Genomic DNA, 108844 nt, shown 5'->3' with positions numbered 1-108844 from the left:
TGTGGCCATAGTTACCCCTTGTCAGTTCGACCTTTGTTATTGCTGAAGTAAAAAACAAGTTTGTTAATAGCATGTCTAAAGTTTTAAGTGAAGAGTGAGTTTAGTTTACGCTGCTTTTAGCAATATTCCAGCAATATCATGGCTGTGGACACCAGAAGTTGGCTTCACACATTGTACCCATGTGGGGAATCGAACCCGGGTCTTGGGCATAATGAGCAAATGCTTTAATCACCATCTACCCCATCACCCCTCAAGTTTGAAAGCAGGAATGGAGGGGTATATTTTACTAAAAATGATTAATGCATGAGTAGGCAAGGAGAGATTTGGGATGTTTTTCAGAATCAGCAATATTAAAACTTAAACCAGACTAAGGCCATTTGTATGCTATTTTCAGTGTGACAAGTTTTCCTGCCCAAAATGCATTGTGTCAGATTGTATACTCTGATAAATAGACGAACAAGGTCTGAGAGTGAGCCCATTAGCATGATTAGGGCTGGGACAATAAACTATGTCACAATACAATACATATCGCGATATTTTACCTGCGATACGATACATATCACTATACATACACCTTGAAAGAATGACACAGTATTAAGATTCAAAATGATTTATTTCAAGGTATAACAATAACACTATTGTAATAAACAAACAAGTAACTCTATCATACTTATGTATTTTTCTCTAAAAATAAGTACTTTAACATGTTTAAGATAATACTGTTTTGAAAAATGTATCATTTTGTATCGATACACCAGTCGATGATAAGATAACTGAATCAAACTTAAATGTACCGTGGTGCATCGGTGAATCGTCCCAGCCCTAGAGGCCATGTCCCCATATTGACATGTGGAACACACTATTGAATGTGACAGGCCCTGGTGTAGTTGTTGGAATCACTGGGACTTGTAACACATAATACTGGCATCAAGGTATATAAAGTCACTTAGCACTATATTAAGAGGATGCTAAGACCCCATCAGTGACTATGTATACCTTGATGCCATAATTTTGCTTTACAAGCCCCTGTGGCTGGTTTACACAACACAAAAGAAGTAAAAGAACATCTGATTCTTTCATATATCTATGTCATGTAGGAATATATTAACCAGATCTATATATAGTAAGGGACCGTTCATAATGTATGGCTAGGGGGTGTGATGATGATATTTATGGAGGAGCATGTACAATGTGAATGATCCCCCCTAAAATTTATGTACAAAGTAAGTGAGCCCCCCCTGCATGCCATGTACAAAATCAATGCCCCCCTCCCCCTTCCATAATATCTAAGCATATTTTTTAAATATATATATGTACAAAATTGCTGACCCCACCTAGTACATGTGTACAGAATTGCTGAACCCCCCCGCTACCTCCCCTCAAAATCATCATCACCCCCACTAGCCATAAATTATGAACGGTGCCTAATATGCAACAATATGGAGCTATTTAGAGTGCATTGTCTTGTGTTCTTTAACTTGTTTTCCGTAACATAGGTCTATTTCTGGGTCAATGAATACGCCTATTATACAGTGTCAGAAATGGCCAGTACTATAAATCTATAAGTCGTTACACATATAGGATAGTAACTTCGGACACTCGAGATATCAAAATATATCGAAATATCCAAGCCAGGCATACAAGAGCCTGTGCTATTGCACCAAAGTAAAGAGGCTATTTCTGGTCTAGAGTATAGTAAAGCATCGTTTGATGTTTTCCATTTTGGAAGTTTGAAGTATGCATCTGAATGATACACATCATGCCCGTTGTTAGCGTAACCAGAAACGAGGACTACTGAGTGCGCTGACAGTGATACAGTTTTCGCTCACACACGTGACCAACATACCTCCAACTTGACTGACTTGGAAATCGAAAACAACCCAACCAGAGTTCTGAGATCTTTGGGTCTCATGACTTTTGATATGTAGATCTATATATCTGTTAAAGTACCAAGGCAAATAGTTCCAACATCGTCCTTGCTTTCGTCTTCGTTTCGTAACTTGCTGAATCAAGGCAACATGAGGCAGCGAGAGAGTTGCTCAAGGGAGGCAATAACAATGTGTAACGGTAGAGCGCCCGTACTCAAGGGACGAATGATTAGTTGGCGAAAAGTTGGTTGGTTTGTTGTTTAACGCCACATTCAGCAACATTCCAGCTATATGGCGGCAGTTTTAAAATAATCGAGTCTGGACCAGACAATCATCCAGTGATTAACAGCATGAGCATCGATCTACGCAATGGGACACGATGACATGTGTCAACGAGCCTGACCAACCGATCCCGTTCGTTGCCTATTACGACATGCACGTGCTACTGAAGACCAATTCTAACCCGGATCTTCACGGTTCTTGGCGAAAAGAAAAAACATAATTTGTCTTTTGCGGCCTTTTCTAATTTCCCATCATGCATCTGATGAAAAGTTCACCAACGCTGCAGAGCCCAGATAACGTCCATGATTTACCCCAGGGCTTGGTGACCACTCTTATGTGATTTGCTAGCCCATTCATGATTCTTGTCCAACGCAAATAATGTTATGTTTTCAGGAAATAATCATTAGAGCAGTAAGTATCAATACTGACAAATACTTGAATTGGATAAAAGATGGGGCTGTTTAATCATTTCGGAAGGACCTTAACTCGGACTTGTATTTTGTCAGAAAGGTGCCTGCATGATTGTTTTTCAGTTTATTTATGTTTCATTTAACGATTTGCAAATGGAATATGGGTTGATATTTGTACTGAATGAGTAAACAAGTTTGGTTTACGACAGCTTTCAACAGCGTTTAACTGAGCTTTATACCGTGTGTTATTTTGTGTGGGAGGAGAGCTTGGCTCACATTGATTAGGATTCCACATTGGTACAAAGAACGGGCACCTGCATGGTTCTGACTTACCAAGAAATATTATCGGATCGGCTGAAGCGTTCGAAACCATGATCGTCGCATCTTTACGTGAGATAATAACCGGTTACTATAATACTGGTTAACAAGGCTAAGCTTGTGGAGACATGTCGGAGAATACAGCTAAAATCTTGCAGATTATTCGGTATTGAACTAGAACATCGCTGATTGCAACTCAGCATTCTCATCAGTTACCCCTGTTGAAATGAATTTATCTCTTGTAGAGTATTGCTTTACGGCCTTGTGCTGAAATAGGAGAACCCCCTGTCCATCACTTCCTTAAAGGTAGTGCCTATATAATAATGTGTTGTTTATTGACCATAAATTGGTTTTTGAGAAGCGGAATTTACATTTCAATGAACATGTCACTTGCAGTGTTTCCGTTACTATGACACGAAGCACTCCTGCGAATCTGCCTGTACAAGTATTCCTAAAATGAAGACGTAAGAGCAAAGCATAGCAAAACAAGGGCGACAACTCCTGCAACCTTCAATGTCCTATCATGATACCAATGACTACCACTCAAGCTCGACACTATTTTGTAATATTGTATTTTTTCAGACGTGTTGTCATGTGGGGGCGTCCTTGAAAGAAATAGATACTTTGGAAGCACCTGTTAGGATTTATTTTGTTTGTTGTTTAACGTTCAGCTGTATGACGGCTATCTGTAAAACTTTTCTAGGTGGGACCATACAATCCAGCGATTAATCACGCGCCTCATTCTACGCAATCAACAAAGTCACCAAGCCTGACTTCACCATCCATTAATATAGTCACTTCAATGGAAAGACATTGGTTTCTGGGAACCTACATTTGTTTCCGGGATCCACACTGGTGAAAGGGTAAATACGAAGTGGTAGCTTGGCATTCATGATAGCGAAACACTTTTCCCGTGTTTACCCGTTAACTGTATATATTTAGTTTCAAATTGTGGATTTTGTGGTTTTTCTATAAAGTCATTGTGTAAAATTGCGTTGAACACCGTGAGGATCAGGATAAGTGATCTTCATGAACCCATACGAGTCGTCAGAGGTGACTAACAGAAACGGATGGTCGCTGACGTGGTTGACAGATGTCATCATAACCCAGTTGCGTAGATGGATGCTCGTGATATCAATCACTGGGTTGTCAGGACCAGAGTCGATAGTTTACAGGACGCCGTCATATGGGTGGCCATGATATTGCGGAGTTACGTATGTGGCGTGGACAAACAAACAGCATCCAATATCATGAAGCTCTGACACGGATGGGCACTCAGGGAACACAAGGGTGATCATGCCATGAGTATTGCCTGATTTGTCTATAAAGAACATCGATAAATCGCAACGGAAAGAAAATCGGGCGTGTAAAGTTTTACATTTGTATAAGCAGTCATCCTGGTCCGTTAAACACATATCTGGTGACGGAGCCAAGGACATTGATAAGGCTTGATTATCCATTTCATTAAATCAGATCTTTCACTCGGTAAGCAACCTCTTCACGCAAGGTATTGGATTGGATTGGATTTGAATGAGAATGTCGTCATAGGCATAACATGTTGTGGTTTTCCTTAACCTACTCCAACATCAAACGCACTGTTTATTCATTCCAAAATGCACAAGTTTAGTATCTGGTCATACCCGGTTTACCAATTGCAGAGGGTACAGCATAAACTAAATTATAAGAGAAGCGTACATAAAATACACACATTTCGTTGTACATAGAATAATAACTTATCTCTCATTTCTTTTTCAAATTGAAATGTAGCTGATTATTTGTTTTAATGTGTATCACGTCCGACTCACAAACCATCAAATACTAGTAATATTCATTTCATACAAAACCGGTATATGTATATGCCATGACTCGTGTATGGTAGACCCAAGGGTTCACACAGTACAGATCATGGAAATGTCTTCAAAGATCAGTATATGTCTTCAATGATCGGTACATGTACATAAGTCGACCTGTCATCTGCTCAGGCCGTGTGAAACAGTTAACTCAAGTGGCGTGATGACAATTAAGACACAATGAGTCATCCAAAGCTTTCACAATCATGACGTCGAAGATTTTAGTTCACTCTTCAAGAAAAGAACCCCGTTAATCATGTCGTGGTTTTTTTGTATTGCACGCAAACGAATCCCAAAATGTGTTTGTAAACGTTTGTCATAAAAAATGAAAACGATGCATGATAAATGCATGCAGTAAAAGTTTTTGACGCGAGGCACGTGGAATGTGTCGGAAACATGAGTAGAGACATCGACTAGTAAAGGCCAAACCAAATTCATCATTTCATTTCGAAATTTACGACGTAAAGGAAGATAAAAATACCACCATTGAATGCTACTGACCAAAATATCGCCACAGGACGTTTGGAAACCCAGACCCAGCCTGCCGTTGCAAGACCGATCCGTCCACCACAACGTCAATGCCCTTCCAAATAGCATGATCTCTACCCGATCGAGCATCTATGGGACGAACTTGATAGACGCGTCCGTAAACGTCACCATCGTCCTCAGACACTTGCAGAACTTGCCAACGCGTTGCAGGAGGAATGGCGAAGAATTCCCTCAGCAAAAATCCTGTGACTTGTGTAATCCCTTCCAAGGGGGTGTCCAACAGCGACAGCTGCAAGGGTTGTTGTCACCTGGTACTGATCTGAACGCCCCCTAGTGTCCACACATGTGCAGTGAGTGAACTGTACACTTAAATACGTTTAATACTAGTACATTTCCGTACTTTTGGCCTGTGCGTTTCTTTTTTTGAAGAGTTTATAAAGCCAAACACTGTTTGTTCGAGTTGAAAGGATCTACATAAATATTTTGTGTTATCCTAAATTTGCACAGCCGCGAAATGGTGTACAATGAAGGAAAATTGTTTGACACAACTGTACAATAAACAAATTCTTCAAGACATTCAAGTGAAGCAGGTGTAATGTGTCATGTTGAAAATGAAATAAGAGAGAAATGGGTGAGTACTTAGACACAGGAATCTGAATTGACAGGAATGAATTTTATGTATCTTTTCACAAGATCGCATTGCTTTCTATATTTCAAAGATGTGTTTTAAAATAAAAAGGCCAAGTACATTCATTATTTCATTTTACTGTGATTCAAGCTATGTGAGCCTGATCATATCACCACCTGGACTATGCTTCTGAAGATCCAGGGGCCGTTTCACAAAGCTATTGACTGTCGTAAGTCTATGTTACAGTACAGAAGTTATAGACCGTCCTAGTGCTATGATAGCTTTGTGAAACGGGACCCAGGTTAGGATTGATCTTCAGCAGCCAATGCTTGTCCTAAGAGTTGACATTATTGGTGGGCAGGCTGTTGATGCATGTCATTGTATCCCAAATGCATAGATCGATGTTCATGATGTAAATCATTGGTTTGTCTGGTCCAGACGCAATTATTGTCATCATATAGCTGAAACGTTTCTGAGCGTGGCATTGAAAAACTAACACAAGACAAACTTAAAGCATGTGCGATGATAAAGACAACAGTGTTCAAGTGAGACAATCAGCAGCACAAGCTGGTGCTCATTTTCTTGCTTTGACACACTGATTGGGTCCTTAACACAGTCAGAAAAGTCACACCTTGTATCCACCACTCATCCTCTGCAGCTTGCTCTTCTAATATGCAGTTCTGACTTCAAGGACACAATTAGTGAAGTCATGCATTGTTTCCAATGCTGTGGCCTCATTCAAATGTCTTGTATGAAAATAAGGGACAGATTCCACCTCGAAATCCCCATTCACTGACAGCCATTTAGACTTGAGGCTGAGTGTGTGCAGGCCATCTTAATGTAGAGTGTTGTAGCTGTTCTGTGATCTGTCATTTAAACCATTCTCTGCATGACTGTGTAATTTGTAAATGTTTTCCCTTGGTTGGCAAGCAGCTGTACAAAAAATGCCTTATCAATGCCCTCTTGGGTCAGCTCATCAGAAATATCTGATACCTGCAAGGTTGGAAATAAAACTAAAACAATTGAATTATGTAACAAATTTAATACAAGAAAACTTTAAATTATCACAGTATGTACATTGTTCCGTACCAGTTTCTTGCTCATAGACAATTTTATTTGAGGATTACTGTATCAGTGCTTCCTTATGGTTTTCCGTAGATTGTCTAACATGTTCTTGAGGGTGCAACCAATCAGGCATCATCCATAATAGAAAAACCCCTGAAGTCATTGTTTGCTTATTATGACAGTAATGAATTTTCTGAAACTTTGGTACCATCTTCTAAGACATGAAATATGGATATGAGTTTTACAATTACTTGCCAAGGAAATAATATTTTCAATTTTTCAGCCTTAGCTTCATAGTGTAAATATTTAGCATAAGAAAAAAAAAATCTCATTTCATTTGATAAATATTTTTAACTGATAGGTGCTTTTAGCTTCTGACTGTGAAAAAGAAACCCAACTCAAAGCAAACAAAGCAGTCCTCACATAGGGAAGAAACTGGTAGGACTATGAAGTAATTATGTGAATATTTAGCACTTTGTCCTGAGCCAATAAAAATCCTGAAATAACTCATCTCCATATCCTGTTTGATAATGTTTGTTTTTGCATATGATATATCTTAAGAGCTGCTTTGTATATTCTATAGTCAGCTGATAAAGCCTTTCTCACATACACATCATCTGATAGTGTGTAAGGGTCATTTTCATCATAAATATCAGACTGTCTTTGGTAAACACTGTTGGCACTATTATCAAAGCTGCCATGATGAGACTCTGATAATGTCTCCTTCCTATCAAAATGTTTGCATTTTGTGAATGGCAGTTTGTAAACCTTTTCAAACACTTCCAGTGAGCCTTGTGGGTCATCCAGCAATCCAATGACAGCAAACCAACTCTGTAAATGGCTGATTATGTAGTTCACAGCATGAGACAAATCGGTGGATGATAATTTATCCAGGAATATTTTTTGTTTCATCCAACAAGGCATATCTTTCTTTTCAAACAGGAAACCTTCAGGAAGAGTAAAGTTGAAGTTAAATGTACGATCACTGGCACAGAAGTTGATATTCAACATCAGCTGATGAAACAGGACACTTCCCTGGTTTAAGATCCACTCTCGTAATGTCATCTTATTGGCATTAAAACCCTGGCATATTTCGTCCTCATAAGTCTCTTTGCAATATTCGTAACTAGATATCGCTTGTTGCATAGGCTCCCGGAGAAGAAGAAAGTAGGAACAAGGGCTGTCCACCTTTTCACAGACTCCAAACACGTATCTCCCAGAATGAAATTTCAACCGATGTCGGAATTTCTCCAAATTGTCCTCGCCACGTTCCCACAGGAGTCGATTTTTACTTGTCATAAGTGGCGACATTGCGATATGTTTCTTAATAGATATTTCTCTTAAACATTCAATAACTCTGTATCCCCCTGCTCTGGGGTAGTGAATAAATGCTATATTTGCATCTCTGTATTTGTAAAAGTTGTCTGTATGAGAACCACTGTTCAGAAAATAATTTGGTAATGTGTTGTTTTTAGGTAACCATGGGAACCTTTCTGTCACAACAGACAATGCTTCCTTCTCCAGTCTGGACAACACTGCCTCATTCTTCTGCTGAATCGCTGATAGGGATCTCACAACTCTCACAAGATCCGCTTCCTCTCTGGAAACAACAAACATGAATCTTAAGGTATGCAACAACAGTGAACTCTTGCCTGTATTACTAATACCTCCCGACAGTGTGGAATGCACAAAGCATAAGTTTGTGATGTTTGGATAGGTTGGGATATAAACATCAACATACACTGGTTATTCTGTATCCTGCAGTCTATCTCTGACTGGTAATACGAATCTACAAACACACAGAAGAGTTCTTGTTATACTTTGTAAACAATGTTATTCATCCTGACTGGCTGCCTCTAATTTAGAGCATTTAGGCTTTCTTATTTATAGACTGAATGACTGGTTGAACACCTGAAATGAATACAGCAAATCAAATAGCATTCTTTGACAACAATCCAACAATTATTGAGATGTTTGACTTCTGTTTAGTCATGGTTGAAGGGGGAACAAATCAGTCATCTACACCAGCTAGGCTAAAACTTTTGATACAATGTCCAATAGCAACAAAATTTCCGAAAATATGCTCATGGAAACAAAAAAGGGAACACATGAAAGTAAAAAGTGTTCCTTTATTCTTTTCCAGGTTTCGTCACAAGGTATTGCATTGTGAGTGAAATTCTGGAAATAAATAAAGGAACATTTGTACTTTCATGTGTTCCCTTATTTGTTTCTATGAGTATATATGAAGTGATTATCACCATAATTTCATTTAAAAAAATACCAGATATTTACATAGAACAAATACCACAGAAATACACACAACTTCTTTGAGTGGCATTTTAGAAGTTGGGAAGTACAATATAGAACAAACTTCATGGATAACAACTTTTTTTATTCGTGAGTGCGACGTTTCGATACAGAATCTTGTACCATTCTCTACAACGGTACAAGAATCTGTATCGAAACGACTCACTCACTAATAAAAGAAGTTGTTATCTATAGTTTGTTCTATATAATACACACAACGCCAGACACACTTCTTTCATTGTCTACCAATACAGAGAGGAGAGTGTACACATTTAGTACTGTCACCAAGCAAGTACTGTCCTGGGTTTCTCAAGGTGTGCTATAGCTGCTCTCCAGATCCTAGAGAATAGAGGTGAAACGGTACACTCTTACCACGGTACGGTACGTACTGCGGGACTTCGGTTCGGTATATGAGGTATGATCATAATGCAGAAAATTAACAAAAAAGAACTAAATCTCACCGAAATTGCATAGAATTTGACAAAATGATTCGATTTCTAGACATTTTAGAAAAGGTTTAAAGAGGTTTAAACCGAAAATACCAATTTTTGGATTGCATTACGGTATACCGAACCAAAGGCAAAATACAGCAGTTCTACTAATACCGCGGTATACCATTTCACCCCAACTAGAGAATCAATAAAAACATGTCTCCCTGACCCTGGAGAATTAAGCAAGCCTAAATTAACTCAGCTATAAATAGAGTGAGTGAGTGAGTATGGTTTTACGCCGCTTTTAGCAATATTCCAGCAATATCACAGCGGGCGACACCAGAAATGGGCTTCACATATTGTACCCATGTGGGGAATCGAACCCGGGTCTTCGGCGTGACGAGCCAACGCTTTAACCACTAGGCTACCCCACTGCCCCAGCTATAAATAGAGACATGTCTCAGTTATTATTAGTTATACATGTCCATTGCTGTCATGAGTTCACACACAAGAGATACATATTGTTTCCCACGTCATTATACTACATATGTTTTGTGAAATTGTAAATCATTAATGTGTGGAATGTATCTGTGTATTTCTATATCTTTGTACCTACTGTGTATATCTTTGTAGTTTACAGAATATTGACACTGTTCCTTCATGGAATGTTATGCAATATAGATCTTATCTTATCTTACAAATTAAAGGTAACCAGAAACTGCATATTAACCAGAAATATATTTGGCATATCCTCTCATTGGTGAAAAATACCCTAGAGGCATGACCCAAGGTAGTAAAAATAAACTGAATTTGGAAAGGCAACTATCTATACCCCATTTGAAAGATAATTTAGGGGTAAACACTCAATGGCTCCAAGAGAAGATATCTGGATTGTGTATACAGGACCCTCAATAAATCTGTAGGCATATGTTTTCACCAAAGTGTTTCCTGAATCAGAAGTTCTCACAACTGTCTCACAAAAGAGTATTAATGATTGATTCCAGCAATGTGTGATCTTGTAGCCAGCAGTGAGCAACATTACCAGTCCTACAGTCTGAAAGGCTTCTCCCTGTAACACCCCTGACGATCTCCCAGGCAAAATAACTTGAACAGAAGCATGTGGCTGTCAACCACAGCTTGAGACCAGCAATTGGAAGAGACAGAGTGTTTTTAATGAACCTATTGGTAGTGACAGAGACCAATAGGAATCAGAGCTGATGGAGACATCAGGCTGTATGAGCCGACAAGGGAATGCCAGCCAGCTGGTGCATCTTGGCAACACACATACCACACTAATCCTGGACAAAAAATACACATTACGACCATGCATATGTAATCTGTTTGTTTGGATGCATAATTACCTTTCTGATGCTAGTTTTTGATAAATGACCTGGTAAATGTATGAAGATGTTCATGGTTCTCAAAATGTTTTTATCAGAGGGACACTGTTTAGTTCATTATGAAATCAAGAAGAATTACTTCTACCAATAATCCACAGTTATCGCAAAGAGATACAGTCTGTAAAAAGAACAGTTATATTTTCTGACAGTTATCCAAAAACAATTTCAAATGTATATTCTTTTTCTTTGTAATGTACCTGTGTATTTTGTACCTAACGGTACTATGCATATATTTCTAGTTTCTAGAATACTGCTACTCTTTCTTCATGGAATGTTACAGAATAAATATCTTATTTTAAAACAGCCCATGGATGTTTACTACAGGTATGTAAACAACTTCAGTAATGTTAGGGCCAAAGTACCCTGTATCGGACTCAGTTGTATCAATACACATTCCACTGAATTAAGATACAGCTACAGTCTTCTAGACCATTCATGCCTCTAAACATGTTATTGTATTGACTAGTATAAGGTGCGTTTACTAGACTGACAGAATTTTACAAAGCTTTGGCTTAGTGGTAGATTACCATTTAGTCCAAGAAATGAAGTTATCTTATTCAAAAATACATATCTACAAAATAAAATATAGAATCTAAATGGAACCCAGAACGATTCTTAATTTCAGAACTTGCCAAATTACTGTACTTGACAGGAGTTTATTCATTTTTAATTTATTCCCTAGGGAAACGGTCACAGACTGCAGTGATTATTTCTAAATTAGCTGGCTGAGAATACCAATCCCCTGGGACAACTTTATCAACAGGTCCACCACTCTGGATTTAACATATTTTATTTTTTTATCTTGGAAATATAACATTGCTACTAACAATACACTTTGTGCATCATGATATCGTCTATAATTAAACATGTATTGTCTAAAAGGATGTATACTATGATTTGAAGAAGATGTGTTCTGAGGTTTGTATATGAATTGTAAATACCATTTTTGTGGTATAGCCTATGTGGCTATAGATGTTAATTCGAGGTATATCTGACTGAACTGGATCTCCAGTTTGTTTGTTATGGTGTTTATTCCATGACTTCACCTGTTATTCCCTGTCATGTATCATTGTAGCACTCATCTGATGACAAGTTAAAGGTATCCTCCATGTGAGGAGAGGTTTTTCATGTCAACAGTCCCTGTTATCATCGTATGGGTGAGCACTGAGAGTGAGATATTTGAGCGTATTCCCTGGTAAGAACACTCCTCCCTAATTAATCTCTGAGGTGAGCCCGAAGTCACCATCCATTCCCTACCTCCTGTGTTAGCTGATTACTGAGAGACTGCAATAATTGGTCTCTCTGTTACCACCTATCACAAGCAATGACTTGAAGATGAGAAACTACAGCCAGTTACAGAAGGGTGCTAAAAATACAAAATGACAGCAAAGTAATTACTCCAAAAATAAACCATATGATAAATGGAGCACTTTATGTTCAACTGATGAACAAATGCTTGAAGCAGCGTAACCCCACAAGTTCTAGTGATTCTATGTTCCTGCCAATCTTGCTAGGTTTTGTTCCAAATCCATTGTTTTAGATTTGTAATCTATAACCACACATTAATTTTCATAAAAATATGAAATAATCATTACTATGGAAAATAAATAATTTCCCAGTAAAATTATCAGAAATCATTTGTACGGAATAACAGTGATAATCACAAAACTTCTTATATTCTTTTACTCAACATATCAGGTCTCATAAAAGAATCCAATAAATATCACTTGAAAAGTGCATTGTGGTATACCTAAGAAGTTCACATATGGCAAGTTGACACAATTGATGGATAACATCTTCTAAATAGTTGATACAAAAGTAATGTCTACTCTGTAGTTAAAATCTGCTTCATCCAAATTTTAAAAATTATCCCCTATTTCCCAGCTTATAATTTACATTCTGTTATGTTAAATACATGGACACATTTGCAGCTGTATTTGTAGTTTAATCAGATTCAAAATAGCTGATGCAAAAATGAACCATCTAATCTAATGACACACATGAACACAGGATATTCTTTGTGAAGACACTGGTAAGGCAGACAGAGATTGGATGGTGTTGCTTCAACTGGGCCTTTATTCCTCGGAGTGATGATTTTAACACTAGGGTGTAGTGACTATTTCAACAAAGACAGTCAAAGCTCAGTGGAATAGGCCTAGGGTATTTCTCATGATGGAATGGAGGAAGAAGACACAAAATTCTTAAGGATGAATAAAACTATATCCATGGAACTTCCCTCTTTGAAACTGCATCAATGTACAACTGCTCCAGTTGTTGTAAGTCAGCATTAAGTGTGACAGTTATGATTACCTTGGTGTTAATATCACTTAGCGGAAAGTCTCTGAGACACTGAGACATGACTGATGACTAGTAGTCTGTCTCACAGTCCCTGAACCACACTATTTTCCCTACTGCCCAGCCCCCCCTACAATGCTAGCCCTATATGAAGCAAGTCTAGATTTCCTCAGGTTCAGGATCTGAATCACTGGTCTCCCTAGGGCTCATTTTCAATTTAAATGGGCTTGTTTGTTTCTATCAAAATTATATATATTCAGAGACTAAGCATTAGTCTATGGTGCTCCCTTTCACTTTAAAGTGAAAGGTTTGTTTCTATCAAAATTAGACCACCTCCGTGGTGTAGTGGTTAGAGCGTCCGCCCGGAGAGAGGAAGGTCGCGGGTTCGATCCCCGACCACGTCATACCAAAAGACGTTAAAATATGGTACTTGTTGGTCCCTGCCTGGCGCTCTGCATTAATGGGTACAACAAGGACTGGTCAGCTCGGAGAGTCAGTTTACTGTGTCTGAGTGGGGTATTCATGCTTCACTGAGGCATGGTATCTCAGTGAGCTAGCACTATAAAACCAGCTTAAGTCTTTGCTAGTACAAGCAGCCGCACATACACATACACACGCATGCACATCGTCATATGAGCGAAATATTCTCAAGCATGACGTTAAACCCAATTTCACCTCACCTCTATCAAAATTATATATATTCAGAGACTTTGTGTTAGTCTAGATGACTAGTAACAGTGTGCCTTGCTTCTTTGAAACAGATGAGAGAAATGAAAAACAATTGTCTCAAAAGGAATTTGAGAAAGAATGGCTAATGGGCTGTTTATTTTGTTTCTATTTTCTATTCTCCTCAGAGCTTGTTTCTTCATTATGCCCTAGGGACACACCAATGCATCATAGTGGCAAGATAACTCAACAGTAATCTTAAACAAACGAGAAATACCAGTTGGTTTTCAAATCCTCATTTGTTTATAACCAACCTGCAACCAGTACAAGAAACAAGCTGTAGTTGTGTGTTTGTGAAGGCAGTGAGTGCAGACCAGTGATAAGATGATCTGGAGTTGTCAGTCAAGTGTGTGACAGGCCACTGCCACAACTACAACAAGCAAGGGATCAGATGGGAGCTTACATGGCAAATCACTCAGAGTTAACATACCACAGTTTAGACTGTCACATTTAAAAGGACGTTTTGTTGTTTCTGGAAAGAAAATCTGTCTTCTGCATAAAACATACCAAGCCGAGGTCGCCTGTGTTTACACTGGGGAATACAGTAGACTCCGTTTCACAACAAAAAATGGAAAGTAGATACCATGGCCTTCTTTATTATCATCAGTTGATTCCCCGATAACTGGAATATTTAAGGAGGAATTCCAGACATCTTATTATTTTTCTCCTGGCAAAATGCCTTACATAGGACACTTGATTGTCTATCTAGAAAATTGTTATACAAACAGTTTGGGGAGGGATCACACCTGAAAATGATCAGCATATTATCACATTAGATTCAGCGGAAAGTCATATCATTTCAGATCTTTGATTTTCCAAAACATATGACCTATCAGATGTCTTTTCAATTTTGAATATATATGGTCCAAACGAATAAGTCCTTTGTCTCTTACAAAATCACCAGTGACATTGAAAGCTAATAAAAAACATATGTTAACAGTATTGATACATACCGGTATATACGCATTACTATGTTATAATATGCATTACTTCCTACTGGCATACGAACAGCATATCCCATAGAGCCTGGGTGATACGGCTCTTATAGTAGCAACTTTGTGTGTGTTACTACATGTCATGCTGACACTACGATGGGATGAATGTATATCTCTATGGTGAGTGACAAAAAATACATTAATCATGTCACACATTTTGTGAATCTGTAGGATGCAGATATGAATATAAATTTGTCTTTTTCATCTAAACTGTGAGATCTGGCCTTTCTGAAAAAGTTGGTTTTAATCAAACTTTGCAAAAATAGTATTCTGGAAACAGGTAATGTAAAGAAATCTTCTCAATCTCTCCTTCCAAGGGAAGTCAAATGTCAACTGAAAACATGAGGCCCAAATGTTATCTGTTTCTGCAAAACTGTGACAACATTCTAAACCCAGGCATCCTAATTAAGATAGATTGGTCAGTTGGATGTAATTAATTCTCTAAGAGGCTTCACTGGAAGGCAGGAGGAGGCTGAAAAAATCTGATTAACTGACTCTACAATCTGCAGTGTCATCCACTTAGATTTGTCAGTGCCAAATGCGTGCAATATGACACTGATGCATTGTGTCTCTCAAACCGACCTGCAATGCGATCCTACTGCCGTCAACACTAAACAAATCGGTTGGTTGAGTTACGAAACTGCTTTTAACCCCGGAATGTAACCAAGTGACCCTCACCACCACCCTGTATGCTGAACTGATAATATATGTCAGGCTAGATCTCCTGATTAGTGTACGTCTAATCCCCAGTGGAGATTGATCTCCTCCCTGGCATGTAAGCTGCATGGAAATGTATACAAAATACATAGTAAATGTCAAGTCAGATGATTTTGATTGTACAAATGACGTACTGAGATAGGGATGGATTTCAGTAGAGTTGGGTCCATTGCAAACACTGGGTTATGGATACCTATGACCATACATTAAACGAGCTGTTTGACAGGCAACATCTGAATATGACGAATCAAATTCTGGTTTACTGATTCAAATACTTTCCACGAATTGTATGTATATTCACCTAGTCCGATGTTGAACAATAAATACAAAACTAGAAAGATATTTTTCAAATTTCTTGTGTAAGGTGTGGTGGGTAGCCTAGTGGGCAAAGCAATTGCTTAGCAGATCTGGGTTCAAATCCCATTCAGGGCAGTGGGGTAACCTAGTGGTTAAAGTGTTTGCTTGTCACGCCGAAGGCCCGGGTTCGATTCCCCACATGGGTACAATTTGTGAAGCCCATTTCCCCCGCTATGATATTGCTGGAATATTGCTAAAAACGGCGTAAAACCATCAGTCAGTCAGTCAGTCAGTCAAATCCCATTCATGATATCTTTGATGTTTGGTAAAAGAATTGAAAAAACAAATTACACTCACTCTAATTTGATCACAACATCGACAAAGCTATGGCTTTATCACAAATTGGAACATGCTATTCTTATCTTAGATTAGCTATAAATGTACCACGTAGTAACAATACAACTGGCCTGCCTACCACCTTTGCCTCAGCAATTGTCTGAGTGATCAGTCAATAAATTTGTCAGCATGAACCTGTACAAATGTCTCATCAGTAATAGAACATAATTTCTCTAACATTGGAAATAAAATCTATGAAAATCCTTGTCACGTAATCACAATAAACTAATACATATCCAATGATTGCAGTATTTGTAAAACCAAATAGTTTATTATTTATTGATACATCCATCATCTCAGAGTTCTGCTTCCGTCACTTTGTATCAACCTACAGCGGTGCTGCCTGCAGCAGCTTATAATCACTCCACTTGTTCTATCCTCATAAATATTTCAGGGGGGAAATAGATTGGTTATCATCACCTTACAATTCATACCAGAGTTCCTGTTATTTTAATAAATAATAAGATAATAAACAGAACTATCTTCACCACTGATTGAATTGGCTCTATTGACTATATTCCAGTAATAATATCATCACTGGAAACCAGAGATGGGCTTCACACATTGTACCCCTGTAGAGAATCAAACCCGGGCCTTTGCATGATTAGCTAAATGCATTGCTCCGAGACTACAAATAGTAAAAATCTTAACATTTTCCAACAATGTATTATTGTTATATTTAAATATTTTCCACTTATATTGTGATCAAATGATTAGGGTTACATGGATCATACAACAAATCAACACAGGACAACTACACCACACATACTGTTTCAGCAGGAGAAAGTCCTAAAGTTCTATTCCAGCAACATCAAGGCGGGGAACACCAGAAATGGGCTTCACACATTGTGGCCATGTGGGGGCGTCTTTAACGAGAGAACATCAATGATAAGAGTCAATGATGTAATTTATTAAGCTAGGATTCCCTTTATTTGTGTTATCACTTCGTCTTGGAAAAGCGAAAAAACAAACAAACATGTTGAGTACATATTTATTATATCTATTCAGAAAAAAGTGGCATTCTTAGACCTTTAAGCCACACATGCATGTGTGTATCTAGCAGAAGGATTGTTATTTTTGAGGAACAGTTTGAGACAATTTATCATTTACAAAACACAATTTAATCTCACATGTCATGAACCAGAGGGTGGGTTGGCAAGAAGAGGTATATTCTCCAAGATTTATTTGGACAAATGCGATAGAACAACATCAATCAGTCTGTCAGTTTTCACTTTCCCCTTAATAGCCATCTGACAGAATACACCCTCACTTAAGTGCAATATGAATAAATAAACATTGAAAGAAATCCCTGCATTAGTGTCGGATTCCTCTTCCAACATTCCTACTTCTCCACGAAGTCTGCAGCTTTGATAACAGTGTACAACTTTGTCATCACTAATGTTGTGATAGGTTGGACTCTCATACAGTTTAACCACTAGGTTGGTTTACCAGAGAACAACTCTAGATAAGCTGCCTTAAAGTAAGTTTATTTGCCTAACATATCAAAACATATTACAATTACCAATTCAATTTTCAATTTTCAATTTCCTGTGTACAAACCTTGGCATGAGAAACAGAAAAACTGCAATAGTATTACAACACTCCTGATAACTGCCCAGTGTATCCTATTTAACTTCCACACATGAAGTAACAGGTATTGAACTTCACACACACACAAACTCGACAAAAAGAAAACCAGAGCTCCAGATAAGTTTTAGCTGATGTGGGTACTGTACCCACTGTATTTTTTTGGAGTGGGTATTATGAATGTTGAGTGGGTATTTCATTTTCCGTTACCCACTGCTTTCAAATATGTGCGTATTTCAGTCATTTTACTAAGTATTATGTCAATGAGCAATTTTACTAAGCATGTATGATCTGCCTTATGTCATACCTAATCAAAACCAACTTAAATATAATGGAAATTATTAAATTTAAAATCACTCATCCTATACTGACAGTACAACACTAGTCCTATACTAACAGTACAACTTGATAGCAATCGATGTCTTTTTCATTACACAAGTGATTTTTATAAATATATTCCGTACGCATTGTTTTAAACTTTTTGCGTATCTAACATTTTAAATGCGTAATTGGTACGCAACAATTATTTTTCAATGCGTAGTTGGAAATTTTCTATGCGTATTTTACCCAGATACGCAGCTTATCTGGGCCTCTGGAAAACTATAAATACAAATTAGGAAAGGCTCAAAATGATTATCTGGAGCTGACAGGAGACAAATCTTCATTCAATCACACTTGTTGGATAAACAACACATTGTACCCTTGTAGGGAAACCTACACCCTCAGTAAACCACCACCTCTGTAATCTCCCTTATCCTCTCCAAACCATCACACCGTAATCCCTATCCTCTCCAAACCATCACACCGTGATCCCCTATCCTCTCCAAACCATCACACCGTGATCCCCTATCCTCTCCAAACCATCACACCGTAATCTCCTATCCTCTCCAAACCATCACACGTGAATCCCTATCCTCTCCAAACCATCACACCGTGATCCCCTATCCTCTCCAAACCATCACACCGTGATCCCCTATCCTCTCCAAACCATCACACCACGATCCCCTATCCTCTCCAAACCATCACACCACGATCCCCTATCCTCTCCAAACCATCACACCACGATCCCCTATCCTCTCCAAACCATCACACCGTGATCCCTATCTCTCCAAACCATCACACGTGATCCCCTATCCTCTCCAAACCATCACACACGTGATCCCTATCCTCTCCAAACCATCACACCGTGATCCCCTATCCTCTCCAAACCATCACACCACGATCCCTATCCTCTCCAAACCATCACACCGTGATCCCCTATCCTCTCCAAACCATCACACCGTGATCCCTTATCCTCTCCAAACCATCACACCGTGATCCCCTATCCTCTCCAAACCATCACACCGTGATCCCCTATCCTCTCCAAACCATCACACCGTGATCCCTATCCTCTCCAAACCATCACACCGTGATCCCCTATCCTCTCCAAACCATCACACCGTGATCCCTATCCTCTCCAAACCATCACACGCGTGATCCCTATCTCTCCAAACCATCACACCACGATCCCTATCCTCTCCAAACCATCACACCGTGATCCCTATCCTCTCCAAACCATCACACCGTGATCCCCTATCCTCTCCAAACCATCACACCGTGATCCCCTATCCTCTCATCACAACGTGATCCCATCTCTCCACCATCACACGTGATCCCCCTATCCTCTCCAAACCATCACACTGTGATCCCCTATCCTCTCCAAACCATCACACCGTGATCCCCTATCCTCTCCAAACCATCACACCGTGATCCCCTATCCTCTCCAAACCATCACACCACGATCGCCTCTCCTCTCCAAACCATCACACCGTGATCCCCTATCCTCTCCAAACCATCACACCACGATCCCCTATCCTCTCCAAACCATCACACCACGATCCCCTATCCTCTCCAAACCATCACACTGTGATCCCCTATCCTCTCCTACCCATCACACCGTGATCCCCTATCCTCTCCAAACCATCAAACTGCAATCCCCTATCCACTCTAAACTACCAAAATCCTAAAACAATCACCTGTGTAATCCCATATCATCTCTTAATCATCACCTCTGTAATTTCAAATTCCCTCTAAACCATCGCCTCTGTGATTCTAAATGCTCTCTAAATTATAACTTCTGTACTACCTAGCTTTCCTAAAATATCTACTCCATAATTCTATATCCACTCAAAACCATTATCACTATTATCTCCCAATCTCCCAAACCCTTCATCCTGTATATACACATGTTACATGTCCTTAACACCCTGTGAAGATCCAGGTTAGAAATGGTCTTCAGCAACCTATTCTGAGACTGATGTCATATGGCTGGAATATTGCTGACTGGGCAATAGAGAGAAAAAAAGAAAAAAGCTAAAATGTCCATCACAAATATAAAGATGTGCTTAGCTAATATTTATGTTATTTTGTTTGTTCATTCTGAAAATACACTTTGATGAGTCTTCATGAATGTTTCTTTGTTGCAAATGGTTGTGGGTTAGGTTAGCGTGGTTAATGGAAGTATGCTTTAAGTGATATCCACTCAACACTGATTAGAGCTGTTGCTTTGCAGTAAGAAACATGAATTTTAAATGTGAAATGTTCCTTTAATTGTTTATCACACATTATCATAATACATAGGTATAATCATGTGATATGGGTGTATATATCATGTGTCCAGCGTTCATTATACACAATTTGTTTGAGTGACATTCTAGAAGTTGGAGGTACAGGGATGACAAGACTTAATGGATGATCAGCTTCTTTATTTTGACAATGGCAACGTTTTGGTATAGATTTTTATACATGTCTCATAAGCCAAGATATTATTTAATCATAATTATCTACAAATGATTTTACCCTTAAATGTTTTACTTGTGACACTTTAGGTAACCATCTGTTTGTCTGTGTTCTGGCCAAACTGATGCTTGTCCAGTTTATCAGATCTGCCAGGATGTTTGTTCGGAACTGCAGATACTTCTTACTATGACCCTTGTGAGCACCATATCAGATGAAGTGTATATTCAAGGCAAGCTGTACGAGGCTGATGACCCAGTGATGATCTTGTCAGTTACTGGTCAATGCTGATTTGTTTCTCACTGGTTTGCCTGCACCAAGTCAAACCCATTGCAGTTCTGAAGGATAGAGCCAACCTGGTACCACCATGCAGTGGCAGTTCAGTCACTCATTACTGTACTAAGAAGCTCCATCATGTTAAACATTGTTATAAACCCACCCAGCATTTGGGTGTGATGAACAGCACACTATTAATAGACTTCATTTGATTGACAGCTGCCAAGCTTTGCTCAGCCCTCCAACAAATCACAAATTGATGGTGTTTAATACCCCTTAGATTAATACCAGCAGGGGAGCAATGGGAAGCGATTATATGGGGCTAAATATGCCTCTAGTTAATGATGTGCAAATGTTTGGCAGTTCTGTCCATTAACTAAGAAAACAGGTGCACAAGTTATGGCAGGCTAGTCCAAACAAACAGTGGCAGGCACACCAGAATACCTAGCCTGGCGGCCTCAAGGAAATGGGGGAAATGGCAGCGTGCCCCACAGCAGTGACAGACTGAGGGCCATGTGGCACCATATCTCACATGCACTGTACACCACTGTACTGTACACAACTGTACAAGGGTTATACACTGACTACAATGTAAATACACTGTACACAGTCCAGCACAGTCTGTGCAAGTGCTGTACACTGTCTTAACAAGGTAAGTACACTTACTGTACGCAGATTGTACATTGACAGAAAACATGACTGGCCACTGTATTCACTGATACTGCCTGCATCTGTTGATTGTGAGTCCACTGATTGTACGAGGTCTGTACAATGTCTGTTCACTGACTGTACAATGTCTGTTCACTGACTGTACAAGATCTGTACAATGTCTATCCACTGACTGTACAAGATCTGTTCATTGTGATCTGTACAATGTCTATCCACTGACTGTACAAGATCTGTACAATCTGTCTGTCTATCCACTGACTGTACAAGATCTGTACAATGTCTGTCCACTAACTGTACGAGGTCTGTACAATGTCTATCCACTGACTGTACAATGTCTGTTCACTGACTGTACAAGATCTGTACAATGTCTATCCACTGACTGTACATGATCTGTACAATGTCTGTCCACTAACTGTACGAGGTCTGTACAATGTCTATCCACTGACTGTACAATGTCTGTTCACTGACTGTACAAGATCTGTAAAATGTCTGTCCACTAACTGTACGAGGTCTGTACAATGTCTGTACAATGACTGTACAAGGTCTCTACAATGTCTGTCCACTGACTATATAAGGTCTGTACAATGTCTACTGACTCTACAATGTCTGTCCACTGACTATATAAGGTCTGTACAATGTCTACTGACTGTACAATGTCTGTCCACTGAGTGTACAATGTCTGTCCACTGACTGTACAAGAGCTGTACAATGTCTGTCCACTGACCAGGTCTGTACAATGTCTGTACACTGATGTACAATGTCTGTCCACACTGACTGTACAATGTCTGTCCACTGAGTGTACAATGTCTGTCCACTGACTGTACAAGAGCTGTACAATGTCTGTCCACTGACTGTATGAGGTCTGTACAATGTCTGTCCACTGACTGTACAATGTCTACTGACTGTACAATGTCTGTCCACTGACTATATAAGGTCTGTACAATGTCTACTGACTGTACAATGTCTGTCCACTGACTATATAAGGTCTGTACAATGTCTACTGACTGTACAATGTCTGTCCACTGAGTGTACAATGTCTGTCCACTGACTGTACAAGAGCTGTACAATGTCTGTCCACTGACTGTATGAGGTCTGTACAATGTCTGTCCACTGACTGTACAATGTCTGTACAAGAGCTGTACAATGTCTGTCCACTGACTGTACGAGGTTTGTATAATGTCTGTCCACTGACTGTACAATGTCTGTCCAAGAGCTGTACAATGTCTGTCCACTGACAAAAAAGGTCTGTACAAGAGCTGTACAATGTCTGTCAACTGACTGTACAAGGTCTCTACAATGTCTGTCCACTGACAATGTCTGTCCACTGAGTCTGTACAATGTCTGTCCACTGACTGTAATAAAGGTCTGTCCACTGACTGTACAAGGTCTGTACAAAGAGCTGTACAATGTCTGTCTCACTGACTGTATAAGACTGTACAATGTCTGTCCAATGACTGTACAAGGTCTGTACAATGTCCACTGACTGTACATGTCTGTACAAGTCCACTGACTGTATAAGGTCTGTACAATGTCTGTCCACTGACTGTACAAGGTCTGTACAATGTCTGTCCACTGACTGTATATAAGGTCTGTACAATGTCCACTGACTGTACAATGTCTGTCCACTGACTGTACAAGTCTGTACAATGTCTGTCCACTGACTGTACAAGGTCTGTACAATGTCTGTCCACTGACTGTACAAGGTCTGTACAATGTCTGTCCACTGACTGTACAAGAGCTGTACAATGTCTGTCCACTGACTGTACAAGGTCTGTACAATGTCTGTCCACTGACTGTATAAGGTCTGTACAATGTCTGTCCACTGACTGTACAATATCTACTGTCTGTACAATGTCTGTCCACTGACTGTACAAGGTCTGTACAATGTCCACTGACTGTACAAGAGCTGTACAATGTCTGTCCACTGACTGTATAAGGTCTGTACAATGTCTGTCCACTGACTGTACAAGAGCTGTACAATGTCTGTCCACTGACTGTACATGACTGTACAATGTCTGTCCACTGACTGTACAATGTCTGTCCACTGACTGTACAAGAGCTGTACAATGTCTGTCCACTGACAAAAAAGGTCTGTACAAGAGCTGTACAATGTCTGTCAACTGACTGTACAAGGTCTCTACAATGTCTGTCCACTGACTATATAAGGTCTGTACAATGTCTACTGACTGTACAATGTCTGTCCACTGACTGTACAATGTCTGTCCACTGACTGTATGAGGTCTGTCCACTGACTGTACAAGGTCTGTACAAGGTCTGAATGTCTGTACAAGAGCTGTACAATGTCTGTCCACTGACTGTAGAAGAGCTGTACAATGTCTGTCCACTGACTGTACAATGACTGTACAAGTGACTGTACAATGTCTGTCCACTGACTGTACAAGGTCTGTACAATGTCTGTCCACTGACTGTACAACTGTACAACTGGCTGTACAATGTCTGTCCACTGACTGTACAACTGTACAAGAGCTGTACAATGTCTGTCCACTGACTGTATAAGGTCTGTACAATGTCTGTCCACTGACTGTACAAGGTCTGTCCACTGACTGTACAAGAGCTGTACAATGTCTGTCCACTGACTGTATAAGGTCTGTACAATGTCTGTCCACTGACTGTATAAGGTCTGTACAATGTGAGTCCACTGACTGTACAAGGTCTGTACACTGTCCACTGACTGTACACTGACTGTACAATGTCTGTCCACTGACTGTACAAGAGGCTGTACAATGTCTGTCCACTGACTGTACAAGAGCTGTACAATGTCTGTCCACTGACTGTATAAGGTCTGTACAATGTCTGTCCACTGACTGTATAAGGTCTGTACAATGTCTGTCCACTGACTGTACAAGAGTCTGTACAATGTCTGTCCACTGACTGTATAAGGTCTGTCCACTGACTGTATAAGGTCTGTACAATGTCCACTGACTGTACAATGTCTGTCCACTGACTGTATAAGGTCTGTACAATGTCTGTCCACTGACTGTACAAGAGCTATACAATGTCTGTCCACTGACTGTATAAGGTCTGTGCAATGTCCACTGACTGTACAAGGACTGTACAATGTCTGTCCACTGACTGTACAATGTCTGTCCACTGACTGTACAAGGTCTGTACAATGTCCACTGACTGTACAATGTCTGTCCACTGACTGTATAAGGTCTGTACAATGTCTGTCCACTGACTGTACAAGAGGTCTGCTACAATGTCTGTCCACTGACTGTACAATGTCTGTCCACTGACTGTATAAGGTCTGTACAATGTCTGTCCACTGACTGTATAAGGTCTGTCCACTGACTGTACAAGGTCTGTCCACTGACTGTACAAGGTCTGTACAATGTCCACTGACTGTACAAGGTCTGTCCACTGACTGTACAAGGTCTGTACAATGTCTGTCCACTGACAAAAAAGGTCTGTACAATGTCCACTGACTGTACAATGTCTGTCCACTGACAGTACGAGGTCTGTACAATGTCTGTCCACTGACTGTACAAGGTCTCTACAATGTCTGTCCACTGACTATGTAAGGTCTGTACAATGTCTACTGACTGTACAATATCTGTCGACTGACACTATGTGCTTGTACGGTGTTACTAGAGTACAATGTGTTCGCTAACTGTACAATGAACGTGCAATGATAACAAGGCAGCATTCCGCTGTAACTGTCAAGATCATTACAGACCCATAATACATTTGACCAGAGTTGCATAGTTCAGCAGTACCAATGCCTTTAAGGGAGTTCATGATTCCTTGTACTTACAATGAAGTGATTAACAATTGGCAGTCCAGAAGAAACCATTGTCTCTCATTTCCCTTTTCCCCTTAAAACCTTTTTCCAATTTCTACCAGAAAGATCGTGCATGTTTGCCTTTACCACTAAACTTAATGTGTTCATAATAACATGAAAGCAAGCATTAAACTGATTGCTCCTCAGAAGACAAGAACCTTTGTCTCCATCTATTAAAATTTTCAATGAAAATTTCCTCCAAACAGCTATTGTGTCTTTGATGTGTAAAGACAAGACCATCTGATCATCTTACTGCTGAGGATATGAGAGGAAAGTAATGAGGATAGGCAAGACACATGAAAGAGCAAGTTTCTCCAACACTTCCGTGTGCACTGAATTAACCTTGTATCGATCAATGCTTGAGTACAACTTATTCTGACAGAAGATCTAATGCAAGGGTTACTGGCAGCTCCTAGGGTGTGAAAGGTCCCTGCCTTTGTCCCCAACAAAGGCTGGAACAAACTCTTCATACACACAAATCTACTTCATGCAGGAAGGTCAAGACATGGCTTCTACGGTTGTACTGGTGATTCTGGTGATTCAGTGAACACAGGTTTCATCATTGTCAGCTTTGGAAGAAAGAGAGCCAGTTATTGATCAAACGACAGATTTGTGGGTAGAGTCTGCAAGTACACACCTATGGAAGCATTACCAAACACAAAATATCGAGAATATAATGAGAATAAATACACGTAATATACACCGCAGGTCCCGCTGGACACAAAGAGTAATGCTGTTTGTATTATTGAAACTAATTTATTTGGAGCCTTTATATTACTTTCAAGACACAGTCTAAAACTTTCTTTTACAGGTTTTTCTGAATCACTTTTCGATGAAGGATACTGGGCTAATTAATCAGCTCAGACTGACTGACTGAGTTTGGTTTTATGCCGCTTTTAGCAATATTCCAGCAACATCACAGCGGGGGACACCAGAAATGGGCTTCACACATTGTGCCAAAATCAGCTCAGAGCTTCAGTCAGGGCATGAGTAGTGTTATGGCATTCTTTAATATTTTAAATTGGTCATCTTTTGACACAAAATAATGATTTCAGTGAGTGCCCAGCATTCTTTTTAAGAGGGATATATAACCTTCTATTGTACTACCCAGATACACCTGTGTACAGCAATATCTCACTACCCAGATACACCTGTGTTAAGTGGTATCTCACCACCCAGATACCCCTATGTGAAGCAGTATCTCACTACCCAGATACACCTGTATGAAGCAATATTTCAACACCCAGATACACCTGTGTGAAGCAATATCTAACCACCCAGATACACCTGTGTACAGCAGTATCTCACCACCCAAATACACCTGTATGAAGCGGCATCTCACCACCCAGATACACCTGTATGAAGCGGTATCTCACCACCCAGATACACCTATGTGAAGCAGTATCTCACCACCCAGATACACAATATGTGATACACCTGTGTGAAGCGGTATCTCACCACCCAGATACACCTGTGTGAAGCAGTATCTCACCACCCAGATACACCTGTATGAAGCGGCATCTCACCACCCAGATACACCTGTGTGAAGCAGTATCTCACCACCCAGATACACCTGTGTGAAGCAATATCTCACCAGCAGATACACCTGTGTGAAGTGGCACCCAGATACACAGATACACATGTGTACAGCAGTATCTCACCACCCAAATAAACCTGTATACAGCAGTATCTCACCACCCAGATACACCTGTGTACAGCAGTATCTCACCACCCAGATACACCTGTGTGAAGCAGTATCTCACCCAGATACACCAGATACACCTGTGCATTATCACCCAAATAAACCTGTATACAGCAGTATCTCACCACCCAGATACACCTGTGTGAAGCAGTATCTCACCACCCAGATACACCTGTATACAGCAGTATCTCACCACCCAGATACACCTGTGTGAAGCAGTATCTCACCACCCAGATACACCTGTGTGAAGCAATATCTCACCACCCAGATACACCTGTGTGAAGCGGCATCTCACCACCCAGATACACATGTGTACAGCAGTATCTCACTACCCAAATATACCTGTATACAGCAGTATGTCACCACCCAGATACACCTGTGTACAGCAGTATCTCACCACCCAGATACACCTGTGTGAAGCATTATCTCACCACCCAGATACACCTGTATACAGCATTATCTCACCACCCAGATACACCTGTGTACAGCAGTATCTCACCACCCAGATACACCTGTGTACAGCATTATCTCACCACCCAGATACACCTGTGTGAAGCAGTATCTCACCACCCAGATACACCTGTGTGAAGCAGTATCTCACCACCCAGATACACCTGTATACAGCAGTATCTCACCACCCAGATACACCTGTATACAGCAGTATCTCACCACCCAGATACACCTGTGTGAAGCAATATGTCACCACCCAGATACACCTGTATGATGCGGCATCTCACCACCCAGATATACCTGTATGAAGCGGCATCTCACCACCCAGATACACCTGTGTACAGCAGTATCTCACTACCCAGATACACCTGTGTACAGCAGTATCTCACCACCCAGATACACCTGTATACAGCAGTATCTCACCACCCAGATACACCTGTGTGAAGCAGTATCTCACCACCCAGATACACCTGTGTACAGCAATATCTCACCACCCAGATACACCTGTGTGAAGCGGTATCTCACCACCCAGATACACCTGTATGAAGCGGCATCTCACCACCCAGATACACCTGTGTACAGCAGTATCTCACCACCCAGATACACCTGTATGAAGCGGCATCTCACCACCCAGATACACATGTGTACAGCAGTATCTCACCACCCAGATACACATGTGTACAGCAGTATCTCACCACCCAGATACACCTGTGTACAGCAATATCTCACCACCCAGATACACCTGTATGAAGCGGCATCTCACCACCCAGATACACCTGTATGAAGCGGCATCTCCCCACCCAGATACACCTGTGTACAGCAGTATCTCACCGCCCAGATACACCTGTGTACAGGAGTATCTCACCACCCAGATACACCTGTATACAGCAGTATCTCACCACCCAGATACACCTGTGTGAAGCAGTATCTCACCACCCAGATACACCTGTGTGAAGCAGTATCTCACCACCCAGATACACCTGTATACAGCAGTATCTCACCACCCAGATACACCTGTATACAGCAGTATCTCACCACCCAGATACACCTGTGTGAAGCAATATGTCACCACCCAGATACACCTGTATGAAGCGGCATCTCACCACCCAGATACACCTGTATGAAGCGGCATCTCACCACCCAGATACACCTGTGTACAGCATTATCTCACCACCCAGATACACCTGTGTACAGCAGTATCTCACCACCCAGATACACCTGTATGAAGCGGCATCTCACCACCCAGGTACACCTGTGTACAGCAGTATCTCACCACCCAGATACACCTGTGTACAGCAGTATCTCACCACCCAGATACACCTGTATGAAGCGGCATCTCACCACCCAGATACACATGTGTACAGCAGTATCTCACCACCCAGATACACATGTGTACAGTAGTATCTCACCACCCAGATACACCTGTATACAGCAGTATCTCACCACCCAGATACACATGTGTACAGCAGTATCTCACCACCCAGATACACCTGTATACAGCAATATCTCACCACCCAGATACACCTGTATGAAGCAGTATCCCACCACCCAGATACACCTGTGTGAAGCAGTATCTCACCACCCAGATACACCTGTGTGAAGCGGTATCTCACCACCCAGATACTCCTGTGTACAGCAGTATCTCACCACCCAGATACACCTGTGTGACGCATTATCTCACCACCCAGGTACACCTGTATGAAGCATGATCTCACCACCCAGGTACACCTGTATGAAGCATTATCTCACCACCCAGATTCCCAGCTCCTTCAGTCTTCTATGTACATCCCACTGGCAGCCACTTGACACACAAGCAAGCGACATCACTTCACCCCGTTTAAATGACACTTGAATAAGGTAATTGAAGCAATCCGTCACACTTGATAGACATGAGTGACAGTTTAATACTCCACCAGGATGTCAATGGATCTAACTAAACAGCCGGGCAACACAAGAACATATTGACGTATGTGTGAGGCTATGAAGAACACCCATGTGTACATGAACATATTGACAAATGTACATGATGGGAAAGACAACTATATGGACAAGAACTCTTCAAATATGAATTGATCCTCTTGGCAGACGTCCTAATAATTTGTATGAATGAGATGATGAAAAGGCTGAGAATGTTGTTCAATTTACCGATACCTGGATGTCTCAATGACAGTGTCAACTTTTCAGTCAAACTCCTTACCACATATAGCTGTGATATGCCTGATCTGAAAGGACAATAAATGTACTTGGTCCACCTCAAAGAGCCTTAGCCACATATCCCAAATAATATCTCTTGATACTATTTTCAAGAATTCTTTTCCAGAATATCATATTCTGAGAATTTGAAAGAGATATGAAAGTAGGCATAAAATCTTAACCTATGATATAAAATCATATTGATTCAAAATCCAGTTTCACAGTATATAAGTAGATGTTGACTAATGTGGATGGAGATGTGCTAAACTTAACCTTGTGAAATTGTTTCGATAAATGAAATAAATCATAGAGATCTGATACACATACAGTAGTGGTGTTCCGATTAATTGAAATAATCGAAGATTGGTCGCAGTGGCCAAACGACCAAGCAATCGATCACATTTTCTCATAATCGAACACAAACGATTTTGGAACGGCTGTAATAGAGTTTGAAATACTTGATGATGGAACATATCTAGGACGCTGTCAGGGCCTGAAAACGTGTTTATTTGTAAGAAAACTCACTTCACTTTCTGAAAAGTCATGACTGAATCTGGGAAGTTAATGTTACACTGGAACTGAATCATTTTACACTGGATGTGAAATCTGCAAATGTAATTTGTGCAGTTTCTAAAAACAACAACAGAGAACCAAGTGTTTTTTCTTTAAAATTATCTGCAACTACAACCTGTAATAGGAAAATCTGAAAAATGACGCTAACCAATTTTTTTTCGATGATTGGGCGTTGGTATTGAACCAATCATCAATTGTGAGATTTCAACCAATTCCCAACACTAACATACAGTATCAAGATTGATAAATTTAGTGTACAAAAAATGCACTTGGGACATGATTCCCAAATTATACACTTACACAGCAGGGATAAGAATATGGCAGATACATAAATGCATGACAGGGGGGTAACAGGGAAAGTCAAGGTTGCGATTGTAATCAAAACATTAACACACTTTTCTGAGTTGAAACTAAAAATAACAGGCCATGTAATAATATAGAATGTGATCAATGCCACTTACATAATGTACTACATACGCAAACTTATCGTCAAGATGAGATATAAGCTGGACTTCTTATACTCTATATAGTCGCAGAACTCTTCTGGAATTCATGTACAAGCAGTCCAGCCAACAGAAACTCATCTGCACATAACCTTTCAGAGTCCATTACACAAGCATCTAGAGACAAGTGAGAGACAGATCCTTGCTGGTCTGTATCCAGACATTAGTTCGGTGAACTAAACAAGAAAGCCACACAGGTTTGTGCCAATATTTTTATCTGATTATCTGAGTCAAATTAGTAATACTTCCCAAACAAAAGAAAAATGTATACATTACTATTCTATAATCCAGTAAAGCTGCCAACCACACTTCCCAATATGTGGCAAGGTGTTGCAGAGAGATTATCATAAGAGCTACATGGTTGTACGATGTCACAGTAACTAATGATAAATAATTTATCGTGTCGTAGCAATTAATCATATAGGATTGTATGATGTCACAGTAACTAATGATAAATAATTTATCGTGTCTTAGCAATTAATCATATAGGATTGTATGATGTCACAGATTGTATGATGTACATAATCATATAGGATTGTATGATGTCACAGTAACTAATGATAAATATTTTATCGTGTCTTAGCAATTAATCATATAGGATTGTATGATGTCACAGTAACTAATGATAAATAATTTATCGTGTTTTAGCAATTAATCATATAGGATTGTATGATGTCACAGTAACTAATCATATAGGATTGTATGATGTCACAGTAACTAATGATTAATAATTTATCGTGTTTTAGCAATTAATCATATAGGATTGTATGATGTCACAGTAACTAATCATATAGGATTGTATGATGTCACAGTAACTAATCATACATGACTGTATGATGTCACAGTAGCTAATCATACATGACTGTATGATGTCACAGTAACTAATCATACATGACTGTATGATGTCACAGTAGCTAATCATATAGGATTGTTTGTCAAAGTAACTAATCACTTAGGATTGTATGATGTCATAGTAACTAATCATACATGATTGTATGATGTCACAGTAACTAATCATACATAACTGTATGATGTCACAGTAGCTAATCACTTAGGATTGTATGATGTCACAGTAACTAATCATACATAACTGTATGATGTCACAGTAGCTAATCATATAGGACTGTATGATGTCACAGTAACTAATCATACATGACTGTATGATGTCACAGTAACTAATCATCCATGATTGTATGATATCACAGTAGCTAATCATCCATGACTGTATGATGTCACAGTAACTAATCATACATGGCTGTATGATGTCACAGTAACTAATCATACATGACTGTATGATGTCACAGTAGCTAATCATACACGACTGTATGATGTCACAGTAACTAATCATACATGACTGTATGATGTCACAGTAACTAATCATCCATGACTGTATGATGTCACAGTAACTAATCATACATGGCTGTATGATGTCACAGTAGCTAATCATACATGACTGTATGATGTCACAGTAACTAATCATACATGACTGTATGATGTCACAGTAGCTAATCATCCATGACTGTATGATGTCACAGTAACTAATCATACATGACTGTATGATGTCACAGTAACTAATCATACATGACTGTATGATGTCACAGTAACTAATCATACATGACTGTATGATGTCACAGTAACTAATCATACATGACTGTATGATGTCACAGTAACTAATCATCCATGACTGTATGATGTCACAGTAACTAATCATCCATGACTGTATGATGTCACAGTAACTAATCATACATGACTGTATGATGTCACAGTAACTAATCATACATGACTGTATGATGTCACAGTAACTAATCATACATGACTGTATGATGTCACAGTAACTAATCATACATGACTGTATGATGTCACAGTAGCTAATCATACATGACTGTATGATGTCACAGTAACTAATCATTCATGACTGTATGATGTCATAGTAGCTAATCATACGTGACTGTATGATGTCACAGTAACTAATCATACATGGCTGTATGATGTCACAGTAACTAATCATCCATGATTGTATGATATCACAGTAGCTACTCATCCATGGCTGTATGATGTCACAGTAGCTAATCATCCATGACTGTATGATGTCACAGTAACTAATCATACATGACTGTATGATGTCACAGTAACTAATCATACATGACTGTATGATGTCACAGTAACTAATCATACATGACTGTATGATGTCACAGTAACTAATCATACATGACTGTATGATGTCACAGTAACTAATCATACATGACTGTATGATGTCACAGTAACTAATCATACATGACTGTATGATGTCACAGTAACTAATCATACATGACTGTATGATGTCACAGTAACTAATCATACATGACTGTATGATGTCACAGTAGCTAATCATATAGGATTGTTTGTCACAGTAACTAATCACTTAGGATTGTATGATGTCATAGTAGCTAATCATATACTGATTGATGTTGTAGTAACAGTATAATCACTTAGGATCATGTATGATGTCATAGTAGCTAATCATACATGACTGTATGATGTCACAGTAACTAATCATACTTACTGGATTGATGATGTCACAGTAGCTAATCATACATGACTGTATGATGTCACAGTAACTAATCATACATGACTGTATGATGTCACAGTAACTAATCATATAGGATTGTTTGTCACAGTAACTAATCACTTAGGATTGTATGATGTCATAGTAACTAATCATACATGATTGTATGTCACAGTAACTAATCATACATAACTGTATGATGTCATAGTAGCTAATCACTTAGGATTGTATGATGTCACAGTATCTAATCATACATAACTGTATGATGTCACAGTAACTAATCATACATGACTGTATGATGTCACAGTAACTAATCATACATGACTGTATGATGTCATAGTAACTAATCATACATGACTGTATGATGTCACAGTAACTAATCATACATGACTGTATGATGTCACAGTAGCTAATCATACATGACTGTATGATGTCACAGTAACTAATCATACATGACTGTATGATGTCACAGTAAGCTAATCATACATGACTGTATGATGTCACAGTAACTAATCATACATGACTGTATGATGTCACAGTAGCTAATCATATAGGATTGTTTGTCACAGTAACTAATCACTTAGGATTGTATGATGTCATAGTAGCTAATCATATAGGATTGTTTGTCACAGTATAATCACTTAGGATTGTATGATGTCATAGTAGCTAATCATATAGGATTGTTTGTCACAGTATAATCACTTAGGATTGTATGATGTCACAGTAGCTAATCATACATGACTGTATGATGTCACAGTAACTAATCATACATGACTGTATGATGTCACAGTAGCTAATCATATAGGATTGTTTGTCACAGTAATTAATCACTTAGGATTGTATGATGTCATAGTAACTAATCATACATGACTGTATGTCACAGTAACTAATCATACATGACTGTATGATGTCACAGTAGCTAATCACTTAGGATTGTATGATGTCACAGTAACTAATCATACATAACTGTATGATGTCATAGTAGCTAATCATACATGACTGTATGATGTCACAGTAACTAATCATAAATGGCTGTATGATGTCATAGTAACTAATCATACATGACTGTATGATGTCACAGTAACTAATCATACATGACTGTATGATGTCACAGTAACTAATCATACATGACTGTATGATGTCACAGTAACTAATCATACATGACTGTATGATGTCACAGTAACTAATCATACATGACTGTATGATGTCACAGTAACTAATCATACATGATTGTATGATGTCACAGTAACTAATCATCCATGATTGCATGATGTCACAGTAACTAATCATCCATGACTGTATGATGTCACAGTAGCTAATCATCCATGACTGTATGATGTCACAGTAACTAATCATACATGACTGTATGATGTCACAGTAACTAATCATATATGATTGTATGATGTCACAGTAACTAATCATACATGACTGTATGATGTCACAGTAACTAATCATACATGACTGTATGATGTCACAGTAGCTAATCATACATGACTGTATGATGTCATAGTAACTAATCATACATGACTGTATGATGTCACAGTAACTAATCATACATGACTGTATGATGTCACAGTAACTAATCATACATGACTGTATGATGTCACAGTAACTAATCATATAGGATTGTTTGTCACAGTAACTAATCATTCAGGATTGTATGATGTCACAGTAGCTAATCATATAGGATTGTTTGTCACAGTATAATCACTTAGGATTGTATGATGTCATAGTAGCTAATCATATAGGATTGTTTGTCACAGTATAATCACTTAGGATTGTATGATGTCACAGTAGCTAATCATACATGACTGTATGATGTCACAGTAACTAATCATCCATGACTGTATGATGTCACAGTAACTAATCATCCATGACTGTATGATGTCACAGTAACTAATCATCCATGACTGTATGATGTCACAGTAACTAATCATACATGATTGTATGTCACAGCAGTAACTAATCATACATGACTGTATGATGTCACAGTAACTAATCATCCATGATTGTATGATGTCACAGTAACTAATCATCCATGACTGTATGATGTCACAGTAACTAATCATCCATGACTGTATGATGTCACAGTAACTAATCATCCATGACTGTATGATGTCACAGTAACTAATCATCCATGACTGTATGATGTCACAGTAACTAATCATCCATGACTGTATGATGTCACAGTAACTAATCATCCATGACTGTATGATGTCACAGTAACTAATCATCCATGACTGTATGATGTCACAGTAACTAATCATACATGACTGTATGATGTCACAGTAACTAATCATCCATGACTGTATGATGTCACAGTAACTAATCATCCATGATTGTTTGTCACAGTAACTAATCACTTAGGATTGTACGTCATAGTATAATCATCAGTAACTAATCATATCATGACTGTATGATGTCACAGTAACTAATCATCCATGATTGTATCACAGATAATCATCTTTAGGATTGTAATCACTCAATGATGTCAGTAACTAATCATCCATGACTGTATGATGTCACAGTTACTAATCATATAGGATTGTTTGTCACAGTAACTAATCATACATGACTGTATGATGTCACATTGACTAATCATACATGACTGTATGATGTCAAAGTAACTAATCATATAGGATTGTTTGTCACAGTAACTAATCATACATGACGGTATGATGTCACATTGACTAATCATACATGACTGTATGATGTCACAGTAACTAATCATCCATGACTGTATGATGTCACAGTAACTAATCATCCATGATTGTATGATGTCACAGTAACTAATCATCCATGATTGTATGATGTCACAGTAACTAATCATCCATGACTGTATGATGTCACAGTAACTAATCATCCATGACTGTATGATGTCACAGTAACTAATCATCCATGATTGTATGATGTCACAGTAACTAATCATACATGACTGTATGATGTCACAGTAACTAATCATACATGACTGTATGATGTCACAGTAACTAATCATCCATGATTGTATGTCACAGTAACTAATCATCCATGACTGTATGATGTCACAGTAACTAATCATCCATGACTGTATGATGTCACAGTAACTAATCATCCATGACTGTATGATGTCACAGTAACTAATCATCCATGATTGTATGATGTCACAGTAACTAATCATCCATGACTGTATGATGTCACAGTAACTAATCATCCATGACTGTATGATGTCACAGTAACTAATCATCCATGACTGTATGATGTCACAGTAACTAATCATCCATGATTGTATGATGTCACAGTAACTAATCATCCATGACTGTATGATGTCACAGTAACTAATCATCCATGACTGTATGATGTCACAGTAACTAATCATCCATGACTGTATGATGTCACAGTAACTAATCATCCATGACTGTATGATGTCACAGTAACTAATCATCCATGACTGTATGATGTCACAGTAACTAATCATCCATGATTGTATGTCTTCAGTAACTATGTCCATGACAGTAACTAATCATCCATCCATGACTAATCATCCATGATTGTATGTCATGTAATCAACATGATTGTATGTCAGTAACTAATCATCCATGATTGTATGATGTCACAGTAACTAATCATCCATGACTGATCATCCATATGATGTCACAGTAACTAATCATCCATGATTGTATGATGTCACAGTAACTAATCATCCATGATTGTATGATGTCATCAGTCACTACCTAATCATCCATGATTGTATGTCAGTAACTAATCATCCATGATTGTATGATGTCACAGTAACTAATCATCCATGACTGTATGATGTCACAGTAACTAATCATCCATGACTGTATGATGTCACAGTAACTAATCATCCATGACTGTATGATGTCACAGTAACTAATCATCCATGACTGTATGATGTCACAGTAACTAATCATCCATGACTGTATGATGTCACAGTAACTAATCATCCATGACTGTATGATGTCACAGTAACTAATCATCCATGATTGTATGATGTCACAGTAACTAATCATCCATGATTGTATGATGTCACAGTAACTAATCATCCATGATTGTATGATGTCACAGTAACTAATCATCCATGACTGTATGATGTCACAGTAACTAATCATCCATGATTGTATGTCAGTGACTAATCATCCATGACTGTATGATGTCACAGTAACTAATCATCCATGACTGTATGATGTCACAGTAACTAATCATCCATGACTGTATGATGTCACAGTAACTAATCATCCATGACTGTATGATGTCACAGTAACTAATCATCCATGATTGTATGTCACAGTAACTAATCATCCATGATTGTATGTGACATGTCATGACTGTAACTAATCATCCATGACTGTATGATGTCACAGTAACTAATCATCCATGACTGTATGATGTCACAGTAACTAATCATCCATGATTGTATGATGTCACAGTAACTAATCATCCATGACTGTATGATGTCACAGTAACTAATCATCCATGACTGTATGATGTCACAGTAACTAATCATCCATGATTGTATATGTCATCATCCATGACTAATCATCCATGATTGTATGATGTCACAGTAACTAATCATCCATGACTGTATGTCAGTGACTAATCATCCATGACTGTATGATGTCACAGTAACTAATCATCCATGACTGTATGATGTCACAGTAACTAATCATCCATGATTGTATGATGTCACAGTAACTAATCATCCATGACTGTATGATGTCACAGTAACTAATCATACATGATTGTATGTCACAGTAACTAATCATACATGATTGTATGATGTCACAGTGACTAATCATGTGTTATTGTACTATGTCACAGCAAGTGTTACATATTTACACAGACTTCTGTCTACATGCTTCCTTTTATCAGAAAAGGTTGTTAATCTGCTCTGTGAGTACCTACAGTTGACATGTAGCCCTGTTGACATACATATGGAGGTGACATGGCCAGGGTAAAGAAATATTTCATTTGCCTATCTGTAAAATTACAACTCAGATATCCCATGACCACCTGCTGTTCTTGAGAACCCTTCTGGCTGATGACAACTCTTATCTCCATGGCAACCGACAGCCAAAAGTACCCTCCATACCTGAAGAGTTCTCCTTGACAGCCGGACAGGCAGGTGTCATAGCGGGCTGCCATGCTGAAGGATGCTTGTAAATGTTGAAGGGGTGAGTGAGTCGAATGCAGCAGCACTGCCTGCACTCTTATTACCAAACCTACACATGGTGTTACCCTCTGAGCAATGCACAACCCCTAATTGAAGCACACTTGGAATGTGACAGATTTACATTCATTATGCATTGGATATGTGATGTGAGCTGTTGAACATGGCAGGGCTAGATGTTCAAGGGATGAGTCAGAAGGGCTGGACATCGTTTTCAGCCATATTGCAAACATTACGGCCATATGGGAATCAAACATGGACTTGGAGACAAATGAAGCACATGCTGAGTTCCTGCTTCACCCGTCCCTGATGCAATTACCCTAACAGGGAGATATCAACCGAATGTCCTTAGGCCAAAAAAAGAGAATATGTGTGTTTAGGGTAACATGAAATTGTAAAACAGGGTCAGGTAGAGTGTATGTTTTTTTTCCTTACATTTCTTTTTAAACGCACTCGCTAAATTCAACATTTATGAAAAACAAGAGTAAGTGAGCACAGGTCACATATGGTCGCCCCCAACATTGGGGAGTACATACTGTTGGAATAGCAAAATGTTTCGCCGTCTTTTAAAAAAACGAAAAAAATGTTTAGGGTCGGGAAATTTGTGATGGGGTTGGTCGGAAAACCGTAAACACACATATATTTTTGGGGGGCCTTATGGAAGAAGATAACACAGTCATGGCATGATCCAGTCATCAAGTGACAGCTCCCTGTGTAGATTTGTGGGCAAAGTAGGCCTTAGAGGTTTGAGTGTGCAACTCAGATAACAGACATAAACCTCCAGTGACTCAAAACATTGCTACATGCAACAACATAAACTGACTGTCCAAACCTAACCTGATTGACTCGATACTGGCAAAAACCTCAACTGACTTTCAAAACATTGACTCACTGACTCGATACTGGCAAAAGCCTCAACTGACTTTCAAAACTTCACCTGACTGACTCGATACTGGCAAAAACCTCAACTGACTTTCAAAACATCGCCTTACTGACTCGATACTGGCAAAAACCTCAACTGACTTTCAAAATATCACCTGACTGACTCGATACTGGCAAAAACCTCAACTGACTTTCAAAACATCGCCTTACTGACTCGATACTGGCAAAAACCTCAACTGACTTTCAAAACATCACCTGATTGACTCGATACTGGCAAAAACCTCAACTGACTTTCAAAACATCACCTGATTGACTCGATACTGGCAAAAACCTCAACTGACTTTCAAAACATCGCCTGACTGACTCGATACTGGCAAAAACCTCAACTGACTTTCAAAACATAGCCTGATTGACTCGATACTGGCAAAAACCACAACTGTAACAGGGATGAGGCTAGACTAAAGGCCTACAGATCTAACAGGGATGATAGGTAGACTGAAGGCCTTCAGATCTCACAGGTGTAGATCTAACACGGAAAAGGCTAGACTGAAGGCCTACATATCTCACAGGGGAAGGGCCTACAGATGGCCTACAGTGCTAACAGGGGATACTCTCCTTGTGTCAGGGTACAGATATCCTTCATCAAGCAAACAGCTTGTCAATGCAACACAAGGCTGCGCCAAACTTGTTATGATTCTTAATGTCTGCAGTGAAGGGAACACACTGACAAGTTAACTGACATATGCATTATCCCTAATTCATAAAACATACATACCTTCTCTTAACATTGACAGGTAAGATTAATACACAACACTACAGATTCATCCTCACATTTCTGGCGCTCGCGACTTAAGACAAAGGTTACACAAACCATGACGAAAGCTCTTGTGAAACTCGTGGAAACGAAGCAGGCACTTCCTTGTGTTGACATTTTCTACAGGTCTAACAACTGTGTGAGCAGACTTGAGTTTTGTTTGGGCGTTGAAGCTAAGCACACATGATACTTGATCAAATATTTGCTTCTTGTACGAGAGGTTGGGGATCACTCCTGTCACTTTACCTGTCAAAGACTGACACTTGCAACGTGCTGATGTCAGCTAACCCTACACCAGGATGTCGACTAGTACCAGTACGTCAACCAGCCTGAGTCAGCATGTAAACCACTTACAAGACCCATATCATGATGTTAACAAGCATAGTGTCTTGATGTAAGCAGCTTGTGAGCCCTGTTTTCTGATGTAAACAAGCCCAAACTCTTGATGTTAACCCCTTACCAACCTTTTTTATGATGTTAACAAGCCCCCAATCTTGATGCTAACCACCATCATATTATGATGTTAACAAGCCCAGTCGTGATGTCAACCTCTTACCACCATCATATTATGATGCTAACAAGCCCAGTCTTGATGTCAACCTCTTACCACCATCATATTATGATGTTAACAAGCCCAGTCTTGATGTCAACCTCTTACCACCATCATATTATGATGTTAACAAGCCCAGTCTTGATGTCAACCTCTTACCACCACCATATTATGATGTTAACAAGCCCAGTCTTGATGTCAACCTCTTACCACCATCATATTATGTTAACAAGCCCAGTCTTGATGTCAACCTCTTACCACCATCATATTATGATGTTAACAAGACCAGTCTTGATGTCAACCTCTTACCACCATCATATTATGATGTTAACAAGCCCAGTCTTGATGTCAACCTCTTACCACCTTCATATTATGATGTTAACAAGCCCAGTCTTGATGTCAACCTCTTAGCACCTTCATATTATGATGTTAACAAGCCTAGTCTTGATGTCAACCTCTTAGCACCTTCATATTATGATGTTAACAAGCCTAGTCTTGATGTTAACCTGTTACCACCATCATATTATGATGCTAACAAGCCCCAAGTCTTGATGTTAACAACTTACAAGCCCTATATTATGCACTTAACATGTATGACCCAAGTCTTTATATTAACCACTTACAAGCATCATATTATGACATCAACAAAGATGATGTCTTGTTCTAACCATGTAACAACAGCCCAATATTAACGTCCACTAGGCTATACTGATATAGCCAGCCCCATGCTGCTGTATGTTCACACCTGTGCCCAGGTGTCACAAAAGTGATAAACATGATCCAGCTCTGTCGGATAGACGTGATACAAGTCTCTACTTCAGGCATGACGCTTAAGAGGATATTGAAACACTTGACGATGGAACATATATTAGAAGTTGTTAGGGCCTGAAAATGTGTTTAATTCTTAGAAAACTCTCTTCACTTTCTGAAAAGTCATGACTGAATACTAATTGAAGACTCCAGGAAGTTTATGCTCATGATATATAAGTCATCACTTTAAAGTAGCAAGGTTTATCATTTTACATTGGATGTGAAGTTTGCAAATGCAATTTGCACAGTTTCTCAAATAAACAAAACAAAAATAACAGAGAACCATGTAATACTTATCTGCAATAACAACCTGAATAGGAAAATCTGAAAAATGACGCTAACCAATTTTTTCGATGATTGCTCATTGTAATGAACCAATTATCAATTGTGAGCTTTCAACCAATTCACAACACTAATCAGTGCATCGTAGTGGTAAATAAATGACCATCAACCCTACCACATGGGTTACTCATGCACATATGGGTGGTGTAAGGTTTCTTGTAGGAAGTGACAACATCAAGTCAGGTAGTTTGTAGTACATACACATTGCCTTCATACAGGTAGATATATGCATTTATAAGTCCAGCGGACAGACTGGAAAGATTGGTAAGTTCAATCACCATCACAAAAAAGGTGTCAAAAAGGACTAAAAGAATAAAGAAAGACTGGTCGTCTTGGACTCTATAGTGTGTCTGAGTGGGGTAAGCATGGTTTGTGTTAGCACTATACAGCTGCCATTAGTGTGGACCAGTACCAGCTGCCACACACCTCAAACACATTGCTGTGTGAGGCCACTAATCTTCAACACAACACTTAAACCCATTTCACTTCAACTAATTTCACTTCCCACCTACATTCAGGCAACATACCCAGGAAAAGCTCTAATATTGTTTAAAGCAACATTCACCCAACTTACTCACTTGTGTAAAGGAATACTGTTTCTCTATTGTTTTTGTGACCAGCGGTGAGCATTATTTCAGCTTTATCAAAATAAAGCTTGTCAATACAGAAGTACTGGTTCAACAGACATTCAGAAATGTGGTAGGACATGGTAGGACATTGTGGTAGGACATGGTAGGACAATGTGGTAGGACATGGTAGGACAATGTGGTAGGACATGGTAGGACAATGTAAGACAATATGGTAGGACAATGTGGTAGGACATGGTAGGACAATGACAATGTGGTAGGACATGGTAAGACAATAGATGGTAGGACAATGTGGTAGGACATGGTACGACAATGAGGTAGGACATGGTAGGACAATGCTAATACACAATGAACGCCATGTGACTGCCCACCCAATCCATTTAGTCACCTTCTAGTCTGTCATACAGACCCTGAAGTAAATATATCCAACAAATCCCATGCAAGTCTAGAAAATGTGGCAAGTCTAGATCTGAAAATGAATATAGTCTCAGGGCTCCTTTTCATTATATTTTTTTTTTCACTTTGAGCATTTTTTCTGTAAAATATGTTCATTTCTGAGACTAGTTGTTCGTCTAGTCACCTTCTAACACAAGCATCACAGGCATTAGTGCACTGAGAACTTTGCCTCACCAAGGTCCCAATGTGGTGCTTTCTTAGGTTTGCTTCATGATGAGCTACCGGTATTATAGGATATATACTCATAACCGTTTCAGGCATTGGCGGATCCAGGAATTTTGAAAGGAGGGGGTTCAGGGGGTTCCAACGCCAAAAATAAATCTTCAATGTCATCGTAAGTCATTTTCAGGAGAGAGAGAGAGAGAGAGAGAGAGAGAGAGAGAGAGAGAGAGAGAGAGAGAGAGAGAGAGAGAGAGAGAGAGAGAGAGAGAGAGAGAGAGATCACACAGAGAGAGAGAGAGGAGAGAGAGAGAACACACACACACCCCTGGATCTGCCACTGTCAGGGTATCAAAAAAGTTAACCCACCCCAATTTCAGTGTTTTTGGACTATATAGAGTCATCTTTCAAGAGAATCAAACTGTCTGAGCATCTGACAAAAGATACTTACAGGGTAAAACTTTCAAGTTAAAGGCCGGAAGGTGAAAGAGTTATTGTGAGGCATGTTTCAAGGAGGTATTTACAATATGGAGTAAGGGTTCTGCATATTAAAGATAAGAGGAAAGATGTAAGATATAACCCATTAAAATCATCACCCCCACATTACTTAGTTTGGAATATTTTCACTGGAACCAAGTTTTGTCATCACAAAGATGGCAAGAGAAGAGACATGTCAAATAGTGGTTTCTCTTTTGCTTCAATGTCGTAATGTAATTACCAGCCATACTAAGTTGTTGATTGCGCCTGTCAAATACATATTATGTTTTTATCATGGGACCATTCCTTTTCTTCACACACCCTTATGCCATACAAATGCATACAACTAATTACTTAGTTGTTGACTGCGCCTGTCAAACATAACTTCTGTTTTTATCCTTTTTCTAACACCCCCTCATGTGATATAAATGGATACCACATCACCAAGGAACCCTTAAAACAGTTGACACGGCAGAACTGAATTCTTGTCATACGGAGGAAATCACGGTACAATAACACAACCAATCAAACACATGAAGAATACAATGGAATATTACCTGAGTCTTTCTGTGTCCTTAGTAAGGGTCAGGAAAGACAACAGCACACCCCCACACAACAAGAGTGAGAGGCTCGCTACCGCCACGCCGGCCCTCATACTTGGTGTCAAGAGAATTGCCAAAGTCCCACCTTGCAGCTCAATAAACAGTATATCTGACGGCGGCTCACGCAGTGTTGAAACTGTGTCTTGAGGGCCCTGGTATTATATCCTCGTTAGCTTTGATTTACGCTTCGCGCTCGGTTTGGCGCGCTCCGCAACCCGGTCGGGGATTCTCGAGTTGTCGTCTGCTCTGAAACAGAGAGTTAACATTTGTTACTGAGAGTGTAATTTCTGTATCAAAACGTTCATAAGTCAGCGACATGGTATATGTAACAGTAGAACATGAAAAGGATTTCGCTTAACGAGGTTCATACTTTCATATGCTTACAATCTATCGTTATGAAATATCCGTAACAGGTAGTGTCGTCTGCTGGCAACGCTCCCCACTGCTCCCCTGAACGATGTTTCACGTAATATAAACATTCTACACAACACTGGTGTTGCCGATGATAACAATACGACAACAGACAAGCGATTTATTAATCAAAATACTTGTTTAACATCACAGCAGAAAGATAAAATCTAAACTTTCCGTTCGATGTTCTCAAATTGAAAGCCGTGTATGCCACTGTCCATGATACTTTTAGGTGAAGTCATTTGGCAGTGTCAACAAAATTTCCAAATGTTTTAAGGAACTATTACAGTATAAACAGAAACAGCATGGTGTCAAAACGTACGATTCATAGCAACAGTGTTATACAAAAACTTACAATCGTATCGGCCATAGGTTATATAGTCATATTTCACAGTCATGCGATATACCTGAGTTATTTACTAAGCTTTAACACAGATGTACATCAATTACAGAATGTTAAAGTTGTAAAAATCAACTCACAAATCGTGCTGGAAGGATGTGCCATCGTTTTGCAGCCTTGTTAACAATGATTTAGTTCCTTCGCTCAGTTGGCGGCCTGGGATAAAAAGTAATCGTCTGCTGGTTTATTGTTGCTCGTAAATCCGTCAACAGAAACTGCTAAAAGGCGATTTGAAGTGGGTGGAACTCTTCCCGTTGTAAATGATGGAGTAAGACCAAGTCGCATTTGTGTAAAGAAAACTCTATTTTTCTCCCAGCGTGATCTAAAATGTCAAGGGGTTGGTTTACGCGTTGTGATAATCTATTGTAGGAAACTCCTGCCCTTCCAGATACAACTGGCGTTCACCAAACTCATACACACATCGGCATCGAAGCTCAGATTACACGGCAAATAAATCACCCGATGGCAGCTCGAGTTGGTTTTGTGCGTAGACAAATCTAAACTTCCCGGGCGAAGAGTCTCGTGTAGAAATGCTTCGTACCGCATGACGGCTGTATTGGCCGAGTGTGCTGGTAACACACTCAACTCACATGGTAGTTTTGACAGGTCGAAACCATTGTTTTCTTGGGGAGTGTCAGGTCGGTGTATATCTTCAAAACCAGCATCGGGTGTCTACATCCATCGACAAAATCTATTGCATATTTAAACAAACACACACATAGAAAGTCCTGACACGTCTGACAAGGCGAGATCTCATCAATAAAAGAAATCGAATAAAATATCCATATCCTGACACCCCTACGCCAACATGCCAACCGAAATGTCAAGATAATTTCCAGAGAGGAACGCACACCGGCAGAGCTAAATGTTTTTAATCATATATGACAAATTAGTCATGCGTTCGACATACAGAATCGCACTGGTACTTGAAAGGCCTGCCACAGAAAAGCTTTACAAATTAATCGGGACTTTAACAAAGCGGTTGATGGAAATGGCCAGCACTATCGGCAAATTCCCTGCTGCTCTGGCCAAAGTTATTTTGAAAAACGCGTTTCGAGGAGCAGACAGTGTAGACCTCGACTGACGAGGGCGCGAGGGTTGGGCGTGCTGTCACTCAAATCAGATATTCCGGAGTTTGATTGACAGCTAAGTAACATATACGTGACATAGGTTTCCTTGGTTTCGCGATGCACGCGCTCTAAAGGGAATTGGAAAAGGAATGGAGAGGGTAGCAGCGTCACGCTCTTCACTTTCAAGCTGATTCGGACTGTCAGCCGGAGCCGGGCTTTGGAAATGGATAATTGAATTTAGCATCAAACGTACGAGCATTTAATTATCTTCCGATATAGATCCCGCTTCCGTCCGACGGTTAGCTGATTAGCAAAATTGATTTTTTTGCCAGTCCCTTCTACCATTTTGTTGTGGAACGTAAAGATTTTGTACTAGTCTGAGTGGCCGTGTTTGTTTAGTAAAACAGTGTAAGATTTTATGCCTTAATAAATCATACATATAGGACATACTGGTGTCACGCATACTACTAGATCGATACCGATATTCACGTAGAAACAAACTTGGGAACGGAAAAAAAAATATTCTTACATTATAAAAGAAAATAAATTACAAATGTTGTCAAAACGTTCCTCGACTGAAAACAATCGCCGAAACGCTCCAAACGTAAGGTCCAAGAACAACAACCATGACACCGTATCAAATACATCACGATCGAATAACTATTTCCTGTTTGCTTCTTATTCAGCCACCATCAAACGGCATACTGTAAAATATGGAGTGGAGTCTTGGAGCGGAGTCTGGAGTATGGAGTCTGGAGTATAAGTGCACTTGCCACTTCTGTAAATACTGATTACTGTTTAGAATATGCCATTAATGGCACTTCCCAGTTGTCATTTATACCTCCGGAATCATCGGTTTCAAAAGTACTACAAATTAATAGATATGCTAGAATACCTAAAGTTTCTACAAATATATTATCACTATATATTATATGTGTAGTTTATACGATATTGCCGATGTCCCTTCAAGGTATGCTATGCAATAAATATCTATCTTACTCATCTTAGAGATTAGTCTTTCTTGTTTACAGCTCTCGTAGAAATGTTTGTTAATGCTTGCCAGTTTACTCCAAACTTATTAATAAATCGTCACAAATTCGAACTCTGTGCAATTATATTTCATTTGTAGACAGCAACGTAATCGAGATTGTGAAATTGTTTACATGGCAATCCTCAGTAGCACTGGTTTAGCTCTCTGCCATTCTGAGGGCAGATTGTATCAGTGATGTGTTTCCTCTAATCTGTCACATTCCAGTGGACTGCCCATACATAACCTGACCGAAAGTCAAGATTTTCGAAGCCCCAGAGAGCTGATGAAACTCACTAACAGTCAGTTTGCAAAATATTCTGCTGCATTTATTTTTGCTTTTTGTTTGTAAGTTCAAGGATGCAGAGAGATGGCTAGTTTTGAAAAAACAAACTCAAAACAATTATGACATTGGAACAGTTACTTTTGCCACCACTGACAAAATATCCAGTTCTTGAATAACATAGTGCTATCTATCTTCTGTAATCAATTTCTTTGTTAAGTAAGAAATAAATAATTCATGCAATAGTAATATATTTCCTGATGATTAGTATGTCATAGCATAGACCTAATTTACATACTTTATCCCTTACTACGGCTTCCTCTACACAATTTGCAATTACATGTGACAATGCTATATATGTCGTTTGTGGCTAATAAATAATGCCATTATTAATATTTTGTTTATAGGTTGTAAATAATTTCCATGCTTCTCCATTCATCCATCCTTCCATCTATTCATATACATTTCTTCTTGATGGCAGCACAGCCCCAGAACAGGACCGGTAGTTAACATGGTACTGTTACAGAATGACATTTCTGGAGTTGACAGGGCTAACCGATACGTGTATACAAAATGCCTCCTGCCTTCTGATAAAACTGATAACACAAACCAGCTACAGATGTTGAAACGAATGTGCTGGTTTAGCTACCCTTATGATCAAAACAAAACAAACTCGGTCGCCTAAATATTTACATTAAGACTCCATTCCGAGACTCCACTCCAAGGCCCAACTCCAAGAATCCACTCCATGTTTTACAGTATGCCCCATCAAACATGGGCGTATACTTTCTACTTCCCCGCAGTTTTGTTCCCGAGTAACACGTCAGAGATAATTGTTGAGCAGGCACGGACATCATTGGCATTTTTCTTACATGCCAGCCTTGTTTTCCTGTATCGATTATCTAGAATGTATACCAAGTCTGTCTACCAGACTCTAGAGAAGAAATCAAATAGGAGCCCAACTCAGGTCTAGAATTATTTGGCAATCAAGATTGCCGCAACTCTAGATCTGAAATTAAGGGTTACTCTGGGCTCCGTATTTTTGTAGATACATGTACTCAAGTCTAGAACTATTTGGCAAGTCTAGATTGCCTTAACTCTAGATCTGAATGATTTGGAAAGTCCAGAGGCTCTATCTCTGGGCTTCCTGGGCTCCGTATTTTTGTAGATACATGTACTCAAGTGTAGAACTATTTGGCAATCAAGATTGCCTCAACTCTAGATCTGAAATTTAGGCTTACTCTGGGCTCCGTATTTTTGTAGATACATCTACTCAAGTCTAGAATGATTTGGAAAGTCCAGATTGCCTCAGCTCTAGCTTCTAGAAGATTGTTCTGGGCTCCATTTGTTTTGTATGTACATATTTTACATAAGACAACTTTATTTCTGGGGCTTAATGTCAGTCTTATGTATACCCCAAACCACGGGAATCATGAACCGAATTCTTGCATTGCATGCCCAGAGTTACAAAAGTGTTATACCAACATGCTTTTAATGAATCAATAAAGATTGCCAAACACAAAATTGGATGGTACTATAAACTCAGTTGCCTCTTAGATAAGGTTAACATCAAGGAAAGTAATCTTACTTCCTCCTCTGTACTGAAGGACCTCCAATTGAAATTTACAGACATGTTCCACTCATCTGTTCAAGATTAATCCAAACACATTAAATTCAAGGAACAAACTTAGAACATATAGAAAATTTAAATCTGAAATCAACTTTGAACCATATCTGCAACACTGCAAGATGAAAAAACACCGTATCCACTTCACAAAACTGACTGAGTGATCACAGGCTAAAAATTGAACTGGGTAGAAGAACAAGACCACCTACACCTTTGGAGGACCGTCTCTGTGATAAATGCTCTGTCGTTGAGGATGAAGAACACCATTTCATGTGTTGTACTAATTATTCAGATGCAAGAAAGTCCTTATTTAACTCCCTTTCCTCTAAAATTAATAACGTTCTTGGCCTTACTATCATTGATAAAGTTAAGCTCCTTTTTAGAAATAATGATCCTAATAGTATAGAAATTATTTGCTACCACATGTACAACTTTAAACAAATATAGAAGATCTGATTGTCCTAGGCCATTATAATTATAATACACATTTGTATTATTATATGTTTTGTTACTCATCATATATATATGATTCATTATACATCTTGTTTATGTAGTTTATAGAATATTGTCACTGTTTCTGTATGGAACGTTTGCACAATAAATATTTCATCTCTTTATCTCTTATCTCTTGTAATTTAACTTAGTTCCGTTTATTCTATACACGAGGTTTCTATCCTGGTTCCTGGTAATAGACTTGTAACTGGACAGGGAAAATATAAGTGCTTTGCCTGGCATTGACCTTTGTTCTCTCTGCGGCTGTAAAGTTGACCACGAGAATAAACAGCATCGGAACTTGTTTTTCCAGGCTTTTACCTTGACTTACACAAGTCTTTTAAAAGGTAATAATTAATACTTTTAAAACAATATAAGTAAAAAGAACATATTGTCCCTCTAACACACTGGCGTCCTTGTAGTGTCCGCTTATCTAGAGTTGTCTCTTTAAGGATAGAATTACTATACATCCATGGGATTAGCATTCACTATAACCTTGGAGCAAGGCTATCTTTTTCAGTTTTCAGCCCCTTCCACCCGACCCATGTTTTGGGGTAGACTAACGCTAAATCTCTGAAAGTATATAACTTTGACAGAAACTCGCCATTTTGATTCCACAACCTCCAAGCAAGGTAAGTTCTAAGATATTCCTTGTTTTGGTGCCTCCGTTTCCGCCCCTTTTACAAGTATATTGTTAAGATACAACCTTTAAACTTAAAATGTTGTTTTTGATCCTGATTCCGATTTTGCACATGTCATGTCATTGATAGGTAAACACTGAGGTGGAATTTTCGGAAGAGCCCACCAATTGACCAAAGTTTCATTTTGATTGTTCCAATGGTTTCAGACACATCCAAACGTGAAGCGGTAAGGAAGAGTGAGTGTGGTTAAACCATGCTTTTAGACATATTCCAATAATACCAGAGCGGTGACAACAGAAAATGGGTGCGATTATAGTATATGTGCGCCACCTTATTTTACCATGTTTACCAATAATCCTTTTCTCTAATAGTCAGGGTTAGGGTTAGGGTTAGCGAACATATTCTATAGCGGCTCCGTTGTACCCATATGGGGAAAATCAAACCTACGCTTTCGGCATGACGAGCGGTCGCTTTAACCACAAGGCTACCCCGGCCATATTTTATTCGTCAAGAGACTAAAATTTGATGTACACATAGAAACCCAGAAAAATACATAACAAAATTAAGTAAAGTCCCGAATATGTTTTTTTTACACAAATACGTTATACTAAACATGTTTGCCCTTTTAAGACATGAGAATGTTAGAAGTGTAAAAGCAGTTTAAGATGTTGGGTTTCTGTGTGACTGATATATAATTCGATGACTCATCGGCAACGTCTCAAACCTTGTAGCCTGTTACATTGAGGAAATTACCCACATCAAGAAACTATGCCAAACAAACCGAGATGTATTTAAACATCAGGGACGGTTGTAAACAGGTTGGTGTGGCGTGAGCAGGCCAAGGCCACATAGCGAGGGGTCATCTGTGCTATAACTAGCCTCATCCACATCTATGGGCTACATGTGGGGACAGGGTGTAGCCTAGCCTTGCTACAAGGCTGTACTGAAGGCTACACCCATGAATGTATAGTAGTCCTATCCTTAAAAAGGCAAGTCTAGAAAAGCGGACAGGGCGCAAGTCTGTTATTTATATTTTGTTAGAATTTTTCATTTAGATCATTAATTATTGGCTTAAATACTTGTGCAAGTCTAGGGATAGCCATGCCCTCCCCATTCGGTTATTGTGGCCATTCATCCCTAGCCTTTTCTTCTTTGTTTGCTAGTCATGCACGAGATACTAATGCGATTTGATGTTTTCGACCTAGTTATAGTAGTAGTAGTAGTAGTAGTAGTAGTAGTAGTAGTAGTAGTAGTAGTAGTAGTAGTAAAGACCATATTATAATTATATTAATTTATTATATGGTGTCTGGAAGTTGTAGTAGAAATGGTTGTGGCGGGTATAGTATTTGTTGTCTTGGGAGTAGTATTAACAGTAGCTGTGGCGATGGCGGTAGTGGTAGTAGTAATAGTAGTGTTAGTAGCGGTGAGGTTGAACTGGTAGTAGCTGTGGTGGAGGTGGCAGTAGAAGTAGTCCTACTAGTAGATGTGGTAGTTGCAGCGGTAGTGGTTGTAGTTGGGGTTGAAGTAGTAGTAGTAGTAGTAGTAGTAGTAGTAGTAGTAGTAGTAGTAGTAGTAGTAGTAGTAGTAATAGTAGTAGTAGTAGTAGTAGTAGTTGTTGTTGTTATTGACCTCTGACGTTGGAAATTAACCAAAACACTTGTGTCCTATTTTGTGTCCTATATTTGTGCTATTATTAGACTACAAAAAAGTGAATGTTCATCTGAAGTTTTAAGGCTTGTCAGTCTTTTTGTTTTGAAGTAAACTGTTCAGCACTTGTCAACATTAACTGCCGACAGATGTGATTCACGCGTTGAGCGAATTGTGGTTTGACTGCGCGTACGTCATGGTGTTTCATCAAGTGAAGAGATGATCCACGGGTTGCGCTCTGCTTCTTCTGCAGGGCACTGAATAGACTTACATTGGAAATGAAACATATTTTACAGGGAAAATGTTTCCTAAATCATTTGTATTAACTATATTGACAAGGGTCCACAGATTTCTTCTTTTTCTAAAACTGTGGTAATCTGGACTGGCCACATATTCTAGACTTGCATGGGCTTTCTTGGATATATTTGTTTCACGGGTGTGTATGACAGCCTAGGCTCTGAAGTGATGGGTGGGCAGAAGGACCTACAGAATCATATAGTGGTTGTAGAGGACAATATACTGCTGTTAGAGGTCATTTACTGGTGTTAGAGGATCATATACGGGTGTTAGAGGGCCATATACCATATACTGGTGTTAGAGGGCCATATACTGGTGTTAAAGGATCATATACTTGTGTTAGAATCATATACTGGTGTTAGAGGACCATATACGGGTGTTAGAGGACCATATACTGGTGTTAGAGGATCATAAACAGGTGTTAGAGGATCATATACTGGTGTTAGAATCATATACTGGTGTTAGAGGACCATATACAGGTGTTAGAGGACCATTTACTGGTGTTAGAGGATCATATACTGGTGTTAGAATCATATACTGGTGTTAGAGGACCATATACAGGTGTTAGAGGACCATTTACTGGTGTTAGAGGACCGTACACTGGTGTTAGAGGACCATATACAGGTGTTAGAGGACAATATACTGCTGTTAGAGGACCGTATACTGGTGTTAGAGGACTGGGGCGCGGTGGGCGAGCTGGCAAAGGCGCCAGGCTAGTGATCCAGCGAGGTTGAGGTGTCTGGATCGAGCCCACCTGTGACCGGGTGTAATAACCTTGGAGTCACCTTTGTGTGCAGACTCTTTCAGTGTTGTCACAACCCCTAGTGTACAGTACACAACCCTGTGCATTTAAAAGAACCCACGAATCCGTTGGTATTTGACCAGATGGTGGCCACATGAATACGTGCAAACACCTAGTTGCGATTACAGCAACGTGCAGTGAACATGGACAAAGTACTGTGACTATGTGTCCCAGTCCACCCAGCTGTGAATGGGTACCTCGTTAGGATGAGAAAGCCACAATAACTCGGTGCGCCTAGTGGCTGCAAGAGTTGTATACTCCCCAGGGAGTTGAGATTGATAATGCGATGTGCCGTTGAGATTGACATCCAATGATCGAGGGAAAATATACCAGCACCTTGAGCATGCACTAGTGCGCTATATAAATATCCTATAATAATAATATACGGGTGTTAGAGGACAATATATGGGTTGTTAGAGGATCATAGACAGGTGTTAGAGGACTATATACGGGTGTTAGAGGATCATAGACAGGTGTTAGAGGATCATATACTTGTGTTAGAATCATATCCTGGCGTTAGAGGATCATATCCTGGTGTTAGAGGATCATATCCATGTGTTAGAATCATATACGGGTGTTAGAGGACCATATACTAGTGTTAGAGGATCGTATACTGGTGTTAGAGGATCATATACGGGTGTAAGTGGACCATACTGCTGTTAGAGGATCTTATACTGGTGTTAGAGGATCATATACTGGTGTAAGAGGACAATATATGGGTGTTAGAGGACCATATACTGGTGTTAGAGGACTATATACGGGTGTTAGAGGATCATAGACAGGTGTTAGAGGATCATATACTGGTGTTAGAATCATATCCTGGCGTTAGAGGATCATATCCTGGTGTTAGAAGATCATATCCTGGTGTTAGAATCATACGTGTGTTAGAGGATCATATACGGGTGTTAGAGGACCATATACTGGTGTTAGAGGATCATATACGGGTGTTAGTGGACCATACTGCTATTAGAGGATCATAGACAGGTGTTAGAGGATCATATACTGGTGTTAGAGGACAATATATGGGTGTTAGAGGATCATAGACAGGTGTTAGAGGACTATATACGGGTGTTAGGGGATCATAGACAGGTGTTAGAGGATCATATACTGGTGTTAGAATCATATCCTGGCGTTAGAGGATCATATCCTGGTGTTAGAGGATCATATCCATGTGTTATAATCATATACGGGTGTTAGAGGATCATATACGGGTGTTAGAGGACCATATACTAGTGTTAGAGGATCGTATACTGGTGTTAGTGGATCATATATGAGGTGTTAGTGGACCATACTGCTGTTAGAGGATCATATACTGGTGTTAGAGGATCATATACTGGTGTTAGAGGACAATATATGGGTGTTAGAGGACCATATACTGGTGTTAGAGGACTATATACGGGTGTGAGAGGATCATAGACAGGTGTTAGAGGACCATATACTGGTGTTAGAATCATATCCTGGCGTTAGAGGATCATATCCTGGTGTTAGAGGATCATATCCTGGTGTTAGAGGATCGTATACTGCTGTTAGAGGATCATATACTTGTGTTAGAGGATCATATACTTGTGTTAGAGGATCATATACTTGTGTTAGAGGATCACATACTGGTGTTAGAGGATCATATACTTGTGTTAGATGATCATACTGGTGTTAGAGGATCATATACTGGTGTTAGAGGACCATATACTGGTGTTAGAGGATCATATACTGGTGTTAGAGGATCATATACTGGTGTTAGAGGATCATATACTGGTGTTAGAGGATATATATACTGGTGTTAGAGGACTGGTGTTAGAGGATCATATACTGGTGTTAGAGGATCATATACTGGTGTTAGAGGACCATATACTGGTGTGTTAGAGGATCATATACTGGGTGTTAGAGGATCATATACTGAGGCGTATGATCATATACTGGTGTTAGAGGATCATATACTGGTGTTAGAATCATATCCTGGCGTTAGAGGATCATATCCTGGTGTTAGAGGATCATATCCATGTGTTATAGGATCATATACTGGTGTTAGAGGATCATATACGGGTGTTAGAGGATCTATATACTGGTGTTAGAGGATCATATACTGTGTTAGTAGACCTGTTAGAGGATCATATACTGGTGTTAGAGGACCATATACTGGTGTTAGAGGATCATATACTGCTGTTAGAGGACCATATACTGGTGTTAGAGGATCATATACTGGTGTATACTGCTGTTAGAGGACCATATACTGGTGTTCATATACTTGTGTTAGAGGATCATACTGGTGTTAGAGGACCATATACTGGTGTTAGAGGTTCATATACTTGTGTTAGAGGGTCATACTGGTGTTAGAGGACCATATACTGGTGTTAGAGGACCATATACGGGTATTAGTGGACCATACCGCTGCTAGAGGATCATATACTGGTGTTAGAGGATCATATACTGGTGTTAGAGGATCATATACTGGTGTTAGAGGACCATATACTGGTGTTAGAGGACCATATACTGGTGTTAGAGGATCATATACTGGTGTTAGAGGATCATATACTGGTGTTAGAGGATCATATACTGGTGTTTGAGGACATATACTGCTGTTAGAGGATCATATACTAGTGTTAGAGGATCATATACTGGTGTTAGAGGACCATATACTGGTGTTAGAGGACCATATACTGGTGTTAGAGCATCATATACACGTGTTTGAGGACATATACTGCTGTTAGAGGATCATATACTAGTGTTAGAGGATCATATACTGGTGTTAGAGGACCATATACTGGTGTTAGAGGATCATATACTGGTGTTAGAGGATAATACTGGTGTTAGAGGATCATATACTGGTGTTAGAGGATCATGTTAGAGGATCATATACTGGTGTTAGAGGATCATGTTAGAGGATCATATACTGGTGTTAGAGGATCATGTTAGAGGATCATATACTGTGTTAGAGGACCATATACTGCTGTTAGATGATCATACTTGTGTTAGAAGTGAATAGATATAGTTGTCAGTCATTGTCAGCACCGATCCAGAGTGGGATTAAATAACTGTGTCCTGGTCCCGCATCCAGTGGTCGATGATATGAGCATATATCAACAAGGTTGAGCCAAACACTATCAGCCGGGTCAGATCTTGCGATAGTCGGTCCTTTCGCTTCTTACGACAGATAAGTGTTTTTGATACGTTCCAGTGTCATTAACAACATATCGTAAACTCCCAATTCGATAGCCTTAATTCTACTTGAAGGTCTGACCACACCCACTTCCATGGTCACTTCAGACGAATAGGTAAACACTGTGTCCCTCCAATCAGAACGACCTGGCTTCATATATTGATCTCCTCGATTCACAAGTGTGCAAAATAATGATATAAATCCCTAACAAAAAACAACAACAAACAAGCAAGTATACTTCTTGAGTGCGCATGTGTATATAAAACATTCATAACACTATAATGCCACAGCCGCAATAATGTGCATACGTAATAGTTTAATGAATTTTGTTTTGAGCGAAATCGATAAACAAAAATGGCAGGACATGTTCTTTACTCTGGCCAGGTTTGAGATAACAGGCCACCTCCGTGGTGTAGTGGATAGAACGACCTCTGTAACGTATATCCAACTATTGATTGAGGGATTCTAGTTACAAAACTAATCAAAGATCCTACAAAAAGACTTACATCGTTTCGCAAATATCTAAAAAGAAATTAACGTTCACAAAAGACCGAGAAAGAAACATTATAATACACTATGACACGGCAATAGCGTTTTGATTAATTTCCCCTGGTTCTTTGCACAGGTTCTCCGGCTTTTACATCCTTAATGTCTGTCACTATTTATCAAACATAGTATGAGACTAGGAAATGAACTGTTAAAAAGTTTAAACTCTAAAACGAAATTTTACAGTTGCCTGTCATTTTGTTCTCTCCATTATGTGTATTGTACATTATATATTGTATTTTTATCTGCATACTGTATAGTATTTGTATGTTGTATATTATTTGTGTATTGTATAGTATTTGTATATTATTAACATATGAATATTTGTATGTGGTGGCCTTAAATACAATAAACTTTTTTGACTTGACTTGAGACAGGTCAAGGTAAAATACTCTTACCAAGAAGTACCACCATACACCAATTGTAGCCTGAAAGCAAATAATAAAATAATGAAAACAGACTAAAATCTATTTTGAACTGCAAGGCCCCATCTTTCAAAGTATATATTCTTAAATATCTACCACTGTTTAATTCGAGGAATAACTGTTTGTTTATATTTTCGGAAAAATGTGAAAATGTTTGTGAAAATGCGGTTAGTTAATATACTGTAAGACCCCATGATCCATCCGTTTTGTGGTCTGCCTGTGGTTGCTTGAGACAGTCTCTGAATTAAATTAAATTGAAAAGGAGCCCCAGTGAGAACCCGAGGAATTCTAGAGTACTTTATTTAATATTTTTTTTGCATTGCACAAAGGGAAAATAATGTAGTTCAATGATTGTGAGACAGACTGGATGGTGATCAATAATCCGAATTTTGTGTTGTGTCTGGGTTTTTTATTCAACCACTTTATATTGTATTTCTCGGGCATGTTGTTGGGTTATATAAAATGTATAAATGATCCTGTCTATACATGGCTGAGAAACTGCCGGTGCGACTTGACATTCTATCTCAATCACTTCACTCTCAAACCCTTGTAATCAGTTTCAACGCATATTTCGTGCCTCCACAGTGTTGTAAATATACGATATTTTACACGCGCTTCATTCACTTTCAGCACATCACCTTGATTCGAACATGGAAGTGCTCAGTTTATCAAGCACAGATGTCCCTTGTAGCATGTCAGTACAAAATCGTTGTAGAATTGTTGTGTCCCCCCCCCTCATTTACGGTTACCACCACTACACAGCGTGTTTTGTATGTACCCGTTGGGTAGGCTGATAACAGAGTAGGCAGAATGTTATTGCATTATTATACTGCACCATATGTTACTGATATCGTATCTTTGTGTAATATTCATCCTCGATAATCTCCAGGGTATACGTTACGATCACTCTCCACTATAGTGAAAGAGTGATCGTAACGTATACCCTGGAGATTATTGAGGATGAGTAATATTATGTTAATGATTAAATGACCAGTCTGTATCTGTTATTGCTGGCTTGGGTATTATTAAGTATTGACGTCATTCTGTTAAAATAAAACGAATATTACTATGAATAAGTATGATGTTTTAAAAAACCATCAATCCCATTGTGCCCACTATGTATACCCGATGCCGCGGTGGCTGGGCGGGTAGGCGTCTGACTTTGTGTGCTGGAGATTAGGTGCCTGATTTATAACATATATACTCATGCCAATAATGGTTGTCACCCCGTCCCCAGCCCCCACCCCCTCTCCAATAAAAAAAAATTGAAGGGGGTGACAACCATTATTGGCATGAGTATATAACATATGTTATATGTATACCCGAGTATGAAAATATGAAGAAAACTATACATATTCTTATAACATGATGTTATATTTGGGATTACACTTTCTCAGTATAGTACAGATGCTATTACTTTTGTTGGGTTGAGTACCATCCAGGATTCGAACCCAAACCAGGCACCTAATCGCCAGCACACAAAGTCAGACGTCTAACCCGCTCAGCCACCGCAACTGAGAAAGTATAATCCCAAATATAACATGTTACTTTTGACCACTTTCTAAATGACATTGTGTATTTATAGCTTTCGGGCGTGGGAGCCGAGCCAATTTAAACTTATCAGAGGGGTATACAAAGTCCGTGGTCCTGACTACCAGTTGTCCGATATCCATTTTGTGGAAGTCGCGGTGGCTGAACGCTTTCCATTTGACCACTTTCTAAATGGCATTGTGTATTCATATATACATTCTTATACAACTTAAAATAATGTATATACTGACGACTTGTACACTTTAACGAAACATGCGCAGTTAGATATGTCTTATTTACAGTTTGATGCCCGTTTTCTTTAACCGTCATATACATAAATAGTTCCTGTTGTCACGACATTTCACTATTTCAATCTATTTCACTGACTATAATCTGTTGTAATACAAAATTATCTGTGACTCTCCGGACCAGATTCCCATGTAAAAAATGTACACTTTAATGTTGTATACTTTGATAGACATCAATCTGGTGCTGAGTAAAGGAATAATTTTCAGATTCTGTTCATGACGAAGAGAGTCTTACATTCACTCGCACTTAATTTATAATGACCCGTTATTTTATGGGTACCTATATCCAAAGACCCTTAATTTTCGTGAATACAAAACCCGACAAATATCAATGTAATATTAAGTTCATATGATGGCAAAAAGAAGTAGGATAGATCTTCTTTGTAAGACAATACTGATATCTCTTGACGAGATGTTTTCACCCGTCTCGAACTGAGGCCGTTTCTTTTTCAGTTATAAGATACGGATAAAATCGTTCATCCTTATTTGTATTCGGTGAATGACAAATGACAAATGTGAAAATAGTTTGAGGCTGGATCACTGGTGACCAACTTGTTTCCATCCACTTCCTTGTAGCCTACGGTGACTGGGAAAGTGCTTTTCGCAACATATATACGCTACCAGTTTAATGTCATTGCAAAGGGAAATAACTCTCAATCTCGCTCGTGGGTAAACAGCGACATGTGAAAGTCAGCATGTGCGGTGTCAGATTCACCTGTGATCTGTGATTGAATTACACATGCCATTGACGTAAAGGGTAAATGTGTTTGAGATGATACTTCATCGACCGATGAGAGTTGTGTCTAAGAGTCGAGTTCTTTAGATAGACCTCAAGGCAGTCATAGACTCCTACTACCGCCCACTACAGGTTAGTTTGATTACTTGTGCTAGTGTTGGAGGTGTTCGAGTCGATCACTGTGACTTGGCAAATATTATTTGCATTATTGTCGTCTGGGTGTAGTGGCGATTTGACAGTAACGATGTTATTTAATCACAAGTTACAAGTGATACAATTTCGATCAAATCTACTAGAAAGTGTTACTGTACATGTTCACATTTAAAATGCGTCCATACTACAACATTTATTCTGTCCATAACAATATGCATTACGTTCATTACTTTACAGTAATTGACAACAATTGTTTTATGGACTCTTTGAAGGTCACAGAAATTTCGTATGATTTTCACAGAATTATTGGCTTTGTTACATTTAGATTTATTCACACTGAAACATTTAAATGAGTAATAATTCTTCCAATTGTATATCAGAATATCTTGTAGTTATTCAAAACAAGACTCATTCCATGTACCTGTTTCCAGCATGTCTGGCATGTTTTCCACCCCAGACTTGGGTCACTTGGGCAGCTCAGATTACAATCATGTCTACGAGCCTGCAGAAGATTCATTCCTGTTCCTTGATGCCCTGGAGCAAGAACATGGCTTCCTTGCTAAGCTGAGGTACACAAACCACAGCTGAGTATAATTAATCTAGGCCTTGTTTATGTCTGTTGTGGTACATTGCTATTATAATTTACTATCAAGGGTCACGCAGGTCCTAAACTGCAGTAGCAGGCCAGTTCAGTCTGTGATGAAGTGTAATTAAACCAGTCACCCTGAGCTCATAGTTCATACCAAAGACATGTTATTAACCGTACAATCTCCAACTGTAGTGGAAGACAGTTAATTATTTTCCTCAAATGTATATTCAAAACTGATTTCTAAAATACATGTGGTAACATATCAGCATCTGTGTCAATGGATCCCCTCTGTGGGAAGGAGTTGTAAATATGTGTGTGTAAGCATATGTTTTTCACAGACAAGGCCTAATATGTTTTCTATGCTAAACCATATACAGTCATCCTTCGCCATAACACAAGTCTTGGGGTCCATGGATGACCCCCGCGTTATGAGACACCCGTGTTATACATGACATGGTATAAGGGCCAAATAAAATCGTATTTTCAACGGACATAGCATAGCTGCCATGTCGTGCATTGTGCCCACTCAAAACCATGTCATATCATCCGGGTTGAACAAACAAACAAACTTTGTAAATGATAATAGGAAAGTTGCAATCAAACATCACTAGACGTGATAATTCACATTTTTGTTCCTGTTATGCTGCCTGTTATTCAACTAATCCGGAAATAGCAATCAGCTGTGTACACATTGTTTTTATCCAGTTTAATTTGTTGATATGAATTCAGCCAGAAATGGTATTAATATTAATGCATTTTACCACACTGGATTGTTTTAAGGGTGGAATTTAGAAATCTAAATTTTGAAACAGAATGTATTTCAAGTTATTGAGATTTTAGACCAACAGTGTGCCTGGAGATTGGTTCTGGATCCGGAGTCTGCATTACCTTCCTTGCCAGGATACTGGGACCCACTAGTGTGTATATGTGAGTCTACAGCTGCCTTCATTCACAGTACAAAGGCCCAGTGGTCAACATGGCCAAAGGCTCCTTAACTTGCATCTGTTAGATACACCTTCCTCTGTTGGCTTCAGACCCCAGATCTGTCACTTGTAGTGATATTGCTGGAATAAGCAACATAAATCCTACCTCACTCCCTCCCTCCCTCAGTTAAGTGGTGGTGGTGGTGGAATTGGGTTTAACGTCATGCTTGAGAATATTTCGCTCATATGACGACGTGTGTGTATGTGTATGTGCGGCTGCTTGTACTAGCCCAGACTGAAGCTGGTTTTATAGTGCTATCCCACTGAGATACCATGCCGCAGTGAAGCATGAATACCCCACTCAGACACATCATACTGACTCTGAGCCGACCAGTCCTTGTTGTACCCATTAATGCCAAGCGCCAGGCAGGGACCAACAAGTACCATATTTTAACGTCTTTTGGTATCGAACCCGCGACCTTCTGCTCTCCGGGTGGACGCTCTAACCACTACACCACGGAGGCGGTCGCCCCTCAGTTAAGGGGAGGTGGGGTAGCCTAGTAGTTAAAGCATTCACTCTTCATGCCGAGAACCCTGGTTCGATTCCCTACATGGGTACAATATGTGAAACCCATTTCTGGTGTCCGCTGTCATCATATTGCTGGAATATTGCAAAAAGCAGCGTAAATCCAAACTTACTCACTCACTTATGATATCATGTCCAGTATATTTGACGCATTTGTTGTCATTTTAAATGCAAACAATTTAAAAATTGCCATCCAGTCAATTTACCCGGATATGCAATGAAAAACCTGTACTGAGTCGATGATAGGAGGCAGGAAACAGTAAGAACCTTAGAGCACTCAAGCATCAAGAAAGTATACATTCAGAATGGAAACTATAATTGTCCTATTGTTTGTTGTATAGCACCATGCTCAGAAGTATTACACATGTAAATAATGTAGTGATTAATATTATGATCAACAATCCATGCCATCAGTGTAGGGCAACACGGGACGGTGGGGTAACCTAATGGTTAAAGCCTTGGCTCGTCACGCCGAAGACCCGGGTTCGAATCCCCACATGAGCAATGTGTGAAGCCCATTTCTGGTGTCCCCTGCCGTGATGTTGCTGGAATATTGCTAAAAGCGGCGTAAAACTAAACTCAGTCAGTAGAGCAACACTCAATCAAACTATGCTCCTCAGGCTCAACGAAATATGCTGCCCCATACAGAATTTATGGTTTCTGTATTTATCAGTATTTATATTTTGAGGGGTGAGCTTTTCACCAAGGCCTAACATTTCAAGAATGTCTTTCAATATCCCAGATCAACCAATATGCCATAAATCACTGAACATAACATAATTTTATCATAGCTCGGTGTGTTCAGTAACATAATAACATGGGTTACCTCCCTTAGACCGAATGGTGTCTTGCTGTTGCAGGAGCACAGATATCAATGTGAAGGCAGCTTGCATCACGAGGGACACAGCCAACAGGAACTCGGTCACAGTGGAGCCTGTCATCACAGATCTGGTATGTTGTGGTGGTCCATCAAATACAGGGAACCACATGTGGTGGATCTTAACAGAGGCGGGACATGAAAAAGAGAAGAAGCTTACTTTAATAATATTGGGAAGATTATTTGTGCATTTAGCACTCTGTTCTTGAAGCAAACATGCACTCTGGTGGTTATGGGACATGATTATTAAGATACCATTTACTTATCAGAGCTGGAATATTGGCTTGACAGCCTTAGAATAAACATGGACTTTGGCTGGATTTAAAATGCATATTGGTTTTTATAAATATTTTATTTAGGAAGTCATTGATTATTTTTGGCATTGAAACCCCAAGATACCCAAAACATAATTTAAAAGTAGTGGCATTGTCATTTTCTTGCGAAATATTTCACTAAATATTGTGAAGAGTCTATTACTCTTACAGGTGAACTGTCTATCATCTCGCCTCTCAGGTTGCATTGATGTGTTGCTCTTCAACCCACCATACGTAGTCACGCCTAGTCAGGAGGTAGGTAGGGTGTTGCTGTCAACTCTCCGTAGGTACTGACTCTGTAAAGAGGTAGGGTGTTGCTGTCAACTCTCCATATGACAAGCAAACTATTGAGACTGACGACATTCGACCTTGACCTTGCACATGCTACCAGCCGCCAATTTTTCAATGCTCAACAAGGTTAGAGTTCCAGTCGATGTTTTCATTGCTGCATGCTGTAATGTATGGTACAATTGTTAAGGTTGGCACAGGTAAGAAAGTGCATAATGGCACAGGTACATGTGACCAATGTGAGTCAGAAATATCGTCAATATTAAACCCAAGTTCAAACGAGCCGTAGGTGATTGAACATCAAGAGCTGAGCTCCTTATGACATCACCTAACAACGGGCATGATAATGGCCTGTCGTCAAGCAATTTTGGGGCATTATCAAGTTACAGAGGCGCGCTCATTTCTGTTAACATGCGGGTTCTAATGACAATTCTATGCATTCTAACTATAATATTGTTTTAACTATTCTTGCCTGACATTGCTGTGCACTATTTGTGATAAATGTTTCCAAACTTGACTGACCTACTGTAATTTTTCTCGATTTTAATAGTGTTTCTCCAATGGAAATACAAACAGATATTTTGCTCCAAATACCATGTCTGTGCAGTGACATTTCTGAGCATCTATATCTTTATTCTATTGCAAGAACATATCTGGTCAGTTTATCTAATGCAAAGATCAAAATAGCCAGCGAAGCAGTAAAGACCAACCCAAAAATGATTTGTTTTGAAAGATGACATCTGATTGGTTAAAGAACCAGCACTTACTTTGGAGTGGACAGTCAGTCAAAGTTTGTTGAGGTTCACTTGGGACAAACAGACAAGTATCCTGTTTCAGAGTTCTGAATTTATCTCTATCATCACTGTTCCTTGTACATAGGTGGGGAGCACAGGCATTGAGGCATCATGGGCAGGAGGTATCAGAGGCCGGAGGTCGTGGACAGGTTATTTCCCTTGGTTTCATCGATCTTGTCACCAGAGGGTGTCTTCTACCTTGTCATTATCAAGGAAAATAATCAAGGTGATGATAGGCTTGAACAAACATACTACTTTGAATAATATTTGTCAGTGGGTGTATTCAAGGGAGATAATTCCATGGCTGTTCATCTTTCTCATAATCAGCTTGATGTTTCAGTGTAGATACTAACACCATTGTCCAGCAATTCACTTGCTTGATAACAATGTTGCAGTCATTTTAAAGAAGAAGTTGTGTACCCATAGAGTTCTGTCCCTTGTTCATCATACCAACATGTGAATACCATGTGAAGACAGTGGGCATACAGCAGCGTTAGGACAGTCAAATTTCAAAAGTAGCCTGTCCGGTAGTCTGGTAGATGTTTTTACCGCTAACAGTCAATATTTTTAATATAAGACAGGTTCTCTTGTCATCAGTTTGAGGTGTTTAAGGTATTATGGTAATTATGTTAAACTATTTACGATTGGACAGTTCATTTTACAATAACCAATCAGAATAGTCTGCTAGGGTTTGTTAGACTCAGTATAGCCATAGGGCGGATCCAGAGGGGGTGTGCAGTGGTGTGGTAGGTGGTTGTCCTGAAAGTTTATTATATGGGTGAAAACAAGTGAGAATGAAGTGTGTGGGTGGTGGGTGGTGTGCACCCCCACCCCTTCTGTGGGTGGTAGGGTGGTGGATGGGTGTGTGCAGTCACAAGTGTGCAACCCCTTTTGTCCGAGTGTGAAAGTTTTTTATATTGACCCATGAAACCGAAAGTGTAAATTTATCCCCTTTTCTCACAAACACACACACCCACACCCCTTCTCACAAAAGCTGTATCCACCCCCGATAGCAGTGTAACGAATAATACCGAGCCTAAGTTTACTTAGACTGGGGCAATATGGACTCGTTTGCAAGAACATGAAACTGGTAATTACCATCTCTGCATAATTTTAAATGCCAATGCCTAGCAGAAAAAAAAATTGTGTCTAGTGTTATTTTATATCAGTTTCAGTTGTAAAGGCTAAGGTTGTAAATACATGTTTGTTTACACATGAATTTGCTGAATGGTTGTGATGTATTTTTCTGCACATACATAATACTCATTGTTTTTCAATATCCTGAATTCTCTAGTGGGGCAGTGGCACTGACCATGGGTGCGCACTATTCTCAAGAAAATATGGTAACTATTGTTTACTTGAACTATAACATTACACCACTCAACGACAATTTTTCAGATGAAATCGAGGATATTATGAAGAAGAATGGCTTTCAAATGGTTGTGGTGAAAAGTCGTCGATCTGGCCCCGAGTTCCTCTCAGTGCTGAAATTCACCCGACTTCCTTCTGTCACGTGACACAGGTTATCAGGTCGGTGTGCAAATCGGTGTGTTCCAGACCTTGGGGTGGAGGTTAGATGTACCTACTGAATCGTGTATGGAAGACATCATACTGGATCAACCTGAATCTCAGGGACACAAAGTGATACAAATAAAATGAGCATCAAAGCTGCAATTATTATTATTGTTGTTTTATTAACTGAGAATAATTTACAAACAATTTAAACAATATTTCCTGCGGAAATAATTCTTCTTTGCATTTATCTCACACCTCTTTGTAATATACATGGTATGAGACCAGTATATGCTGATGGAGGTAACTCTATATCTTGAAGGGGCGGTGGGGTAGCCTAGTGGTTAAAGCTGTTGCTCGTCAGGCGGAAGAGCCGGGTTCGATTCCCCACATGGGTGCAATGTGTGAAGCCCAGTTCTGGTGTCCCCCGCCGTGACATTGCTGGAATATTGCTAAACGTGGTTTTAGTGACCAGCAACTGCTTTAGCCACTAGGCTAGGTACCCTACCGTCCCTTCAATCACTGAGGACCGCCTCCGTGGTGTAGTGGTTAGAGCGTCCGCCCGGAGTGCGGAAGGTCGCGGGTTCGGCCCCGACTGCGTCATACCAAAAGACGTTAAAATATGGTACTTGTTGGTCCCTGCCTGGCGCTCGGCATTAATGGGTACATCAAGGACTGGTCGGCTCGGAGTCAGTATAATGTGTCTGAGTGGGGTATTCATGCTTCACTGCGGCATGGTATCTCAGTGGGCTAGCACTATAAACCCAGCTTCAGTCTGGGCTAGTACAAGCAGCCGCACATACACATACACACGCATGCACGTCGTCATATGAGCGAAATATTCTCAAGCACGACGTTAAACCCAATTCCACCACCATCCACCACTTCAATCACTGAGTGGGAAATGTACTTGATGTAAATTAGTCATGTCTTGATGGGCATGTCAAAAACATAATTGTGTAAACACTTCCCAGTAATGAGTTGAGTTGGGCTTCAGGGCATTTTTCCAGCCATAGAGTGACGAGAACAAGTCTGCTTTAATAAACATTTCAAACACAAAATCGAAATCGAGTTTTATTTCAAAGACATATATATTCATTTCACTGTCATTTAAAAAAGAGAACATGTAACAGCACTAAGTTCAAAAGCACGAATTTGTTATTCACATTACACGGTTACAATTTATGATGAGCATTACATTACATGCGACTTGTGAACAGGAGTTCTGTAATTCAGCGAATACACAAAATAAACATGTTATTAATATTTCCCAAAGAAAGAGAGATGTGATAAGTGATTCAGTAAACTGGCAAAAACAGCCTCGTAATTCTTATGCGGTTGGGTACAGTAATTATACTGGTTGGTTGGTTTAACGCAATACTCAGCAATATTCCAGCCACATGGCAGCGGTCTGTAAATAATCGAGTTTGAACCAGACAATCCAGTGACCAACAGCATGAGCATCGATCTACGCTATTGGGATATGATGACATGAGTCAACCAAGTGAGCGAGCCTGACCACCCGATCCCGACTCTTATGACAAGCCTGGACTGATTATTTACAGACCTCCATCATCTAGCTGGAATATTGGAGTCCAGCGTTAAAAGACAACCACAAACAAAACCATTCAATGCAAGATTAAAGAATTATTTCTTTGAGAGGCATTTTAGAAGTTGTATAGATGAAGGAAAACCAAGTTCTATGGATATTCAACTTCTTTATTGCAATGAGTGCGACGTTTCGACGTAGGTACTAACAAGTGATGAATTATTGACCAGAAAGAAATGTACCTTCATGTCTGATACTAAAGTGATTTCAAATGCTGGCAAAATCAGAAAGCCCTCTCTTGGTATATATTGTCCTTTCCGGTGTGATTTTGTTTTAAATCCCAACTTTATTACAACTATACTTCCAACTGTCTTGCTAACATTTGGAATTTTCCACAGAAAACAGGAACCAAAGTAAATGAACTAAATTAATAATTTCATCAAACTTGTAAAGAGATCTACTTAAATTACCAAAGAAACATTAACAAACAGTATTAACGAAAATATGATGACTTTCTCACATGTGGCTGAAATCGGGCCTAAGAATATCAGATTATGATGTAATGGAGTTAACATTGGGGAGTACAGGTGGCAATTCTTGCTTCTTACAGATCCATTGCCATTTTAGGGAATGCATAATTACTGGACCCATGAAGATCCGGGTTAGAATTGATCTTCAGTAACCCATGCTTATCATAAGAGGCGACTAATTGGATCGGGTTGTCAGGCTCGCTGACTTGGTTGACACATGTCATCATATCCCAATAGCGTAGATCGATGCTCATGATGTTGGTCACTGGATTGTCTGGTCCAGACTCGATTATTTACAGACTGCCGCCATAAAGCTGATATACTGCTGAGTGTGGAGTTAAACAACCAACCAACCAACGAACATGCATGGGTTGCTGAAGATCATATATAACACGGATCTTCTAAAACTATGGGGTTGACTTTCCTGAAATATAAAGGATTGTTCAGCTGTATGACAGTAGTCCAGTAATTGACATCATGTACGTGATCAATTGGTACACGATGACACGTGTCAATTTGTGGATCCTGGCCACCCTATCCCATTAGTCGCCTTCTTCAACAACATTGGTTGCTGAGGATCAGCTCCAACCCGGATATTCACGGGTTAGACATAGCAAGACACCAAACATCACTTTTGTTTAAATTTGTTTTTCTTTTCAAATATTTCATTGTAGTCATGGTAACCACAGGAGGTTGAAGTCTTGGTAACAGTGATTAGAGACAGGGTATTCGTGGTTGTAAATTGTTAGCAGTGGTTGCTGGCGGGAAACAGAGATATCAATGAAGTGTTTAGTTGGCATTGCATGAACAATAAATCGATACTGTTTCAACTCTTACATTTCTTACTTCCTATAACAAGCCGTTGGCACGTCACGCCGAAGACCCGGGTTCGAATCCCCATATGGGTACAATGTGTGAAGCCCATTTCTGGTGTCCCCCGCCGTGATGTTGCTGGAATATTGCTAAAAGCGGCGTAAAACCAAACTCAGTCAGTCAGTCAGTCGTACAACAAGCCGGCAACTACCGAACAGTCAACACCAAGGCGACACAGTAAATTGAGATATTCGTTCATGTGGATGTAATGTCACTTCTCAAGCTCCCATTGTTTATAGTTTGTGTAGAGGGGTGCGTTCATTCCCGAGACTCGTCCCTGTCCTTCCGGCACATGAGAGAAATGGTATGTAGGAATGGCTGATACAAAAACATGTATATCACAATCTTGAGGAAGTGATATACGAACAGAAATGAGCTGAAAGACAACCACAAGATTCGGAATGGCCCGACGTATTCTGGCCACGGCTCGAATGTTCCATACAACACACGGAATGTGTGGCTGAAAACGCTCGCCAAGATGTAACACAGGCAGGTCCCGCTAGTGAATTTGGTAACCTTCACCTTTTCGTATAAATTAATGTTCGAATTAGGGATAGGTTGTATCTTTCTCACATATTTCCAGATTTTGATGTAACAGAACGCGTTCACAAAGGGGGGTAATCCGTACACGGCAATATCGCACATAATCCACGACCACGCTTCGGTGGGCAAATACACGAGGATGATGTCACCAGATTTCTGATTGGTTCTGGTCGTGAAGTTCGCCAGTCTCGTGAAAGCTAGACTCAAGTTCACGACCCATGAGATGATGATGAACAGGATGACATACAACCTTTTCATGTGTTTCCGATAGAAGTTACTGTGGCACACAGCCACGTACAGATTGCAGCTCATTGCTGCAAACGTAATGATGGTCACGCCTATAAGCCCCATGCTTACAATATAACATGTTTCCTTCATCTTCCCGTATGCATCACTTTGGGATTCTTCTTTAGGGTAAAACTGACACTGCAAGGCGACGTAAAACACGATATCTGCACAGGTTTGACTGATTAGAAGCGCTCCTGTGTGAGAACGGAGGTATCTTGTCTTTCGTATAATGACAATTATTAAAGTATTTTCCAGTACCAGCAACGCTGTAAGGACGTACATTGTGATGGTTAGAGCAGTGACATAAGGCAGTGCTGTAGTCGGGGCTGGTGTTTCAGACATGTGTCTGCTGGTATATCGGGTTGTAGGGACCGTTACAGTCGGGACCAGGGTAGCAGACGGCGTTGTAGTGGGCACCAGGATAGCAGACGGCGTCGTAGTGGAAACCAGGGTAGCAGACGGCGTCGTAGTGGGGATCAGGGTAGCAGACGGCGTTGTAGTGAAGACCAGGGTAGCAGACGGCGTTGTAGTGGGCACCAGGGTAGCAGACGACGTTGAAGCAGGGACGGCTATAACGGCGATCGTTGTGGCAGGGACCAGGGTAGCAGACGGCGTTGTAGTGGGCACCAGGGTAGCAGATGGCGTCGTCGTGGGGATCAGGGTAGCAGACGTCGTCGTAGTGGGGAACAGGTTAGCAGACGGCGTTGTAGCAGGGACGGCTGTAGGGGCGACCGTTGTGGCAGGGACCAGGTTTGCCGACGACGTCGCCATAAGAGGCTTGGCGGAAGATGTTGATGTGACTATATCGACATGATTTGATGATGACATGATAATGATCACGCAACACAACAGCGAACTGTTCGCCGTCAAAGTTGGCATCATGAAGCACCTTGGTTGTTGCCGGGCTGCTTTGAAATGTGGTCACATATATACCTGCAAACACACATTCATCACTGGAATCACAAGCACGAGTTTCGGGTATCTCGCGTGCTCTAGGTGCTGTGGCAGCATAATTATACATAATAAGCGATGCACGGCAATCACAAGTACTTAATCCTCCTTCCTAGACACAATAATGCATTTGCACAGGAAACCATTACAGATAAAGATAATAATCGTAGAATGAATTACAGTCGAACCCCGCTTCCACGGATTCGTATGATCGGGAAATCGTGTCTTGTGGACAAAGAAGAAGTGTATAGATTCATATATGAAATACCCGTGATTCTTTAATTCGTACTGTTCCGTTTGGGCAGAAGACGTCCATCCGGTCGGTCAATACAATTACAATATCGTGGATTCACTGGATCTCTTCATGCACAGATCTCTGTGGCAGAGGAAGTGCCACCATTTTCAAGTGTTGAACGTCTTTATGGACGGCTTTTGTTGTTCAGCTCTTATTCTACAAGCACCTGCTCACTGCACATTATTCAAGTTGTCAAATCTTTCAAAGGTCATAGATCTCCTGTAATTTTTACTGACTGGACGAACATCACTTATTGTCCCCAACAAATGACGTCACCATTGCTATACACTTGAACCAAACCATAGATGTGGCCGTAAAATCCTCTCTACGATCGAACGCTTCAGTATAGATTCAGGAGAAGGGGGCTTCCTCAAGCATTCATTTTTTATTTTGAATCCAAATGTTAGCCCGCTTGCATTCAATGAGTTTTAAATGGGTGATATGATCAGTGAAACTGTTCGAGTTATGGCAGTTGTTCTTATAAAGGGCTGGTAAACGAAACGTCAACGTCAGAGAACAACCAGTCTCGTTTATCTGCCGAAACAGAATCCATTTGGCAATAACGATGAGAATTATATGGATCACTTTAAGTGATGCAGTGGCGGATCCAGAGGAGGGGTTCGGACCCCCCCCCCCGAAAATGACTTCAGATCACATTGAAGAATTTGTTTTGCGTTTTTTGCCAAGGGTGGGGTGGGGTTGGGGGTGTAGGGGCTTCAAAATCCCTGAACCCCCTCCTTTCAAAATGACTGGATCCGCCCATGGATGACACCAGGTGTTTGCAAATAGTAACGGGTTGTCACGGCTTGGTTGATATCGTAATGAGAGCAGTGAAGCTCGTTTAGTCACATCATGGGATGGAAGAAAATGTCGACATTAAACCAGAGGGCGTAGACTCAAACAGGCATTCTACTGCCTAAATCACTGACAGCAGATAAGACGGAAGCTGTGGTTCGAATCACCGTAACATGCCATATCTGACTTCCCACCCTATAGTTTGCTGGACAAGCAAGAATAGCGATGCAATGCATGATAATGCTCTGCAAAGTAGCACTGGTATGTTCCAACTCTCCACATCTTAATGTATCACAGGCTCGCTGACTTGGTTGACACATGTCATCGTATCCCAGTTGCGAAGGTCGATGCTCAAGATGCCGATCACTGGAATGTCTGGTCCAGAATGGATTATTTATATACCGCCGCCATATATGCAATATTCCTGAATGCGGCGTTAAACAACATTCCAACCAACTTACCAATCTAACCCGGATGTTCACGGATCATAAGCTCCTGTTTAGACTGGTTACTTGCAGATGACACACATCAGAACCCCTACAAACGCCATATTACAACATGGGAAGCCAATACAAGCCTGCGTGAATCTTTGAATGAAGTTACTTGCAGATGACACACATCAGAACCCCTACAAACGCCATATTACAACATGGGAAGCCAATACAAGCCTGCGTGAATCTTTGAATGAAGTTACTTGCACAGACACAAATGCTTCACGTATGGTACATGAGCCAAATTGACTGGCCTTATCACTATCTACACAGAAGTGTTTAATTGTAACAATTATATTGTGTATTTCTATGGCTTTTTCCACCCGTCAGAGAGGAGCAAATATTTTCAGTTTGCTAAGGTCCTTTGATTAGCACTGATTAATTTCAATAAAGTTCTCCGCTGTTTTACCTTTCGTCTTTCGTTCTGTGTTTCGAGGCATGGCAGAGATTGACAGTTCTTTGGAGTGGCGTTTTTGCTTTTTCAGTATTTGGTAATTTCCCCATCCCCCAAACGCCCCCGTCCACAAAGGCTTCATGGTAGCCCCCCTTCCCCCTCCATATGATATGGGGCTAATTATGTGCACATTTAGGACTGACAGATGCAATTAGCACACAAGTATGTTTACTCCAAAGAAATCAGTGTACCGCTAAATATATTGATGCCTAAAAGATTAATTATGCAAATGAAACGAATTTCCATATTGTTCTTTCGTTTTTTGAATGAAGCTTATCGTCACTGATGTAAAATGGCGTGAATTTAGTATCATGTCAGGTAATAACTGAACACGTCCAATTAAACCTGCTTCATTCTATCCCTGGATAGACGTGACTATCCAAGTGTTCTCCAACTGTTGTGGATTAAACGCCATTATGGCTCTTTTGCCCGTCGTGTTGACTGATAAAGCACCCCAGTAACTTCCTGCAGTGTGACAGATACGTCATCTCGTTCTCGACAGAGAGGCTTATGTACTAGTTAAATCTATTAGGGAGTCTCTCCTGTACACCGCTTCTACTGAACCTTTTAAATGAGTCACTATGAAACATTTAATTGTCACAAAAGTCGTTCAAGGTCTTCATTACGTGAGTTATCACCATATGTAATCCAGGAATCTCTGAACTGACTCGACGTTGCCGACTGTGATGAACACAAGCCTTACTACGTAGATCCGAATGTCGCCCTGTGTGTGTTCAAGTATGAGTGTCCTAGTGATAGAGGGGTCTCCGAAGCTTTTAGAAATATTCTTGCAATACCACGGTACGGGAGACAGGGGCTTCTGACATTCTATCCATATGTGGAATCGAATTCGGATCTTTGGCGCGACGAGCGAACGCTTCAACCAATACGCTACCCTATCGCCCGGAACCTTGATAGAGCACCCGGAACCTTAATCAGTCATACATATACTTCACACGCAGGCACGCACGCACGCACGCACGCACGCACGCACGCACGCACGCACGCACAAAGTACATGAACACTTCGATTAAACAATTTCAATGTATTTTCGCTTCATCAAATAATACTATGTTCTTTTGCTTTATGATGTATGTATTCCGATGTATTTTGGTGGGGCCTCATGACATACCCCATCTCCTATCTGTATCTCTAATGTCCTCTCAAGCATCGTGTATGTAGGGTAGGTTTTATACTGGGGGATAATATGTTGTCCATGCTCATGTGGAAAACCTAAAATGTATATTACATCAAAGAAAGCTTATTCAAAACCGACAAGAATAACAGAACATTTTGTGACCTGAAAATACGAGGGCTGTAGTGGAAAATACCACATTGTCATGTCAATGACATAGGCATGTCATCTGACAACGAAATCCAAATATCCACTGCAGTGAAATCACAGACTTTGCCTTAGCATTACGTGTCTCTATTGGTCATGGTAATCTCGTGCACCCGAGCTCCAATGAACGTGCAAATGATCAGTGGCTGGACAATGATGGCTGCATTCCCCTCCAAGAACTTCAACCACATACGTGCATTAATACAGTGTACACGCTGAATCGATTATAGTTACGTTGGTATAGTGATTATATTGTTATAGTGCAAATATTTCATCAATATTTCACACAAAATAACTATGATATTCAAAATGTATATAAATTCACAAATGTACCTAAATTGTGATTTTCCTCACACAAACGAGAGTAACTCACTGAAGTTGTACAATACATGCCGCCACTAATCTGGAAGTGACATGCAACAGATAGCTGTAGTATAAACTGTGATCTGTTGTCTACAGAATGTCTATGCCTGGCGGCATGTATTTTACAACTTGAGTGAGTTACTCTCGTTTGTGTGAGGAAAATCAAAATTTAGGTACATTTGTGAATTTATATGCATTTTGAATATCATAGTTATTTTGTGTGAAATATTGATGAAGTATTTGCACTATAACACTGTTTAAAGAGATCGGGCGGTCGATCAGGCTCGCTGGCCTAGCAGATGCATGACGTTGTATCCCAGTTGCGTAGATCGATGCTCATGATATCAATCACTGGATTGTCTGGTCCAGACTCGATTATCTACAGACTGCCGTCGTATAGCAATGATATTACTGTGCGCTGCGTTAAAGAATACACAAAACGTGGATTTATCGTCATCCCATGTCTACCAGAGCAACCATTTGAATCACGTACTGATCCTTCGTAGTGACAAGTCGTGTACAAGTTCAGTCTTACATCTATTGCACAGATCGATGCTGCTCCTGTAATTGGGGATCCCCAGTGTTCTGCGCTGTCAGGGAGGACCTCGCTTCTGTGTGATCAGACGCAGACAGCGAAGGGTTGACCTAGCGAACTAGGTGAATTAAGGCACAATATGAATCTAGACAGGATTACTTCCAAATGAAGTTCCTATTAGGATTTCCACTACATTAGGCAAATTCAACCATGGACATTCCCACAGTCGGAGTTGGGACAGCTTCTCTGTGACTAGGGACTCACGCTTCACACGCGGACTGGGCTGAGAAATTGGCATCCTTAGATAGGTAGCTAGGTAGATTTATTACTGTTCAATTATTGTTTTAACCCATTCCGCGATGCACTTCTTTCTGCCCGTGTGTGAACGAGGTATTAACAATATTAAGAGACGACGTTTCTCTCTTGAAAGACCTTGTAAAGAATTGTAAAGCATCTTGTATATATATAAATACACAAAAGCCTTTTCCTGGACCTTGTTTGATGAACTATTTTCAAAATTCTACAGTTATATGAAAGAATAGGGTGTCATGACAAAAGGGATTAGCTGTAGTAATATGAAAGAATAGGGTGTCATGACATAAGAGATAAGCTGTAGTAATATGAAAGAATAGGGTGTCATGACATAAGAGATTAGCTGTAGTGATATGAAAGAATCGGGTGTCATGACATAAGAGATTAGCTGTAGTAATATGAAAGAAAAGGGTGTCATGACAAAGCAGATTAGCTGTAGTAATATGAAAGAATAGGGTGTCATGACATAAGAGTTTAGCTGTAGTGATAGGAAAGAATAGGGTGTCATGACATAAGAGATTAGCTGTAGTAATATGAAAGAATAGGGTGTCATGACATAAGAGATTAGCTGTAGTGATATGAAAGAATAGGGTGTCATGACATAAGAGATTAGCTGTAGTAATATGAAAGAAAAGGGTGTAATGACATAGCAGATTAGCTGTAGTAATATGAAAGTATCAGGCATTCTTTTATTTATTTTAAGCAGTATATCTTAACATGACGCTTTTCGTGTACAATGACAATGATGACTTTAAGAGTTGATGTCTCGAATTCGAGGATTCTTTACTCTTCTTGATCACGGCTGATATACGGCTGAACATATCCTTGCGTGGACGACGAGGACGACGAGGACGAGGAGGACGACGACGACGATGACGACGATGATGATGATGATGATGATGATGATTTTGAGATTTAATTATGCGCCATTCGACAAAATACGGTTGAACCACAGGCAAACTGTAGCGCAAATAGGGTTGCGCAACAGATAGAAAAATGACCAGTCATCTTATATGCGAGCTCGCTTCGCAACAGAGAGAAAATGACAGTCTTCCTATATGCGACCAGACTTCCTATATGCGAGCTTGCTTCGCTCGCATATAGGAAGACTGGTTATATTTCTCTATGTTACGCAACCCTATTTGCGCTTCAGATTGCCTGTGGTTGAACATATCTTGGCACTGACACTTAAACGTTAGGTTTCGACACACTGGGTGTCTGAAGCTGTTCTGGTGGACTTAGTAATACTCTTAGCCCTTCTATATAGCAGATCTAGCCTCACGAGCCAATCGGGGATATTGATCGTTGTAACTGGTGGTGCTAAGAAGTTAATGCTTTTGTCATCCATGATCTTTGAAGCAACCCAAACCGGATATTGACAGATAAGAGCCTCACCGACAAATTATGGACACTTGTGTTGTGTTTTATCAACTTTGGACATCGTTCACGAGTTCGCGATAACTCATGCAGCTTCCGGTTTTTATCGATACCATCTCTAAAGGGACCACATGTTCCGTGGAGATGAGGAAATCTGATTTCTATTGACATGCACGCTGACCCGTTAATGAACAGTCCTCTTGCAAACGTACGTTTCACCTCACTCGACCTTACACAACCTTAACCCGGAACGTGTAAACCCGTGAAGATCCGGGTTAGACTTGGTCATCAGTAACCCATGTTTGTCGTAAGAGGCGACTGACGGCATTCGGTGGTCAGGCTCGTTGACTTGGTTGACGCACGTAATCGTATCCCAATTGTGTAGATCGATGCTTCTGCTGTTGATCACTGGATTGTCTGGTCCAGACTCGAATATTTACAGACCGCCGCCATATGGCTGGAATATTGCTGTGTGCGGTGTAAAACTAAACCCAATCAACGTGTAATGTTTTGCCATTGGAATTGGCGCTCATGCCTCCTTCTATAAAAGTATGTTTGCTTAGGGGTGAGGGAGTCTGTAAAGGTCCAAGTTAGAACTGGCCTTCTGCAACCCATGCTTGTCCTTAGAGGCCATTAGCGGGATCGGGAGGTCAGACTTGCTGACTTGCTTGACACACGTCATCGTATAGCAATTACGTGGATCGATGCTCATGTCAGTTGTCTAGATTGTCTGTTCCAAACTCGATTATTTACAGACCGCCGCCATATAGCCGGAATGTTGCTGAGTGCGGCGTTAAACAACAAACTAAATCCCCAGTCACTACACCTCAACTTATCCACTTCGTTATGTGTTCTTGAATTTGAAATTTGCGAGAAAGGGAACTAATGACTCAAATTCAAGTAACATTCTCACATCAAAATCCTTTCCTTACAAAATGTCGGTCGATATTTCAAATTTCAGAAACCACCAACAATTTCAGTATCCTTCATCATGGCGTTCAACTAAGGGTGGACAATTAGCTGGCTTTTCAAAGAGACGGGTGTCACCTTTCCATGAAACCTGGTATCATCGTTATTTGATGGTAATTGATAAACACATAATGATGATATTTTCGAAATCGTAAAATCGATACTGATTTTAGTAGGAATTTCTTGTACATATTGGAAGGGCTTTCTCGCTTGTATTATAAAAAAAGGAACTTCAAGTAACTAAACAAATATTTCCAGCAACAAAAGCAGTATATATAATTCTAAATACCGCCTGTTAAGCCGTATTATATTGATTTTGCTTTAACATGTCTGTTTTCATGCCGTTACGGGGCGGTGGGGTAGCCTAGTGGTTAAAGCTGTTGCTCGTCACGCCGAAGACCCGGGTTCGAATCCCCACATGGGCACAATGTGTGAAGCCCATTTCTGGTGTCCCCCGCCGTGATGTTGCTGGAATATTGCTAAAAGCGGCGTAAAACCAAACTCAGTCAGTCAGTCAGTCATGCCGTTACCTACAAAGCCATACGTGGAGTGGCTGTTTGTCAGGGTGTTTTGACAGTCGCTAATTAATGTGAGTGTGCTTTAGCACTTAAATAAAACAAATACATGAGGACATGGAAAATCGACCATCCAGGAGCTAATTGTTACATAGGAATGTGTTCTGACAAGTAAGTATGACAGTAAAATGCCTAATTGGCAAACTTTTGCTATTGGTATGTATTCTTAGATCCAGTTTCACAGACATTTCATGATTAATGGGGGCGTATTTAATTGAACTTGGTGTATGTTAACATGGAAATGCAACCGGAATGAGGATGTTTGATGGATAGCTTCTAATGGAGGCATTTAGAAGTTGGAGCAGTCAGGATGGAGAATATGATATGGATGAACAACCTCTTTATTACAGTGTGAGCGACGTTTCGCTGTAGGTTCTAACTTTGTTATCAAGCAAGTTTTGAGCAGAACAAGAGGCATATATACTAGTGTGAGGAAGGGATAGTGAAGTATAAACAAAGGGATAGTGAAGTATAAACAAAGGGATAGTGAAGTATAAACAAAGGGATAGTGAAGCCTGAAGTATACTAGTGTGAGGAAGTGTTTGTCCAGTACAATGGGAATTAGTCTAATACGACTGCAATGCCATGTGGAACCCAGTTCACAACACGTTGCTTAAGATAGATAGTTAACGCGTGAAGCCCGTGGTATAAACAAAGGGATAGTGAAGCCTGTGGTATAAACGAAGGAATCGTGAAGCCTGTAGTATAAATAAAGGGATAGTGAAGTATAAACAACGGGATAGTGAAGCCTGTGGTATAAACAAAGGAATAGTGAAGCCTGTAGTATAAACAAAGGGATAGTGAAGCTTATATTATAAACAAAGGAATATTGAAGCCTGAAGTATAAACAAAGGGGTAGTGAAACCTGTATTATGACTGATGGGGGCTCCTGGTGGGCTCCTGGTGGGGCTCCTGGTGGGACTCTTTTGACCAGAGGGTAGTGGGTATCGTTGTTGTGTGACTACTTTACGGTGGGACTACTTTATCCAGAGCGTAGAGAGGGACTTGTTGTTTATACCCAGAGCGTAGAGAGTACCCTTGTTGTGGGACTACTTTACCCAGAGCGTAGAGAGTATCTTTGTTGTGGGACTACTTTACCCAGAGTGTAGAGGGTACCCTTGTAGTGGGACTACTTTACGCAGAGTGAAGAGAGTATCTTTGTTGTGGGACTACTTTACCCAGAGTGTAGAGGGTACCCTTGTTGTGGGACTACTTTACCCAGAGCGTGGAGGGTACCCTTGTTGTGGGACTACTTTGACGAGAGTGAAGAGGGTGCCCTTACTGTGGGACTACTTTACCCAGAGTATAGAGAGTATTTTTGTTGTGGGACTACTTTACCCAGAGAGTAGAAAGTGCCCATGCTGTGGGACTACTTTGACCAGAGCGTAGAAGGTACCCTTGTGGTGGGACTACTTTAACCAGAGCGTGGAGGGGGTGGGTTTACGACACCTGTACTGCAATATGAATAATTTAGTTTGTACCTACCCAATCTGCCTTTTTCATCAAAGTGAATATCTACCAACTGTTTTCAAATTAATATTAGAAACATACTAGAGGTTTGTTTGCGGTGAAAATTCGGTTGACAGACCAGGGTTTAAATTCTTCGGAACGTCAATAACTCACCCTATGTACACGAAAAGATGGAACAAGTGTATTTAACAGTGAAAAGTAATAATTATTAAATCACACGGCAATATTTCATTTCTATATATGCTTGGCCAAAAACTGTTTGATCGCATCTTAGTTTTGATACATATAGGCGAGCCGTTGTCATTTCGCATCATGTGACATGTTCAATCATGTAGAATTCCAAAATTCATGTTGACTTTAGAAATATTCTAATTCTGTACAGAAACCGTTTAATTGATTCCTGTCCTATATAAACACACATGGTGCAAAATATATACAACATTATACGCCCAATCACTTGGTGTAGGCGATCCAAATTGAAATTTCTTTAATATCCACATGTTTATTACACATCTATCGATTATCGTGTCTACTGTGGTATACAATACGTCCGTGCGGTGAACTCTTAACAATGTATTCTAATGTTGAACTCTGATATTTTATAGATACTTATGTAGTACGAGATTTTAACACTCCAACTGTAGCTCCAATACCTGTTCTTAGAATATATTTTTAACCATTTGAATTTGCCGTCGTATTTGTAACCAACCTTATAAACAAAGAAATATACAAGAAATATTGTGCGACAGTTCACCAGATGTTGTTGCAGATTGATGAGACACTTTGATCTTTGTCGGAAATAGATGCTGGAACATATTTATTCTGAAATAGTTTCGATTTTTTTTTGAGAGGTATATTTTGGGGATCAAAGCAAACTGAAAAGATGCTATCGACAGTGCAATGCGACTTGATGTTGAATATTGATATTTTAACTCATCATTGATATATTGCTACGGGTCACGCACAACTGTAATGCATCAATACACCAATCACTCGTTCAACACCTTGTTAAATTTAAACCTCAACATAGATCTACAAACCCGTGAAGATCCGGCTTAGAATTGATCTTCTGTAACCCTTGCTTGTCGTAAGGATCTGGTGGTTAGGCTCGCTGACCTGGTTGACACATGTCATCGTATCCCATTTGCGTAGATCGATGTTCATGCTGTTGATCACTGGATTGTCTGGTCCCGACTCGATTATTTACAAACCGCCGTCATATAACTGGAATATTGCTGAGTGCGGCGTAAAACTAAACTCAATCAATCATAGATCTACACTGAAACCATGTTATTCCTGAAACGCCGACCAAAACGAAAGGACCTTACCCAGCACCTATGATTGAAGCAGTTCAATTTTCAAGAATAAACCTGGTAGCCTGAGGCTGCGGCATGAGTGTCGACAAGCAGAGAAGTACAAACGACCAACGGCGTTGACAGGAATACATTCAGACAATAGAGTTAATTAAGGAATAGGAATAATTTGTAGATACATCTGTATCAATATTGCCCGGGATTTCGGGACTCTATGTTGTTCGAAGAATGTCTCCTTATATGGCGTCTAATGTCAGCGTGCCATCTGGGATTAGTCCTGCAGATAAATCTCCCCTGCAAACAACGGTCAATGGACAGGTTCGTTGACAAAGGCTGTACGTCAGATTACTCTTTTCAAACACTAATGATTACAATGATTAACACCCATTCCGGTCAGGCTGTGTATCAAGGTGTAGATTTCATTCGTTTGTTACTTATCAGGAGACTTGTATTATTAACTACCCACACAGGATTATGTCCCCAACCATTTTCAGTAATATTGTAGACAGAATCTAATTTATAAGAAAGGATATTTAATTATCAAATGATGCTTGTCTCTATATATCTCCCTGAGTGAAGCCTATATAACAACGTCCAGGTGGATACGCTGGTAATGAGTATGGGATAATGCAACTCAGGTCTAGATGATCATATGCATGAAAAATACCCATGAGGTTCTTCCTCGTCCTCAGCTATCGCCAAGCTAGTTTTTGAAAACAAGAACCGACTTGTAAGGTTCCGTTTACCTTAAGTAATCTTTTTCATAGTCATAAGAAATCTTTTTAACGATTCTTACCATTCCATTAGCAGGTTTTTATGAATCGCCAAATAGTGAGGATACCATTTTTCGCCAAATGTTAAGCTATCCTGCTCCACAGTTGGTACAGGTTGCAAACAAAGCCATGTGAAATCTTCTTCAAAATAGGGAATGATTTGGGAAGTTATTTTGGTCAGTGATAATAATGTCCTTCACATGTCTACGATAGAACCTTCAATCAGGACTTGAATGTTGTAACTCTGGTGAAAAATGCTTTATTCTGTGAACATAAAACACCGAGTCCCACAGCAGTTGTCCTGGATAACGTATTTCGTATAAACCACCAATAAGATAAACTGGCACGACTCCCTCGGTCGAAAGCTATGTTGTCAGACTTTTATGTTCTGGGATCCAATCCACAAAACGTTCGTAGCACAATGCCATTCGTAAGCCTATGATAAAGTTTTACGATAGGTCGTAACGTTATGAACGCTTTGTGGATCAGGGCCCTGGCGAGTAGTTGCTTCACTCTAAAAATATGGGTTCGAATCCGGTTGGAAGTCGACCGTCAAAATAATAGAATTTGTAATTAACAATGAAAATGTTCTCCCAAATATAGCATTTTTCTATACTCTGGTCTTTGGATTAACAAAATCAGCCTAAAAGAGGAAATCTTCGCAAAACACCTTTTCTTGCTATACCGAGAAATACTATCTTAATAAAAACTATCAGAACAACATATTATTGTATGATGCCATGTGAATCATCTCCGGGATAGTGATTAATGGCTGATGAATATGGTAACAATAAAACGTATTTTATATATATGTAGCCTTCAGTTTGTAGATTTATGTATATAATCAATTATATGTTGCTCAGATATACTAAAAGGCTTTTTGTTTTCCATGCTCGTGGCCGTGCACGTGCAGAGGAGTCACATGTCTAAAACTGGCGTGCTGAACTAACGTCTGTACCACACGTCTCCCGGAAAACAGACAGTAATGATATATATCTGGGGCTTAGGACCTTGTATAATGAGTGCCGGTATAACTCCTGTAATCCTCTCGGGAAAGTTATTTAACCTGGACAAAGAGTATTGTGTGAACACTGCTGGATATTGGGCTAAATTACTGTTAAATGAGAATTATATTCCAAGATACATAATGATTATTTATATATAGGTTTGTTTGTTGTTTATTGTAATATTCCAGTTATATAACGCCGTAATGATCGAATCTGGACGAAACAATCACTGAAAAAAACATGTGAAGTACTGGTCGATAAATTATTTCATAAAATATAATATAAAATTAAATTCATTTCATGATTTTCAATGGTTATCATTTCATTTGTATCGATTATTCTGATAGTATATAATTTAACTTCGTTCTGGAAAACGCTTCATTTAATGAACGAGTGCGCTGGGTCTAATGCATCTTTGAACATTATTCTAAAATTTCTAGTTATATCTTGGCGTGTCAGTTTGATGTTGGAATAAAGTGCAACGAAGTCCGAGTTCGGGTCTTTGACGTTTAACATTTGTGAAGTCCATTAGCACACAGCATATGTACAGCATAACAACAGGAGCGAACTGGGATTCGTGCCCACGATAATGTTTCCGAACGTGCCCAGGGGACGCAACTCTGCACAGCAACTTACACCCCCTCAGACGCCAGGGCCATACGTGCTCCCTTCATTCAATAACAGTATGGTCATTTAAGACAAATCGGAAATTTCAATAAGAAATAATCACCTTAGATAAAAGCGATGATGTTTTAAGTTTTAAAACAATCATTCTAAAAAATGACAACCGTGTATTGTCAAGCAATGAAACTCGAATATCTATAAAGTATACCTCATCACAATCTCTCACAAAGAACAAAGAGAGACATGGGGGAAGGTACAGAATACATTCCCATATAAAGTGGAAGCTAATGGAAGTTCTTTCTGACTCTGCAAGCAAGACAATTGTGGACGTAGCGCATCTTCCAATCCGGTGGCTGGTGTGCGATGTGGGTTTGTTAAAGAGATAGCCTGACTACGCGAGATGTGACGTCGATCGATCAGGGAGACAGCTACTGAGGGTTCCACTAACGACTGAGAGTGTGTGGGATTCCCATCAAGTCCACGGATCGCTTTTCTCACTGTCTAGAGACCTGTGAAAAAATATGGAGGCTAGTTAGCTGAAGGTTACATTTCCAAACTTTCTTAGTTGGACTACTGCAAAGCCGACGGAATGCGATGAGGTCATCTGGCTTCGGTGAAGTAAAGGTATGTACGTGCTTGAAAACAGTTAACACAGGCTTATGTTCTTTTGATTTCATTGTTTATTATAATTCTATGCGAAATGAAAGCAGATTTGATTTAAGTAAGAATTAAGACAAGTGCAGGGCGTGATACTACCAGAAGGAAGTGGGTTTTGTCCGCTTGGACTGACCAAAGAAAGTTCTTCACGCTTTAGCATCGCACTGTTTTCTTACAATATATAGAGAGGGTCTGCGTAAATTGTGAGGGTGTGAAAATGACCCTAATGGTTAAAGTTAAGCTCATGTGAGGAAATACCATTTTCTTCTAAATCAAAAGCGTTGCATAACAGATGCGTGAAAGTGCAATATTCTACATTGCATTGTAGAACTAAACTTATAGAAGATAAAGCGTTTCATATTGTTATAATGTGACAAATTATGACTCAAAGAGGTTTTGGACCACTCCATTCCTCCATAAAACTGTCGTGAGGTAAGGTGAAATTGGGTTTAACGTTGTACTTGAGAATATTTTGCTCATATGACGACGTGCATGCGTGTGTATGTGTGGCTGCTTGTACCAGCCCAGACTTAAGCTGGTTTTATAGTGCTAGCTCACTGAGATACCATGCCGCAGTTAAGCATGAATACTATAAGTATGAACCTTTTACTGACTCGGAGCCGACCAGTCCTTGTTGTACCCATTAATGCCGAGCGCCAGGCAGGGACCAACATGTACCACATGTTAAAATCTTTTTGTATGACGCGGCCGGGGATCGAACCCGCGACCTTCCGCTCTCCGGGCGGACGCTCTAACTACTACACCACGGAGGCGGTCTAAAACTATCTTGCACAACAGAGAAGAACAATGGTAATATGAAAGAATGGGATAGACCTTAAGGTTTTGAGTGGTATCTTTATAAATACAATAAAATTTCAAAAGATGTTCCGCTATCTAACAATATTTCAGTATATATTTCGCACGCGTTGTTCCTTGGTGTTGATACAACGGTGTCGCACCTGATGATGTGGTCGATTCCTGGCACAGGACAATGTACCACTTCCTACGACAGAGAACGCGGTCTGGTGGCAGTAACATTGGGGCTATTAGTGACTGCGAGAAGTACCACCACTCTCACCACTGACTAATATCTGGCGAGAAGAGATTATGAAGAAGTAGAGCAAAGTGCTACTGGTCACTTCAAGGTGGTAAACACCACCCTCACTGGACATTACCGCGCAGGGTGTCCACAACATAGCAACTAAGCATTGTTAAGGAGGCCACTTCATGTAATTTGTCCGCATACGTCAACTACTTTCCACACCAAAACTAAATTACCATTCTGTGGTACCTAGACATTCAGACAGAAATAATTGTCCAAATGCTTCAAAAGGTACACATTTTCTGTGAATCATCTCCGAGTCCTATTTCGGTCTCCACTGCTGGTGGTCACGCATTGATCATTCCCACAGATTCCCCAGCCATGGTTAAGACAAATACGACCATACTGTCAGCAACTGAACTAATTAACCTGTATCATTAAAAAAATATGTTCAGACAATCCTCTGTTGAATATGAACTTTTCCCCCTGGTGAATAACGCAGTATTTGTTTGTTCGCGAGGTGCGCGAGAGCAAAGGAGCATGTATATGTGTAAGTGGTAATTGGATTGTATATTCAAAGAAATTACTTAAATGTACATATAGTATGATATATAACTGTGGACAAAAGCAACCAAACCATTTTCATCATCATGAGAAATCGCTCGAAAACCTGTGGTCAGTTGTATGAATTCGACTGTATAATAACCATGTTTATGAATCAGTATGAATTGTATAATTAATATTTCAAGTGAAATAATAATGGTAATATCTAAACACAGCAATATAGTCAGTATCGGCAATAAACGACAAGTAATGCTATTCTTCCTGGCGTGATTCGTTGGCAGCTCAAAGTATGTTGTTGACGCATAACGATGAATTAACCTCGAAGAATAGCTTCAGTGGTAGGTTTTGTGATCTGATATCTTTGATAGGATTGATACTTTAGCAGTACGCTTTTTTAAAGATGCTGCAGCTTGAGACTGAGATGCAGTAGGTAATCCTCTATATTGAGCTATCATTAGGTTAGCTATGCACAGTGCATTACCAGAACGGGCACCGCTGTAGTGTCTGGAGGAAATATACTACACTGCAATCCCCCAATATTGTCACATTGAGGACTAGACGTAACACGGGCACCTGGGGCACAATTAGTACTTAGTAAGGACAAGCTTTTGGTTAAAACTGCCATTAAATATAAACAGTCGAGCACCGTTGTCTCGATATTCATGGGACCAAGAAAAAATATCGTGATATCCGAACTTCGAGACATCCGACCGGGGCATATTATCACATAGGTTTGTCGTTTACTTTTTCCATCCTACCATGCATAAAGTTATTTTAATCCTTTGCTGTGTGACTTTTAATATTGGGCGCTTCGAGCACGCATTATGCGCGGAGAAATGCGCATGACAAATGGACTATTCACTATTATTTACTATTTAAATGAAGGAGAATGATGCTTAAGTTTCTACGCGTCTACGATATGTTTGCCCTAACATTTTTAATTGCGAAGAGGGTTGCTTATGGACATGTATGGCGTAATAAAAAGTAGCCGTGCTGGTCGCTGAAGGCAGTCATTGCGTGAAGAAGGCTTAACATGGCGAATAAGTGTTTTTGAGAAACATACTAGAGATAGCAATGACTACAATAGGTCCGGAAAACTCACGATACCGTTTATTTTCACGATTAATGTTGAAAACCAGCATTAATATGCACGGACAGTTAGGTCAGTGAAAATTCACCATCCCATCATAACACACTAGATAGTAGGTATTCTGTTTGCCTGTTGTATTGGTAGAACCGATCAGTTAGTCTATCGGCAGCAGCACAATACTCCGTTTCCTGCAGCCTGAACATAGCATCTGCACGTTTCCATCTCACGGCCCGATCTTGCACGTGTCATTTTGTCGGGCAGCTCATCGCGAGCTCTTGCTAACCTAGCTCTGTCAGCCTTAACACGCACACTTGAAAGATACCGACTTTACAAGCCATTACATGGGCATCTGTTGGCCTCGCTCTACCTGTCTCAACAAAGACACGTGCTTGCCTCTCTCTACCTGCCATGCACGGACAACCTGCTAATCTAGATCTACTTGCCTTATACGGACACCTGCTAGACACGCTCTACCTGCTAGACACTGACACCTGCTACTTTCACACCTCCTGCCATACACGGACACCTGCTAGTCTAGATATACCTGATTTATACGGACACCTGGGAGTATCGATCTACGTGAAATAACGGACACCTGCTAGTCTCTCTGAACCTGCTCTATCTATCTACGGGCAGTTGCGTTTTTACTCCTTCCCCACGCCTTACCAAGGGCACTTGCTTGCCTGCTGACTCCCGCTTTACTAGACTGTCCCGTGCCAATGTCCTACATGGAGAATACACAGTTATTATATATGTGTAACATCATGGTGTTGCTGGCTAACAATGACAAATGGTTATTGCTGATACAAGAAGCACTCAAAAGTAGAACACAAATGAATCAATGTAACAACAGTGCCACCATCACTGTTATCATCACTCACGTCATCTGGAGATTGTCAGTGAAACAAGATACACTCTGACCATAGACAGAGCTTCCATTATTGAATGTGCATGGATGTCAACTTCTTTAGTGTGAATAACACGAGTGTATGGAATGTATGGAGTGTATGGAGAGTATGCTTGATCCTTCATCAGGTGAATGGTAGACGTGACGTGATAGTGTAAAGAGACAAAGTGTAAAGTGTAAAGGGTTACTGAATTGTACTTTACAATCTAAATTATATAAATATGAAATGCATTGGCACACAGGCTGAAAATAAAGTAGGAACTATAACATGCTATTTGGAAATGTTAATGAAGTAATAAATAAATGTTTTCTTTCGAGATAATACGGTCATCGACATGATCATTGTCTGACTTGGATTCGATAACCCTGGCGGACAAATCAGGTTCACGTTAACAGCTGTGTATCAAGTACATTCATGATTATGTATGCTTCGTTTTCTGTTTTCACGTCGGTATCGAACGTGACTAATCCTGGGGCACCGGGGACGTGCATGCACGAGTGAACTAATGTGTGCACTAACTGAACGGTCACGGTTCGTGATTATCAGAGGCGTAGCCCTGACAACTTTGTTTTGACGTGTTTGGGGGTAAATATGGCATGACGATATTAGAATATTGCATTAACAGATTTAATTTACAATGTGCTTTTAAAAACTCAACAATGAATTACCGTTACGAATTCCTTTTTGGCATTGATTTGTCAACATACTGACTCATGACAACAAGACCCTCTGTCACTTGTTATTGATTATGACCCTTTAGATTTATATTGAATATATATATATAGAGAATCTCACCCAAGTGTCTTCTGATATCAATTATATCAACACGAGTTGATAAAGTTACAAATATCCGAGGCTTGCCGAGGATATTTTTACTTTATCAACGAGTGTTGATATATTTGATATCAGAAGACACGAGGGTGAGATTCTATTTATCATCCAAAATCACTCTTCATTAATTTTCAATGAAAAATGTACATCTCTGAACATGGTACTGTTATTAGACTTGCAGTGCAGCGATGTCATAGCATTGTGACGTCATCAAGTACATGACGTCATAGCATTGTCAGGGCATTGTACAAAATCTACTGTCAAAACGATATCTCCTAGGAGATATCGTTTGATCTCACACAAGCGATATCTCCTGTGGAACACAGTTTTGGATGATAAATATATATATATATATATGTAGTACCGAATAATGCTCATGATTACATGACTTATAGGTTCACCACAGTCATAAACTATCACACCTAAACCACACTCTTTCTATTCAAACGTATTCCAAACTTGTCATTACTTAACTTCTTTGATTGTCATTTAGAAGCTGGTATGATGAACGGTAACGATTTGTATGGATAGACAACTTCTTTATTGCAGGGCGGTGGGGTAGCCTAGTGGTTAAAGCGTTGGCTCGTCACGCCGAAGACCCGGGTTCGAATCCCCACATGGGTACAATGTGTGAAGCCCATTTCTGGTGTCCCCCGCCGTGAAGTTGCTGGAATATTGCTAAAAGCGGCGTAAAACCAAACTTAGTCAGTCAGTCAGTCTTTATTGCAATGGATTCGACGTTTCGGTGTAGATGCTAACACCGTTATCATCACTTGCTTGATAACAGTGTTAGCATCTTCACCGAGACAGCATCGTATTCATTGCAGTAAAGGAGTTGTCTATCCATAAAAATAGTTCCCTATAGTCATTACTCGTCAACATATCACAAAATTGTGACAGAAGCACAATTTGAAAATCTGAATTTAATGGGTAAAGAAAATTTAAGAAGGCCCATGGCTCCACATTTAGAGTAATTACAATGAACAAAGCGTCAAAGAACTGGAGAAAAACCCTGAGTTTGCCTTCGTGTAGATTTCACGAATGTGTAGAGTGTACCTTTCACACTCGACTCACGCGACCTTTTCTTTACACTGAAGTAAATGCGAAGGTAAAAGGTGCCCTGGGGACAGACCAATCCCCCAACCCCCATCAACCATCGGGACACCATTTGATACGTGTTTCCCACGAGATGGAACAGACTGGACTTCATTAACTACTGTCTGTCTAGTGACTTCAGAAGCCTGTACATCAAGCCATGTTTGAAAGTGTCTACAGTCACAAGCCACACGCCCTTGGTTGGTAGACAAAAGTTTCCACTCTAATGAATTAACTGTAATTAAACACTGATGTCCCAAGATTCCCAATGTTCTGATGAGGTACAACGTTGTCGGGGATGCCCCGTCTAAAAGCTACTTGAAACTCGACTTTGGAACCGACAGCTGTCTCTTGGAATATGTGCTCCTATCAGTTTGAAAGCTTGACGTCGATCAGTTGACATGGGTGAGTTTAGTTTTACGCCGCACCCAGTAATAGTCCAGCTACAGTACAACCAGAAATTATTGAGAATTTAAGATTGTAATTTTGTTTTTTCACTCATTACTCGCGTATTAAATTTGAATATTAGCAGAACATAACTCCAGACTCAAAGACAGGTGAACAGTTAGTATTTTGTCAAGTCACCATGGGCAGCAATGCAGGCTTCAATGCGGCGGGGCATACAATTGATGAAAGAAGTTAGAAAGTCATGGTCCATGCTGTCCCAATATCGGACCACCTCTTCTTTCATTTCAGCAATATTTGTCAGATATTTCTTATTGACACTTTCCTTCATAAGTCCCCAAACATTTTCTATTGGATTTAGGTCAGGGCTATAGCTTGGCCAATCTAATAATGTCATATTTTGGGTCCGAAACCAGGCCTGTGAATGCTTTGAACGATGTTTTGGGTCGTTGTCCTGCTGGAAAATCCAAAAATGTCCATAGAACACGTGAGCAGATGGAAGTAAATGTCCCTCGAGAATATCTGTGTACCGCTCACTGTTCATATTCCCTTCAAATACACAGAGGGACGTTGCCCCTAACACAGGTATGCCACCCCACACGTTAAATTTCGGACTGTACTTTGGGCGCTGATACAAAGGTTTTTCAGTTTGTTTGGTCCAGAATTTCAGTGTATTAGGAAACAGCCACACAGAACTTTCATCTGAGAAAATCACATTGTCCCAGTTAAAATTTCTATGCTGTAAGCGCCAGTTCAACCTTCGCTCCTTTTGTTCAGGTTTCATGATCGGCGATGGAATTCCTTTACTTTTCTGCCAACCCATTGCATGCAGCTCAGTTCTAATTGTCTCCTTACAGACAGCAACAGTTCCTCTATCAATCATATCCAGCCTTACGTTTTCTAAAGTCCTTCGTTTGTTTTTAGAAACAAGAATACAAAGCCGCCTCCTGTCACCGACAGTCAATTTTCTGGGCCTACCTGCGCCTCCCTGGTGCTCAGTGCCATATCCATTTGCAATATTTTTCAAAACACGGTAAACAGTGGACAAAGGGATGCCTGTTCTACTTGAAATCACTTTAGCTGATCTGATGTCCTTGTTATAATACTCTAAAATCAACTTCCTCTTCTCTAAATCATCCATACTGAGGATCACAGAAAATGTCGTCTGCTAGCAAGTAAACAAAGGGGGATAACTCTTCACAAACTAATGGATTAACAGAGTTGTCTCTCTTGAATGAAACCACGCACTTGATAGCTGGTCAAGGTTGTTTAAACATATACCTAAAATTCTCAATAATTTCTGGTCATACTATATATGGCGGCGGTCTGTAAATAATTGAGTCTGGGCCGGACAATCCAGTGATCCACTCGATCCCGTTAGTCACCTCTTACGACAAGCATGGGTTGCCGAGGACCAATTCTAACCCGGATCGTCACGGGTATGAGTTGACATGATTATCATGACGTAATCGTGTGTTTTGAAACACTGCCCAGTCTGAGGAAGAAAAATATTAAGCCATGTATCACCTTTTGACTAGAGTGTGAAAACATGGACACATATCGTTCTTGTTTTGCAATGGATTCCGAAGCTCCACAAAATCTGCATATACACTACAAACAAATAGTATGGGAACACCCTAAAATTTGCACTTTCCATTAAGTACACAAAAAGTTGCATGTACATTAGAGTATAAATGACCTCACCACGTTTAAGTTTATATATGACTATCAAATTTAAGGGTGTTCCCATACTTTTTGTTTGTAGTATACTTGTTTGGTCCATTACTTCCTAGAGATGAGGAACTAAAGTTTGCATGGCTTGCCAAATTCCTTTTGGGGTGCCCATTTCTAGTTCGCGTCTGACTTCCAATGCGGGTATTGTATGATTACATGTATTTTAAAAATTACACCGCTCATTTTGTGGCAGAAAATGGTTTCACTGTCGCCCAAAAAATTGTGCAAGACGCCAATTTGTGGTCCTTAGAACTTGTCGGTTGTCACATATACTTTAAATATTGCAGTAACCACAAATCTGAGGATTTACTTGGGGCGGCGGGGTAGCCTAGTGGTTAAAGCTTTCGCTCGTCACGCCGAAGACCCGTGTTCGATTCCCCACATGGGTACAATTTGTGATGTCCCCCGCCGCGTTACTGCTGGAATATTGCTAAATGCGGCGTAAAACGACTCACTCACTCACTGAGGTTTTACTTATAACGGCACTTATTATTAAAAACTGCCTGCCTTTACAATGTATTAGCTTCCTGGGTGGTGTGACCGTTTCAGTCAGAGGTAGTTCTTGTGATTTGATACCTCAGAATCGAAACGCACTCGGTTGATTTCTACTCTACCCTGAGTGACAGACAGACAGACATAGTGTCACGTGAAGGTAATATATAGACGTAAATAATATATAGTAAATACATAGCAATGAAAATAGTAGCCGTCTTTTGTAATGTCATTAGCCGTAGATGCGTAGATAAAGCGCGCGGCTCTGATGACAAAAAATGAAGTATCATTTTCTCATTTTGATTAAAGGAGGTAAAAACTATTACCTTCACAAATTACTATCGGAGATCATGGCCTAAAGAATGATTGAAAAGAAAATGAACCACAATGTCCACGCACGCAGGAAACGAACAAACTCTTTACTAAAGCGTGGCTTTGTTGCAAGATCCTGTTTCTATGTGTCGTTCCAGCTTATCACAACTTAGTTTGGTAGCTTAGTGGTTCAAGCGTTCACTCGCCACGCTGAAGACCCGGGTTCGATTCCCACATTGGTACATTATGTGAAGCCCAGTTCTGGTGTCCCCCGCCGTGACATTGCTGGAATATTGCTAAAAGCGGCGTAAAACTAAACTCACTTACTAGTTTGTGGTCACCAAATCTGGGAGCAAAATGAATAAATTGCATTGGGGAGTGAAATCGAAACTTTATGCTTGACAAGCGAACGATATTTTTTTCTCCAAAATATTTCCATTATAACCCCATCAAGGAGTCTGAACAGCATGTTTACCCAAGGGCGAACCAGATAATGATAATGTCCATGCTCAAGTCATCATGAATTCTGTAACTGGAAGGGATATGCTGTACAGTTCATATGTTAGACGTCGACGTTCAATGCGTGAACCAGGACGACACAGCAGGCACTCAGCGTCGCCGTCGCCGTATGCATATCATCAGCTTCCTGAAGCCAGGCTATAACATTTCGACCATGCGGCATATGTGAGACTAATTACACGAACAGTTAATAGCATTATTGGCGAAAGGTCACACTAAAGTTAACGGTTGGCCATGTTTACCTGTCTGGGACATTTGGTCCATTCTTGTCCAGACTGTATAATTAGAGCCCAGCGGACTCCTTAATGCCCAGTGGACACCTTAATGCCCAGTGGGCGAATGCCATTTTGTTGTTCCCAACTTAAAGTGTGTTTGATACCATAAACATTTTTGTAGATAATATGTTGTCTCGCCAGCCTTTGGAATACACGTGTAAAACATGTATGAAGAGTAACACATTTTTTATGGATAGGCAACTTCTTTCTTGCAATAGATGCGAAGTTTCGACATAGATCCTAACGCCGTTATCCTAACACCGACATAGATCCTAACACCGTTATCCTAACACCGACATAGATCCTAACGCCGTTATCCTAACACCGACATAGATCCTAACGCCGTTATCAAGCAAGTGTACACAACACCATGCACAAGGAGAATATATGCATGAAGGGTATTCGAGTTTATACAGTTGAGGAGGTTGATGTACAGTGTGCTGACATTACTGATAGCTGTTGTGATACACATAATGGCCATGAAGTCAGATGGACAAAGGGTAGAGAAGGGTTATTCTTGACTGGCCTTGATTAGATGATGGTAAGCTGTGGGGATGTAATAACCTTGATCTCTCTTGATTGTTGAGTCGTTTAATGTCGATTGCCCCTAAGAGTTGTCTTATCTTCTAGTCGGACCGGTTGGCTTCAAGGATGTTGATGTTGTCCTAAAGGATAATGTAATTTGGATGGGCTTAGGTCGGAAATGGCTGATTTGGAGTCTTTTTTCTTCACAGATGCCTGTTCCTTTGCTGCTTGTACCTGGTTGAATGTACTGAATAGATGTGCGTCTCTGGAACACACAATCTATGTTGGCTTGCTTCTTTAGTAGTCTGAGGATATGATGGCTGCTTGTATCGACGTATGATATGTTGATGAATTCTGCTCATTGCTTATATGGTGTTTTGTCTCTTGGGTTGAGGGTGGTCTTGATGGTTTTGTTGGCTAGGTTGGTTGGATATCTTCACTTCACATCTTGCATCACACCTCAGTTAAGAGAGGAAGAAGTAGAGCAAAGAACATCAGCTCAACAACCAAAGCCGTTGAAGCCGAGTTAGAACACCTTCGTCATGTCTTCACAAACCTTACACAGTATCATACAAACTCCAGAACGCCCATAGAAAGAATACACTTCGGGTAGAACTCAAATGGAGAACCGAGAAAATCTGGACTCTAGAGGTCAATGCTGGCTGTAAAGTTCACATTCTGTTGGTGATTGGACACCCTCACACGAAGAATCAGACAATAGATCCCACCTTCTTTCCCCTTCCCTCAACTGCTTGCATTTATTAACTATGCCTGGAGGGAGGGTTTAATAACCACAAATCTCCTCAACAAATGCATTGTGCATTCTATTTGATTACAATGTTTGTCTTGGGAACATGTCAAAGTTCACGATGAAAAATGTCTTTCACAGTTTTCTAAAACGAGACAACGGCGTTCGAAATAATGTCATGTTTGTTGATGGTGCTGTACTGCTTGACGGTTCAGAAATGTGTATCAACCAAGCTAAGTGCCATGTCCAATCAGCACAGACTCAGTTTTTCTAGGGAAGGATCTCTGAACGAAAGCTGCACCGAATTTATGTGCAGTGCTGGTTCTCACTCGAAATCGAGAAGTTGATAGTGGATGCTAAGCGTTAGTACAGACATAGCATCTTAAGCAACATAATGGTTGGACCAGATCCGACATGCCCATGGTTGTGGTTATGACTCAAAGGTCCATCCATGGTACCACCAACAATGTGTAGAGGGCGTCATGGAAAATGATCATTGTATCATTCTTCGTATTTAGTCCGTGTACTTTTCAATCCGGCCGTCATGACCATGTCCTTTTTTGATAAATCCTTTGAGATCATTTATAACACTGAATTCTCTGTCACCTTTGACACAAATGTGAGGCACAAGATTCAGGTAAAATGCAAACCCGGATTTGCTACCACGAAAACAGTCCTTCTAAAACTCAGAAGGCTGCAGTGTTTGGAAATCTCCGCATTCTCCGAAATGGCAGCGCTTTCTCATTCGCTCCATGTAAAGAAGAGGCTCCAGAGCTGACAGTACGAAGATTACCCCTTTGCTGTTTCTAATTATTATAATTTGTTAAACAATAATTTCAATAAAAGTAAGATACGTTTCCAACTTGAAACTTGTTGACCTCACAAGCTACACAAACAAACAAAGTTGGTTGTTTGATTGGTTTGTTGTTTTACGCCGCACTCAGCAATATTCCAGCTTTATGGCGGCGGTCTGTAAATAATCCATTCTGTACCAGACAATTCAGTGATCAGCAGCATGACCATCAATCTTCGCAATTGGGATGCGATGACACCTGTCAGCCAATTCAGCGGCCTGACCACCCGATCCCGTTAGTCGCCTCATACGACAAGTATGGGTTACTGAAGAACAATTCTAACCCGGATCTTCACGGGTTTACACACCAAAGAAATGTTGTACTATAAACAACTGTATTCTAACGTTTACTAGGTTCACAAATTAATATACATTGCTAGCCCCTAGGTTTATGAAAAAAGCGTCGAGAAATATATTTACCTAGCTGGATTAATTCATGCTGCACTAGATTACCTACGTCTCATTGACGTAACTATCACACCTCTACCCGCTACTAAATCGTAACAGAAACAAGTACAACATTGTTTTACAATGATTTTCACTGCCATTTAACCCGAAATCCCGTTTTCTTGACGATTACTGCTGGGACCTTTAAAGGTTCACGCAAACACCTGGACGTCATTCTCAAATGGCGCTGGTTATCCGCACTCTTTATACTCAAGGGTGGACATCAGTACTGACTCAATAATCACAATAAAAGCATAATACTTTACGCGAAAGCTTCACTGGTCGATAGCCATTCATAACTTATGCTTATGACACAGTTTTGTTGCTTTTGTTGATGTAAATTTGAGTAGCGTTCCTTGACTATATTTCACAAAGCCACAGAGCCATTTGTCACTGCCTATGCTCCGGTACAGGTGTCACCACATGTACTCATACAAGGATATTTTTAGTACTCTAGAACCACCGAACTATTAAGGGTACTCCAGAAATAGTTAATAGGTCTGTACGTATATCTACAATTCATACATCTTGGTCTGTGCTTACCTCGGGAAACCATCATCAATAATATCCAGTTTTTACTTGCATATACAACGTCGTCTTTCAGTGTTATGTTGATTATATTCCGAAGTCTCTGACAAACGTGGCCACAGGCGACGCATATCCCACTGACCATAAGAGGACATCAACCATCAGTACAGGATGGACACTGGCGTGACCAATGTCTTGTTTCACCAGAGGGCTCATGTTGATATGTAGGGCACAGTGTACTCTTACTACGATTGTGCTTCTGGGTGAGTTATTAATTTTTTAAATATCAAAACCTCAGTGATACATGGGCGTGACTTCCTGTTTCAGCAGAGGTCGAATGTGATCTGGACAGCCCAAAAGAACATGGTCTTCAAGAACATCCATTCTTTCTTACTAGGATTACAGTTACCCTGTCATGCATTGACAGATTAACTATGTCCACATAAAACAAGCAGGTGTTCTTAAACCTCTTATGACTACAATACGTATAGGGATGGATACAATGACACACAAGGGTATATAGATTTTGGGTTGCGGTGAACAACTGTTCTCTAAATTACATAACAATTATATTTCTTAACATCCATTCATTTTCCCAATATACCTTGTGTAAAACTTTTACTGCGACCGTGTCAATCATTAATAAGATGCTTGTGGACATATTATATTGATGAATCTAATTCATTCTGTATGGCCAGTAGATGGCCAGGTATCTTGCAGTGCAGAGTGATATATTAACAATATGTTAAAGTTCCAATGACGTCTAGTGGTTGTCCTGATATCTGTGGGTTTTAACCTTGAGGACCCCAAAGCAAGCAACACAACCCCAAAACAACAACAACAACAAAACCCAAAAGAACAAAAACAACAAAACAAACAAAAAAACCCCAAACCCTTCAGGCCTGTCATTTCCGCAGGCGATTTTATAGGATAGTTTTAAGTGATGCAATTAGAATTGTCTACCGATTGCATTTCCCATTTGCATTTTTCACAATCAGCATACAGAAATCAACACAGCCAAACGGCGTACTGCTGTGCGGCGTCAGGGAACGTTTTATGCAAATTAAGTGTCAGGTGCCCCCGGTAGGGCGGGACATGTGCATCAATGTTGGCGAGAGCCCAGAATCAACATAAAGTTTGGTGATCCATTTATATAATTTTTACCTCTTTTTCGCCTTTTACCAACGATAACCTGGGGTGGAATATGATGTTAATATAATAATAATAAATGTGAACTTATAATGCGCCTTTTCCATGCACAAGGCCCATGCTCAAAGCGCTAACAAAGTGGGTGGATAATATACATATATACAATGAGGGACTAGTAGTTAGTCATAATGCAGTGAAAACAGATGAGTCTGGAGAAGTCGTTTGAAGGAATTAAAGTCAACTGCTGATTTAATGGTGATAGGGAGAGAGTTCCAGAGTAGAGTGGCAGAGCAGGCAAAGGATTTCCTTCCAAAAGTTTGCAGTTTGAACCGAGTAGGTTCAGATTCTGAGAACGGAGCTGTCTTTCTGGAGTGTATGGGGTAAGAAGTTCTTTCAAGTATTCTGGGCATTTGCCATTGAGGCATTTGTAGACAAAACACAATATTTTAAAGTCAATTCTATATATTCTATATGTTAATGTTTCATACACTCACAAAAATTTAGAAACTTTACACCTAAACGGTTGGTAATAACTGTGAGGGGTAACTCTTTAAGTTTCTTGCTGTGGCATACACACGGGAATGTCTGTTTGAACATGGCCTTGGCTATAGACGTGAGACAGTTGGTCATAGCACACGTGAAACACAACAACCAGAAGTCACGTGTTCAACTTAGCCATTGCCCGTACATTGGAATACAGGCACACATATACTCATGCCAATAATGGTTGTCACCCCCCTCCCCACCCCAACCCCCACACACCTCACATCCTCACCTAAACCCCTCCAATTAAAAAAATTGAAGGGGGTGACAACCATTATTGGCATGAGTATATATTGATAAAAAGCAAAACGCATGTAAATTGAAAGTTTAATAAAAACAACGAGTAAGCCGCGACTAACAAATCAACAACGTGAGCGTGCAACGGGTAGACGTAATCCGGGAACGTCTGAATTACACGGTCTGAGCAACAGTGCAACGGAAGGGCAACGTTGCAGGTTCCCAAGGCCAAGGCAAAGCAACATTTGACAAACCCTTATCTCCACTGCTGATCCCATACAGTGATTTCAAACCCACTATTAAAAGCTATACTCGGGACCTCATGCAAAAACGGTGGGACACCCAAGTAGGAAGAAATAAACTTCATGAATTGAAACCAAAAATTGGTTATACCAACTTGGGTTGTCAGTCAAGACGTGATGAGGTGATTTTACGACGATGTCGTATTGGTCACAGTCGGTTTACTCATGACTATCTCCTGAAAACGGATGGGGATGGACCTCCCATGTGTGTTTCTTGCGATGAAGTGTTCACCATCAAGCATATTCTGCTTGACTGTGTGGACTCTTCGACCGCAAGGGATTCACATTATGATGCGAGAAATCTGAAAGATCTAATTTCCCGCGTGAGCGGACATCTCATTGTTAACTACCTGAGGGGAGTTGACCTGTATCATAAATTGTAAAAATGTAATGTGAATGGCAAATTGCTCGCTTCTAAATTTGGTATCACATTTTCTGTTTTTAAATTGTAATGTAATCAAACTATATGTCTTTTAACATGGACTTTGTACCTGGAATGCTTATGAATGAAAACTTAAGCTTGATCTCGTCGCTATATGGCTGAAATAATGCCGATGCGACGTAATACCCAACTCAACTAAACTCAGTCTCCACCAGCAGACAGTTGCTCAGAGGTAGCGTGTTAGCACAGACAACCAGGAATCCAAGCAAGATGACCATATACAGGACCTATTCTGACGCAATTTTATCGTGCTGAACGTTTACGATGGGTCCGCTGCCTGCCTGATTCAACCAGTTCACTTTGTGACTTGCCGATGGGTTTGGCCCAGGAAGGGAACATCACGTTAATTATTGTGTTTGTGAAGTTGACTGATTTGAAAGGGGCAGCTTAATGGTGTTGGGCCATTTTATACCAAGGATTGCTCTCAACTGGTTGTCGTCAAGAGTAATCTTACTGCCATACAGTACCGTGACCTCAGTTCTTCTGGTATTCATGGTCATAGTACTGACATGTCGACATGACAACCCTACGCCCCAATTCTTATGCGAAACTTATGTACCTCCGATGTTCAAATATCAGTAAGAACGTATTTCAGTGACAAACTGTAATTCTACAGTAATTTTTGTGACCAATTGTTAACTTTTAGTTTTCGTAACACGAGTCGCAAACGCCATATCAGCTATTCAAATATCCGACGTATTGCGTTGACGCAATCCGAGTTACCGGCTATTCAAATACCTCCGACGTATTTCAGTGACAAACTGTAACCTATCAGCTATTCAAATATCCCCGACGTATTTCAGTGACAAACTGTAACCTATCAGCTATTCAAATATCCCCGACGTATTTCAGTGACAAACTGTAACCTATCAGCTATTCAAATATCCCCGACGTATTTCAGTGACAAACTATTCTATTCAATATCCCCGACGTATTTCAGTGACAAACTGTAACCTATCATCTATTCAAATATCCCCGACGTATTTCAGTGACAAACTGTAACCTATCAGCTATTCAAATATCCCCGACGTATTTCAGTGACAAACTGTAACCTATCAGCTATTCAAATATCCCCGACGTATTTCAGTGACAAACTGTAACCTATCATCTATTCAAATATCCTGACTGACTGTATTTCAGTGACAAACTGTAACCTATCAGCTATTCAAATATCCCCGACGTATTTCAGTGACAAACTGTAACCTATCAGCTATTCAAATATCCCCGACGTATTTCAGTGACAAACTGTAACCTATCAGCTATTCAAATATCCCCGACGTATTTCAGTGACAAACTGTAACCTATCATCTATTCAAATATCCCCCCCAGTGACGTATTTCTAGTGACAAACTGTAACCTATCAGCTATTCAAATATCCCCGACGTATTTCAGTGACAAACTGTAACCTATCAGCTATTCAAATATCCCTGACGTATTTCAGTGACAAACTGTAACCTATCAGCTATTCAAATATCCCCGACGTATTTCAGTGACAAACTGTAACCTATCAGCTATTCAAATATCCCCGACGTATTTCAGTGACAAACTGTACAATATCAGCTATTCAAATATCCCCGACGTATTTCAGTGATGGACTGTAAACCAGCAGCTATTCAAATATCTGAAATCAAAGAGGAGAAACGGTTGACTGTTACGGTTCATAAAACATTTCTGCACTCTTATTTTAATCAATGATGTCCTGATCGGTAATAACAACTACAAATAAACGATCCGACCTGCCTGTGGGAGGGTTATATTTCAAAATGTGAATTGATGTGTTAAATTCGAGAATCTAAAATCAATACTATTTAGGTTTTGAATATGTCAAACTGACAACAGCTCTTTTTCTCGCGACGGTATCAAACTTCATCGATTCGTCGCTGTTCTGACACTCATATATCATAGAACCTTGTCACTTATGAATATTTCGTCTAGTTATTAATCTTTTCTGGAATATATTCACAAGGGCCTTGTGAAGGTACTTGTATATGTGTGTCGCCTTCTTTGATACGTTTCTTCGAATACCCAATGTCAAAAACTTGGTACAAAATACGGATCACACCTTGTTTATTCTGTGGGGAACGGTTGCTTTATTAACGAACGATAAGTCTCTTATATAGACAAGGAATGTCATTTAAATCGAAAAGGAGCCCCAGTGAGGCCGGCCAAGACTTGATTCATTAGAGATTTGGCATTAGAGCAGACGCTGGGTGGAAGGGAATAATAAGAGGTATGGTTCAGGAATTGTGAACGCCACTCCATCAATTAATTAATTATGAATAATTAATTAATTCGTTCGTTCGTTCATTTTCATTCATTCATTCTTTGATTGATTGATAGATTGATTGATTCATTTATTCATTTAATTATATATATTTATTTATTTAGTAAATGGGGACAATGAGTTGTATCCCCTTTTCTCAGGAACAGTTATTGTGACACATCCCAGGTACAACCCCCACCAGACCCCTAGCAAATATAACGGTCTGTCTCTTTGATAACGCCAGTACGGCCAGCGAAAGGTCACAGCAATACAATTTCTATTAACACGGTATTTTGTGTTTTACGTCCCACCATTGAGCTATGTCGCGCCGCCATAAAGCTGGAATATTGCTGAGTGCGGCGTAAAACTGAACTCACTCACCCACTCAGCTATGTCGCAACCAGGCAGTACAGCGCTTGCATGTACGTGTCGTTGTGATATCACACAATCAACTAGGTCACAATTTCCGCCCAACCAATCCTCCTTAACAAGCTTAACATGGATCAGCATTTCACCGGATTCCCCATTTGACATTGGAAAAACAAATAGAATATCGCCCACTTTACAGAACCGTGTTCTGGTTGCTGGAAAAGGACACAAATTGTATCAGCTATCCGGCACTAATACTGAATGACGCCTTTTCTGCCTATAATGGACATTATTAGGAGATTGTAATCACTGTCATCTGTATGTGGACTTGTGGGAGAACTGTGATTGTAGTGTATCAGGCCCTCGGGTTCTCTGGGCTGCTGGGGAGTTGATTGGCTTGGTTCATATGATAGGGTGCCACCGTAATGTGAACGCTGCAAATAGAACATGGCTCTGAGAATAGTACTTTTAAATATAGGAAAATCCTTGTCGCATATAGGCTGCTGACGAGTAATGCAACCTGATACAAGTATGAATGGGTATGATTCACGCTCTGGCTATGACATCGTTCTTGAAAACCACCCACAGTGACCTGTACTGTGCAGTATCCTGAGTTGAGTTGAGTTGAGTTGGGCTTTACGTCACAACGGCACTATTCCAGCCATATAGTGACGAGATCAAGTCTGAAGTGTCGAGAAAATCATCAACCGCCCAGCCAACGGTCCCTCAATTGGATTATATATGGATTTATTGATTTAACAATTATGTTTAATTCTGATTTTGACTAATAATTCAATATACTATTTTGATGTTTTTAATTTTGTTTTGAAGACAGTGTTCCATAAGCACATGCTTACGATATATTGGAAATCGTATAGTGGACTCTGCTTCCAGTACAGATTCTATGTGGTATGAACAATATTTCGTGGTTGACGATCCTTTACAAAATATAGGCGACCAAAATATTCTCGTGATCATAAAAAAGCCTGTTATGATTCCGACTATATAATGTGTATGTTTCTCTGAATCAGTATGAAACAATGAATGATACAAGGTCTACCCAAAACCGTTTGGCGGTCACACTGCACGATCAGGCTGGCACTATATTCATCAGGTCATCGCGGCGTTTGCCTTTTGTGTCTTAGGTATGAGGATACGTTTTACAGTAGATATGTTCAGGCCATTTCTAAAATTTGTCTGATGGACTTTGATGACCCTTGTGGGGCCAGACAAAGTCACCCTTTTTGCGCCTAAACAAATACTCAAAAATAGTCAGACTCCTTCCGCTTATGCCTGACCATGCTGACAACATCGGTGTGCACCACACAATTTATACCAAAGGCTCTTGTTCTACAGTAACTGCACGGCTACATTACGCCGACCAACAACATCTACAAACCCATGTGGCTTGCAACCTATGCCTATTAGTATAATATTCCAGACAACCTTAGACGCAATTTGAGTAAAATTTCCAATAGTCTGGCTTTCCTGTATCAATCACCAGTAAATTACATGGACATGTCTCTGGAGAGTCCAAAGCCTTTAGTCGGGACGAAAGCTTTAGAAAAATAACCCAAAATTCTTTTTCGAGTTTTTGGTCTCTTTTAACGATGTAACATAACCTGGAGGTTGTATGGGTTACCGTCTCGGTGTAAGGGTTTGGTTGCAAGGTGGTCGCCGTCCCCAACCCACTGTTTCCTCCTTCATTACCTTCCCGTGTGTTGTCTGCCCGGACAGGTTACACGGGATTAGTCTATAGTTAAAGGACTCGGACAGTGATGGATCTCATCTGGACAGCCTGACATTAGGACTCCTCCAGGACTTGACGAATTGATTTCAGCTTAAATGGCATGAAGTAAATAGCCTCTAGTAGCTTGATAGCATTAGCTTTTGCCAATGGCCACTACGGCATCAATCAATGCATCTCCATGCCAGAACAAGATGTCGTGAAGTACCATACCACACCTACCCAATATTGTCTAACATTCAAATGTTATTTAAGGAATAACGGTTGATTCTCGACTGTTATTTTCATTTGTGGGAGGAACGTTACGAGAAACTAATAGTTTTCTATCTGCTGATACATGTACTCGCTAAAACTGGGGGACCTTGTATGATAAAAAGGATTGATCGTAAATGTGATGGTAGATTATTTTCTGCGTATGCAGCTAATTTTGATAGGGAAAACAGCTATAATGACAGGTATAGATTGTGTTGCTGTGTTGTGTGGCCAGTTGCTCATTACAAATATCATTTGGGTCTATCTCACCTTGCTCTTTTATACGGCGTACCTTGAGAACTATTCTCGTTTAGAGGAAATACTTGTTGTTTTGTAATTCAGGGTGGTTCTGCCATCTAATTCGCTGTACAGAGGTGAGTCTCTGGTGGAGGGTTTCAATCCAAGCATCGCACTGTCTTGTTCCTGTGTTTTCACAACAAAATAGTAGACACCTGGGGCATTCATTACTAATGGCTTTCCACCGACATTAGTTGGTTGGTTGGTTGTTTAACGCCGCACTCAGCAATATTCCAGCGATATGGCGGCAGTCTGTAAATAATCGAGGCTGGACCAGACAATCCAGTGATCAACAGCATGAGCATCGATCTACGCAGTTGGGATACGGTGACATATGTCAGCGAGCCTGACCCGGATCTTCACGGGTTCCACAAACATTGTCTTGTTGTTCACAAGATGTTATACAACTGATACACTGTACACGACACAGTCACCCTCTGGTATGTGGTTTGGTCTAGCTACCAATAACGGTGGACACATTCAGTATGTGTTTTAATGACACAGGTGTCACGTCACTTTCAGTCTAAGTAAACTTAGGCTCAGTAAACTTAGGCTCAGTAATATTCGTATAGCAAAGTGACGAATAATACTGAGCTCTAAGTTTACTCTGGATAGACTGCGTTAATATGTAGACCGGGAACGATCTCGTGTTTTCCTCTTAGTCTTACTCTTGATATGTGAATATTGCTAAAGGGCACATTAATATGTAATTAAAGCGACGATGACCTTCTGTACTGTTGATTCCAGCCCCTGGGACTTCCATGGCTGAGTTTAAATCCCAAGGGCCACAATGGATACTCCTGTCATCTGGATGAAGCGATGAGGTTAACAGATCAGGAAGATGAAGATCACCACTAGCGCACATGGTTCAAAGTGATGTTGATTATTTCTTACAAGAGAAGTAGAAGTACACAGTACACAGTACACAGCAGAAGTACATAGTACACAGTACACAGCAGAAGTACATAGTACACAGTACACAGCAGAAGTACATAGTACACAGTACACAGCAGAAGTACATAGTACACAGTACACAGCAGAAGTACTTCAAAATTAACATATGGGTTTAGTTTCAAAACCATCAGTACACGCGATATCGTGAGTGAGTATGGTTTTAGGCCGCTTTCAGCAATATTCCATCAATATCACGGCTGGGGATTCCAGAAATGGGCTTCACACATTGTACGAGAGGATGACGAGAGGACGCTTTAACCCCTAGGCTACCCCACCGTCCCCGCTCTACCGTGACACCTGACAGTATCAACAAGACTCGTCTGTTTGTTTGTCGGGGGCAGTGGTAGAGTAGTGTCTTCACTGATATCCTGTGATCCTTTATTCTAGCTTTTTTCACTATGTTGCCGTTCACGGCCGGTGGAATCTGTTTCGGTGGAAGAATCGAGACTGAGTCCTTGAGGTTATCAATGTATATCATATCGTTTTCAATGTTCAACCACATGGTATATATTGATAACTAGGTGTCCTGCCAAACCAAACTCAGTGCCAAGTGAACTGACAACCCTGGTCCTAGAACGGAGGTCGGATTTCGATCTTCAACGATATGTTACGTTGCGATTCTAAACATGAAACATGGAAGCCCAGATAACAAAAGAGCCTTATAATCAAACAACGTCAATATTCCAAGCTTTTCCCTGCACGTATCTATTGAATTTCAGCTCATGGGTGCAATGTGTGAAGCCCAATTCTGGTGTTATCACCGTGATATATTCTGGAATACTGCTAAAAGCGGCGTAAAACATAACTCACTCAAACACTCTTCTATTGAATTACAGATGTGGAGACTTCTACATCCAGCTTTACACCCTGCTCACGGCTGAGAGTAGTTCAGTGTTTTGCTTTAGTACTTTCCAATTATCAGATTATCATACAATCAAATGGGTTGTGAGTATAATGCTAGCTTGACACGTCAGACACGATGGGCTGCGTGTGTTGCCCTTATCGTTGTGATGGATCGAAAGATATTGCGGTTGTCAGACTCGAGGTCTCATTTCGGCCATTTGAACGAACACTAAAATTATTGTCGTAAGTAGAACACTGGACAGGATTTAGATTCATTATGTATGTGGACCATTACCCTTCACAGTATCGCTGTCTTCTGGGTCTGTCTAATCATCAGTACCTCTAGTAATGCTGAGTGCTTTTTCATATGTACAATGAGGATATTCTCATACATGCATAGTATTACGATATTTGGTCCCGCAAGTGTTTTGCAACACGCAAACATATTGATTGTTTTCCTCTCAAACATCCGGTTTTGAATTGTTTACTATGCACAAAAATAAATACATTTGATGAACGCAGCTGTTTACAACGATACCATAAGAGTGAGTGAGTTTATATTTTATATATCGCCTTGAGCAATATTCCAGCAATATCACGACACGGAACACCGGAAATGGGCTTTACAGATTGTACCTATGTGGGGAATCGAACCCGTGTATTCGACGTGACAAACGAACGCTTTAACCACTAGGCTACCCCGCCTCTCATTGATACCATAAGACAAAAGAGTCACTACCTAACACGAAACCGAAAAATGGTTTGTGCCATTCAGGTATTTCAAGATGACACTTTAACCGGAATGGTTAATCACCAGATATATCAGAAAACACCTAAAAAACTAGAACAAAAAATAAAGACGGAAATACGTTTGTTTGCATACTGAAGTATGTGGAAATCCATTATAAACAGTAATTTGTAGGCATACCGTGTGTCACCGTACTTAATTTGCTTACAGGTATTTTGCTTGATATGTCACTTGATGTAAGAGAACAGGCCACAGGGAGGCTGCTCACTGTGACACTGTGGTGATGCCCCAAGGAGCGGTTGTAATATGACAAACTCATTGTCAGTGGGAATTTGCCATTCGAATCACCCGATCCTCGTCACTCTGAAGTGACAATTTTAGCTTTTCAAACCACCGAACCTTAAATGCCTCGTAAAAGACGTGCATAGATGGTCAGTGACTCAACATGTTGAAAACGTCATGGAATGCCCTTTACTGAAGTAGAACTTGAATGTTGGGGAAATCAAATTTTCCAGTGGCCATTGTCAGGTACAACTCCACAGACAGCACCTCCATGTTTATCACTGGCGCTTTTGGACCGTTTTCATGTGTTAAATGAATAATATTATAGTTTTCAATAATCATACGCTGGTCATGAGTGCATGAAAGATCTCACTATGTAGCAGCGTTTTTCATGCAAAAAAGCATAGCTTAAAGGGCGTAGCTGCCAATGTTGAATTACGTATGAAAAAAGAACAGCAGAATTTCATAAAGAAATTTGCCTTTTACTAGCAATCTACACGATACGTGTAAAATTGGACACTTTCTGAAAAAAGCCATGTTCAGGCTCCAGGCGAAATATCGCAAACCTGAGTGGGCGTCGGGGCACCTAGATGAGAGGGATATGTCTGGATAAGCTATTGTAGTGTGCTCACATCCAGTGTGAGCTTTCAGAGCACTCTTGTAATTGGCTATACCAAGCAAAAAAAAACTCGGACCTATTGTCCATATTGCCCTCTGCGATTCTTATGGGATGTAGGTCAAATCAATGTCGGTTTTTGGATGATTACTTTCAGCCTTTACACACATAGTTTTAGGTCAATTGTTCGATACGTATTTCTGTTTGATGTTGTATTTCAAAGGTCTTGGACGACGCGATTGCTTTCCGTGGCTTTACGCAGGATACAGCTTTGTTTTGGCGACACAATTTCTTGCATAGAAAATCTTTAGGTCAGCTTCCGGGGATAATCCATAAATTAGGTGATTATTCTAGCAAAACATATTTCGTAGCCCCAGCACTTTCGGGTTTGTAGTCGTGGTAGTTATAACTCATGGCTAATCGATATTTATAGATCAAATCTTTGAAGTGGCAACACCGTCACATGGCCATGTCAGTTCTTTGTTTTTCACTAGATGTCATCCGCGCTGCTCTAGTCACCAGGGTGCCGTTGAACAAAAAAAGCCTTAGCGCTAAGATTGTCGCACTTCTATGTTTAGGCATGGAAGTTATGATCATCGTGGAGGTAAGATCCCCTTTTGTGCAAAGTCAGCTGTATCGCTTTGGTTCAGCGGTATGGTAATTTCCTCATCAGCTGTTTTCCAGTATCACTGATATACATAAACATCAGGATAAGGAGTCGAATACTCCCTTAGGTAGGACAGAGGGACCAGCCTTTGGCGTCTAGATGTCACCTTTGAGACACAGTCGAGCAATACTTTTCCCCGAAGATTTCAAAGGGTTTCGTGGTAGACATGGTACCACTTGGTCGACATCTTGACGCTTCAGTGACCAAGACAATGCCTGATTTAATTCCCTTTTTCGATTTGTACATTATGTTCACGTATTTCTTTAGGTGCAAAACTGACTTGACATTCATTGTATTTAAGACTGGTGGCACCGGTGGGGCAGGTTACGTTAACCTTTCAGCAGGTTTGGACAAAAGCAAAAAACATTCCGATAACAACGCAGCTGTCCAACAACTTCGTACGAATCGAGCATTTTCCAAAACATGAAAAACGTATTTGTGGGACATTGGTACAATTGCAAGTGCGTGATTGTGGTATAAATAGAAATGTTGGACAGAGCAAGCATGCAGTAACCAAAAATATACCCAACAACACAACGAATACTAGTATGCCACGAATATGACTTACGCAGGCGCTACGAGACATGGCAATCAGTATGGCCAATATGGGGCCTTCACAACGTCAGCTGGCAAGAACTTTCAATCTCAGCCAGCAAACTGATAAACCGCTACCAGCAAACAGACCAGACCCAAGACCACCCGAGATCGGGAAGACCAAGAGTGACGACACTGGCTGGAGACTGCCACATCCGGCAGATCCACCCCCGGAACAGATTCGTGACGGCGACGTCAACGGCGACGACAGGACTTTGACAGTAGACGATCAGTCCTTTGACAGCTTGGTATGGCTGG

The 108844-nt window shown here is 40.1% G+C and overlaps 2 protein-coding genes and 1 long non-coding RNA gene across 3 annotated transcripts; 1 reads left to right on the top strand and 2 right to left on the bottom strand.

Moving 5' to 3' along the window:
* Positions 1–6867: 6867 nt before the first annotated feature.
* Positions 6868–45758, bottom strand: LOC124257414. The gene is made up of 3 exons (XM_046691461.1): positions 45287–45758; positions 44351–44641; positions 6868–8510 (listed from the first exon to the last, which is right to left on the bottom strand). Exons 2-3 carry the CDS (start codon positions 44446–44448, stop codon positions 7418–7420), a joined length of 1191 nt encoding a protein of 396 aa, XP_046547417.1. The 5' UTR covers positions 44449–44641; positions 45287–45758; the 3' UTR covers positions 6868–7417.
* A 2074-nt stretch (positions 45759–47832) lies between these two features.
* LOC124257428 lies at positions 47833–67012 on the bottom strand. The gene is made up of 3 exons (XR_006893267.1): positions 67001–67012; positions 59446–59449; positions 47833–47905 (listed from the first exon to the last, which is right to left on the bottom strand). It is a non-coding gene; the product is annotated as an uncharacterized LOC124257428 (long non-coding RNA).
* LOC124257427 (methyltransferase N6AMT1-like) lies at positions 57863–65989 on the top strand. Its single transcript, XM_046691476.1, is given in 8 exon segments — positions 57863–57911; positions 60376–60513; positions 61374–61460; positions 62903–62993; positions 63405–63488; positions 64401–64446; positions 64449–64541; positions 65714–65989. Coding segments are annotated over 8 exon segments (702 nt in total). The 5' UTR covers positions 57863–57867; the 3' UTR covers positions 65833–65989.
* Positions 67013–108844: the final 41832 nt, after the last annotated feature.

This window comes from Haliotis rubra, unplaced genomic scaffold (assembly GCF_003918875.1).
Source record: "Haliotis rubra isolate DU_JTF1 unplaced genomic scaffold, ASM391887v1 Scf66, whole genome shotgun sequence".
Taxonomy (NCBI): Eukaryota; Metazoa; Mollusca; class Gastropoda; order Lepetellida; family Haliotidae; genus Haliotis; species Haliotis rubra.
Note: the sequence above shows the minus strand (reverse complement) of the source record. Positions and strands in the feature narration are given on the sequence as shown.

What these genes read in the sequence shown, in the direction of transcription:
- LOC124257414 (XM_046691461.1), bottom strand. Translation starts at nt 44,448, where the DNA reads ATGAGGGCCGGCGTGGCGGTAGCGAGCCTCTCACTCTTGTTGTGTGGG. An exon ending in AAGGACACAGAAAGACTCAG is followed by an intron (nt 8,511 to 44,350) that starts GTAATATTCCAT and finishes TGTTGTTTCCAG; the next exon opens with AGAGGAAGCGGATCTTGTGA.